This window comes from Schistocerca americana, chromosome 4, assembly GCF_021461395.2.
Source record: "Schistocerca americana isolate TAMUIC-IGC-003095 chromosome 4, iqSchAmer2.1, whole genome shotgun sequence".
Taxonomy (NCBI): Eukaryota; Metazoa; Arthropoda; class Insecta; order Orthoptera; family Acrididae; genus Schistocerca; species Schistocerca americana.
Window position 1 is genome coordinate 484,348,643 of NC_060122.1, and position 144,179 is coordinate 484,492,821.

The window sequence follows — 144,179 nt, forward strand, 5'->3', positions numbered from 1 at the left end:
TTCCCACCTACGTTACTGAACAAACAGTAAAGGAAACCAAAGAAAAACTTAAAGTAGGAATTGAAGTTCAGAGAAAAGTAACTAAACCCTCAAGGTTTGTCGATGACATTGTAATTTTGTCAGAGACAGCAAAAGACTTGGAAGAGCAGCTGAATGGAATGGACAGTGTCTTGAAAGGAGAATCAACAGACGCAAGAAGATGATAATGGAATGTTGTCGATATTGAAGGAATTAGATTAGGAAACGAGACACTTACAGTAGGAGATAGCTTTCGTTATTGATGCAGTTAACGATGGCCGAAGTAGAGACATAAAATGAAGACTGACAATGGCAAGAAAAACATTTCTGAAGAAGTGAAATATATTAACGTCGAATATAGACTTAAGTGTTAGGAAGACTTATCTGCAGGTATTTGACTGGAGAGTAGCCATTTATGCAAGTGAAACGCGGACGCTGAACAGTTTAGACAAGAAGAGAATAGAAGGCTTCGAAATGTGATGCTACAGAAGATGGGTAGGTCTCGTAACTAATACGGAGGTACTGAATAGAATTGGGGAGACAAGAAATTGATGGCACAACCTGACTAAAAGAAGGGATAGGTTGGTAGAACACATTCTGAGACATTGAGGGACCACCACTTTAGCATTGGAGGGAAGTGTGTGTGCGTCTGTGTGTGTGTGTGTGTGTGTGTGTGTGTGTGTGTGTGTGTGTGTCTGTGGAGTGGGGGGAACTGTAGGAGGAGACCAAGTATGGCTGGCTCTGAGCACTATGGGACTTAACATCTATGGTCATCAGTCCCCTACAACTTAGAACTACTTAAACCTAACTAACCTAAGGACAGCACACAACACCCAGCCATCACGAGGCAGAGAAAATCCCTGACCCCGCCGGGAATCGAACCCGGGAACCCGGGCGTGGGAAGCGAGAACGCTACCGCACGACCACGAGATGCGGGCGGAGACCAAGTAAACAGATTCAGAAGGATGTAAGTTGCGGTAATTATTCGGAGATGAAGAAGCTTGCACGGAATGGAGTACCGTGGAGAGCTCCATCAAACCAGTCTTCGGACTGAAGACCACAACACAACGTTATTACACCGAGAAACTTGGAACATGTACTCGTATCATTGTTACACCTTCCGTAAGATTTCATCAAGGTAGTAGAAAAACCAAAACAGAAAGTGGATGTAAGCAAGAAGATAGCATGAACCAATGAATTACTTTGCCAGATTAGACAGATAAAAAGACAGAGATTGTAAAGCAGGGAACCGTAACAGCAGACCTTATCTAGCGGTGCATTTTAAAAGGTTGATTACGAAAAACAAGGAAAGAGCGACATGTTGTTGTTTTGCACTCATCTGCCCGATGACTGGTTTGATCCCGCTCTTCGCGCTATTCTATTCTGTCAAAAAGGAACGTGGCTTATGTGAGAAAAGCCTTAATATATCAGTTTATATCTAGGTCGTCCCCTGTCTGCGTAGGCCGACAGGCAACGAAAGGAAGTTATCCGAAATAACAATTAGATTAACGTGTGAGCACTCCAATAAAACACCTGATACATACATTAAAGTTTATTACATTCACGCTACTGAGCCATACTTAGGCTCAATATTTATTGTACAAAACATTGTGTCAATACATTACACAAAGGTGCGAGGCTAAGAACAGCACAATATTATTGCGCAATATTAAATTACTTATGTCTTGGACAGGTTCGTTAGAACTCTGTCTTCGAAGCGAACATGTTGATGCTCTATCTTGTGGAACTCCCATGTATTGGTATTGCAGTCGCTATATGCTGCAAAAAGAAAAACAAGGGGAAGCGGCGACGGGCGGAAAAGTGCCTTGCAAGGCGTTCTACACACGGCCATACTAACGTGCTAAGAGAACTTGCAGCAGAACCAGATGACAATCAAAATTTTTAAAGATGGACGAGGAATCTTTCATGGAATTGGTGAGCCTAGTTACGGCTTACGTATATAGAAAAGATACTGTCCATATACTCGTCAGGTCTTACTTTCCGCAATACTTGCAGCGGTCTGTAAATAGGAAAAGGGTAAGAGACATTATTGTAGAGGCTCGGTAGGTAGTGCCGTTATGTATTTCTCTAATAAATAATTCAAGCTTCTGTAACGAGCAAGTAAGATGTTGTAGCATTACTTGCCTGAATTTAAACACTTTTGTGGAGTGTTCGTACAGCTAACTACTAAATACAGATATAAACTAATCAAACTATTCTCCTGAATGCACTTCAGCAGTTGATTCCTTTCATTTGTTTGTCTTGGTGTATTCATATTCATATGACGTCGCTGTATCAGCTGTTTTCAGGTCCATAAATCACAGAGTTTCAGCAGAAACTGCTGCGTATTGCACATCACCCTGACACGGCGCTATGTAATGCACACTGTATTGAGCGAGTGTTGATATTTTTAAAGCTCTTCAGTCATCTTCCGTATATTGCGCAAACCTTCCATACTGCTCTTAAAGGATCAATAGTACTGCGCAATAGATATTTGACATCTGAGGGCCCTTTAGAAAAGAATGCCAACGTGAGCACGTCTAATTCGCTGCTGATTTTAACACATCACTCATAGCAATTCTATTCACAAAAATCTCACAGTTGTCACAGAAACAGAAATTTGGCCGGCCGCGGTGGTCTAGCGGTTCTAGGCGCGCAGTCCGGAACCGCGCGACTGCTACGGTCGCAGGTTCGAATCCTGCCTCGGGCATGGATGTGTGTGATGTCCTTAGGTTAGTTAGGTTTAAGTAGTTCTAAGTTCTAGGGGACTGATGACCACAGTAGTTAAGTCCCATAGTGCTCAGAGCCATTTTTTTTTGAACAGAAATTTGTTTTAACCTTTGCGGCCGAAAATGAGTTTTGACGCCGCTATCAATCACCAAAACGGCATACCTCTCCGTATTTTTCAGACCGCCAGGCCTACATGAGAAGTCAAAACCACCAACCCTGCGTTGTGAGAGAGAATCCTGGCCAAACAGCACGTTCTGTTAGGTCAGTATTTCTGAAGAAGCGCCTGTCAATCACAAGAAAACCATCTCCCCACTTCGCCTATTTTTTCTGTTACTTCTTGCTAACTGCTTATATAGAAATCAGGTTTTCATCTCTCAGTCACATTTATCTTTATGGTAAGCTAGTGTTTCTGTCTACTAAACGTAACTTTTCATTATTGGTGTATTATCTCAGTTCTTTGATTTGCTGGGAAGGACCGTTTGTTATCCTTGCCGCTCGCGGAAATCCACCTGCACCAATATTCTAGCTTTCTGAGTGGTCATTTCGACAATCTGCAAGCCTCTGGCGCCATCCGCCCTTCCCTGTACTTAAAACACAACACCTGAAAGCCAGATCTCTCGCTTCCTTAATGCATTCTAATACTTGAGCGGAAGGGCGGAATCGTTATACTACGTAAGTCTCTTCGCCATTGCATAAGTACTGCTCTCTACATAAATTTGAATTACCTTTATAGTCAGATCTTGGTCTCTCTTTACAGCATAGACCTCCAAACTTCCCTCAATCACAAACTGATTATTCGTTGATGACCCATGATATTCCCTAACAACAGATCCCTTCTTTTACTAAAGTTTTTCCATAAATTTATTTATTCCCAAATTTGATGCAGTCTCCTCGTTAGGTATTCGATGAACCCATGTAATCTTCAGCATTCATTTGTATCACCACGTTTTAAGAGTTTCTATTTTCCTATTGTCTGTATGATTCATCTACCACGTTTCACTTCCAGATAAGACTACTCTCCCGACAGTTACTTTCACAGAAGATTTTCTAACAAATTTGTGTCAGATGGTAACATATTTCTCTTTAGAGATTGGATTCCATTTTGTGCACCACGACCAAGCAACAAGCACTGCAAACAAGGGAAACTTCAGCATTGGTCATATAAATTTGAAACCGTTTTTTATCATTATTGCACATCGATTTTAATCAGAGAGTGGTCATCTTCAGTAGAAAAGTAAGTCCTGTGAACTCGTATAATCACGCACAAAATATAACTTCAAACAAAGGTGTTTGTTGTGAAGAACATGCACGAAGTTTTCCTTGTTTTCAGTATTTCTCTTTTCCAGAAAATGTTCCCTTGTTACTGCGAGTCTGTAATTTGCTTCCTCTTTACGTCTGTCTTCGTCAGATACTTCGATTCCCAAATAGAAGAACTTGTCTACTACACTACTGGCCATTAAAATTGCTACACCACGAAGACGACGTGCTACAGACGCGAAATTTAACCGACAACTTGTTCGCATTGACACACTTTGAACAGTGGGCGTTACATTTCAGATGTGTTACGACCCGTGGCTCTACCCTTCATTCGATTCCTGCGAAACCCTACATTTCAGCAGGATAATGCACGACCGCATGTTGCAGGTCCTGTACGGGCCTTTCTGGATACAGAAAACGTTCGACTGCTGCCCTGGCCAGCACATTCTCTAGATCTCTCATCAATTGAAAACGTCTGATCAATGGTGGCCGAGCAACTGGCTCATCACAATACGCCAGTCACTACTCTTGATGAACTGTAGCATCGTGTTGAAGCTGCACGGGCAGCTGTACCTGTACACGCCATCCAAGCCCTGTTTGACTCAATGGCCAGGCGTATCAAGGCCGTTATTACGGCCATAGGTGGTTGTTCTGGGTACTGCTGTCTCAGGATCTATGCATCCAAACTGCGTGAAAATGTAACAACATGTCAGTTCTAGTATAATATATTTGTCCTATGAATACCCGTTTATCATCTGCATTTCTTCTTGGTGTAGCAATTTTAATGGCCGGTAGTGTACTTTCATGACTAATTTTCTAATCAGTTATTTAATTCCACTATTTTCCATTAACTTGTTTTAGTTTTGTCGATGTTCAATTTACAACTTTTTTTCAATGCGTTATCCTTTCCGTTCTGCGTATTTTCCAAGTTCTTTGACGTCTCTGAGAGAACTACAACGTCATCGGCAAATAATAACACTTTTTTCTTCTTCCTATACTTTAAATTCCTTTCTATATTTGTCGTTTATTTCTATTCTTAGAGTGACGTAGAACGTACGACAGAACTAAGCTTAGTAAAAAGAATATTCAATTAAATTTGCTTACCAACAAAAGTACTTGCATTAGAAAATGTGATATATCCAATGTTGGCTCCATAACTCTGAAGAAAAAAAGACCTCTGTAATGAAAAGAACATCTGTAGCGAATGTAATTAAATATAGCTTTGACTCTGTAACATGTCAATAAATGTCAGATTCCAGGTATCACAAGGAACAAATCTGTAGCAATCAGGATTGAGAGATGAGATGAATTGAACAAGTTATTAGACTTGTATTCTGAAGGAGTTTGATTGAAACCCCCGTCCGACTATGCTGACGAGTTTTCCATAAACCACTTCAGGATGATTTCTCTTACCGTAGCGGTAGGTGGTTTCCTGTTTCACCTTTTATCACGATAACTCTACTGATCCCTATATCAATGGAATGTCAAAGCCTAACATCGTTTTTTATTACACTTTTATGGTATTATTATACCGCAACACGAAGACAGAAAGAGCAAATTCTCAGTACCAAGTAACTGGGGACTAACTCCATGTATCTGACCAATGTAGCTGCGTGCGCTATACTGGCTCTAATTGTAAAACGACATACTTTTTTACAGAAACGTCAAGTCGTTAGAAACGCGTTGCGAAATACGTGAAGGCTTTAGGATGATCAGCGCTTTGTCCAAACTGTGGCAATTGATCCCAAATATAAATAAACCTAACGAAATACGTGTAATAAACGAAAATACACAATATCTTTTGGATACATTGCTGTGACCAGTCACACGAGTCATTAATAAATGTCGAGTATGTAGGAGTACATTTTCGTAGCAATTTCAGACGGAAGGAACACTTAAATCCATCCGAAACGCAGATGTTGGAGAGATTTACAGGAAGAATCTTAAGGCTGCATCTCAAGCAGTAACTTACAAAACCTATGTATAATTCTTAAGTATTGCTCGCCAGGAAGTAATTTAGTCGGCCTCCACCATAAAACAGTCGCGTTTCTGGGAAATATGCCCAAATCTTCAGGTAAAACTCTTACAATAACCGTAGTACTTCAGACAACAGGAATAAAATCCATATCACTTATCCTATGAAACATCACATTTATTATCTTCAAGCCAATTGTTACTGAGAAATCCGAAGACAACCTGGTATTGTGTAGATTAAGCGCAGTGATTATTAGTCATTTTACCTAATGCTCTGTTGCTCTTGTGAGAATTTTTCCTGAGGATGTGGGCATGACACTCCGAAACGCATTATTAAATTTAAGAATGTGAAGACCATTAATAAGCATTGTGACTGATGCTGACTGCACTGACTTTTAAGCCATCATACAAACACAACATCGTATGTGGTAAAATGAAATTATATCTGTTCATCAGTCATAGACCCTTATAAGTAGGAATAACGGATGTAGTAAAGAAGATTCATAGAAGAGTTGCGCAATTTATCACGGGATAGTTTAGGCAAATGAAAGCATTACAGAAATGCTCAACAACTCCGATATGGGAGGGCCATAGAAAGGCGTTGCTCATCAGATTTCAGTACTAGCCAAGAAACATATTAAGTAGCTTAATTCAACTTGTGTTTTACACAGCAAATACGAGGGTAAAATTAGAGAAGTCAGGCTTCTTCCCCCGGACGATGAAGAAGTCATATATCCATATTTTGATTTTGATAGACGTTTAAGTTGTCCTCTAATGCAAGTGAAGTCAAGGAAGCCAAAGTATGAGAAAGCTGCACCATTTTTACGACACGGGTTTGGACAGAACAATGCCTTACAGGGAAAATATCACATGGCTATACCCTGTAACACCAGTATCGTACTATATCGATGCTGTGCAACTACATCAAGCACAAAAACAGCCTAGAGAAAAGGACTTATATGATTTTGGAGGACTATATGCAAATAACTTACCCCAAGAACCCCCACAGATGGAAATTGGAGGAGCTGTTATTTGCCTCCTTTAAAAAGAAGCTGTGAAAGAACTGGAATAAATAAACGACTTAATTTCTTCTTGTCCGACGCTTAACCCTAGATAAATTCAGTAAAAGAATCGTTGTAGAACAAAAGCAAACTGGTGCTTTTCATTTATTAGAATCGTTTCTACTTGGGCTACTCAGAATAAATGAGTTAGTCTAAACTGCTGATCACTTGTAATGTCTTTTATTGACAATCAAAAGTGTATGTGTGCATATCCTTTTGAGAAGGGGGCGTCGAAAATAACATACCAGTCACATGACATATTCATCCACACATGGATACAACATCGAAACAGTTCCCTGGAAACTATACATGTGTAGTTATTCTCATTAATTATGGCTATATGTATGAGCAATTGCATGTAAGTGATTTCTTACGATATGTATGGAAACTGAATCCATCATATCTGAAGCTATACTCGGATGTTACTATCGATGTATCAACATACAGCGTGCCCATATTAGTGAGTGAAAGAACAGTTCAGTAGTGCGCAATAGAGCATGTTCCAAGATGCGGCTCCAGGCAGGTGTAAAAATGAATGTGCGCAATGGAAAATATTGAACGCGAAAATGAAGATGTGGTCCTGTCTGACTACCCCCCTGAAGCAGATCGTAGGGTCTCTTAATGGTGATATTATTTCCTCCTCTTTTATATATAAATTACGTAAATGAATGATTAAGGGAACTAGTAATATCAAAAATAAATGTTCTAACTATAAAGTGTCCTGAGAGCAAAGACAGCAAGTCCATCTGTACCAACAAAAGCTGATACTGAGCGACCGTCAAACATGGGCGCTCAAAATGGAAGGCCTCTTTTTCTCCCCTGCTAGCTTCCCAGCAAAGCTCGGCTCCTCTCCCTCATAACTGCAGAAGGCGAATCATATTCTCGAAACCATGGAATATTCTCCCTCTCTACAGATTATTGCTATCGCCGACCAACCATATTTTACTCTTTTGTAAGTTCGCGAGGAAATACCTATCCTCGTTAATTAGGAATACATACAATGGTACGCTTCTCAGAGTAAAAATCCTCAGAAATAACCCAGCCTGCGTGATTTCCGACGTAACGCTTCCTCGTTCCTCTCTGCTGCATCCCAGATTTTCAGGATTTCCTGAGTATTATCCAGTTATCCTTCTCGCCCCGGAACCACACTGGCCGGCCGCCGCTGTATTGTGCTTCGGCACTCAGGTGCCCCGACTGTTCGTCTTGGCTATATCCTATGTGAAGCAGGACCAGCACACCTGCGCGGGATTTTCCACCCAGGGCTTGAGTTACGACTGCCATTTCATTTCCACTGGCGTTCCAACTTCATTCATTAACCCATTTTGATAATAAAGACACTCCACCACCTTTCATGCAATAAGAGTTAGCAACTATTTACAAGGTGTACATGACAATGCCAGTCTTCTTAAAATATTCATATATACGATGTACAACCTATCAAATGATACCTAATTCTGGTTGTAAATCACGGCAAAGTATGTAGATGAGTGCTTGTAAGGTGCGAAATTATAGCCACCTTTCAATGTGTTTCAACTGAACAGCCTGAGTACAGATATTGTTGTCTTTCACATAACAGCATTAATAGCAGTAATAATAAACGTACTTCCCACACAAGTGCGTAGTATGTCAAGCCAGTTATGCAGTATGCCCTACCTCATCAAAAGTATCTGGTCACTTATTAGTGGAAATTAGTATGGAGTGTGTCTACAATTTGTCTTTATGAAGGCTTGAACTCTGCTGTAGACAGATTCAGTGAGGTGTCTGGATGTCCGTGGAGTAGCAGCAGCCCATTCTTTCTCAAGAGCCGAAACCAGATGACTCAATGATGTTGTACGCTGGAGTCTGGAGCGCAGTCGACGTTCTGACTCAAACCAAACGTGTGCCACTGGGCTCAAGACAGGACTCTGGGGAGACCAGTCCATTCAGGTATTTTATTGTCTGCAAACCATTGCCTCACTGATCGTCCTTTATGACAAGGTGAATTGTCATACAGACACAAACATAGTCTCCGAACGATTCCTCTACTGTACGCAGCACACAATGGTACAAAATGTGTCCACATCCTTGCGTATTTAATGTTTCCTTAAGAGCAATAAGGGATCACTCCCTAACCACGAAAGATACCACCCCCCCTCTCCTCTGTACTTCACTTTTGGCACAACACAGGGTGTCAGATGCTGTTCTCGAGGCATTCGCCAAACTCAAATCCTTCCATCGTAATTCCAGAGGGTATAGCGTGATTCATCACTGCAAATCACTCGTTTTCCGCTATCCCCCGTCCGGTGGCGTCGCTCTTCACATAACCACAAGCGTCGCTTGGCAGTGACCGTGGAAATGCGTGGTTGACGAGGAGCTGCTCGACCTCTGAAATCCGTTCCTTTTAACTCCCTACGCACAATAATTCAGCAAACTCGACTGCTGGAAGCATTTTGCATTTCACGAATCATTCCTTTCGCTCATTTCATGCTATTCTGACAACCAGTCTCCACAGTGCTCTACGGTCCCTGCCCACCAGTACATGACGTCTATCCGGTCTTTGGTTTAGCAGCGTTTCTCCCTTCGCGTTCGCACTTTACGCACATCACCAACAGTCATATGGGTCACATTCAAAAGGGCTCATATGTCCTTGATGGATGTGTTACTCAGGAGACGTCCAATGACTTAGGCCACGTTCGATGTCAATGAGCTCTCCTGATCGACTTGTTCTGCTGTTACTACTTCTGTACTGAAAACACAATTCTCCCCGCCACCTTTTATACTGTTGGGGCCGCCTTTTGTGCCATTTAGTACCCAATTCCGCATTACATAGGGGGTTCGTATACTTTTGATTATTAATGTTTATAGTACTAACAGTAGATAGTAGAAATGTATGGATGTGCTGCTCCCACAGTGTGGCGACTCTAGATTTCCTGAGATATCCATCAATCGCTCCATAAAGCTTGCTAACATGGCGATTGCGGATATTGAACGGGAGGCTTGATGCCATTCTGAGGCTCCCCTCCATGAGTGGATTCTAAACTGACACCAGCCTCTCTTACAAAATCTTTCGTGTTGTGGCGTAACAAGACAGCTACGCCACACTGAAGTAGCCGAAAGGCACGCGTAATCTCACTTAGGCTAGATAGAGGTCTGAAACAGGATACGTAATAAGTGGTAACAAGAAAAGTACGTAGCTGTTTTAATACTTAACTTTTAATCATCCTTGTTGTATACATCGTTCTTGACGAGACATTTCATACGATAACTATCAAACCATGTAAGGCTAATGGCGCCTTGCTAGGTCGTAGCCATTGACTTAGCTGAAGGCTATTCTAACTGTCTCTCGGCAAATGAGAGAAAGGCTTCGTCAGTGTAGTCGCTAGCAATGTCGTCCGTACAACTGGGGCGAGTGCTACTCCGTATCTCGAGACCTGCCTTGTGGTGGCGCTCGGTCTGCGATCACACAGTGGCGACACGCGGGTCCGACATGTATTAAATGGACCGCGGCCGATTTAAGCTACCACCTAGCAAGTGTGGTGTCTGGCGGTGACACCACATTTCGCATCTCTTTTCTTTTTCTTAAATCTTCTTAAAAATCATTTTGCACAAAAAATTCCCACTTTCTTTTGTGCTGTTAAAATATTTTCATTACAATAAACGGTGCAGAACACGTTCCTCAAGACACGCCACTTAACAAAAATGACCCGCTTCCACGTGGCATGAAATGTGCAACGGAGCATCTGGTGTAAACTACCAATGTTGCAAGGCTCAGCAACCATGTGGCGCACTTGATCCTCTGTAAATACAATGGAGGTGGGTCAAGATGTCGCACGCATAGTGGAAAAAATTCACATATTACGGTTTATTATCATCCCATTCCCGACGGGGTCAGAGATGTTCTCTGCCTCGTGATGACTGGGTGTTGTGTGATGTCCTTAGATTAGTTAGGCTTAAGTAGTTCTAAGTTCTAGAGGACTGATGACCATAGATGTTAAGTCCCATAGTGCTCAGAACCATTTGAACTATTTGAACATCATCCCATTCCATTCACGTGTGGACCGCAGAAAGAATCATTGCTTAAAGATCTCTGTGTGCTCCATAATAGTCACAAAGGTGGACACACCCCATAGTAATGTCACTAATAGGTGTTTGAATATTTTTGATCAAACACTATACTTAAACACAGGTATTATTTTACAATACTATCTCTAGTCACATTTTTAAGTGTTCTTTTGCTAATAAAAGCCGGGCACAGACTATTCTATATAAGCCAAGTGGCTACAATAGCAAAACATTAATTACACTATTTTAATGTAATTGTCTAGATTCATGTGTTTGTTGTTAACATATGTGTGTTGGTCACGTGTAAAGTGTATTGTGTATTCTCTGAGTGTGATCATGTCTGGTCATTCCTTGTTCATGATATGGATTACCAGTCTGGGTTACTAAGACATGAAGGAACACATGAGGCATTACTAAATCTACAGTTTATCTTAGAAGATATGATGAAGAAAGAACTATGTTTATAGCACTTATAGATTAAGAAAGACTTCCGACAGTATCGACTAGACTACACTCTTCAAAACTGCGACCGTACCAGGGATAAAATACGTGGAGCAGAAGATACAACTAGTATAGAAACCAATCTCCAATTATAAGAGACGACGGACCTGAAAGTGAAGCAGTTGTTGAGAAGGGAGTGAGACATGGTTACAGCATATGCCCAATATTACTCAAACTGGACGCTTATCAGGCACTAAAGAAAACCAGTGAGATGTTTGAAATCCGAATTAAAGGTCAGGGAGAAGAAATAAAAACATTGAGGCTTCCAATAACACTGAAATTCAGTCAGAGGCAGTAGACGACTTCCAAGAGCAGGTGAATAGAAAGTATTGTGTCTTGAAAGAAGCCAGCCGGGGTGGTCGAGCGGTTCTAGGCGCTACAGTCTGGAACCGCGCGACCGCTACGGTCGCAGGTTCGAATCCTGCCTCGGGCATGGATGTGTGTGATATCCTTAGGTTAGATAGGTCTAAGTAGTTCTAAGTTCTAGGGGACTGATGACCTCAGAAGTTAAGTCCCATAGTGCTCAGAGCCATTTGAACCATTTGAACCATCTTGAAAGAAGGGTTTATTATGGACATCAACAAAAGTAAAACATGTGATGCTGATAGAATTAGATTAGGAAATAAGACACTCAAAGTAGTAGATGAGTTTAGCCGTTTGTGTAACATAATAATTGACGATGGCCAATGAATTGGAGACGGGCAATAGAAAGGATTTCTTTTAATGTAATATAAACTGAAGTGACAGAAAGTCTTTTCTGAAGGTATCTGTATGGCGTGTGTGAGGCGTCGGCCTGGTGTCAGCCTCTTCCTCACGTTTAAATTCGAGATTTATATAAGTTTACTCTATTTCACTTCCTTTTTCATATAAAGATTTTCTCTATCAATAAACGAATGACTACAAGGTTCAGGTGTAATAGTTTCTGCAGTCAGTTTCATTTCGACCGAGTGCGGTGATTGTCTCTTCCACATTAGACACGCTTGTGGGGGTTTAAATTACTTTGATTGGAAGTTGCATTTCACGTCTGCCTCCTTTGTCGATGGAGAGGCATGGGCGCACCGCTCCAAGCTCAACAGGCAAGCCATGGCGAGAAAAACTTCGGCATCCGGTTGTCAGACTCCCAACTGTGCATTTTTCGTCGTTACTTGGTCTTCCTGGTGTGAGATTGTGAACTAGTCAGTTTCCGTTCTACTTGGTCATTCTGACTAAGTTTATTCGATGTTAGGACTTTGGAAAGGAGGGACTCTGTGTGCAATCTTGGTTCTAAAGATTAACCGCTCGTTTTGTCGAACTAAGAAAGTTTTCCTACGCTGTATCTTGCCTTGCTTAGAGCCAAACATTTCCCGTTTTGCACTGACAAGTGAATGATACTGCAGACATCATCCAGCGGCAACGACGGACAGCGGAGGTAGACCGCAGTAGCACTCTGTTTGCATCCGCTAGAGCCACACGCGGCGGGGGCAAGATTTGCAGACGCACCGCACCGTCTGTTGTTGCTGCCAACGAGCCGTCCGCGTTGTGCGATACTAAGCGTTGAGTTCACATCGGAAGAAGGAGAGACGCGATTCAAGTTAGATAACGTGGGGCTAAACTGACAGTAATATTTGTCGAGCGGAGAACAGACTTTAGCCAAGCGGTGCTAATCTTTTATCTTTCTTTTCTTGTTTTATTGGAGTCAAGTGGCCACTCAGCTGCTGAAAAAAAAGGGAAAATGTGTCGTGGTGTTAGAAGACAAGTACCTGCGTCTGTTTACGTTCTTAATCCAGACCCGGTCTTTCTTCCACTATCAGTCAGTGTTAATTTATATGTGTTTCCCTTGATTACCAAATTTATGTCTTTTCTTGTACTAAGACGTTCGAGACAGGTTTTCTTTCAAGCGTATATGATGCTTGTGGCGACCCTTACATTGTATCTCTTTACGAATAAATTGTAATTGCCTGGATCACGGATTTTCATTTAACAGTCTTGATATCACTTATATTATTGCAGTTACATTACTGTCCACCACAACTTCGTTGTTTCGCTCATGATTAATAATCTATTTACTTATCACCAAGATAATAGCACGTCCTTCGGCGTAGCAGTTTTGTGAGCGCTAAGCTCATGGTGACTCCTACATCACATGATCCAAAGTGACAGGGATTAAGACTAACAAACGTATTACGTCGTTTAAACCAGGGGCAGGACATGTACCAAGCGTAGCCTTGTTGACGATAAACAGTCCAATCAAGAATGGAATGGAACCTTTAAAATATGTTTCTGCAGAAGAATGGTGAAGATCAGATAGGTATATCGAGTAACTAATGAAGAGCTACTGAGTCGAATTGGGAAGAAAAAGTTTAAGGTACAATTTTACTTACAACGTCTCATTTGTTTGGTTGGCGCGAAATCGGTGGCTGTTGCCGCGGAAAGAGTGGATGTTAGGGTCTCGCAAGATATCGACGCAAACCCGGCTCTTTCATCGTACTATGGAGCAGGACGTAAAGTTAAAAGATTTATTTGAGTGGTAAGAAGGCAATAATTCCGTGGCGCGTGCAGGTGTGCGTTGTGTAATCGTCTGATCGATACATTCAGTGCCCAGTTTAAGAAAAATCGCGCTTCTCATAAATTTAAGTGTAGACACATCTCTCGCGCCGCTGCGACTGAACCAGGAATATCATGATAATTTTCACAAAATAGACATGTGTCGTTTGGCTGTGAAAGTGAGTCAGGCTGATGTACGAGAATAGCGTGTGATTAGTGAGAAAGAACAAATTTCAGAACTGAATTGGTATTTACAGAACAGCGTTACTTTAATTAGTATTCCCTCCGAGTCGAATTTTTATATTCCGTTGGAACATTTCAGTATTCCTATAAATGAGAGCGCCAACGAATAAGTTCAGCCTTTGCTGGGTGTTTAGATAAGTGTACAGCCACGATCATAAAAAAATCAATCCTAACATTACAATAAAGCCGTGCAGTTTAGAAACTTCAAATGGATGTAAGTTGCAGCATTTATGCAGAGATAAACATATTTGCGCAAGAGAGACAGGCAAGACTACAACAATTATAACAACGGTATTTGATTTTGCAAGAGGTACTGCCCATAATTTTGAAATGCAGTAACTAATAAACACAAACCTGACAAAAATAAGATGAAGCACCCAGAATGAGAGGAGAAAATGAAATGAAACTTCACTCATTCAAAGTTTATGGGAAGTTATTTCAGTTTTTACAAAATCGAGCCAAATTTACAAAGAACTTCGCAGTATGAGCCACTTAAAGCCGTTGTATCGTCTCCAGAGGCAATTTGGCCTACAGCTCTTGTAACTGGTCCTTAATATCTTTGATAATGCCATTTGGACGGAGTCGAAATCAGAGCAATTCCCACACGTTTTATCGCTGACAGTTCTGTGGATGTTGCTACATACGGAGTACCTCAGCAGTTCAGAGAGGAACATGCCATGTGAGCACGAGCATTGTTTAGTTGGAAAATGTGTTTTGCTCGAAGGTTGATCACCTTTGGCGATTTATTCTCCTGGAGTGACAGGTTGGCTCACTTAATTTTCACCAGTTTCAAAGGCACTTGGGTGCTCATATGAGTTCTTTAGTACTTTGTTATTTAAGAAAGTTAGCTAGTGGGTGTTTAATTGGACATTGTGAGGTAGGTATCCCTTTATCCTGGCTTATCAGCAGGATTTGATATTATGGCTCTGGGTATCTCTGTGCCTTGTGCCACTGTTGAGTTTAGCTTGGCCTACATTTGCAAGCTGGTGGATCGTTTCTCTGTTCTCGTGGATTTTTTGAAACGATCAGGTTGGTTGATGTTTCATTTTGGCAGCGAGGCATTTTCTTCTCGTGGAATATGTCTTCTAGTGGAATATTTCGGTCTCTTGATTGGTGAGCTGGAAATGCAGCTAGGTTCTCGAGATCCATGGACAGAGGCTTTTAGCTCATTTCTAGGTCCAGTAGTAGCTGTCCCTTGCGGTTGATTCGTCTGGAATGCCATTCCGGGCGTTTGGAGTTGATATCTCCTCCCAATAGGACCTTCTCAAATCTCCCAGACACCATGTAAATCGTCCGCCGCCAGTGACTTCTTTGGGCTGTGGTACGATGCTGTCATCATGATGTTTCCCATTGCTGTAAATATTGTGACTGCTGTGACCCTTAGCAATTGCATGAGTGGGAGGTCGTGTATGTGGTGTCGGATCTTGTTTTTGACTAACATCGCAGGGCCTGTTTGACCGATCCCGTCAGTCCTATTGCCCTACATACTTGGTAGTCTGAAAGGTGGGTTTCTTACAGCAGCCCTATACAAGTATTTAGTCACTTCCTGCAAATAAATTTATTTAGCTCTGTTTACCTATTTTTGACACCCTTAGAATTTCAAACGCACATTCGGAGACGTCTTATCCCTTGTCTGTTGTCCATGCGTTAAGGTTCAGTAAACATCTTCATGATTCCCTCAGTCAAAGTTTTTGCTGCAGCTTCATATGGAGCCCTGCGATGTCTGACATCGCTGGTGTCAGAGTTGCTAATGTGGCGGAGTTGGAGGCAAATGTACGTGTCGACAAACTACCGTGGAATCCGTTTCCTAGTGGTCCTCTGTGATGGTTCTGTTTTCTGTGATGGTTCTGTTTTCTGTGGTTGTCCGGTCGATGGTGGTTGGGGAGCCTGTCGCTCCAGATTCCTCGTTGTCGCCGGAGTGTTTTCCAACCGAACGTTCGTCTCTTTCGGTTTCGTATTTTGCTGTCTTTGGCTCTTGCATTTCTTTAGAAGCCTCTGATACCTTCCACATGCTCACCATAATCCACAGTGGTCCTTGCCGCAATTAGTACGCTTTGCCTTCAGTTCTTGCGTTGGTGACTGTCTGCATATTTCACATAGTAGGGTGGCAAAAGGCAATAGCTTGCCGTGTGTTCGAATCTCTGGCATTTCTTGTATCGTGTCGGTCCATCCTTGTTATGATAGTCTTCTATACGCACCCCTGTATACAGGAGGAAACGTATTTCGTATGGCATGTACTTTTTCCTGGCTTTAGAAAGACTGACGCGCAAGGTGGGCATCCGTATAAGATCATCATTTACAGAGTCTCCCTCTCTCCATTTGAATCGACGCCCTCTGGTGTTTGGGGAGCCTACTTTCCTTAGAGCCAGCTTCAGTTGTTCCTACCTGACTTGTGCAGGCAATTTTTTAACGACTATCTTCAACTCCTTATCTTCTGATGCTGGAGAGGACGTTAGGCACGTTATGTGTTTTGAAGAACTTCATTATCTTCCTCTAGTCTTCGAACTTCTGAGTGGAACTTGGGCGAAGTCGTCTACTTCGATACAACTTTCGTCCTCATATTTTCTCGTCCTTCTCGTCGGGTTTTGAGGTTGTCAGCATGACCTCTCCTTCTTCTTTATCATATTCCGAGAAGTCTTGTCATTGTTGTAGTAGGCTGATTTCGTCTGTAAATGTCTCAACATATCGCGGAACCAATGGCTTCCGCGATTTGTCTTCTTTTCTGCCAATAGCAGTTGATGCTGTCTCTTGGTTCATTCCATCACTTGTAATAGTGTTACTAGGCGGTTACGCCTCCTTGCTAGATGTCTGGTAAGAACTTAAGTAATACCTGATGTGGTCCTACTTGCATACTCGGACCTCACCGTACCTGGCCTGTTCTGCCTAGAGGAACCCTGACTGACCATCTGCAGGTTGGGTCCAGCGCCTCAGTGTCCCTTGGAATATTCGTCTCCCAGCCTTAGTAATCCAGACCACCTCGCCTGTCGCTAATTAAGCTTGGACAGTGATCGAACTCACAACAATTTTAGTTACTTCGCTTCTGCATAATGATACGACTCCCAGGGACCTCCGTGCTGTCATACTGTGCCATCATCTGTAACAAATGAGGACGCAGGTTGTACCGCCTCAGTCACTACTGGCCATGACCTGGAATCACACGCCATGGCTACCCACAGCAGTAGCACCCCTGTGCCTCTCCAAAGCAATGGGTTGGGTTGGGTTGTTTGGGGGAAGAGACCAAACAGCGAGGTCATCGGTCTCATCGGATTAGGGAAGGAAGTCGGCCGTGCCCTTTCAAAGGAACCATCCCGGAATTTGCCTGGAGCGATTTAGGGAAATCACTCCAAAGGAATGGAGGAATGGTGCCTCCCTTCAGGTCGCTGTCGTAGTCACAGACGATTGGCATCGACGGTGGTGCAAACCGCATTTCACGTACAGCTACATCTACGTGTTCCACGCTGAACACATTGCGACGCCATTCACCAGCAGTCCATGCCTGCCAGTCACGGTACCATTCTAAACGCATATTTTCTATTGTGATGTTAACGGCAGCCTAAGCATGAGACAATAATTCCCTATCCGGCTGCTGCTGTCTTCGAATAATGGTTCGAGATGACACAGAGCGTTTCAGGTGTGAAGAGCTTACGATACGCTTGGTGCGTAATGTGGTTGTCTTCTCTTGTGGTGGTCGGATGTGGTGGACTGGAAGATTGAAGATGAGTACAGCTGCCCACACGTTTTCATGCCGTCCAACATCGAGTCACAGCAGAACCAAATCCTGATACTTAACAATTGGACCAGCTGTCCAAATGCAATGAGATCCCTTCCAAAGTAGCTCAGGTGCTGATTGCGCTGTTTCCTACGAGTACACGGAATCTTTGTGTTCTTCACAGGGATCACTCAGCATCTGACACTGTTCACGCCCCTTGTATACCCTAGAAGGTCTGATGACAGCACTAAGCACGGACTACGCTAGTGCGCTCTGGTGGTCGTTCTGCATGTCACAGCAAATTGTATCTATACTCATTAACCAAACATACATGTACCAACTCATACTGACTCCGACCGTGTCTTTGGGGTGCTTCAGCTTTTTTGTCAGGCGGTGTGCGATGTGTTATTTACTTCATAGTGGTTTCCAGAGTGTGGATGTAGATGTAGACGCAGATGCAGAAAGGAGGAGAGAGCGTGGTGGAATTAAAGGCCGGCCGGCGGCGGCGCTAACGCACATTAGAAGCGGCGGCGTTTAGCGGCGGCGCTATCAGTTAGCGGTAATTCAGTTTGCGCGCCTCGCCACATGATGGAGTGCGCCCAGCCGGCGCGCGCTCGGGGCAGTAAATTAAACGCCAGCCGGCAGCGGCAACGGCAGCGGCCGGGGCCGGGGCCCAGGAGCCGGCGAGTGGGGCGTGGCCGGCGCGGGGACTCCCCGCCGACGCCGAGTCGTCGCTCGTCGCCTCCTAATTGGCTGCGTCGCCGAGACTGATCTGGTAATTACGATCCCTTTATCGCCGGGCGCTCTCGCAGATTAGTTTCATTTGTCGGCGGCCGCATCAGCGTCGCCCGCCTAACTGCCGACTCGTTTGTTTCCCCTCCCCCGCACCCTCCCACCCCCGCCGCTCCGGCGCCGCCTCACCTCACCTCGCCACACCTCGCTCTGTCCGCCGCGCCGGCCCGCCGTATCCCGACTTCTCTCGGCAGTCTCCGCCACTGGTACGCGCCGCATTAAATTACACGCAGCGGCCTGACTTAATTTCGAGTAAACAATCGGATTACGTTGCCACCTGAGCATTTACCAGCTCCATACATCATCCGAACTCGCGCTGGGGCAAAGGATTACGCCGTTCACAGCCCTCATCAGCAGGGGTTACCTTGCTCCTATTAAACGAAGACATCGAGGATTCATCATCAGACACTAAAGACAAACTCGCCATCTTCGCTCTTTGGCTGTAGTTGCTGCAGCTCGTCCCAGTGATAACATTTTGTAATATGGATGTTCTGGGCCTGCGTTTCGATATTTTACCTTAGAATTTTTGCTTCCAAATTTTTTTTTTATATATAAGGCTGTCACTTCGAATTAGGTGTCCAATTAGTTTCGTTTTTCTTCTCCCTGTCGTGTTAATCAGTGTCCTCCTCTCTTTAATGTCTTTCATAATTTGTTCATTGCGTTACACTGAGATAACAAAACCCATGAAACATCTCCGAAAATCGTGTCTACCTCTTTATGCTTGTCGTAGGGCGACAACTCGACGTGGCGTGGACTCAACAAGCTGCTGGAAGTCGTCTGCTGAAATATTGAGCTCAGCTGCCTCCATAGCCGTCCATAATTACGAAAGTGTTGCCGGTGCAGAACTTTTTGCACGAAGTGACCTCTCGGTTATGTCCCATAAATGTTCGATTGGATTCATCGGGCAATCTAGATGGTCAAATGATTCCCTTGAGTCGTCCATAATTTTCTTCAAACCAATAGCGAACAATTGTGTCCCAGTGACACGGTGCAATGACATCCATAAAAATCATATAGTTGTTAGGAAACGTGAAGTCCAGAAATGTCTGCAAATGGGCTCAAAGTAGCCCAACGTAACCATTACAGTCAATGACGGGTTTAGTTGGACCAGAGCACCCTTGTAAACATAGCTTACACCACTGTGGAGCCATCACCAACTTGCACAGTGCCTTGTTGACAACGTGCGCCACACTCGAACCCTACCGTCAGCTCTTGCCAACTGAAACCGGGGCTCATCTGGATCACTGTTGTCCAGTCGTCACGGGTCCAACCGATATGGTCATGAGCCCAGGAGAGGAGTGGCAGGCGATGTTACGCTGCTAGCAACGGCGCTCGCGTTGGTCGTCTGCTACCATAGCACATTAACGCCAAATTTCGCCGCACTGTCCTAATGGATACGTTAGTCGTACGTCCTACATTGATTGCTGCACTTATTTCACACAGTGTTGTTAGCTCTGACAACTCTACGCAAAGGCCGCTGCTCTCGGTCGTTAAGTGAAGGCCGTCGGCACTGTGCGGTCCGTGGTGACAGATAATGGCTGAGATTTGGTGTTGTCACCACACTCTTGACACTGTGGATCTCGGAATATTGAATTCTCTAACGATTCCCGAAATGGAATGTTCAAAGCGCCCAGGTCCAATTATCATTCTGTGTCCAAAGTCTGTAATTCCCACGGTGCGGTCATAAGCACATCGGAAACATGTTCCATGAATCACCTAAGTACAAATAACAACTCCGCCAGTGCACTGCCTTTTTTTATACCTTGCGTACGTGATACTCCCGCCAACAGTACACGTGCATATTATCCCATTTGTGACTTTTGTCACCTCAGTGTATCTTTCAGCCCATGACATTTTTGTGGCTCTCCACAGCCACACCTCTACTGCTTCTATTTTTTACTTGTTTTCCCAGAGTCCACCCTTTATAGCCATATCTTAATATGCTCCAGATAAATTTCTTGATGAATTTCTTTCTTGTTTCTGTATTCGGATGGTCATTTGTTAACAGCTTATTCCTATTTATGAAAACTTGTATAGTGCTTAGACCGTTATTGTACGCTTATTCGCGCTTATTTTCATTTTGCGGTCGTCCAAGGCATGTGCTAAGTGTCGTTAGAGGACTTAATTGCATGGACTCATAGCGAAAATATTTAACTCTACATCAAAATGTTTGAACATTTGACCAGACGATAGAATAGAGGTACTGTACATCACGGTGTGATTTACTGTTGAAATTCCGAGAGCGTACTTTCCTAGAAGAGTCGACAATATATTGCCTCCACCTAGACGTATCTCGCGGGAAGACCCTAAGAGAAAATTAGAGAGCTTCTCGCATGGAGCCTTACTAGCTAACAAAATTTTACTTTTTTACTGTAACTGTCAAGAAAACAACTACTCTTTATGTTTTAGAGTACTCTAATACCGAAAATGTTAATGAAACAGCAAGATTAGCCCTGGTTTTGAAGTTACAATAACTTTACGCTATTGCCTATATAAGCTTATGCATGTTTTTATGTTGATGTTGCTCGGAGGGTCGTGGAAGGCGCAGCCGCTTTGCCTGGCGTTTTTAGTGTTCCGTTGTAGATTGACTGATTAGTGTCCAGCAGTAAACGTCTAACATTGGTACACTCCACTTTCTCTGGTACCTCATTTCCATGTCCGAAATTTTCTGGTGGAAGCGTTCTCCTTGCACACATGTTACAGTATCACAGCTGTCAGGAAAGAAGTCCAAGTGCCAATCTAGGATATGTAACTTTAAGGACATGTAACATTTATTGTAGCAATGCAGAAGTTTTTCCACAAGATCGTTATAGTTTTCTACCCTCTTATTTCCTAGAATGTTCGTTAACGCTTGAACAAAGGCGTCACAAGCTAACTCTTCATCATCTGTCAGGATGGTACTGGAATGCTCATCTTTGAACAGTTTGGGTATCTTGCGACTCACGAAAATCCCCTCTTTTATTTTCACCTGACTAAGACGTGGAAATTTCTCGTGCAAACTTTTTCCATGGCCTTAAACAAGATTTTCATTAGGCCCAGTTTTATATGAAGACGAAGGAGAATTATGTTTGGATTCGACAAGTGCTTCATACATAAAGCTGTAAGATTCTGGTTCAAGTGACTGACGCTTAGGGCAATATTTCTTTTAATAGTGAAGTGCTTCGGCGCTGCTATCCCAGAGGCACAGGGAGCGACAGAATTTGGTGTAGCCGTATTGTAGCCCAGGTAATATGCCTATGAAAATGTTTTTATTCCAGTCTTTGATCACAATATCAATTCTTTCGACGATGACCGGTTTCAGTCCGCATTGACCATCCTCAGATCTTTTCTACACCATGTCCTAAAGCCATGGTGTAGAAAAGATCTGAAGATGGTCATTACGGACTGAAACCGGTCATCGTCAAAATAATTGATTTTGTGATCAAAGACTGTAATAAAAAACATTTGACAGTATTGGATCACTGTTCGTATATGCGACTATGTCGCAGCTCGTGAAATATGCCTTTGTCTCCGGAAATCTGCCATTTAAACATGTCATAGTTCAATCGCAATAACACCTGCTTCATGTCATCATATGTTTCTTTCATTTAACGTGCATACCCAGTCAGAATCGATAGTAACATGTTGTCATTATGCAGCGGCACACACTTGAGACTTACCTTGGAGTAGTCGATGTACGCCGGCCGCGGTGGCCGAGCGGTTAAAGGCGCTACAGTCTGGAACCGCGCGGCCGCTACGGTCGCAGGTTCGAATCCTGCCTCGGGCATGGATGTGTGTGATGTCCTTAGGTTAGTTAGGTTTAAGTAGTTCTAAGTTCTCGGGGACTGATGACCTTAGAAGTTAAGTCCCACAGTGCTCAGAGCCATTTTAGTCGATGTACAACCTCAACTGATCACGTTTATAGTCAATTTCCATAGCTCCCATTAGTCGCTGCACATCACTACAAAATAGCAAGTTCTTTTTACTTTCCTAAAGTTTACAAAAGCTTCCACTCTAACACTGAGAAACGATACGAAATCGCTTGAACACCTGCAAACAACACACGACTATCAAAGACGTACTTTTTGGGAGACTTTGGGAAAGCGGATCGCGTCTTTTATCGGAACTGCTCGAAATACTCTACAGCGAGAAATTTCCGATTATTTGGGATCTTTAGCACATAGGGCCGGCCATGGTGGTCGTGCGGTTCTAGGCGCTACAGTCTGGAACCGGAGGACCGCTACGGTCGCAGGTTCGAATCCTGCCACGGCATGAATGTGTGTGATGTCCTTACGTTAGTTAGGTTTAAGTAGTTCTAAGTTCTCGGGGACTGATGACCTTAGAAGTTAAGTCCCACAGTGCTCAGAGACATTTTAGTCGATGTACAACCTCAACTGCTCACGTTTATAGTCAATTTCCATAGCTCCCATTAGTCGCTGCACATCACTACAAAATAGCAAGTTCTTTTTACTTTCCTAAAGTTTACAAAAGCTTCCACTCTAACACTGAGAAACGATACGAAATCGCTTGAACACCTGCAAACAACACACGACTATCAAAGACGTACTTTTTGGGAGACTTTGGGAAAGCGGATCGCGTCTTTTATCGGAACTGCTCGAAATACTCTACAGCGAGAAATTTCCGATTATTTGGGATCTTTAGCACATAGGGCCGGCCATGGTGGTCGTGCGGTTCTTGGCGCTACAGTCTGGAACCGGAGGACCGCTACGGTCGCAGGTTCGAATCCTGCCACGGCATGAATGTGTGTGATGTCCTTACGTTAGTTAGGTTTAAGTAGTTCTAAGTTCAAGGGGACTGATGACCTTAGAAGTTAAGTCCCATAGTGCTCAGAGCCATTTGAACTTTAGCACATAGGCCTCAACGAAGATCGAAATCTTTTCGGGCCGCCCTGGTAGGATCCCAACACATCATTAGAATCTTTTCTAAAGATCACAGAAATTCTAAGGGAACTTAAACAAGAAATTACTTTCAGAGAGGCGTGCTGTTCTCACGAAACCCTTTTTGGTAAATTTAGAGAAACGATATTAGACTGAGCAGCAATTCTACTGTATTCGTCTCATATCTCGTGTAGGGGATCATTACAACAGAGTTGGGTACGTACGTAGGAGTTCTGACTGTTGTTTTTCTCTCACTCCATATGCCAAAGCTATAAAATAGGAAATCGGTAATGTTGTTGTTGTGTGCCGTCTGCCATACGCTATACATTGTTTGTGGAACATAAAGGGTGTTGTCCAACAACAAAATGGGCTGGCGCGCTGTCGTGATCTAATCTTATGTCCTCGCTAGTATTCAGTGTCACATCTTCCAAGGAGGCAGAAGACGGCGCTGCAGTTGGCCAGCGCCTATATAAGACAACAAGTATCTCACGCAGTTGTTACATCGGTTACTGCTGCTACAATGTTAGGTTATCAAGATGTAATTGAGTTTGAACGTGGTGTTATAGTCGTCGCAAGAGCGATGGGACACAGCATTTCCGAGGTAGCGGTGAAGTGGGGCTTTCCTTGTACGACTATTTCACGAGTGTATCGTGGAAGTTTTACGCCGGTAAAACATCAAATTTCCGACATCACTGCTGTCGGAAAAAAAAAAATCCTGCAAGAACGGGAACAACGACAACTGAAGAGAATCGTTCAACATGACAGAGATGTAACCCTTCTGCAAATTGTTGCAGATTTCAATGCTGAGCCATCAACAAGTGTCAGCGCGCGAACCATTCAACGAACCATCATCGATATGGACTTTCGGAGCTGAAGGCCCACTTATGTACCGTTGACGACTGCACGACACAAAGCTTTACGCCTCGCCTGGGCTCGTCAACACTGACATTGGACTGTTGACGACGGGAAACATATTGCCTGGTCGGACGAGTCTCTCGAACGGTTGGACATGTACTGCTATGGAGACAACTTCATGAATCCATGGACCCTGCATGTCACCAGTGGACTGTTCAAGCTGGTGGAGGCTCTGTAATGGAGTGAGGCATCTGCAGTTGGATTGATATGAGACCTGTGATACGTCTAGACACGACTCTGACAGGTGACACATTCGCAAGCATACTGTCTGATCACCTGCATCCATTCATGTCCACTGTGCATTCCGACGGACTTGGGCAATTCCAGCAGGACAACACGACATACCACACATCTAGAATTGCTACAGATTGGTTCCAGGAAAACTTTTATGAGTTTAAACACTTCCGCTGGCCACCAAACTCCCTAGACATGAACATTATTGAGCATATCTTGGATGCCTTGCAACGTGCTGTTCAGAAGTGATCTGCACTCCCTCGTACTCTTACGGATTTATGGACAGCCCTACAGGATTCATGGTGTCTTCCTCCAGCACTACTTCAGACATTAGTCGAGTCCACGCCACGTCGTGTTGCGGCATTTCTGGGTGCTCGCAGGGGCCCTACACGATACTAGGCAGGTGTACAGTTTCTTTGGCTCTTCAGTGTATGAAACACACTGTCTACTATACTAAATCTCTGCAATCGGCACGGCGTAGGGCATACAGTTGAAAAAAGTGTGTGTTTTGTGTAAAAACACCAATCGCTCTCAGAAGCCGTGATGTACAAGCCCTGATGTTATAATGATTTGTAAAATAAAATCTGTAATGGCCATGAAAAATTTCTTACTGCATCTGACTCTAAATAATAACTCAAAAGCAGTAACACAGCATACACTTTCCTACAACTAACGCAACATATGGAAAGATCTAGCAAATCGCAGTGCAGAAAACAATGTGTAAGTGAATAGCTGCATAGAAACAACAGGTGCTAATAATCCGTGTTATCATGTCAGTTGTAGCGACTGCACTGCAATGGCGTTGTTTCCCCAAGTACGTATTCTTCAGTTCACAGTGAACGCCATAGTTCAGCATGTACATAACACACATTCAACAGAACTCTAACAGTATGTAACATAAATATGATTCTGTGATACACAGTGTTACCACAAGCAACAGCCTGATAACCAGCGACAGCAGCGCACACCGCCTTGCCTTATTAAATGGCTGAGGAAGCTAACTACCACGCAAAGAGATTGTGCTAAATTTTATAATATGTTTCCAGTCTAGTTTGATGACATTTAATTTAATTACTAGAACTATTTTCACTTCCGCCACTATTTGCCCTACCACAGGTCATGTGGCGGCATAGTGTTTGCATAAAGGAAATGATCTCTCTAGAAATGTGTGTGCAACACGTGCTGTTAAAAATGAATTTATGGTTCCTCGAAAGTATAGACACAAATTACAGATTTGTAGGCTAAGCCCTTTTCACATTCAGCACTACAAAAAGAGCTTAAATAGCAGCGAACATAATCCGATACCATCTACCATGTACTTCTCATGTAATTTAATATGAAAGAATCTGGTACAAGACAGAATGAAATAAGCTGAGTAGTACTTCACAGATCAGTCACTTTATTCTCGATACTTCGCAACCACTCCTAACCTATGCCACTTCGTGAGAATATGCGGAGCTATGCCACATGTAGAAACGTGCAAAGCACGACTTAGTTCAAATAACTCTGAGCACTATGGGATTTAACATCTGAGGTCATCAGTCCCCTAGAACTTAGAACTACTTAAACCTACCTAACCTAGGGACATCACACACATCCATGCCCGATGCAGGATTCGAACCTGCGACCGTAGCGGTCGCGCGGTTTCAGACTGAAGCGCCTAGAACCGCTCGGCCATATCAGCCCGCAGCACGACTTGACTCGCCTCAAATGGTAAGACAGAATTCAGTACAGCAAATAATCTGGAACTTTTTCACCAGTAATCGTGCACGTCGCACAAGCTGTTCAAAACCATGGCTCTACGTTAAGAAAAATAATTTCGTCACCACGGTATGCTCCTTCAAATATGGTTCCAGAACCAGAAACATCTTAACACCTCAAGGCACTGAACGCCGACTCTCTCCAATGGAATGCTACACTAATAATAATAAGAAGAAGAACGAGAATGAAAATGTATGTAATAAAATGGAAAACCTGCTGCCGTTCTTACGGTGTTATTATGTTGCTATCGGTCTGTGAACTAGTTTTCGCAACTAGAAGTAAAAACGATGTTGTGTCTGTGTTGATGGTGGGAGAAACAACGTCGTTGTTAGAGGTAGTCTGCGAAAATCAATTCATAGATTTTGGCAACTGATTAATCGTGTATGCGATTGGAGTTGGGCCTCTCAATGTCAGTTAAGGCGTGAAGATGGTGCACTGAGCACCAAAACTAGTAGCCATATAATGAATAATACCGTAAGGACTGCTGTAGGTGTTCCATTTGATTAAATAAGTGAATGGCCGAATTCCCTCAAACCTCTAACCAAAAGAATACATAGAAAGAAGGATCCTTTATTGTATGATTATATGATAGCGGAACAAACACTGGTAGCAGTTACTTCTGTAAAATATCTGGGAGTATGCGTACGGAACGATTTGAAGTGGAATGATCATATAAAACTAATTGTTGGTAAGGCGGGTACCAGGTTGAGATTCATTGGGAGAGTGCTTAGAAAATGTAGTCCATCAACAAAGGAGGTGGCTTACAAAACACTCGTTCGACCTATACTTGAGTATTGCTCATCAGTGTGGGATCCGTACCAGGTCGGGTTGACGGAGGAGATAGAGAAGATCCAAAGAAGAGCGGCGCGTTTCGTCACTGGGTTATTTGGTAACCGTGATAGCGTTACGGAGATGTTTAATAAACTCAAGTGGCAGACTCTGCAAGAGAGGCGCTCTGCATCGCGGTGTAGCTTGCTCGCCAGGTTTCGAGAGGATGCGTTTCTGGATGAGGTATCGAATATATTGCTTCCCCCTACTTATACTTCCCGAGGAGATCACGAATGTAAAATTAGAGAGATTAGAGCGCGCACGGAGGCTTTCAGACAGTCGTTCTTCCCGCGAACCATACGCGACTGGAACAGGAAAGGGAGGTAATGACAGTGGCACGTAAGGTGCCCTCCGCCACACACCGTTGGGTGGCTTGCGGAGTATCAATGTAGATGTAGATGTAGAAGAATGGACATGCAAGAAAAAAAGAGAATGAAAATGGCAGAGGTCGTTTCGAACAAGCAACCGCATGGCACTCTCTACAGAAAGGCACGTGACTGGCTGTTGGCCAACAAGTCACAAGCGACAAACATTGCAATGCAGCGGTTGAACAAAGACTTTATGAACTTTCAGACCAGCCAGCCGGTGTGGCCGTGCGGTTCTAGGCGCTTCAGTCTGGAACCGCGTGACCGCTACGGTCGCAGGTTCGAATCCTGCCTCGGGCTTGGATGTGTGTGATGTCCTTAGGTTAGTTAGGTTTAAGTAGTTCTAAGTTCTATGGGAATGATGACCGCAGATCTTAAGTCCAATAGTGTTCAGAGCCATTTGAACCATTTTGAACTTTCAGACCCGACGTGTATTGATGCAGTCAAAGTTAATATCGGATGTATAGTTGTGAAACAAATATCATAGATCATGAAGAATGTAAAATCGGTCATGAGAAAATTTAAGAGCGAACGACAGCCACGTTTAACAGCATACTAGCAGTGCTGAAAGGACTCAGGACGTAATCACCGAAGGACAGTCCAGCGGTCTGGATTCCTGATAGCATTCACTGACAGAAAAATAGGGTTACGTCAAAGGCCTTGGTTGTTAGCAAAGCACAGTTCAGATCGGTGGTCTAGTACGTCGAATGTTTATGTCTGATGTAAGGGATTCCTCATGTGTGAACTATACAGAAACCCACTGGTATTTCTTTCAACATCTTGCTGGGTATCTGTGCGTTCAGCTCCTCAAAAGTTGCACATTCTTTGTCAGTAGTGTGCTGATACTGCATGTACAAGAGAATTCTTGTCTGGCCCCCGACATCACTTAATTAGTGAGTGTGTAAGATGCCAAACAAGCTAGCAACCCTTTTGGCTGCTATAATAATCTACAGCAGCTCGACGAAGTTCAGACAGGCGACTCCCCAGAAACTCAAGTATGAAAATGAATTTGTCACACAATGAATTGAGCTATATGAATAGAATGGCCCACATCAGTGAGCCCTAGGTGTTGGTTTTTACAAAATACATTAAAGGTTTAATAATGAGGAGTGTGCTCATCTAACTACTGAATTAAAAATCTTCACCCAGTTTATAACGATTACTCTTTGCGAGCACACACATAAACAAGAAAGCAATAATGACACATTAACATGATTAATAAAATACAGAGTGAAGGGAACTGCCAATTATGAACACTGAAACAAATTTAAACCAGAACTAGGTTGATTCGCAAAGCGTGCAAGAACAATTGACACAGGATTGACTGTCGTCTCAACAGATCATTCTGGAAAACGCATAACAGCGGACGAGTGTGCAGGTGATTGCCCTGATAATGCCAGAAAGACATATGAAATCCACATACTAATGCCAAAGCCTGCTCTGTCATGTATGAGCCCTCAAATACCCGACCAGATATTAGATTAAGTTTAAAAGCAGTACATCAAGCAAAGCCTAAGTGCTCACCTTTCGGGGTAGCCTGTGGTTCCAGATATTCTCACCATAGTTGATGAGCTTGAGTGTCTAGTCCTGCATAAGGCCATGCCTGCTGTAGGCCGCTACTCGTCACCAGCTGCGCGTCTGCCTGAACTTAAAAAAATGCAAGTGTGCCTTCTGTTACATCTCCGAAGCCAGCGTGTCCTCTTCCACATCCCAATCGAGTGCGCCAGCTTCTCCATGGCTACAAAACCTGAGCCCTCAAAAATTCTACATTTTCTCGCCGCTCTGAAGAATTTTTAATAAAGAATGGACTTAAGCAGAGAGATGCCCTGTCTCCGCTACTTTTTAATTTAGTCCTAGAATATATTGTACGAATGGCAGCAGATAATTCAGCGCGTGTGGAGTTAAATGAAAATATTAAGATATTAGGGTATGCAGATGATCTAAACATCATTAGCGATAGGAAAGAATCAGTAACAGCAAATGCGAATGCGTTAATCAAGGCTAGTGAAGATGTAGGTCTAAGGGTAAGTGAAGACAAAACTAAATACCTGGTTACTACTAGAATGCCAACAGCAGTAGATCAGGAAATGTTAAGTGTTAGACATGCAGTTTGAAAAATTGAACACAATTAAGTATCTAGGCGAGGACATCACTTCTAGAAATGAGACTGAATCCGAACTGAAGAAGAGATTACGGGCGGGAAATGCGTGCTACTTCTCACTGACTGGATTACTTTCATCACGGATATTGTCTAGGAAGTTAAAGATTAGAATATACAAAACTATTATTCTACCAGTTACGCTGTATGGGTGTGAGACTAGGTCTCTCACTGTGCAAAATGAAAAGCCGTTTCGAGTATTTGAAAACAAAATTTTGAGGAAAATTTTCGGAGCAAAAAGGGATGACATTAGCGGAGAGTGACGAAAACTGCATAACGAAGAGGTTCACGAACTCTGTTCAAGCCCTGACATAATCAGTATTATTAAATCACGTAGACTGCGATGGGCGGGTCACGTAGCTCGAATGGATGAGGGCAGGGCAGCGCGCTGAGTACTGGTAGGGCACCTAGAGGGAAAATGCCCTGTGGGGAGACCGAGGCGTAGATGGGAGGACAATGTGAAGGCTGATTCTAGGAGCCTAGGTATTGAAGGTGAATGGAAGGAAGTAGCCCAAGACAGGGACAGATGGCGAAAATACGTTGCTGCGGTAATGGACTCTTGAGTCCGGTATGACCAGTGAGTGTGTGAGTGTGTTAAGATGCATCAGCAAAGAGAAGGCTCCACTAAACATTGGCGAATGATATTTTTTTTTAAGCAGTGGTCTACTGCTCCACCTAGCACACGCTTTATAAATTATCCAATGCGCTGTCTTCTCGCTACACAATTCTGAGAAATCTTATTTGCACGTAGCAAATGTTTTATAAGTTATCCCGTGAGCCACTTTCTCACGTATACAATTCTGAGAAAACCGAGTTCCAAATCCCCACTTCCCAATATCTTTTTAGGTCGCCCAGTGGGCTGTTTTCCCACGTCTGAAGCATCTAGAAAACAATTTCCTAAACTACCACATACAGATAATTTTCAGCTCATTCGCTGAGCTATCTCTCCGCCTTGAAAAAGAGCACTTCTGCCTCCACAAGGCGAAAAGAAACGCTTTTTACAATAAACAGCCACTGAGCTTCCCGCAAGAAATATCTCTCGACCAACTTTGCAACGTCCACTTTTCTAGGAAAAGTGTAACTCGCGAAAACAACAATCTATCAAGTTGTCCTTTCAGTAGAGGGACTAACTTGTAAAAATTATTTATTCTTCACTTGCCGGACACGCAACTTGGTTAATTTCTCTGAGCTTTTTAGCTAGAGTCCGCACAGAGCATGGAACGCAGTTTGTGGAATCTTGACATGCAGTATCTTGCCAGCACCCTGGCAGATAACACGGGACCCGTAAACTTCTACCTGGCGGTCAGTGACAGGGTCGCCATCCCCTGCTCCAAGCAGCCTGACCATTAGAACTCAGCTGTTCTCCCCAGTGAGCGTTGCTGGCAGGTCTCCCATTCCTCCTTGCCTCTCCTACCGTGTGGCTTATTGAAGACGTCGTCAGATTCGTACAATACAACAAATATGGCACATGCAATTAATTACACAGACGGAGAGAAATTAAGACTCGACCTTCGCAGTCACCGAAATCACCCATATTATGAGCATCAAATATTCATCACTAGGTGCAAACATGACACAGATTAGCATAAATTGAATCAATAGCAAAGATTCACGAGACTTGTCAGTCCACTACTTGACTGACGCATTTCAAGTTCTACTGGAATACTGTGGAGAGAAATATACACCATGTGATCAAAAGTATCCGGACACCTCCAAAAACATACGTTTTTCATATTAGGTGCATTGTGCTGCCACCTACTGCCAGGTACTCAATATCAGCGAACTCAGTAGTCATTAGGCATCGTGAGAGAGCAGAATGGAGCGATCCGCGGAACTCACGGACTTCGAACGAGACCAGGTGATTGGGTGTCACTTGTGTCATACGTCTGTACGCGAAATTTCCACGCTCCTAAACATCCATAGGTCCACTGTTTCCGATGTGATAGTGAAGTGGAAACCTGAAGGGACACGTACAGCACAAAAGGGTACAGGCCTACCTCATCTGTTGACTGACAGAGACTGCCGACAGTTGAAGAGGGCCGCACGGAGTAGCCGCGAGGTTTGATGCGCCACGTCACGGACTGCGCGGCCCCTCTCGCCGGAGGTTCGAATCCTCCCTCGGGCGTGAATGTGTGTGTGTTGTTCTTAGCATAGGTTAACTTAATTAGTGTGTAAGTCTAGGGACCGATGACCTCAACAGTTTGGTCCCTTAGGAATTCACACACATTTGAACATTTTTTAGTTGAAGAGGGTCGTAATATGTAATTGGCAGACACCTATCCAGACCATCACACTGGAGTTCCAAACTGCATCAGGATCCACTGTAAGTACTATGACAGTTAGGCAGGAGGTGAGAAAACTTGGATTTCTTCATCGAGCGGCTGCTCATCAGCCACACATCACGCCGGCAGATGCCAAACGACGCCTCGCTTGGTTTAAGGAGCGTAAACATTGGACGAGTGAGCAGTGAGAAAAATGTTGTGTGGAGTGACGAATCACGGTACACAATGAGTCGATCCAGTGGCAGGTTGTAGGTATGGCGAATGCCCGGTGAACGTCATCTGCCAACGTGTGTAGTGCCAACAGTAAAATTTGGAGGCGGTGGTGTTGCGGTGTGGTCGCGTTTTTCATGGAGGGGCTTGCAACCCTTGATATTTTTTTTTTTTGCGTAGCACTATCACAGCCCAGGCCTACATTGATATTTTGATTCAAATGGCTCTGAGCACTATGGGACTTAACATCTGAGGTCATCAGTCACCTACAACTTAGAACTACTTAAACCTAACTAACCTGACATCTCACACATCCATGCCCGAGGCAGGATTCGAACCTGCGGCCGTAGCGCCTAGAACTGCTCGGCCACACCGGCTGGCCATTGATGTTTTAAGCACTTTTTTGCTTCCCGCTGTTGAAGAGCAATTCGGGGATGGCGACTGCATCTTTCAACACAATCGAGCACCTGTTTATAACGCACGGCCTGTGGCAGAGTGGTTACACGACAATAACATCCCTGTAAATGGACTGACCTGCCCAGAGTTCTGACCTGAATCTTATAGACCACCTTTGGGATGTTGTGGAAAGCCGACTTCGTGCCAGGCCTCACCAGCCGACATCTATACGTCTCATCAGTGCAGCACTCCGTGAAGAATGGTTTTCCATTCCCTAAGGAACCTTCCAGCATCTGACTGAACGTATGCCTGCGAGAATGGAAGTTTTCATCAAGGCTAAGGGTGGGCCAACATCGTACTGAATTCCAGAATTATCGACGGAGGGCGCCACGAACTTGTAAGTAATTTTCAGCCAGGTGTCCAGATACTTTTGTTCACATAGTGTACATACATAAATGTCTCGGCCCATTTTATGATCAGCTTTCATGAGCTGTTGTGTTGTTTACGATCAGCATACATCTTCAACACATGGAACATCAGGATAGAGATTTGTGGAACAGCCTTGATTTAGAAACCATCACGCTATTAGCCGCAACTAATTTGGATAAAACGACCAAAACCAATATTACGATTCTCGCATCTCCTTATCAGATGCCCATAGCATTAACCACTGCGCGATCATGTTCAGTGGAAATGTAATATTCCACGTCTTTGTAGATTACTTGCCATCAGAAGTCGCCATGAAATTCCTGCTATAATTATCCACATGTTCAACTTATCGTTAACACACCACCTCAGCGAGTTAATAAAGTCTTGAAGAAACTTCTAACAGATTTCATGTGCATGTCACGCTTAAGTGTAGGTTTTATGCAAATGAATGTGGTACTGTCGTTATTCGATAATTGCGTTAGTAAGTAGCGTAACTTATCGTCTACAAACGGTTATAGGTGTGTTCTAAGTCACTAAAGATATTGTAATATTGCTGTCCAAAGCCGTATTAGAATATTATGCTGTCCCTGGCAGTGCAGTGAAATAGTTCTAGTCTTATCTAAGTAACAAGAAACAATGGGTGTTGCCGCGAACTGCCTGTAGAGTAAGCAATCTGTCTGCATTTGATCGGGAATTAATTACATGTGGTCTTGCTCAAGGTAACATCTTGCATCCGCCGCTTTTTCTTGTGTACATTAATGACGTCTCTTCTGTTGCATTGCCAGACGCTAAGTTTATTTTATTTGCAGATGATACAAACATTGTAATAAATAGCAAGTCAAGCACGGATTTAGAAATGGCTGATAATCAAATTTTCACTGACATTAATAAATGGTTTTAAATAACTCACTGTCATTAAACTTCGAAAAGACTCTCTTTGTACGGTTCAGAACCTGTAAGACATTTCCTTCTAGCACGTGTATAACGTATGAACAGATGCAGCTCGAAGAGGTTGACAGTGTCAAATTTCTGTGATTACAACTCGGTAATAAATTCGGTTGGGAATGGCATATTATAGCATTGCTGAAGCGCTTAAATAAGTCAGTATTTGCAGTGCGAATGATGTCAGATGCAGGAGATACAAATATTAAAAAAAGCTTGCATACTTTGCTCACTTTCATACTATGTCATACGGTATTTTATTAACTATGGGGTAGCTCCTCAAACCGATCAAAATTTTTTAGAGAGCAAAAGCATGTAATACGACTTATTTTGGTACAAATCCAAGAGCATTATGTAGAAACCTGTTCGAGGAACTGGTAACAATCTACGTAAAGATCTATAATCACTTACTTTGGTCCAAAAAGAGGTCCAATATTCACCAACACACATTTTCAATAAAGTGTTACCGACCATTAAAAACTAGGTTTAAGATAAATCACAGTTTAAACAGAGTTTGAAAGACTTTTTGATAGGCAACTCCTTCTAATTTACAGATTAATATCTTAACAGGGACTGTTAGATCAGTTTCAGTAAAAACGTCTGTCAGATTTCAGTTTTGACGACACTTGGTCACAACAATCAAGATTAAGAATTCTGTGTATGGATCACGGAAGTGACTATCATAATTAAATATTCCGTGTTTTTTATGTTGTACTTTCTGATATGTTTCACACCCACGAAATGGAAAGAAAAATTAATGCAGGGTAGTCTTGACTAAACTATACTACACATAGGCATTATAAAAAGTCCTGAAAAGTCAAACTTGTGAGCAAGGTCAAGATTCGAAGTCTGAAACAATATGTTACCACGGCGTCATCTTGTCCCTTACACCAGAAATGATCGAAGTAATACGTTACTACAATTTTCCGAGAAGTACGTGTTTCTCCGTAACACATTCCTCCAAAAGAAATCAAATAGAAAATAGACTTGGAAAAGACCAAAAATTCAAAATTAAATTGATTAAATTGGGAATAGTTCAGGAGGTTTGCATTACATTATAGTACCAAACAATTTCTGAATTTCAAATAGTCATAAAGGCAAAGTAAAAACAGACACAAAGCTAGAAAGAAATGACCCATTGTGCAAGTTGTCAGAGAGCTATAGATTATGAGAATTTGGTTAAGAATAGTGCAGTATACGAAACAATACGATTACTAAGAATGTAAAATAGAAACTTCTATTGAGCAAGAGTAAGAAGAAAGAAAAACACCTAGTGACGACGGTGTTTCAACAGAAACTTTTAAATTTGGAGATTACAGTGCAAAAAAGCAACTTAAACAAATGTTTATAGAATACTGGCAAAAGAGGACAATTTCTCAAAAGTGGAACAATAGTGCAATAATTCTATTTCATAAGAAAGAAGAAGAGACAGTAAAACTATGTACATATCGCCTTCAAACCTTGTATGAGACAGTGATTAAAATTATACCAGGCCTGTAGAAAAAAAAACCATAAAATTTCAGTTAGTCAAAGTAACAAGATTATTTAGCGCTACGAACTATTTGGAAGTCTTGAATGAGGTGACAGTTTACCGTAGACCACTGAGACAATGAACGGTAGCTAGGGCCTGGAAAAAGCACAGACATTTGCGTTATCAAGGAAGGTCGCAGGACAGATGGCCCATAGTTATAGACTGGGACTATTACCATGATTGATCAATAGAAGAGAGAGATAAGATCTTATGAAGAGCAGTGCTATTCGCCGCGGGATCGTTTACTCTGGGTGAGAGACGCTAAAGAAACTCCTGCGATAAGCGATTCAAGGATGTGTTGTGCGTTACAGAGAGTTTTACTGTAGAAATTTTGAGAGAATACGGTCCTGGAAGACTCGGAGATATTACTTCTCCGATACGTCTCGTGAAACGACCGCAATATGAAAAATCAGAGATAGAAGTGGGGAAAAGGTAATGATACCAGAAATGCCCTCTGCCACACACCATAATCTGGCTTAAAAAGTATAGATGCTAGTGTAGATGTTAATTACAGAATGAATTAATGAGCATGGTTTATCATTTTTTCTGGGAGTCATTGATTGTGGTACAGACTTTGATTCAGTTTTGACAAAATCTTTACTAGTAGTCTAAGCCTTGATTGCTCCTACGTCAGTATGCTGAATAATGTAAACGCGAGAAATGACGGCGTCCATATCTGTCTCGTTCCGGTTTCGTCAGCCGGTATTATGTATCACGGCTAGTTGGAATAGGGAAAGGAAAGTGAGGAGGAACTGTATTATCATGTATGGATGTTTTAAAACTCCAGTGGCGTCTCATAAGCGCCGTTACAAACGACGCCACAGTGCGTGTGGCAAAGCTCGACTCTTCGCAGTGAGGATTGTTGAACACGATCCATCACGTCTGTATCTCTTCGCGTGATATCACAGCCATGTTGTATTCTGCGTCGAAGGTTGTTGCCCTCAAAATCCCTCCTTCATAAATCACAGATTTCAGGTGGTCCCACGAAAAGAAATCCGCTGGATTAATGTCTGGCGATCTAGCTGGCCATGCTACAGGTTTTCCAAGACCAACCTATTTGGAGGGGAAGGAACTGTCCAGGTGGCGTCGCAATGTGCCGCTGAAGATTCATAAGAGACGCCAGACTAACGTCTTAAAACATTTCCGGTAACGTAGTTTCCAGGAAGCCCAAGTACCGCTCTCCTGTCAGCCTTGGTGGTAGCACATCTAGCCCTATGAGGTGGCCGGCGGGGGTGGCCGAGCGGTTCTAGGCGCTACAGTCTGGAACCGCGCGACCGCTACGATCGCAGGTTCGAATCCTGCCTCGGGCATGGATGTGTGTGATGTCCTTAGGTTAGTTAGGTTTAATTAGTCCTAAGTTCTAGGAGACTGATGACCTCAGAAGCTAAGTCCCATAGTGCTCAGAGCCATTTGAACCTATGAGATGCCAATCGATAATACCACACCAGAAATTAACACCACATCGTTGTTTGTGCTCTCGTACCACTGTGCTGTGGGGTTTTTATTCTGCCCACTCGTGTCAGTTATGCTAATTCACTGTACCCTCCTTCCTGAAATAGGCTTCGTTGGTAAACAGTATTGTCCCTGAAAAATGCTGGTCGTGCCTCTGACGCCGTAGGATGAATTTTCAGAAGTCCAGCCTCTGCTGGTAGTCTGCCGGAGACAATGCTTGTACCTTCTGCATGCGAAAGGGATGGTTATGGTTTCTGTGCAGTATTCTCATAAGAGTAGATGTGACATTCCTACCGCAGTGGCGAGATCTGCTACTTATTCTTTGGGCCATCGCAACAGTTTGAAACAAATTCTCTTTGTCACCCGCACTGTACGCCGACGGTCGGCCCCTACCACTTAATCCTGTAGGTGTTATTTCTTGATGCGGACGGAAGGCGCCGGTTAGGAAACCACTCGTGATACAGTTGTCTTGCAACGTCAGCTCCGTTGGCAATCCCGTACGTGAGGTGATGTCGGCGTACTCCTCATTTGCGAAACTTGCCATGGTAGTAACACTGCGACGCGTCCTTAGCAGCTGTTGACGCGGCGAGTATCGGCTAGAGCGAATACCACTGTGCTACCGTAAACACGTCATGCACGACGCGGTTTTCCTTGCGCCAATGACCGCTCTTTCCTTTTACAGGACAAACATTCCCTAACACGAGACTGTACACTCTGTCACCACTGTCAACGTGTGGTGCTTAAGTTCTGATGCGATTCCACGTACAGGGCTATTACAAATGATTGAAGCGATTTCATAAATTCACTGCAGCTCCATTCATTGACATATGGTCACGACACACTACAGATACGTAGAAAAACTCGTAAAGTTTTGTGCGGCTGAAGCCGCGCTTCAGGTTTCTGCCGCCAGAGCGCTCGAAAGCGCAGTGAGACAAAATGGCGACAGGAGCCGAGAAAGCGTATGTCGTGCTTGAAATGCACTCACATCAGTCAGTCATAACAGTGCAACGACACTTCAGGACGAAGTTCAACAAGGATCCACCAACTGCTAACTCCATTCGGCGATGGTATGCGCAGTTTAAAGCTTCTGGATGCCTCTGTAAGGGGAAATCAACGGGTCGGCCTGCAGTGAGCGAAGAAACGGTTGAACATGTGCGGGCAAGTTTCACGCGTAGCCCGCGGAAGTCGACGAATAAAGCAAGCGGGGAGCTAAACGTACCACAGCCGACGGTTTGGAAAATCTTACGGAAGAGGCTAAAGCAGAAGCCTTACCGTTTACAATTGCTACAAGCCCAGACACCGGATGACAAAGTCAAACGCTTTGAATTTTCGGCGTGGTTGCAACAGCTCTTGGAAGAGGATGCGTTCAGTGCGAAACTTGTTTTCAGTGATGAAGCAACATTTTTTCTTAATGGTGAAGTGAACAGACACAATGTGCGAATCTGGGCGGTAGAGAATCCTCACGCATTCGTGCAGCAAATTCGCAGTTCACCAAGAGTTAATGTGTTTTGTGCAATCTCACGGTTTAAAGTTTACGGCCCCTTTTTCTTCTGCAAAAAAAAAAAAAAAAAAAAAAAAAAAAAAAAGCGTTACAGGACACGTGTATCTGCACATGCTGGAAAATTGGCTCATGCCACAACTGAAGACCGACAGCGCCGACTTCATCTTTCAACAGGATGGTGTTCCACCGCACTTCCATCATGATGTTCGGCATTTCTTAAACAGGAGATTGGAAAACCGATGGATCGGTCGTAGTGGAGATCATGATCAGCAATTCATGTCATCGCCTCCACGCTCTCCCGACTTAACCCCATGCGATTTCTTTCTGTGGGGTTATGTGAAAGATTCAGTGTTTAAACCTCCTCTACCAAGAAACGTGCCAGAACTGCGAGCTCGCATCAACGATGCTTTCGAACTCATTGATGGGGACATGCTGCGCCGAGTGTGGGAGGAACTTCATTATCGGCTTGATGTCTGCCGAATCAATAAAGGGGCACATATCGAACATTTGTGAATGCCTAAAAAAACTTTTTGAGTTTTTGTATGTGTGTGCAAAGCATTGTGTAAATATCTCAAATGATAAAGTTATTGTAGAGTTGTGAAATCGCTTCAATCATTTGTAATAACCCTGTACACTGTCTTTCAAACTCTGGCGGATACAAATCAGCTCATTGTTGTGTTGTGTGATGCATCTGTGAGTGAATAACATGTCTTAATCGTGGAGTCTGTCGGTTTCTCGTTTGATAATCAACTCTTCCTTTCGTCTTATTTACACAGTACACCGAGAAGAGCAAAGTTAACAACGCTCCGTCGCTAATTGCGCATACCAGCACACGGTCGTCACCCCGTATAATTCGATGTAACGGCTTCCATTGGGCTTTGCGTGTATAGCAAGAAATCAAGAACTGAAAGCTGAGTCAATGAACGAGATTCATCATTATCACAACAATTCACAAAAACACTAAAGGAAGTCTACATACTCTTAAACAGGGAACTTGTGTTAATAAAAATGGTTCATATGGCTCTGAGCACTATGGGACGTAACTGCTGTGGTCATTAGTCCCCTAGAACTTAGAACTACTTAAACCTAACTAACCTAAGGACATCACACACCTCCATGCCCGAGGCAGGATTCGAACCTGCGACTGTAGCGGTCGCGCGGTTCCAGACTGTAGCGCCTAGAACCGCTCGGCCACACTGGCCGGCTTGTGTTAATAGATCATATTTTAATCGTTTAGCAACGACAAAGTAAATTTTAATTTAGCAACTTCAAAGGCAAATGAAAAAATTTAAAAAAGAAAATTAATTACAATAACACTTAAATAATATATTGCAACATAGAACAAACACACATTAAAAGTGAAGAACAAGTTGATGAGTTTTTGTATCCAGCGCAGTTGAAGTCTAGATGGACAGAAAAAGAAAGAAATGAAAGTGCCCATGTTCCCTACAGTGCGTTTGCTAAACAAAATAGTGTTTTCAAACTAAGCTTCGCGTGTTTCTGAATAGTTTGTAGTCAATGTATACTGATCGTCAAGAACATTATGACCACCGACCTATTATCGATATAAACCCATCCAGGCAATAGCAGTGTCACCTGGCGAAGAATGACTGCTAGCTGTTAGTCAGACACATGCACGGCACATGTATCTGCGAGCGTGCTGTCCATGTGTAGAATGGGGAAGGCGCGCGATCTATCTGCATTTGACCGAGAGCAGATTGTGAGGACCCAGAGGCGCGATACATGCATCTCAGAAACTGGACCACTTGTCGGGAGTTTGAGGAGCGCCGTGATGAGTGTCTTCAACAGCTGGCGAAACCGAGGTGAAACCACGTCCAGACGTCGTGGGATTGGGCGGCCAGCCCTCATCACAGATGTCGGACGTAGGCTTGGCAGACTGGTAAAACAGAACAGGCGACGAACTGAAGCGGAAGTAACATCAGGCTTTAATACTGGGCAGAGTACAATGTGTCTGAACACGCAGTGCACCGAACACTCCCAAAAACGTGGGCCTCCGCAGCCGAGAACCCGTGCGCGTGTTAGTATCACGATATTGGCAACTACGACTGAAATGGGTACGTGGCCATTGGCACTGGACGTTGGTGCAGTGGCGGAGCGTTCCACGGTCTGATGAATCCCGATACCATCTTCATCATGACCATGGGACGGCGCGAATCCGTCATCTTCCAGGGGAACAGTTCCTTGACACCTGTACTACTGGACGGAGATAATTGGGCGGCGGCTCCATTATGCTCTGGGGAATATTCACTTGGGTATCCATGGGTGCAGTGGAACTTGTGCAAGGCACCATGACGGCCAAAGAGAATCGTACAAAGGTTGCAGATCACGTGCACCCCTTGCTGACGAACATGTTTCCCGACGGCAATGGCATTTTTGAACAAGATGCCATGTCTCAAGCCCAGAAGTGTGGTAGAAAGGTTCGAGGAACACAGTGATCCAATTGATGTGCTGGCCTCCAAATCGCCAGATCTGAGCCCGATCCAACACGTCTGGGATGTGACTGAACGTGCCGTCATAGCCCTCTCCCTGGAATTTACGGGAATTAAGTGACTTGTGTGTGCAGATGTGGTGCCAACTCTGTCCAGCGACCTACCAAGACCTCATTGCTTCCAAGCCGCCGCGCGTCGCAGCTGTTATCACCGCCAAATGTGGACATACCGGCTATTACGTAGGTGGTCATAATGTTCTGGCTGATCAGCGTGTATTACCGCTTTGCCCTATGAGTTATGGCTATGAGACGTGGCATTCCAGTGGAAAAACTGTTCAAATGTTGAAATTAACGAGCGATGGAAAGGTGTATGTTGGGGATTACTATGAGACAAAGGAACACGTAAAAATGGATCAGAGAACACATTTATAGGGATGGCGTAATTATCATTTTAACGAAAATCTAATGAAAGTAAGGTTCTGTAGGAGTAAGTACCCAGGCACATGGATGGTACATGGGTAAACGGAGTCCATATCGCTGCTAAGAAAAGTCATACATGACTATTTACCTAATAACATGATAATATTATTTACTACAAGAGCAAGGTACTCAACTGCGTGTTGGCTTATAAAATTGCCTATTGTGACAAAAAATTAAAAAAATTAAAGACAAAGAGCCAAAATGTGAGCAGAATTCTATAAACAGTCTCCGTATGGATGCTGCAAGTGGAAAAAGATAAATAATATCATCTACGGTATTCCAATATATATATATATATATATATATATATATATATATATATATATATATATATATAGGGTGAAAAGTATTTAAACCGACAAACTCTGGGAGGTTGTAGGGGACATCAAAACAAATGTTTTTCCCTAATGTCATTTTTTCCGAGGAGGAGTATTTAAACCGGTAGAGGAAGATTTTTCTGGCGGCTAATTAATTGAACCAACAAACACTTTTCCTTTTTTTAATGACCAAGAGCCAACACATTAACACAACCCAATTTCAATCACAGTAGATTTTCAAAAATGCCTCCATTGACACATAAACAAAGGTTACACCGCCGGATCATGTTCTGTCTGACACGGGCAAAAACCCCAGGAGTATCCTGAATTGTTCCTGCTGCTCTACTATCCGGGCGACCAGATCCTCTTCTGATGCAACAGGACTTGCGTAAACAAGGTTGCGCATCTCTCCCCACACAAAGTCATAGGGGACATATCTGGTGGTGATCGAGCAGGCCATGTACAGGACCACCTCCGCCAATCCACGTTTCTGGGAACCGTCGGTCCAGGAATCGACGCACACGACGACTGAAATGTGCCCGTCATGTTGGAAGCATATGCGTTGTCTTGTAGGGAGCGGGACGTCTTCCAGCAGTTCTGGCAATGCTCTGCCGAGAAAATTATAATAGTGCCTGCCATTTAATGGTCTAGGTAGCAGATACGGCCCAATTAAACAGCCCCCAACAACACCGACCCACACATTAACGAAGAACCGCACTTGGTGAGCGCCAGTAACTGTGGCATGGGGTTATCCTCACTCCAAACATGCGAATTGTGCTTGTTGAAGACTCCATCATGCCCGAACGTTGCTTCATCGGTAACCAACACAGAGGATGGAAACCTGGGATGCATTTCACACTGTTCCATATACCACTGCGAAAACTGTGCTCTGGGTGGATAATCAACTGGTTCCAGATTGTGAACACGCTTCAAGTGAAATGGACGTAACAATTGCTCTCGAAGGACTGTTCTTACATTCGTCTGTTTCGTCCCCATGTTACGTGCACTTGCACGAGTGCAGATTGAAGGATCCCGCTCCACATGCTGCAAGACAGCTTCCTCAAATTGCAGCTTTCTTACCGTGCGACGGTGTCCCTGTCCAGGTAATTTGCTAAATGACCCGGTCTCACGCAGACGTTGGTACACAGCAGCAAAGGTCGTATGATGCGGGATACGGCGATTAGGATATTGTTGTTGATAAACCGGCTGTGCAGCTCGTACGTTGTGGTGCTCTATTAGTAAACAGAGACAATGCACTACTACACTGGTGGACAGCAGCTGCTTACAACAGAAGAGCGTAATACGCCCTCTTAACAACTGAAGATCGTAATATGGCTTCTAACAACTGAAGAGCGTAGTACGGCCTCCACCGGTTTAAATAATCCTCATAGGAAAAAATAAAATTACGGAAAAATATTTGTTTTGATGTCCCCTACAACCTCCCAGAGTTTGTCGGTTTAAATATTTTTCACCATGTATATTGTGGAGCTCGAGTCAGTACGCAAACCATTTGAAATGTGAGGTCTACGTTTGCTGTCGGTGTGTGACAATTATTTCTAGAGTAATATAACCAACGTAAAAAGTAGAGTCTGCGGCGCAAGCACGTGACTGGGCTATCTGCTTGCAGCGTTCCTTCGCCGTGACACTAGGAGGGGGAAGCTGGGGATCCACTGTCCTGGGAAAAGATCCCCTTTACGCATCTGACTGCAGGTTGAGTGGATCTGGAGCCGTGCTGCAGCAACTGGAAAGTTAAATAATCTCCACCCCTATCTGGTATCAAACCTAGGACCTCCAATGCCAGAGTCTAGCACTCTACTCACATTTCCTTCCTCCCTTTTGTTCGTCATTGATCTCGTCATTTGGTCCGGGTGGATGCCACATGATACCCCTACAAGTTCATCGTTAAATATTTCACTCAGTTGTTTAATTGCAGAGGGCAACCATCCCTCTGACCGAAGACGTTGAGCTAGCGTGCTGACAGCCGCTAGACCCTTATGGCCTTGAAACTTCCTGGCAGATTAAAACTGTGTGCCGGACCGAGACTCGAACTCGGGGCCTTTGCCTTTCGCGGGCAAGTGCTCTACCATCTGAGCCACCCAAGCACGACTAACGCCCCGTCTTCACAGCTTTACTTCTGCCAGTATCTCGTCTCCTACCTTCCAAACTTCACAGAAGCTCTCCTGCGGTACGGCACACAGTTTTAATCTGCCAGGAAGTTTCATATCAGTTACACTCCGCTGCAAAGTGAAAATTCATTCCTTACGGCCTTACTTACATAGTTTTTATCCTGAAAAAGGAATAAGTAATAAATTGTGTTAGTTGTATAACTAATTATCTTGCAGAATTACCTCCCAAAGCTTTACGATTCTTATACTTACTGCTAAGAACGTGTACTCTGATAAACAAATATTATTATCGTATGGCCAAATATATACAAGATTTAAAATTAATTTCCAGACTGATTATGCGTCATTGTTTGCATTCCAGAGTGGAATTTTTTATGGAGCTAAAGCTTCAGCATGCTGCACCGCAAGGTAAGATAAGCACCCTGAAAGCCATGGAAATTAGTGATTGCTTCTTGTTAATGAAGTATCTAAGAGTTAATTGTATTTGTTACTATTACATAACTTGCTTCTTACAACACTCCTAAAGGTTCTCCTTCATTGCCAAATACATGGAACTTCATTGAACTTTACTAAATGAATAGGCGAATGAATGAATGAATAAAGAAAGTAATCAAATGCCCATGTAAACGACGAATGGTTAAAGCCTAACACTCCTTCCTTTACCTTCCTTCTTTCGTTTTTACTTTTCTTACTTGTGGGGCATGTTTCATGTCGGTGAGACACCTGCTCGGACAACGCTACATGTAAAGCAAAACCGGGCCGAATTCCCAAATCCCGTTTAGGGCAGTCCATGCTGTTTTCCTTTCCATACCTCAAAATTTTGAGGGCCAAATTCACAACAAGCAAAAACACAACAAATGGCGCTGTCTATAATGTGACGTAAGATAAAAAGAGGAAGAACTACAGGGCCGTAGTTCTCTATATTCCAGCCACGACCTCATATGAAATACTACATCTGCACTACTAGAGCACCACCTAAGTTGAAGGGGCTTACAAATATTTTTCTTTGCACACGTGGAAGGCTATTACGCCATTAATGATTGAAACACTGGCAGAATATTAGCCATTACCAACGCAGGATTACACACATATGGGTTTTTATTAAGCACTTTGCTAGATTTGATCGAATGTAATCTCGGCTAATCCTTTCCTGGACGGCTGCCGTTCAATTACTGCTGCGTGGCGACCTGATTTGCCGCTGGTGTTTATAATCTGATTTGGGAGAGTATTAACATATAGTTTGTAACAAACGTCATTATTTCCGGCAGCGTAGTCACTGGAACATGAGCAGCCAATAATTATTTGCGTGCATGCAGTATAACCGGGCGCTACAGGCAGCACTATACGCTCAATGCAGACTTCAAAACACAACATTCCGCGTTTCTTACAAGGGAACCTCCCATCGCACCCCTCTCAGATTTAGTTATAAGTTGGCACGGTGGATAGGCCTTGAAAAACTGAACACAGATCAATCGAGAAAACAGGAAGAAGTTGTGTGGAACTATAAAAAAATAAGCAAAATATACAAACTGAGTAGTCCAAGCGATCGTAGGCAACATCAAAGATAATCTTGAAACAGGAGCGCCGTGGTCCCTTCGTTAGCGTGAGCAGCTACGGAACCAGAGGTCCTTGGTTCAAGTCTCCCCTCGAGCGAAAAATGTTTCTTTATTTTCGCAAAGTTATGATCTGTCCATTCGTTCATTGACGTCTCTGTTCACTGTAATAAGTTTAGTGTCTGTGTTTTGCGACCGCACCCCAAAACCGTGCGATTAGTAGACGAAAGGACGTGCCTCTCCAATGGGAACCGAAAACATTTGATCGCAAGGTGATAGGTCAACCGATTCCTCCACTGGAAAACACGTCTGATATATTCTATACGACGCTGGTGACGGCATGTGCGTCACATGACAGGAATATGTTGTCGACCCACCTAACTTGTACACTTGGCGAATGGGTAAAAAGAATCTTCTACCTTGCCCGATTTAGGTTTTCTTGTGGATGTGATAATCACTACCAAAAAAGTGATGAAAACATAAGAGTTTGTCACATAAACTACAACAAATGAATCCAAAAGTCTCACAGTCGCACACTTTTCCCTGTGCTGTGTCAAAACATATGTTTTTAACGTTTTCAAATTTTTACGTGTGTAGACCGTCAAATCCTGCATATGTCCAAGCAAATCTGAACATGTCCTGGAATTTTGGAGAGCGAAGTTGATTATGTGTGTGTGCCTGAACGTTGATAATTGTCTGAAAGTAAAAAATTAAAGTTTTTGCTCGAAGGATGACTTGAACCAAGGACCTCACTTTCCGCAGCTGCTCACGCTAACCGCGTGACCACGGCGCTTATGAGATCTGTCTATGCTTGAAACTGCTTATCTTGCACGTGGACTACTCAGTTTGTATATTTTGCTTATTTTTTCATAGTTCCACACAACTTCTTCCTGTTTTCTCGATTGATCTGTGTTCAGTTTTTCAAGGTCTATCCACCGTGGCAATTTATAACTAAATCTGAGGGGGGTGCGATGGGGAGGTTCCCTTGTTAGCGGAATCTGAGGTTAAAAGTACGGAGTCTCAACGGAGACTTTGCAAGTAAGTATCAGGGTGTCTCTCCTAATTTATCAGACGCTTTTTCTCTGGAGCTTCTGAAAGTTTCGTTTTTATGATGTTTGACTAGAATCATCGCATTGAAAGCCCAATGTAAACAGTTTTATTTATCACCACAAAAAACTAACGCTTTAACGCTACACTTTGAAGACGCATTCCTCACTCTGAAGCTACAGGAAAAGACGCTAAATTTTCGTGTGTGGCGGTCTCCCTAAGTATGCATTTTGGAAACGAATCAGTTACCAGACTGTTGTGAAGCCAGTCCATCGTCTGACCACATACAATCTCATATTTATTTTACTGTTTGTAAAGAGAAGCAAATCGACGCTTTCATTGGGAACCCGGGACTTGCACGAAACAACCTACAAATTGCTTTTGCTTGAGCTGACCCCACCTATAAATCTGAAATGTAGTTAAAATATTTGGGAAACACCACAGAAAATTCAGCTGACAAGCCTTATTCGAAATACGCGATATATGTATCATTATTTGGACTAAAATATATCAGTGAATGAAGATACTGCGTATTTATGTTATGATAAATTTTTGTGAATGTAGTAACTGAATGCTACTCCTGTTGTTGTTGTTGTTGCCTTCAATCCGAAAGGTGCGTTTACACCTGTACGCCTAGTGGCTAGTCGCCGTACGGCTGTAGCTTGCCCCACTCAGAAACAGAGGAACCCACTGTGAACACAGGTGTGAATGGAATCACACGCATATGTCCAGGAAGAGGCATGCAACCTACATGCGTGTCTCCACTTGCGTGTAGGACAAGCACAGTCGCACAGCGAATAGGCATACTGGTGTAAACACAGCTGAAGACAGCTTTGACGCAGCTCTCCATGCCACTTCATGCTGTGCGAGTCTCCATCTCCAAGTAACCACAGCAACCTACATCCTTCTGAATATGCTTACGGTATTCATCTCTTGGTCTGCCCTACGATGTTTGCCTACCACACTTCCCTCTGTTTCAGCTCGACTTCGCCCGTCGTCAGACATTTTGCTGCCCAAATAGCAAAACTCATCAGCTACTTTAAGTGTCTCTTTTCCTAATCTAATTCCTTCTTCATCATCTGATTTAATTCGACTACTTTCCATTACCCTTGTTTTTCTTTTGTTGATGTTCATCTTATATCCTCCTTTCAGGACACAGACCATTCCATCAATTTGCTCATTCCAAGTCCTTTGCTCTCTCTGAGAGAATTACTATGTCACCGGCAAACCTCAAAGTTTTCATTTCTTCTCCTTGAACATTACTTCCTACTCCAAATTTCTCTTTGGTTTCCATTACTGTTGCTCACTGTTCGGATTGAATAACATCGCGCTACGGTCGCAGGTTCGAATCCTCCCTCGGACATGGATGTGTGTGATGTTCTTAGGTTAGTTAGAACTACTTAAACCTAAGTAACCTAAGGACATCACACACATCCATGCCCGAGGCAGGATTCGAACCTGCGACCGTAGCGGTCGCGCGGTTCCAGACTGTAGCGCCTAGAACCGCTCTGCCACCCCGGCCGGCTACTCGCTTCTCAACCATCGTTTCACTTTAATGCCTGTCGACTCTTATAACTGCTGTCTGGTTACTGTACAAGTTGTAAATATCATTTCGTTCCCTGTGTTTTATCCCTGTTACCTTCAGAATTTTAAAGAAAGTTTTCCAGTCAACAGTGCAAAAAGTTTTCTCTATGTCTACAAATGCTATAAACGTAGGTTTGCCTTCTTTCAAAAGAAGTCATGAGGTCATTATTGCCTCGTGTAATCCCACATTTCTCTGTAATTTCTACCAGTTTTCCATTCTTCTGTAAAGAGTTTGCGACAGTGTAATTTTCAAACCTGTCAGCAGATGCGTTCTTTAGAATTGGAATTATTACATTCTTCTTGAAGTCTGAGGGTATTTTGCCTGCCTCATACGTCTTGTGAACCAGATGGAATGGTTTCGTCATGGCTGGATTCCCCAAGGCTATCAGTAGTTCTGATGGAATGTTGTCTGCTCCCGGGGCTTTGTTTCGACTAAACGTCTATGCTACTCTTACACTACTGCCCATTAAAATTGCTACACCAAGAAGAAATGCAGATGATAAACAGGTATTCATTGGACAAACACATTATACTAGAATTGACATGTGATTACATTTTCACGCAATTTGGGTGCATAGATCCTGAGAAATCAGTACCCAGAACAACCACCTCTGGCCGTAGTAACGGCCTTGATACGCCTGGGCATTGAGTCAAACAGAGCTTGATGGCGTGTACACGTATGACTGCCCATACAGCTTCAACACGATAACACAGTTCATCAAGAGTAGTGACTGGCGTATTGTGACGAACCAGTTGCTCGGCCACCATTGACAAGACGTTTTCAATTGGTGAGAGATCTGGAGAATGTGCTGGCCAGGGCAGCAATCGAACATTTTCTGTATCCAGAAAGGCCCATACCGGACCTGCAACATGCGGTCGTGCATCATCCTGCTGAGACGTAGGGTTTCGCAGGGATCGAATGAAGGGTAAAGCCACGGGTCGTAACACATCTGAAATGTAGCGTCCACTGTTCAAAGTGCCGTCAATGCGAACAAGAGGTGACGGAGACGTGTAACCAATGGCACCCCATACCATCACACCGGGTGCCACGCCAGTATGGCGATGACGAATACACGCTTCCAATGTGCGTTCACCGGGATGTCGCCAAACACGGAAGCGACCATCATGATGCTGTAAACATAACCTGGATTCATCCGAAAAAATGACGTTTTGCCATTCGTGCACCCAGGTTCGTCGTTGAGTACCCCACCGCCGGCGCTCCTGTCTGTGATGCAGCGTCAAGGGTAACCGCAGTCATGGTCTCCGAGCTGATATTCCATGCTCCTGCAAACGTCGTCGAACTGTTCGTGCGGATGCTTGTTGTCTTGCAAACGTCGCGATCTGTTGACAGGGATCGAGACGTGGCTGCACGATCCGTTACAGCCATGCGGATAAGATGCCTGTCATCTCGACTGCTAGTGATAGGAGGCCATTGGGATCCAGCACGGCGTTCCGTATTACCCTCCTGAGCCCACCGATTCCATATTCTTCTAACCGTCATTGGATCCCGACCAATGCGACCAGCAATGTCGCGATACGATAAACCGCAATCGCGATAGGCTACAATCCGACCTTTATCAAAGTCGGAAATGTGATGGCACACATTTCTCCTCCTCACGCGAGGCATCACAACAACGTTTCACCAGGCAACGCCGGTCAACTGCTGTTTGTGTATGAGAAATTGGTTGGAAACTTTGCTCATGTTAGCACGTTGTAGGTGTCGCTACCGGCGCCAACCTTGTGTGAATGCTCTGAAAAGCTAATCATTTGCATATCACAGCATCTTCCTCCTGTCAGTTAAATTTCGCGTCTGTAGCACGTCATCTTCGTGGTGTAGCAATTTTAATGGCCAGTAGTGTAATACCCCCCCCCCCCCCCCCCCCCCCCTTGAACCATGGACCTTGCCGTTGGTGGGGAGGCTTGCGTGCCTCAGCGATACAGATGGCCGTACCGTAGGTGCAACCACAACGGAGGGGTATCTGTTGAGAGGCCAGACAAACGTGTGGTTCCTGAAGAGGGGCAGCAGCCTTTTCAGTAGTTGCAGGGGCAACAGTCTGGATGATTGACTGATCTGGCCTTGTAACAATAACCAAAACGGCCTTGCTGTGCTGGTACCGCGAACAGCTGAAAGCAAGGGGAAACTACAGCCGTAATTTTTCCCGAGGGCATGAAGCTTTACTGTATGGTTAAATGATGATGGCGTAATCTTGGGTAAAATATTCCGGAGGTAAAATAGCCCCCCATTCGTGTCTCCGGGCGGGGCTACTCAAGCGGACGTCATTACCAGGAAAAAGAAAACTGGCGTTCTACGGATCGGAGCGTGGAATGTCAGATCCCTTAATCGGGCAGGTAGGTTAGAAAATTTAAAAAGGGAAATGGATATGTTAAAGGTAGGTATAGTGGGAATTAGTGAAGTTCGGTGGCAGGAGGAACAAGACTTGTGGTCAGGTGAATACAGGGTTATAAATACAAAATCAAATAGGGGTAATGCAGGAGTAGGTTTAATAATGAATAAAAAAAAATAGGAGTGCGGGTAAGCTACTACAAACAGCATAGTGAACGCATTATTGTGGCCAAGATAGACACGAAGCCCACGCCTACTACAGTAGTACGAGTTTATATGCCAACTAGCTCTGCAGATGATGAAGAAACTGAAGAAATGAGATAAAGGAAATTATTCAGGTAGTGAAGGGAGACGAATATTTGATATTCATGGGTGACTGGAATTCGAGAGTTGGAAAAGTGAGAGAAGGAAACACAGTAGGTGAATATGTATTGGGGCTAAGAAATGAAAGAGGAAGCCGCCTGGCAGAGTTTTGCACAGAGCATAACTTAATCATAGCTAACACTTGGTTCAAGAATCAGGAAAGAAGGTTGTATACATGGAAGAATCCTGGAGATACTAGAAGGTATCAGATAGATTATATAGTGGTAAGACAGAGATTTAGGAACCAGGTCTTAAATTGTAAGACGTTTCCAGGGGCAGATGTGGATTCTGACCACAATCTATTGGTTATGATCTGTAGATTAAAACTGAAGAAACTGCAAAAAGGTGGGAATTTAAGGAGGTGGGACCTGGATAAACTGACTAAACCAGAGGTTGTACAGAGTTTCAAGGACAGCATAAGGGAACAATTGACAGGAATGGGGGAAAGAAATACAGTAGAAGAAGAATGGGTAGCTCTGAGGGATGAAGTAGTGAAGGCAACAGAGAATCAAGTAGGTAAAAAGACGAGGGCTAGTAGAAATCCTTGGGTAACAGAAGAAATATTGAATTTAATTGATGAAAGGAGAAAATATAAAAATGCAGTAAATGAAACAGGCGAAAAGGAATACAAACGTCTCAAAAATGAGATCGACAGGAAGTGCAAAATGGCTAAGCTGGGATGGCTAGAGGACAAATGTAAGGATGTAGAGGCTTATCTCACTAGGGGTAAGATAGATACTGCCTACATGAAAATTAAAGAGACCTTTGGAGAAAAGAGAGCCGCTTGTATGAATATCAAGAGCTCAGATGGAAACCCAGTTCTAAGGAAGGGAAAGTAGAAAGGTGGAAGGAGTATATAGAGGGTCTATACAAGGGCGATGTACTTGAGGACAATATTATGGAAATGGAAGAGGATGTAGATGAAGACGAAATGGGAGATAAGATACTGCGTGAAGAGTTTGACAGAGCACTGAAAGATCTGAGTCGAAACAAGGCCCGGGAAGTAGACAACATTCCATTAGAACTACTGACAGCCTTGGGAGAGCCAGTTCTGACAAAACTCTACCATCTGGTGAGCAAGATGTATGAGACAGGCGAAATACCCTCAAACTTCAAGAAGAATATAATAATTCCAATCCCAAATAAAGCAGGTGTTGACAGATGTGAAAATTACCGAACTATCAGTTTAATAAGTCACAGCTGCAAAATACTAACGCGAATTTTGTACAGACGAATGGAGAAACTGGCTGAATCCGACCTCGGGGAAGATCAGTTTGGATTCCGTAGAAATGTTGGAACACGTGAGGCAATTATGACCTTACGACTTAAATTAGAAGAAAGACTAAGGAAAGGCAAACCTACGTTTCTAGCATTTGTAGACTTAGAGAAAGCTTTTGACAATGTTGACTGGAATTCTCTCTTTCAAATTCTAAAGGTGGCAGGTGTAAAACACAGGGAGCGGAAGGCTATTTACAATTTGTGCAGAAACCAGATGGCAGTTATAAGAGTCGAGGGACATGAAAGGGAAGCAATGTTTCGGAAGGGAGTGAGACAGGGTTGTAGCCTATCCCCGATGTTATTCAATATGTATATTGAGCAAGCATTAAAGGAAACAAAAGAAAAATTCGAAGTAGGTATTAAAATCCATGGAGAAGAAATAAAAATTTTGAGGTTCGCCGATGACATTGTAATTCTGTCAGAGACAGCAAAGTACTTGGAAGAGCAGTTGAACGGCATTGACAGTGTCTTGAAAGGAGGGTAGAAGATGAACATCAACGAAATCAAAACGAGGATAATGGAATGTAGTCGAATTAAGTTGGGTGATGCTGAGGGAAATAGATTAGGAAATGAGACACTTAAAGTAGTAAAGCAGTTTTGCTATTTAGGGAGCAAAATAACTGATGATGGCCGATGTAGAGAGGAAAAGAGGATATAAAATGCAGACTGGCAATGGCAAGGAAAGCGTTTCTGAAGAAGAGAAATTTATTAACATCGAGTATAGATTTAAGTGTCAGGAAGTCGTTTCTGAAAGTATTTGTATGGAGTGTAGCCATGTATGGAAGTGAAATATGGACGATAAATAGTTTGGACAAGAAGAGAATAGAAGCTTTCGAAATATGGTGCTACGGAAGAATGCTGAAGATTAAATGGGTAGATCATAAAACTAATGAGGAGGTATTGAATAGAATTGGGGAGAAGGCGATTTTATGGCAAACTTGACAAAAAGAAGGGACCGGTTAGTAGGACATGTTCTGAGGCATCAAGGGATCACAAATTTAGCATTGGAGGGCAGCGCGGAGGGTAAAAATCGTAGAGGGAGACCAAGAGATGAATACACTAAGCAGATTCAGAAAGATGTAGGTTGCAGTAAGTACTGTGAGATGAAGAAGCTTGCACAGGATAGGGTAGCATGGAGAGCTGCATCAAACCAATCTGAGGACTGAAGACCCCAACAACAACAACAACAACAACAACAACAACAACAGTGTAATTCATTCCAAACATCCACTGTAGGAGAAAAATGTTTCCACGCTATAGTTCCTTGGCGGTAGTCGATTTGCAAACTTGAAAAAATACTCTTAGCGTGGCAGCAGTAGAACAAAGATGTGGCAACACCGTAAGAAATAACAATATTTATTACAAGTACGTTACAAAGTGGTACTTAAGTTTGGTACAGTATGATGCATAGCATTTGGCGTCTTAAATCTAGTACAATAATATCTGAATAACTTTGTTCTCTCATCACTGTCGACATATTGTAACTATCACTGATAAAAATGTTTACAGACACTCTGTTATTGATCACAGCTCTCCGTAAATAGCGACTGCTAAGTCGAGGGCAGTCTTCAGAATAGTTCACTGACCAGACTGTAGGCACTGATCTAAACTGTCGAACTGCTGGTTCGTTACTTTCTTACTGCTTCTGCGGAACGGTCTGAGTGTCCGTGGCACGTCTTGTTTTGAGACTGTTGATGGAATAACTCCTATGTCCTCCAGTACAAGGCGGAAGAGAAGCAGTCCGCCATTGACAACGTTCCTTACTGGCTCATACTCATCGTCAGATAGTTACCTTTTCCAACTATAGTTGTGTATTCATCAGCGGCATGTCTGCCCCGCTGTACCTTTCTGTCCCCTCTTTATCCTTCCTCTCGGGCCTCCTCTTCCTCGGCAGATCCCTCCTGGCAATTTTTTATTCTTCGTCGCGTGTGCTCCGTCTCTCAAAACCGTTTTTAATTGTCTGCATTCTGGAGTGTCTTTATACTGTGGCCAACTTCTAACTTATGCGTGTGACTTCAGTGTATTTTCTGTGCTCCACGAATCGCCAACGGTGTTTTCTTATCTTTATGTCGTCTTTGTTAACTGTCCCACAATGAACGTCTTCGTTTCAATATACATTTTAAGCTCCATTGTCTCCACATATGATTATATGTACCCGTCTTTTCCGCCTTTTTATGTATAGTTTCCTGTTTCTTAACTGGAATATTACTCGGCTGAAGAGCGGCGGATGGATTTTGCCGCTGCCAGCCCTCCCCTGCCCATATGGGGCAGGGGAATGAAATCACAATTAAAAAAAAAAAAAAAAAAAAGAAAGCAGTATATTGTCTTCTCCGGCTCTGCACTAAAATATATGAGTAAATATTTGAGTATTTAGAGCCACTTTATATGTCATCTGAATAGCAAAAACATGCTAATGTGCCTGCATTTGATAAGACGTAAAGTAAAACAGTTACACAGGGTGTTGGAAAATTCCCGTTACAAACTTGTAGAGGGAAGTGAGTATACAATATTTTGAATAGGAACCTATGTCTGTAAACTTACCATTTCCGTTCCATGACAGTTTCAGCTCAGATGCTTAACTCACCCATATCTGCCTGAGGGACTGAATTAGGTGTGACGCAGTACAGTTATTAGCTAACAGTTCGAACGGAAACATAACGAAACATCCGTTTATCACTTAAGCATATTTGCTTGTATTAACAATTAAACATATTTGTTTCCGTTATTACAAAACGCAAAAGAACCCATCATAATGTATTTACAAAACGGTACTGATGCATCACAACAGCGGCTCTTTGTGCCGACCACCAGCGTTGTTACAGACATTGTACCTGCCCTACTGCATACCAGGACAAGCAGCTCAGAGACTTTTCTCTTTCCCTCACCAGACGTGGACGCTTTACACATCTGAATTGAAACAGTGGCAGAAATGGTACGTAGAAATGGTACGTTTTCGAACATGGGTTCCTATTTAAAATACACACATCAAAAAAAGTTTTGCATCATACCGGTTCCCAGAACACCTGAAGATAGACGTTGACTGTGGATATTGTATCAGAGACACAGGCCCTTTGACTGTTCAGAGATGTCACTAAACTGGCCAAAGATGTAAACAACCATGCATGAGTAACGCCTATTACATGGAGGGATCCGACAACCCATCAGTTCCAGTCATTCCACCAGGAAGGAGGTACACGGCTCGCGTTGTCTGTAGTTCAACCATGCCTAGACGGTCAGTACCGCGGTTCGACGGCGTCCGCATTGTTGCTTTGTGCCAGGAAGAGCTCTCAACAAGGGAAGTGTCCAGGAGTCTCTGAGTGAACGAAAGCGATGTTGTTAGGACACGGAGGAGATACAGAAAGACAGGAACTGTTGATGACATGCCTCGCTCAGGCCGCTCCAGGGCTACTACTGCAGTGGATGTCCGCTACCTACTGATTACGGCTCGGAGGATCCCCGACAGCAACGCCACCATGGTGAATAATGTTTTTCGTGCAGCCACAGGATGTAGTGTTCTGACTCAAACTGTGCGCAATAGGCTGCATGATGCGCAACTTCACTCCCGACGTCCATGGCGAGGTCCATCTTTGCAACTACGACACCATGCAGCGCTCAGGATTGGCATCACGTTCTCTGCACCATGAGTGTCGCATATGCCTTCAATCAGACAATCGTCGGAGACGTGTTTGGAGGCAACCCAGTCAGGCTGAACGCCTTAGAATCACTGTTTAGCGAGTGTAGCATGGTGGAGGTTCCCTGCTGTTTTGGGGTGGCATTATGTGGGACCGATGTACGCCACTGATGGTCATGGAAGGCGCCTTAACGGCTGTACGAAACGTAAATGACATCCTCTGTCCGATAGTGCAACCGTACGGCAGCATATTGGCGAGGCATTCGTCTTCATGGAGAACACCCATTGTGCACATCTCGTGAATGACTCCCTTCAGGATAACGACATCGCTCGACTAGAGTGGCCAGCATGTTGTCCAGACATGAAACCAATCGACAATGCCTGGGATAGATCGGCTGTTTATGGACGACGGGACCCACCAACCACTTTGAGGGATCTACGCCGAATCGCCTTTGAGAAGTGGGACAATCTGGACCAACAGTGCCTTGATGAACTTGTGGATAGTATGCCACGACGAACACAGACATGTATCAATGCAAGAGGACGTTCTGCTGGGTATTATAGGTACCGGTGTGTACAGCAGTCTTGACCACCACCTCTAAAGGTCTCGCTGTATGGTGGTACAACATGCAATGTGTGGTTTTCATGAACAATAAGAAATGATGGAAATGATGTTTATGTTGATCTAGCAGTTTGCTGTCCAGGTTCCGGGACTCACTGAACAGAGGTGATGCAAAAGTTTTTTTGATGTGTGTACTATTGCTCACTCCCCTCTTCAAGTCCTAGCAGTTTGTAACGGGAATTTTAGGACACCATGTATACACTCAGATAAGTTCCAGAAAATGACATTTTGTCTTGTTTTGGTGCTTATGCCTTTTCAGGACGATGCTTGAAGTGTTGCAGTAGAAGCAGCATACATAATCTAAGCACACCGCCGTGGCACATTAATACCTCGTAATATTCCTTATCTCAGCAGTGCTTGAATAATAAGTTCACTCCTACACAGAAAAAATTTTGCTGTTGTTGACGTGTTTCATCTCCTAGACATATTCTTTGCTTAACATAAGCTAGTTCAGATATTTGCTTATTGGTAAATGTATGATAGAATTGCAAATGTATGATAGAATTTAATCAAAGACATCGAATGTGAGGCACATGTCTGAAGCTGCATTTAATATTTAGACCAACCACAAATTTAATAAAACATAATATGAATAAGCAAACTTTACTTTGGAAAGAGAACTAATTTCAGATTGAGCTCAGTATATGACAAGAGTGCTAACTAATTGTTCTCAAACGACCTTTAGGAAGGTTTTGCGAACATATAAGAACATTTAACTTATTTACTAATAATAGATAATTCAAGAAGCGTTGCTTTGTAAACTGTTGGCCCTGAAGGAGTCGTATTTCCGTAGTTTCTCCCTCTTTTCCCCTTCTCTTGAGAACATCGGTTATCGACCAAGCGAAGCCAGACGACCACGTCATGGTGTCTACTAGGTTTCTCAGATAATTCAGCCAGAAGCTGCTTGTGCAATCCTGACCTATACACCGAAATGTCGATACGTATATGGGGCCTACATATTTCACGTGGCGCGGCGCGTGCAGATACTTCCCCGCAGACTAACACGTGGTATCTGACCGAGCTCTGGGTACACGACTCAGTACACTTATTTCGTTAGCAAGGCGGGCTTCGGAAGCGCAAACACACCCGTCAGGTGGAAGCTAATAAACAGCACCGCGCAGTGAAATGAAAACGAAATGATGATAAGGAGCGGCGTGGCCTTTTACCGTTGGCATTTTCATCCCGTGGCAGCGATTTTTGTTAAATAATTCCCGTGCGGTCCTGACACGGCCGTTGCGCTGAAGCTTTAATGCGCGTTACATAAAGACACGAGCTCCGGCGGTAGCTACAGCGCATGCGCGCGCGTGGCCGCGTGTGTCAAATGTCGACTGCCTTTCGTAGTCACGCGAACCGACAGAGCCGTCTCCGTGCAAGAAGCGGCCAAATCGCGCAGCACCCGTTCGGCGCAGAAGTAGCTTTCCGCCCTAAGCCATTTATTTATTCAGTACTTTACACTTTTAATACCGTTCTTGCTCAACGAACTGTATAGCCTTTAACACATTTTTAGTGTTTCTGTTTTGGAGATAAAAGTGCTGTGGCAAATGCCGTGATCAAGGATAATGCAGCATATGGGAAATCTGGCACAGTGACATCAAGAAATAGCGTCGCCGGTTTACTAATTACTGATTTTTTGAAAGGTTTTTGCATACAAGAGCGGAAAAAAGTTCAAATATTGAAATGAATTTTAACTGTACAAGTTGATTCAGCTCAGCTTCTCGTCTCAGATACTTACAGAACCGTTTAAGATATCGTAATTCTTTTTTCACACGTATGAACTCTGAAAAAGTCCTCACTAAATGACTTAAACTCGTAAACTCCATCCACAGGTCCTGGCGGACCGATCGGTACCGACCAACACCCGTGTCATCTTCTGCAGTGTCATTGGATGCTCTATGCAGGGTCGTGTGGTAAGCACACGGCTCTCCCGACCGTTGTCGGTTATCGTGACCTGGAGCCGTTACTACTCGGTAAAGTAACTCCTCAACTGGCATCAGGAGACTGAGTGCAACCGGTCGTTCCAGTCCTCTCACCAAGGAAAAATCCCTGGCGGTACCGGGAATCGAATCTGGTTCCTCCAGATGGCAGTCTGACGTGCTAACCACTCAGCTACAGAGGCGGTTCGACTAAATGACGCCGACCGGAGTGGCCGAGCGGTTCTAGGCACTTCAGTCTGGAACCGCGCGACCGCTACGGTCGCAGGTTCGAATCCTGCCTCGGGCATGGATGTGTGTGATGTTCTTAAGTTAGTTAGGTTTAAGTAGTTATAAGTTCTAGGGGACTGATGACCTCAGATGTTGAGTCCCATAGTGCTCAGAGCCATTTGAACCATTTTTTTGACTGAATGACACATAGCCTCTTTCCATTGTTACATTATTTACAGAGATATCAGTATCAACTTCGCTTTCTCAAAAGGAACTGCTGATGCTAGTATTGTAGTCCTAAAGGAACTAAATTCAGTGCTGTATCACTCTACACGCTCTAGTTAGTAGTTTTGGAGAAATTACAATATTTACAACAATACTTATTAATTTTGTACGTGAAACTGATTGCCGCTTTACGCCGAAGTTCCTGATTTCATGCCCAAGTAAAATAATGTAAGTTGGAGTCCACGAGAAATACGGGTCCTGCGACGAACTTTTGACGTCACACTAGTTGCCATGCTGGACATACTTCGTGAACGCTCGGGTACGTCTGGGGTCAGGGGGAAATCAGTATTTCATTGAAAAGGTATCCAATAATGTCATTAACTTTGTCATATGTTACCCATAGCGTGAGTCTATTTAAACGTGCAGTTACAAAGTATTAACGTGTAAAGTGACCTCAAATAGTAGCTCGCTCCCGCTGGGGAAGGTAGTTTGAAGTCATAAGACCTGTAGTGTCACGTGCTATGACGTAGACCCCTACGCCACAGGGCACGTTGTAAGTGGGCTGCTTCTGTGTTGGCAGCGCTGTGTAGCCCTTTGCATTGGATCTCTGACTGCGCTTTCTTTGTAAGAGACTCTGTGGCTGTTCGGACTCGTTGTTGGAAGTTAATCGCCAGTAGTGTTGGGCAGTTGGAAGTTAGTCGCCAGCAGTGATGGAAGTACTGTTGGGCAGTTGGAGGTGAACGGCCAGCAGTGATGGATGTTAGATGTGAGAAGTTAGCATTGATGGAGGGTAGAATTCTGAAGTGTTAGTGTAGGCTAACGATCTGTACATGTTCGACTTGGAGATTGAATACTATTCATGATTATATACCTTTGTGCTAGATGTCAATGATGATTTATGTTTATGTCTGAACTGGATGTCACATTATTAAGGTAAAAAAATACATTATTTAGTTTGCAAGAAAATCTTTCCTTTGCTAACCACATGCCTATTAGCAGTTAGTAGCTTTAGTGGTTAGAATCTTTTATTTAGCTAGCAGTATTGACGTTCGCTGTATTGCAGTAGTTCAAGTAATGAAGATTTTTGCGAGGTAGGTGCTTAATGAAATGTATAGGTTATAGTTAAGATTTCTTTTTAGTCAGGGCCATTCTTCAGAATGAAGTCAGGTTGTAATTTTTTTGAGCAGTCAGATTGCGCTGCGCTAGAATATTGTGGGTCAGTGTTTACATGATAAGAATAAGTAAAGAGAAAGTAGCTTCACTTGCATTCAATTTCACTGATCAGTTTAAGTAAAATATTTTTAAAAAAGAAGTTTCAACGTATATCTCGTCGTTCTCGTGACAAGTAGGAAACAGTGTGTTCCACTGTCGCATTGTCGGTATAAAAGGGGTACGGAGGAAATGTAGCTTTCATTCCGTCTGTGTCATTCATGTTTGTCGACTTGCGGTTAGTTTGGGAAAAAAAAACTTTCACAAATCAAGAGAATCTACGATGGGCGTTCAATAAGTAACGCAACACATTTTTTTTCTGGAAGAGGTTGGTTTTATTCAGCATTTCAGTACACCATATCATTCTCCACCCTTTTCCCTACAAAACTCCATCTTTCGAAATTATCTCCGTTCAATGCAACGGCCTTATGCTACCTTACTGAGAGGGCCTGTATCCCCGTATGGTACCACTCTGCAGGTCGACGTCGGAGCCAATGTCTTGCTGTATCAATAACCTCCCCATCACACACGTATTGCGTCTCTCCGAGTGCGTCCTTCATTGTGCCAGACAAATGGAAGTCGGAAGGTGCGAGACCCAGGATCTAGGGTAGATGACGAAGAACAGCCCAATGAAATTTTATGAGCTCCTCTCGGGTGATCAGGCTTGTGTGACACCTTGGGTTGTCATGGAGAAGTTCGTTTGTTTTTTGGTAGCGACGAACACTCTGAAGTTCCAAGATTGCAGGAATCACATCTGTGTGTGGCTGGCCGGCACGCGAGAGATCGGATGGGTTTGCGCGATCTTGTTGCGGTTATGACAGACGCTTCACCCAACGGTTCACCGCTCAGAAAAAAATGTGTTGCATTACTTACTGATCCGCTTTCGTGGATAAAGTACTTCTTTGAGGAGAATGCAGAAGGAACTCGAAGAGGACATTTGAGTTGTACACACAAAGGTACCCAAACAGACTGTGTCCAGCAAGAATGAGAATTCAAGAAATGTGTGAAAAATTGTTAAATAGAACAGGAATGCAACGCACAGTATAAGGAACAAGTCTGCAACGAGCTGAGCAAACGAAACGGATTTTCTGACAGCTGTCGCTCTTAATCCATATGTTAGCCACGCAGAAATTGTGCGTTTGCGTTGTTTGGATCTTGCACGCAAAGAACTATTGTTTGTGTTTTGTGTCATTTCACGAGCAGATTAATCAGCAGGACTGTAGTAGGGCAGAGGGAATTCTGTCGTTTGGTTCTGATGGACATGAGGGCAATAGATTCTGTCAGAAAAGGATTTTGTTTCTCGATCATGGAAAACTGAATTTAAGAACTTTGCATTACTGGACCGCTGTGAGTTCGCACTGGCAGGAACAGCATCAGAGACAGTGGAGTGTGAAAGACTTGTGCAGTGTTGTTGGGGACTACATCTTGAAACTTCCCGGCGTATTAAAACGGTGTACCGGACCGAGACTTGAACTAGGGACCTTTTCCTTTCGTGGGCAATTGTTCTACCACCTGAGTTACCCAAGCACGACTCACGACCTGTCCTCACAGCATTACTTCCGCCAGTACCTGGTCTCCTACCTTCCACACCTCACAGGAACTCGCAGAACTAGCGCTCCTGGAAGAAAGGATATTATGGAGACATGGCTTATTCTCAGCCTGGGGGATGCTTCCAGAATGTTTCATTCTGGTCCTCATTTTATTGAAGAAACGGTAATGGATAAAAGATGTGGTCAATTTCGTACCGAATGTTATCGGCTCTTCTAGAGGAATTACCAGTTGAAATGTGTAGCAGTACGATATGAGCCCGACTCACTTCTCGCCTGCGGCTAGCGAAATGTTTACGCAGTTCTTGGTTGCTGGATAGACTACGTATCTGTTGATCCGCCTGGTCTGACGTCAGAAGACATTTTTCGGTGGAATAAACTCAAAGATGAAGTCTGCGCACAAATTCCAACAGCACAGGAAGATTGTTGCAACAAGTGCAATGTACAAAAGTCCTTGCTCCAGTATTGCAGTAGACAGTCAGCTTTTCGAACATCCGATGACACAAATGGAATTTTAAGGACGTGTTTACGGCTACATTTGTTTGCGATTTCTTTTTAATTGCTGTTTTTCATGTAATTTTCCAGTGTAAGTGTGTATCTTGGAATTAAAATTATGACAGAAAGTTCTTATTTAACTTGCTTTATTCATTAAGTAACTTCGAGCCCGCTGCCTCCCCCGCGTTTGCGTAGTAATTACAACAAAAATAATTTTATTTATACGTACTGGGCCTACTCGAATATTAATGCATTAAAGATCGTTTCTTTTTCTGTGCAATTCTGACAAACCCGTTTTGTTGTGCAAAATGTTAAATACCTTTCTTTCATTTGGTTCGTATAATGCAACACCTCCAAAACTTTCCACTCTAATTAAGACGGTAGAAGCATGGTCTTTTCAGAATGTACTGCTCACTATAATCCGATTCTAATAGCTGGAGTCGTAGGTTTTTGTTAATCCCGACTTTTGAGTTCTTGTGGTGATATTTTCACAGCAACTCTCATCCCCTACCGCATATTTCTTTGTTTCCAACGGAGAAGTCTAATACCAGTTTTCATAGACATAGGTTTAAAAATGCTTTAGTAGTTCATTAACAATTTTTTTTAAACTTTCGCCCCCTTGGGGATTGAATTTTCAAAAACGATAAAAGGCATACTTTCGATTTTCCAATCGAGAAGACGACTACAAATTTTCACAGGTTCAGCTTTAAAAATGCTTGTTGTTGTTGTGGTCTTCAGTCCTGAGACTGGTTTGATGCAGCTCTCCATGCTACTCAATCCTGTGCAAGCTTCTTCATCTCCCAGTACCTACTGCAGCCTACATCCTTCTGAATCTGCTTAGTGTATTCATTTCTTGGTCTCCCTCTACGAGTTTTACCCTCCACGCAGCCCTCCAGTACTAAATTGGTGATCCCTTGATGCCTCAGAACATGTCCTACCAACCGATCCCTTCTTCTAATCAATTTGTGCCACAAACTTCTCTTCTCCCCAATCCTATTCAATACTTCCTCATTAGTTATGTGATCTACCCATCTAATCTTCAGCATTCTTCTGTAGCACCACATTTCGAAAGCTTCTATTCTCTTCTTGTCTAAACTGTTTATCGTCCACGTTTCACTTCCATACATGGCTACACTCCATACGAATACTTTCAGAAATGACTTCCTGACACTTAAATCAATACTGGATGTTAACAAATTTCTCTTCTTCAGAAACGCTTTCCTTGCCATTGCCAGCCTACATTTTATATCCTCTCTACTTCGACCATCATCAGTTATTTTGCTCCCCAAATAGCAAAACTCCTTCACTACTTTAAGTGTCTCATTTCCTAATCTAATTCCCGCAGCATCACCCGACTTAATTCGACTGCATTCCATTATCCTAGTTTTGCTTTTGTTGATGTTCATCTTATACTCTCCTTTCAAGACACTGTCCATTCCGTTCAACTGCTCTTCCAAGTCCTTTGCTGTCTCTGACAGAATTACAGTGTCATCGGCGAACCTCAAAGTTTTTATTTCCTCTCCATGGATTTTAATACCTACTCCGAACTTTTCTTTCGTTTCCTTTACTGCTTGCTCAATATACAGATTGAATAGCATCGGGAAGAGGCTACAACCCTGTCTCACTCCCTTCCCAACCACTGCTTCCCTTTCATGTCCCGCGACTCTTATAATTGCCATCTGGTTTCTGTACGACTTGTAAATAGCCTTTCGCTCCCTGTATTTTACCCCTGCCACCCTCAGAATTTGAAATGAAATATTTTAATAAACTTTTCGTCCCCTAGATATCCCCTTAGGAGTTAAATTTCCAAAAATGCTGAGACATGGATACTTTTATTTCCGGCCAAGGAACCAAATATCAATTTTCGTTTTTCCAGCTTCAAAATTGCCACAATAGTGACATTTTTCAGAAAACCTACCATCTCCTATTTGACCCCCTTAGGGATGGAATTTAGAAAAATCCCTTCTTGAACAATGCCTGCAGTATAAAGTCAACACCTTCTCCAATTTTCAAGTTCCTATCCTCAGCGTTTTCGGCTGGACGATCATCAGTTGGAACATTTCCTTTTATATATAGGGATTCCTTTTTTTACAAATCCATTCAATTTCTCAAGTGCAGCCTTGTTTTAAGAGTGTAGCAGAAACAGAGCAATAGTGTTACTGTAATTAATTGGTGACTCACGCCTTAGACGCCAATTCCATTCCCTTCCAGTAGGTATGTCGGCTCACTCCCTTGTAGCCATGTGCGATTAGCACCAGTTTCAAATTAAACTTTTCTCCACTTCTCATCTCGTGTAAGCAGACTCTCTGCCAGCTGCTCGAGGGTGATTTACACCACCATCCTAAGGCGATAGTTCGGTATAACAACGCGCACTGCCGTTTAACGCATCAATCAGTATCATTTTCGAAACTGATCAAACCGAAGGTCTAAATATTGTAATTTCTCCGAGACCAGTAATCGGATTTTCAAGAGAAAACAGTTGAATTTGTCTCTTTTAGAAATAAAATACTGTTGTTGTTGTTGTGGTCTTCAGTCCTGAGACTGGTTTGATGCAGCTCTCCATGCTACTCTATCCTGTGCAAGCTTTTTCATCTCCCAGTACCTACTGCAACCCACATCCTTCTGAATCTGCTTAGTGTATTCATCTCTTGGTCTCCCTCTACGATTTTTACCCCCCACGCTGCCCTCCAATACTAAATTGGTGATCCCTTGATGCCTCAGAACATGTCCTACCAACCGATCCCTGCTTCTGGTCAATTTGTGCCACAAACTTCTCTTCTCCCCAATCCTATTCAATACTTCCTCATTACTTATGTGATCTACCCATCTAATCTTCAGCATTCTTCTGTAGCACCACATTTCGAAAGCTTCTATTCTCTTCTTGTCCAAACTATTTATCGTCCATGTTTCACTTCCATACATGGCTACACTCCATACAAATACTTTCAGAAACGACTTCCTGGCACTTAAATCTATACTCGATGTTAATAAATTTCTTTTCTTCAGAAACGCTTTCCTTGCCATTGCCAGTCTACATTTTATATCCTCTCTACTTCGACCATCATCAGTTATTTCGCTCCCCAAATAGCAACACTCCTTTACTACTTTAAGTGGCTCATTTCCTAATCTAATTCCTTCAGCATCACCCGACTTAATTAGATTACATTCCATTATCCTTGTTTTGCTTTTGTTGATGTTCATCTTATATCCTCCTTTCAAGACGCTGTCCATTCCATTCAACTGCTCTTCCAAGTCCTTTGCTGTCTCTGACAGAATTACAATGTCATCGGTGAACCTCAAAGTTTTTATTTCTTCTGCATGAATTGTAATACCTACTCCGAATTTTTCTTTTGTTTCCTTCACTGCTTGCTCAGTATACAGGTTGAACAACATCGGGGAGAGGCTACAACCCTGTCTCACTCCCTTCCCAACCACTGCTTCCCTTTCATGTCCCTCGACTCTTATAACTGTCATCTGGTTTCTGTACAAATTGTAAATAGCCTTTCGCTCCCTGTATTTTACCCCTGCCACCTTTAGAATTTGAAAGGGAGTATTCCAGTCAACATTGTCAAAAGCTTTCTCTAAGTCTACAAATGCTAGAAACGTAGGTTTGCCTTTCCTTAATCTTTCTTCTAAGATAAGTCGTAAGGTCAGTATTGCCTCACGTGTTCCAGTGTTTCTACGGAATCCAAACTGATCTTCCCCGAGGTTGGCTTCTACTAGTTTTTCCATTCGTCTGTAAAGAATTCGTGTTAGTATTTTGCAGCTGTGACTTATTAAACTGATAGTTCGGTAATTTTCACATCTGTCAACACCTGCTTTCTTTGGGATTGGAATTATTATATTCTTCTTGAAGTCTGAGGGTATTTCGCCTGTTTCATACATCTTGCTCACCAGATGGTAGAGTTTTGTCAGGACTGGCTCTCCCAAGGCCGTCAGTAGTTCCAATGGAATGTTGCATACTCCGGGGGCCTTGTTTCGACTCAGGTCTTTCAGTGCTCTGTCAAACTCTTCACGCAGTATCATATCTCCCATTTCATCTTCATCCTCTTCCATTTCCATAATATTGTCCTCAAGTACATCGCCCTTGTATAGACCCTCTATATACTCCTTCCACCTTTCTGCTTTCCCTTCTTTGCTTAGAACTGGGTTTCCATCTGAGCTCTTGATATTCATACAAGTCGTTCTCTTATCTCCAAAGGTCTCTTTAATTTTTCTGTAGGCAGTATCTATCTTATCCCTAGTGAGATAGGCCTTTACATCCTTATATTTGTCCTCTAGCCATGCCTGCTTAGCCATTTCGCACTTCCTGTCGATCTCATTTTTGAGACGTTTGTATTCCTTTTTGCCTGCTTCATTTACTGCATTTTTATAATACTAGTAGCAGGTATTATTATAGCGTCAGTTGAAAATGAGAAGTTGATACTGATACAATTAATATAGTTATGAAAAGAGACTACAGGTCGTTTCGCGAGAACATTCTCGCGATTCATCTGGGTGAAAACAGAATTACAATATCTTAAACAGTCCTAGAAAATATTTGAGATGAAGACGTTAGATGAATCACCCTGTTGTATATCTTTCACTAACTCTATTATTTATTAACGATATCGTATTATCTCGTCACCTACTTGTTTGTAACAAATGAATAATTGTTTCCATTAAGTCTGTAGTCCCGTACTGGACATAAAACTCATGTAACGTTTACTCATTGTTTCAATCAAGACTGTACCTTTAGCTCTCGAGAAGACTCTTGGGTAAGCGGGTGATTTTGTTAATTTCACATTACATAAGACAGTTCAAGTGTTTTATAACAATACATAATGCTAGTGCACGTAAATTCCAGTAGCCTAATTGGCTGATTTTCGGCGAGGGTCAAAATTAATATTTACTGTGTTCTTTGATCAACACATGCCACTACGAAAAGGAAGATCATTAAGGTTACGAAATCATGCACCCGTTCCCAAATTATACACCCGATATAATTTGCTTTATGTGTTGGAGCTATAATTAACGCCTGAAATAGGATTTTTCGTGTAGCTTAACGGCTAGTTCTGGACGTGACATCACACAACAATTACTTTAAAATATTTTACATTTACAGTCTACAAAGTAATCTCATAGTTAAGAAACTAGTAAATTTCTAGAACTAATTTTTGACAAAAAATGATAATAAGTCACCATTGAATCTGCTCAGAAACGTCATCTTTGATCATTGAGGAAATACACCATAGAAACGTGACCGCCTAACTACACAAGGAGATCAAAATATAAAACATTAAAAAAAACGATGGTTGGAACTTTAATAGTGGCAACTATTTATTTACAGCTCGTACAAAATATATCCGTGTTTCAAAGTTTTACTGACCTTCAAAGTAGTCACCTGCATTGTGTATAACCCGTTGCCAGCGATGCGGAAGTCGTAGCATACTCTTAGCAGTGCCAGTTGTGTTGACAGTTCGAGCGGCGCGGTCTATTGCCCGACGAATTTTTAGCAGTCCTGAAGCGAATGCCGTGAAGGTTTCCTTCAGTTTAGAAATCAAGTTGAACTCACGAGGGCTTAAGTCAGGGGAGTGCAGTAGGTGGTATAGCACTTAGCAACCCCATCAGTCAAACAAATCAGTAACAGCTGGCACTGTACGTGTTTGAGCATTGTCCTGTAAAATGATGGTCAGGTCCTGCAGGAAGTGTCATCACTTCTGTCCCTAAACTGTTCATTTTTTGAACACAACGTACGGCCAGCTTAGAGACAGAAGTGATGACACTTTCTGCAGGACCTGACCATCATTTTGCAGGACAATGATCAAGCACGTGCACTGCAAGCTGTTACTGATTTGTTTGAGTGATGGGGCTGCTAAGTGCTATACGACCTACTGCACTCCCTTGACTTAAGCCCTGGTGAGTTCAACTCGATTTCTAAACTGGAGGAAACACTTCACGGCATTCGCTTCAGGACTGCTAAAAATTCGTCGGGCAATAGACCGCGTCGCTCGAACTGTCAACACAACTGGCACTGTTAAGGGTATCCTACGACTTCCACATCACAGGCAACGGATTATACACAACGCTGGTGACTACTTTGAAGGTCAGTAAAACTTTGAAACACTGATCTATTTTGTACGAGCTGTAAATAAATAGTTGCCACTATTAGCATTCCAACCCTCGTATAAGGAGCGGTCAAATTAAAACGAGAAAGATGAAAAATTAAGTAAACGGTTTATTACACTACTGGCCATTAAAATTGCTACACCACGAAGATGACGTGCTAGACGCGAAAGAAGGAAGAAGATGCTGTGATATGCAAATGATTAGCTTTTCAGAGCATTCACACAAGGTTGCTGACATGAGGGAAGTTACCAACCGATTTCTCATACACAAACAGCAGTTGACCGGCGTTGCCTGGTGAAATGTTGTTGTGATGCCTCGTCTAAGGGGGAGAAATGCGTACCATCTGGTTTCCGACTTTGATAAAGGTCGGATCGTAGCCTATCACGATTGCGGTTTATCGTATCGCGACATTTCAGCTCGCGTTGGTCGAGATCCAATGACTGTTAGCAGAATATGGAATCGGTGGGCTCAGGAGGGTAATACGGAACACCGTGCTGGATCCCAACGGCCCCGTATCACTAGCAGTCGAGATGACAGGCATCTTGTCCACATGGCTGTAACGGATGGTGCAGCCACGTCTCGATCCCTGAGTCAACAGATGGGGACGTTCGCAAGACAACAACCATCTGCACGAACAGTTCGAGACGTTTGCAGCAGCATAGACTAACAGCTCGGAGACCAAGGCTGCGGTTATCCTTGACGCTGCATCACAGACAGGAGCGCCTGCGATGGTGTACTCAACGACGAGCCTGGGTGCACGATGGCAAAACGTCATTTTTTCGGATGAATCCAGGTTCTGTTTACAGCATCATGATGGTCGCTTCCGTGTTTGGCGACATCGCGATGAACGCACATTGGAAGCGTGTATTCGTCATCGCCATACTGGCGTGGCACCCAGTGTGATGGAATGGGGTGCCATTGGGTATACGTGTCGGTCACCTCTTGTTCGCATCGACGGCACTTTGAACAGTGGACGTTACATTTCAGATGTGTTACGACCCGTGGCTCTACCCTTCATTTGATCCCTGCGAAGCGATACATTTCAGCAGGATAATGCACGACCGCATGTTGCAGGTCCGGTATGGGCCTTTCTGGATACAGAAAATGTTCGACTGCTGCCCTGGCCAGCACATTCTCCAGATCTCTCACCAATTGAAAACGTCTGGTCAATGGTGGCCGAGCAACTGGTTCGTCACAATACGCCAGTCACTACTCTTGATGAACTGTGTTATCGTGTTGAAGCTGTATGGGCAGCTATACGTGTACACGCCATCCAAGCTCTGTTTGACTCAATGTGCAGCCGTATCAAGGCCGTTATTACGGCCAGAGGTGGTTGGTTGGCTCAAATGGCTCTGAGCACTATGCGACTCAACTTCTGAGGTCATCAGTCGCCTAGAACTTAGAACTAATTAAACCTAACTAACCTAAGGACTTCACACACATCCATGCCCGAGGCAGGATTCGAACCTGCGACCGTAGCGGTCACGCGGTTCCAGACTGAAGCGCCTTTAACCGCACGGCCACATCGGCCGGCAGAGGTGGTTGTTCTGGGTACTGATTTCTCAGGATTTATGCACTCAAATAGCGTGAAAATGCAATCACGTGTCAGTTCTAGTATAATATATTTGTCCAAAGAATATCCGTTTATCATCTGCATTTCTTCTTGGTGGAGCAATTTTAATGGCCAGTAGTGTATTTCAAAAGTAATCGCCGTAATTGTTAACCCATTTATCCCACTGTGAGACAAGACGATCAATACCTGCATGAAAAAATGTTTGTGACAGCCTACGGAACCATGACTGCATCCAGGCATGCCCCTCTTCGTCCAAAATCTTTTGATAACCTGCCATTGCAGCACCAGTAAGTGATCTAATAACTGCGGCAGACACTTGCTGTCTTATATAGGCGTTGGTTGCCGATCGCAGCGCCGTAGATATCTCTGTATATGAATACCCATGCGTATACGAATTTCTTTCGCGCTTCAGTATAGCTCGCCGTGTTATAGCAAAAAGATAAAATCCTGTAGGTACTAATTATACTGTTGCATGAGAGTGCAGCAGAGTAGTACGCTGTTGCACATATTTACAAAATGTTTCCATCTCTACTGTGCGTAATACAAGAATATTTCCATCGAAATGCATAGTCTTTTAGAGTGAATAGTTATCACATCTAATAACATAAGAACCAAGCGCCCTGTACAAAACTTGCAACATATCTTGTGTCGAATTTGATTCATATCCAATTCCAATTAAAGACAGGGCGAGTTTTCTAAATTGGGGAAAACTGGGGAAAACGAATCCTGAGACTATAAGCAACAAAAAAGTTATATGGACATGCAAGTACAGTCGATAATGCGATAGGAGGGAGATACATCCGCTTGATGATGAGATGTTGTCTAGGCGCCTCCACACGGAAGTGCGGAAATGTGTTGGAGCACTCTCTTGCAGCAGCCGTACTACCCTTTCTACCGACAAAGGCACGTCTTCCAGCAGGAGAGGCAAGATCAACCCCAGAAAGTGCAGGTATGCCTCTCCTGCGAGTCGTTGTGGAATGATGACTGGTCCCAAGAGGCGGTTGCCGGTAATCCTCGCCCATACATTGAGACTGAACCTGTGCTGACGGTTCGCTGCCACCATTCCACTAAAACAGTAATACAGACATAATGTTCCAACTTGCCCGGTCTCTTTCCCACGTGTGCTTCTGGTCACTGAAACCTATTTTGCCAAAGTGTTTTTTATTTTTTAGTCATCGCTGTCAAGTGGGTGTAGTGTCCTTGAAACACACTTCCGGTGAAATGGCCATATGATCTGTTATGCTCCTTATCCTCCCAGAGCTCGTTCCCCGCAGTCTGTCCCCGTTTAGCAAAATATCCCTGTATATTCCTCTTGAACCAAGTATTCACACGAAGATCTCCGTAACCGGAACTTATTTTAATTCTGAATCATCATTCATTGCATCTATTACATAATAATGTTAATACAAAGGACACTTGTTGTAAGAACAATCGTTCATATTTAAAGTCAAATCAAAGTGATTAGCTGATGCAGAGTTTGTTATGAGTGTCTCATTCGTTTTATTTCTTTTTGATGTATACAGTATGTCGTGTTACTAAGGTGAGAACCGAAAGTATTGATCTGCCCCTAATATACCGGGACGCTACAATTAAAGTACAGCTATTCACGAAGGTCCAGTGCGGGCTGTGATTATCGTACTGCAGCGAAACCAGACATGTATGCTAATACGTTAATGCGAAACCAATTCATGCTGGAAAGAAGTTAGCTTCAATTTTAGCAACCACATGCAAATTTGGCGCTGTAAACTGTTTGTATAACGTTATCACATTCACGCTGTAATGTGACAAGCCGTAACACGAGTGAACAGCGTGGCTATCAAGAAGACAAATCGTGTGCTTATTGTTTCCTGTGAACGGCAGCAATTACTGTGCTACATTGAGAAAGTATCGTCGACTGAAAGGTTCGAGGGGAGGCTCGATGTCGTTACATAAGATCACAACGAAGTTCAAAAAGATGGGTGTGCTTGGTATTGCATGTGGAAGAGGCAAGCATCCTATCCGGGTAGGTTTTATCGACGAGGCTGCTTTTACTGCAACTTACCATGCAGCAAGTGTGCCGGTTAGTGGTAGCGCTCATACAATGTCTCGAGAACTTTCCACCCCATGATCAGGAGTACGGACAGTTTTGCAGTCTATTTTGCACTGGTTCCTGTACACGATCCAGACGGTGGAACAGCTGAAACCTGACGATCCGCAGCTACGTCCTGAATTGGTCTTCGGTTTCTGGCATGGATCGAAGCTGATGAAATGTGGCTGGACATTATACTGTGAACTGACGAGGCAAGTTTTGCAGTGCAAGCTGCAATGAATATACAGAACTACCGAGTTTTGGGTACTGTTAAACCGTGTGCTATGCATGAAGAGCCTTTACGTTCGCCGTATATGACTGTGTGGTGTGGATTCACTGCGTTCTTCTTTGAAGAATATACACCAAGAGGGCCTGTCAAGTGTAACGTTGCGTCTGCACGTTATCTGACCTCCTTTTAAAGGGAGTGGTTCCTGCTTTGGAAGAGCGCAATTGTGTGGAAACCACCGTTTTCGTGCAGGGTGAAGCAACAACTCATCGCTCGCCCAGTGAAAGATCTGCCTAACGCAATCTTCCACAAACGTGTTACCTCCAGATGTTTTTTTTTTTTCAGATGCATGGCCTGAAAGATCGCCTTACATGAATCCACCTGGCTTCTGGCTCTAGGGATATTAAAAAGAATGCGATTACCAGGGGCATGTTCGGTCTCTGCCTGATCTGAAGGTCAGTATACAGGAACATTTTGCTCAGATTGCACCGAAAATGCTGCGAGCAACGGTTGATCTCGTCGTTTTACGGGTGCAGCATCTCATTGAGTCTCTGGTGCTTATATTGAACAAATTGTGTAAGCGGCGGTCAACAATAAAATCAATATTATGCCTCGCTCATTTACTTGAACTTTTCTGCACATGATCGTTCCTAATCCATTATACGAGTGTTATTCGAAAAGTAAGGAACGATCGGTCGCGAAATGGAAAATACAGTGAAAATCTGATAAAGCTTTGCACAGATGCGTCGGGCACTGTGTCTAGTACTCCCGTCGATCACATCATGCCACTATTTTCAGTTCTGAGCTCACAGTGAGACCGTAAAGATGGCTAGAAATTAGCGTCTCCCGCCAAGTATGAGGGCCTGGCGAAACAACTCTCGGCCGCACTCTGCAGGGGCAATGAAGATGCTCCTGCAGCGTTTTCGATGGGAAGTGTTTGATCACCCACAATACAGCCCGTAATTGGCTACCCGTGAGTTTCATCTCTGCTCAAATGAACCACTGGCTATGAATACAATATTTTGACACAGACAAATAGCTGCAGTCCAGAGTATAACATCGTTGGAAAGCACTGGTGGCTGTATTCTGTAACAAGGGAACTGAAAAGTTGCTACAACGCTACGACAGATGTGTAAGTCTGGCGGCGAATGTGTAGAGAAGTAGCTGGAAGGTGTAGGTAACAGTAGCAAATAAACAGTTTTGATTTTCACTGTGGTTTCCGTTTCGCAACCTATCGTTCCTTACTTTCCGAACAGCCCTCGTATATGGAAATATTTTTATACTTCTTCCACTCACAGTGCCTGAGTTGCATCTGGTGGGCAAACTTAGCGTGAATTGGTTCCCCATTAAAGCGTTAACATATCTTTCAACTTTCGCTGACATACAATAATTACAGTTCACATTGGATCTGCGTGAGAAGATGCATTTGGAATTTGGCATTTTGCAATATTTTACACATTTCAGATATTTTTTTAGTAATCAAATATACTTGTTTGTCACGTTATGTCACATACTTGTAGAAAGAACGCCCTCAAATAATCCATACGTCACTCACAAAAAAATAGTCGGGTAACACACCAGTTAGCTTGAAAAGCTATGTGAGTGTGGGTTACCACATTTATGTTTTGAGAGTACTGGTATCTAAATTAGTGCCCGCATCTCGTCGTCGTGCGGTAGCGTTCTCGCTTCCCACGCCCGGGTTCCCGGGTTCGATTCCCGGCGGGGTCAGGGATTTTCTCTGCCTCGTGATGGCTGGGTGTTGTGTGCTGTCCTTAGGTTAGTTAGGTTTAAGTAGTTCTAAGTTCTAGGGGACTGATGACCATAGATGTTAAGTCCCATAGTGCTCAGAGCCATTTGCACCATTTTTTTTATCTAAATTAGTACTGCCACTGAGGACAACATTTACTTCACGTATTCTTCTTGGTAAACATATTGTCTTATTGTCCAGTTGTTACTACCGATATAGTGAGTGAATCGTGTCGTAACATACGAGGGAGTACATAGATTAGGATATATTTACAGATATCTCCTGACTTCCGTGCATAGTAAATCGGTATAACGTACAAGGTCGATAACTGCCTTACTCCTGCTGACTGGTATGTCTTTGGCTCATAACCTAAGTTTACGTAATAAGTTAGTTAAATTTCGACTGGGTACAACATAGTTCTACATACATCACTATTTTGATTGTAATTCTGTTACTAATTACATACCAGACACAGTAAATACGGTAGGGGCCATAACAGTTACAACACAATGAAGGCGGCATCCAGCAGATGACAAAGATGCAGCAAGTGTGCTACATATTTGGATTAGCATTTCAGCGAAATTTCACAAAAAGGCAGGAAAAACGTCATCTGTATTCTTTCTATGAGAAATAAAAACACTGTATATATCTCATTCGTAAATAGTATGTCAGTGTTGGCTTCTGGTGATGATGTTTGGTTTGTGCGGCGCTCAAGTGCGCGGTTGTCAGCGCCCGTACAAATTCCCAACCTTTGTTCAGTCCAATCTCGCCACTTTCATGAATGATGATGAAATGATGAGGACAACACAAATAGCCAGTCATCTCGAGGGAGGTGAAAATCCCTGTCCCCGCCGGGAGTCGAACCCGGGACCCCGTGCTCGGGAAGTGAGAACGCGAACGCATGACCACGAACGACTGCTTGTGAGAAGGTTATGTTGAGACTCGTGCAACGAGCAGAAACATCTGCCAGCATGTGCTAGAATTGAATAGCATCAAGATCGTAGTCTACCGAGAGTGCGATTTGTCTTCCGTGATCTTCCTGCTCCACCCAGCTAGCACTCGACAGGACAGACATAATGTTCACTTGGTCGTGCAGGATCGAATAACTATGTCACATACCTTGAGCCAGAAAATGAGATTGTTTGCAGCAACACTGATGACGTCTGGAGCACCGCACAGTGTCAACAAGGCAACAACTGTTTCGGCTACACTTGTGACTGCAGACGGAAGCACGCCAGCAATAGTGCACCTCTACAATGGACACTCCAGTACCATCTCGTCCTCTTTTCAGATGAGAGCAGTTTTAGCTACCGAATCATGATGGAAGCATCTCTGCATTGAGGATCCGAGGACAGTGACAGCTGCCATATTGCATCCGTCGACGTCGTGTGGGTCTAGCCCTTGACGTGATGGTATGGCGTGCCGTTGGCTACATGAGACGATCATCTCGAGTTCGCGTAGTCGGTAGTTTGTACAGCAGTTGTTACATTTCTAATGTGTTAAGATCGGTGGCTTTGCCCTATCTTCGAAGTCACTGTGTCGTTACCTTTCAACAAGATAACGTCAGTGTTGTCCTGACCTACCTCGATACGCAGGGTGTTCGACTGTTGCCCAGAGAACCTGGCTACGCAGATTTCTCGCTCACCGAAAACATCTGGTGATGGGTTGTCGAGAGACTGCCGCATCACCGTTCCCAGTCACTACGACTGCAGAACTCTGGCACAGAGATGTAGCAATATGGAATGACGTATCCATATCTGTCATCCAAGCTCAATTCGACTCAATGCCCAAGCCGGTTAGAGCTGTCGTTGCTGCTAGAAGTGGCAGCTCTGTGCGTAAAGTGGGAACCCTGTGTAGCACCAAATCATCGACAAATTTAATCATGTATTCTTTGTAATATGCTATGTACGTAGAGACAGTAAATTTTCGTTATTTACTATCCTTATTGGTGTTGCAGTTTTAGTATCCAGAGGTATAGATATACACTAAGATGAAGTCATAGGACACTTCTTATACCGTGTCGGGACTAGGTGTAGTGCTAGGCGTAGTGCAGCAGCTTGACCTATCGTGGACACAACGTTGGAAGTCTCCCGCAGAAATATTGAGTCATGCAGTCTCTATAGCAATCCATAATTGCTAATGTGTTGCCGGTGCAGGATTTTGTGCACCTCTCGATTATATGGTAGAAATGTCCGACGGGAGTCATGTCGGGGGATCTGCGTGGCCAAATAATTCGCTCCAATTGTCCAGAACGTTCTTCAGACCAGTCACGAATTGTGGCCCGGTAACATGGAGCAATGTAGACTGGCAGTGGCAAGGAAAGCGTTTCTGAAGAAGAGTAATTTGTTAACATCGAGTATTGATTTAAGTGTCAGGAAGTCGTTTCTGAAAGTATTTGTGTGGAGTGTAGCAATGTATGGAAGCGAAATATGGACGATAAATAGTTTAGACAAGAAGAGAATAGAAGCTTTCGAAATGTGGTGCTACAGAAGAATGCTGAAGATTAGATGGGTAGATCACATAACTCATGAGGAGGTATTGAATAGGATTGGGGAGAAGAGGAGTTTGTGGCACAACTTGACTAGAAGAAGGGATCGGTTGGATCGGTTGGTAGGACATGTTCTGAGGCATCAAGGGATCACCAATTTCGTACTGGAGGATAGCGTAGAGGGTAAAAATCGCAGAGGGAGACCAAGAGATGAATACACTACGCAGATTGAGAAGGATGTATGCTGCAGTAGGTACTGGGAGATGAAGAAGCTTGCACAGGATAGCTGCATCAAAACAATCTCAGGACTGAAGACCACAACAACAACAACAACAACATGGAGCACTGTCACCCCATAAAAATTCTATTGTTGTTCAAATGGCTCTGAGCACTATGGGACTTCACATCTGTGGTCATCAGTCCCCTATAACTTAGAACTACTTAAACCTAACCAACCTAAGGACATCACACACATCCATGCCCGAGGCAGGATTCGAACCTGCGACCGTAACAGTCGCGCGGTTCCGGACTGAGCGCCTAGAACCGCTCGGCCACTGATGCCGGCTCATTGTTGGTAATCTGAAGTCCACGAATGGATAAAAATAGTCTCCTAGTAGCCGAACATAACCAGGACGTTGTCCATTCCATGTAAACACAGCCCACACCATTATGGAGGCACCACCAGCTTGCACAGTGCCTTGTTGACAACATGGGTCCATGGCTTCGTGGGATCTGCGCCACACTCGAACCCTACCATCAGGTCTTTCCAATTGAAATCGGGAGTCATCTGACCAGGCAACGGTTTTTATAAGGTCCAACCGATATAGAGACGGACCCAGCAGACGCGCTAGAGCTTATGTCGTGCTGTTAGAAAAGGCATTCTTGTCGGTCGTCTGCTACCATAGCTCTTTTTTTTTTTTTTTGGTTATCAGTCTACTGACTGGTTTGATGCGGCCCGCCACAAATTCCTTTCCTGTGCTAACCTCTTCATCTCAGAGTAGCACTTGCAACCTACGTCCTCAATTATTTGCTTGACGTATTCCAATCTCTGTCTTCCTCTACAGTTTTTGCCCTCTACAGCTCCCTCTAGTACCATGGAAGTCATTCCCTCACGTCTTAGCAGATGTCCTATCATCCTGTCCCTTCTCCTTATCAGTGTTTTCCACATATTCCTTTCCTCTCCGATTCTGCGTAGAACCTCCTCATTCCTTACCTTATCAGTCCACCTAATTTTCAACATTCGTCTACAGCACCACATCTCAAATGCTTCGATTCTCTTCTGTTCCGGTTTTCCCACAGTCCATGTTTCACTACCATACAATGCTGTACTCCAGACGTACATCCTCAGAAATTTCTTCCCCAAATTAAGGCCGGTATTTGATATTAGTAGACTTCTCTTGGCCAGAAATGCCTTTTTTGCCATAGCGAGTCTGCTTTTGATGTCCTCCTTGCTCCGTCCGTCATTGGTTATTTTACTGCCTAGGTAGCAGAATTCCTTAACTTCATTGACTTCGTGACCATCAATCCTGATGTTAAGTTTCTGGCTGTTCTCATTTCTACTACTTCTCATTACCTTCGTCATTCTCCGATTTACTCTCAAACCATACTGTGTACTCATTAGACTGTTCATTCCGTTCAGCAGATCATTTAATTCTTCTTCACTTTCACTCAGGATAGCAATGTCATCAGCGAATCGTATCATTGATATCCTTTCACCTTGTATTTTAATTCCTTCCTGAAACTTTCTTTCATTTCCATCATTGCTTCCTCGATGTACAGATTGAAGAGTAGGGGCGAAAGGCTACAGCCTTGTCTTACACCCTTCTTAATACCAGCACTTCGTTGTTGATCGTCCACTCTTATTATTCCCTCTTGGTGGTTGTACATATTGTATATGACCCGTCTCTCCCTATAGCTTACCCCCACTTTTTTCAGAATCTCGAACAGCTTGCACCATTTTATATTGTCGAACGCTTTTTCCCGGTCGACAAATCCTATGAAAGTATCTTGATTTTTCTTTAGTCTTGCTTCCATTATTAGCCGTAACGTCAGAATTGCCTCCCTCGTCCCTTTACTTTTCCTAAAACCAAACTGATCGTCACCTAGCGCATTCTCAATTTTCTTTTCCTTTCTTCTGTATATTATTCTTGTAAGCAGCTTCGATGCATGAGCTGTAAGGTGATTGTGCGATAATTCTCGCACTTGTCAGCTCTTGCCGTCTTCGGAATTGTGTGGATGATGCTTTTCCGAAAGTCAGATGGTATATCGCCAGACTCATATATTCTACACACCAACGTGAATAGTCGTTTTGTTGCCACTTCCCCCAATGATTTTAGAAATTCTGATGGAATGTTATCTATCCCTTCTGCCTTATTTGACCGTAAGTCCTCCAAAGCTCTTTTAAATACCGATTCTAATACTGGATCCCCTATCTCTTCTAAATCGACTCCTGTTTCTTCTTCTATCACACCAGACAAACCTTCACCCTCATAGAAATTTTCAATGTATTCTTTCCACCTATCTGCTCCCTCCTCTGCATTTAACAGTGGAATTCCCGTTGCACTCTTTATGTTACCACCGTTGCTTTTAATGTCACCAAAGGTTGTTTTGACTTTCCTGTATGCTGAGTCTGTCCTTCCGACAATCATATCTTTTTCGATGTCTTCACATTTTTCCTGCAGCCATTTCGTCTTAGCTTCCCTGCACTTCCTATTTATTTCATTCCTCAGCGACTTGTATTTCTGTATTCCTGATTTTCCCGGAACATGTTTGTACTTCCTCCTTTCATCAATCAACTGAAGTATTTATTCTGTTACCCATGGTTTCTTCGCAGCTACCTTCTTTGTACCTATGTTTCCCTTCCCAACTTCTGTTATGGCCCTTTTTAGAGATGTCCATTCCTCTTCAACTGTACTGCCTACTGCGCTATTCCTTATTGCTGTATCTATAGCGTTAGAGATCTTCAAACGTATCTCGTCATTCCTTAGTACTTCCGTATCCCACTTCTTTGCGTATTGATTCTTCCTGACTAATGTCTTTAACTTCAGCCTACTCTTCATCACTACTATATTGTGATCTGAGTCTATATCTGCTCCTGGGTACGCCTTACAATCCAGTATCTGATTTCGGAATCTCTGCCTGACCATGATGTAATCTAATTGAAATCTTTCCGTATCTCCCGGCCTTTTCCAAGTATACCTCCTCCTCTTGTGATTCTTGAACAGAGTATTCGCTATTACTAGCTGAAACTTGTTACAGAACTAAATTAGTCTTTCTCCTCTTTCATTCCTTGTCCCAAGCCCATATTCTCCTGTAACCTTTTCTTCTACTCCTTCCCCTACAACTGCGTTCCAGTCGCCCATGACTATTAGATTTTCGTCCCCCTTTACATACTGCATTACCCTTTCAATATCCTCATACACTATCTCTATCTGTTCATCTTCAGCTTGCGACGTCGGCATGTATACCTGAACTATCGTTGTCGGTGTTGGTCTGCTGTCGATTCTGATTAGAACAACCCGGTCACTGAACTGTTCACAGTAACACACCCTCTGCTCTACCTTCCTATTCATAACGAATCCTACACCTGTTATACCATTTTCTGCTGCTGTTGATATTACCCGATACTCATCTGACCAGAAATCCTTGTCTTCCTTCCACTTCACTTCACTGACCCCTACTATATCTAGATTGAGCCTTTGCATTTCCCTTTTCAGATTTTCTGGTTTCCCTACCACGTTTAAGCTTCTGACATTCCACGCCCCGACTCGTAGAACGTTATCCTTTCGTTGATTATTCAATCTTTTTCTCATGGTAACCTCCCCCTTGGCAGTCCCCTCCCGGAGATCCGAATGGAGGACTATTCCGGAATCTTTTGGCAATGGAGAGATCATCATGACACTTCTTCAATTACAGGCCACATGTCCTGTGGATACACGTTACGTGTCTTTAATGCAGTGGTTTCCATTGCCTTCTGCATCCTCATGTCGTTGGTCATTGCTGATTCTTCCGCCTTTAGGGGCAATTTCCCACCCCTAGGACAAGAGAGTGCCCTGAACCTCTATCCGCTCCTCCGCCCTCTTTGACAAGGCCGTTGGCAGAATGAGGCTGACTTCTTATGCCGGAAGTCTTCGGCCGCCAATGCTGATTATTTATCAAAAATTAGGCAGTGGCGGGGATCGAACCCGGGACCGAAGACGTTTTTGATTATGAATCAAAGACGCTACCTTTTTTTTTTTAAAAAAAAATCTCATTTTGTTCGCTATAGTTCGTTGCGGCCGTCCCGTGACGCCCGTTGAAGTTCATTATTGATCCAGTCACTCAGTTTTTTTTTATTACAGAGGACAGCTAACCCTCTGACCGAACACTCTGAGCTACCGTGCCGGCTGCCCTAGACCACGGGTGCTCATAGCTCATAGCTCATTAATGCCAAATTTCGCCGCACTGTTCTAACGGATACGCTCATCGTACGTCCCACATCAATTTATGCGATTATTTCACGCAGAGTTGCTTGTCTGTTAGCACTGACAACTCTACGCAAAAGCCGCTGCTCTCGGCCGTTAAGGAAGGCCGAAGGCCACTGCGTTGTTCGTGGTGAGAGGTAGTGGCTGAAACTTGGTATTCTCGGTACATTCTTGACACTGTGGATCTTGGAATAGCAAATTTTTTAACGATTTCCGGAATGGAAAGTCCCATGCGCCTTGTTCCAACTACCACTACGCCTTCAAAGTCTGTTAATTCCCGTCGTACGAACACAATAACGTCGGAAACCTTTTCACATGAATCATCGGAGTGTAAATGAGAGCTCCGCCTAAACGCTGCCCTTTTATACGAGTACCTTGTGTACGCGATATTACCGCCATTTGTATATTTTCATATCGCTATCCCATTACTTCTGTCACCTCAGTGTGCCGGAGAAACATAGGTAGTAGGGCATGTCGCTTCACATGAAACTTTCAGCAGCCATTAATTTTCAACACATTGTTGCTGTGTAGCGCTGAAATAAAAAGTCATTCACTTTTTGTCATGAACAGTACGTATGATGACTGTTGGCCATTAGTCAAGAGAATTAACATACTCGTTAAAGGCCAGTGTGGTAGATAAACGAAATTGTAGCCCTTGTATAAGAAAATATATGTGAATAAAAAACAAGAAATATGGAAAAAGAATTATTAAAGCAAGAACAAGGCTAACAAAATGCAAAACCTAACAACGGGTAAAAGACGGAACAGAAGGCGCAAACCACTTAGTTAACCTAGGGAGACGGATTGTACGGATGATATAAAAGAAAACATGAAGGCTAAATGTGGATTCGATCAAGGAACACAGCTACAAAGGATTACTCTGAATCGATATGAAACATAATCAATGCGGAACGAAAATATAAAACAGCTGACTTGTCCCGAGAACGGCCTAGCTGTGCCGAAATTAAAGCGACATCCCAGGCAATCGTTAAGAATTCTCTCTATGAATAGGACGCAGCAGAAGAAAACGTATTTAGAGATAACTACTGCTTTGTTACAAGTTTACAGATTTGTAATTTTGAATAGAGTAGCTACTCCTCGTATGAAGAATAATAACATCAGAGAAATTTTGCTTCATACTTAGATAGCCCCAGCACACGGGTAGAATACATTTCAGATAAGGGACGTAACGATTCATTATCTGTGACACGCGTCACGTTTGTTCTTATTCTGTGCGCCCTTTTCACCTTCCCACTTTTGTATAAGCTCATGAACGTTTAACGCATTTCACGTTATATATATACTAAAATAATAAAGTAAGTTGTAGTATTGAAATAAGCTGAATATTCATGGAATTATTTACGTGTTTTGTTCTTTTTAGCCAATAGTCAGTCTCTTGAAATTAAAAACAGCAGAGGCAGAAAAGTAGGCTAACAAAATACATAACCCTTTTCTATATCAGGAAGGAAAAAGGGCAAAGACTGTTGGAATACTGCAATGAAAATTTCATGGTAGTTCGAAATACTCAATTTGATAACTGCAGAAGACGACGGTGTACTTGGATATCACTATTTAACAACAAAAGACATCAAATTGATTACATAATGATTCAACAAAGATACCGAAATTGCCTAAAGAGTGTCAAAAGTTATCCGGGGGCAGATATTTATCCAGATCATATATTAGTAGTAGCTGAGGTTCTAGTTAAATTGAAAAGAACCTGGAAAGGACAGAATAGAGAGCACATAACTTTGAGAAACTGAAAGACAAAGGCGGTTGTGAAAAATTAGAGAATGCATGTTGTAAAATCATGAGGCAAGAGAAGGAAACGGAATGCACAGAAGGAAGACGGTATCGTTTTAAAAGTGGGACCAAAAAGGCAGCTAAGGAAACACTTGGAGTCAAGGAGAGGAAAAAAGTAAAGAAAGAATGGATAACACCAGATATGATAACCAAGATGGATGACCGCTGGAAATGGAAAACTGTAAACACAGAAGAAGGGAAACGCAACTACAGGGGGTTAAATAATGAATTAAGAAGGGTGACAGAAAAAGCAAAGGAGAAATGGCTGGCAGAAAATTGTGACAAGACAGAGAAATTAGAGAAAGAAGCAATGGATTTGACATTCAGGGAAAAGAGAAACAACAATGGATTAAAGGAAGTAGAGGCAGCAGACGGTAAAATGGTGAGCGAACCCCAAGAAATAATGAGAAGATGGCAAGAATATATAGAATGGCTATACGCTGCAGACAGCCGACCAAGTGAAGAGGTGCTTGGGATAGAAGAAGAAAATAAAGTTGCAGAACATGACAAAGAAGATGCAGTACTAACTACTGAGATTGAATCATCTGTGAAGGAGATGAAAAATTGGGAAGGCAATTGGAGTGGATGTGATTCCTGCGGAACTGTTAAAGTCACTGGAAAAAGGAGGGAAAAGGGAGTTGATTGAATTGCGGAATCAAATATACGTGGCAGGAAAATGGCCAAAGGATTTTACAGAAAGTATCTTAGTACCTATAGAAAAGAAAAAGAACAGCTAAAAGAGTGAGGAACATAGAACAGTTTTTTGTTTTGGTTTTAGGGCGCAAAACTGCTATGGTCATTAGCGGCATAGAACAGTGAGCCTGATATCGCATGCAGCCGAAGTCTTGCTGAGGACGCTCAACAGAAGGCTATATGGAAAGTTGAAATGCGTAATAGGAGATGAACAATTTGGTTTCAGGCGAAGAGTGGGAACTAGAGATGCCATTGGGCTACTGAGAGTGATAGGGGAGAGGTACATGGAGAAGAAAGGGAAGGTGTATATTGTGTTAATTGATCTTGCGAAGGATTTTGACTGTGTCAGATGGGACAAACTGATGGAAATCCTAAGGAAACATGAAGTTGACTGGAGGGATAGACGGCTAAATAGAAATTTATGTTTGAACCAGAGAGAAAGAGTAAGAATAGGAGGTGTGATGAGTGAAGAAATTGAACTGCGAAGAGGTGTATGACAAGGTTGTTGTTTATCACCAACACTGTTCAATATCTATCTGGAGGAAATTATTAATGAAAGTTTTGATGGAAAGAGAGGGGTTTGTATAGGGAGTCGGAGAGTGGCGTATAGAGATTTGCAGACGACATGGTTCTGATGGCAGAGAGTGCAAGTGAGATGGAGCAAATGTTAGATAATCTAAACACAAAATCAGAAGACTATGGAATGAAGATTAACAAGAAGAAAATGAAAAGCATGGTAATTGGAGGAAAGGGAGAAAATGCCGTATGAGAATAGGGGGAGAGGAAATAGAGTAAGTGAATAACTTCAATTACGTGGGAAGCCTATTAATGGATATTATATATTGCTCAACAGAAATTAGGAAAAGAATTGCAATGGCAAAGAAGGATTCAAGAGGAAACAAATTAATTTGTGGACCACTAAACAAAGATCTGAGGAAAAGACTTGCCAAGTGCTACACCTGGAGCGTGGCACTGTATAGTGCGGAGACCTGGACGTTGAGGAAGGAAGATGAAAGAAGATTGGAGGCACTAGAGACGTGGATATGGAGAAGAATGGAAAAATTGAAATGGGAAGACCGAGTAAGGAATAAAGAAGTATTAAGAAGAGTTGTGCTACAGAAGAATGTTGAAGATTAGGTGGGTAGATCACGTAACTAATGAGGAGGTATTGAATAGGATTGGGGGGAGAGAAGTTTGTGGCACAACTTGACTAGAAGAAGGGATCGGTTGGTGGGACATGTCCTGAGGCACCAAGGGATCACAAATTTAGCATTGGAGGGCAGTGTGGAGGGTAAAAATCGTAGAGAGAGGCCAAGAGATGAATCCACTAAGCAGATTCAGAAGTATGTAGGTTGCAGTAGGTACTGGAAGATGAAGAAGCTTGCACAGGATAGATTAGCACCGAGAGCTGCATCAAACCAGTCTCAGGACTGAAGACCACAACAACAACAAGAAGAGTCGGAGAAGGAAGAAAGATGCTGAAGGTCATTAGAAAAGGAAAACGGAACTGGATTGGACAATGTTTTGAGGAGGGACTGTTTATTGAAGGAAGGAATAGAAGGAATGGTGGATGGAAAAAGGGGAAGAGGAAAAATAAGATATCAAATGCTGGACAATATCCAAGGAGACAAGAAACTTACTAGTGAACCGCATATTTGATCATTTTAGGTATCGTCGAAAAGGAAAAATCCAGGAACGAGAGGTAGTGTACAAGGAATCGTTAATCACCGGAAGTAAACTAGTTTTGAAACAGTAATATTTCATATGTATAGTAACTTAGAATGTGTCGTTTCAATGAAGAATCACTTTACTTTTATTATCACATCAAAAAAATTTGCTAGTTTTCAAGAAAGAAGATGGTAGCTTGGCCACTCGGTTTACCGAAAATCCACGCACACAGATCGTTACCTACACGGGGACCCGAACCACCACCCACAACATAAGCGAGGCATAATAAAAACGTTGGCGGACAGAGCAAGGAAAATCTGCGAACCAGAGCTACTTGACGCAGAATTAAATCTCACCAATGCTTTGCTCGAGAATGGTTATTCGTTCGCTGAGGTGAAAAGAGCGAGAAGACCACCGCGTAGAAATCATAGCGATGCTCAAGCGCCGGTGAAATCGAAAGTTTTCCTGCCATTCATTAAGGACGTGACTGACCACATAGGAAAAATCTTGAAAAAGCGGAACAACACGGTAATCTACACATCCACACGAAAGATACAAGATCACCTAAAACCGGCCAAGGGTGCTCGCCAAACGCTAGAAAAATCTGGAATTTATACGACTCCATGTACTTGTGGGGAGGTGTACTTGGGTCTACAAAAATAACTGTCAAAAAACTACTCCAAGAGCACAAGGGCAATTGCACAAGAGGCGAGATTGACAGATCAGCTGTTGCGGAAGATGCTTTATAGCTAGGAGACCATCACATTCATTTTGATAGTACTCAAGTACTTGCAGGCACAAGCGGATACCGCGAAAGGCTGTACGGAGAGGCCATAGAGATTGTGAAACACCCCAGGAATTTCAGTAGGAAGGAGGGAGGGCGTGAAATTGAATGAAATTTGGATTCCGGTGCTGAAGAAGATGTGTACCAGTCTTCCACCATGCGACGGTAGTAACAGCGGACGACGGTAGTCGACAACGGACAATTGCGCTCGCGAATTCAAAACATGTGACGTCACGCCACTGCGCGGAAGCTCGAGGAAGTGGAATCTTGCTGTAGTCAGTAGCGAGCCAGGGTGTGAATCGGACATTCAACAAAGTTATGATCCTCCTTGAAAATGTCCTCCGCATATGGGGACGAAACGTCGGGTTTTAAAGTGAAATCCATTCGAAAGGAGTAATAGCACGAAATATTTTATTAATTGTAACAATTGCGGCTGTGAAATTTACATTTTGTGTTATCAGTATGTTTCTACGTTCGAAACAGTTTCAACTTTCAACACTCAGCCTTTTTTTCTATTCAGACAAATGTGTAGGACTGCCATTCATTGTACGTTTACTGTTTTTAGAATATTTATTTCATGAACACAGAGGCTACACAGCTTTCGATTTTGATTGTACAGCTTTGCAGTTACGTGTCACGTTCGACAGGAGACTATTTTAATGACAGACTACCTCTTAGACGAGATCCCTTGCCGTTCAATGTTTTCGGCTTATCTCTTCTCTTGATCGACAAACAAAACTTGTGAATCCTTACCGATGTAGCATGGCAGTGGGAGGAAGCTTCACTGATTTTCATTGTCACATATTCGCTCTTTTTTTCTGGGTTATCAGTCTTTGATTTGATGCGGCCTGCCACGAACTCCCCACTTGTGTCAACCTTTTCGTCTCAGAGTAGCACTTGCACTCAGCGTCCTCAACTACTTATTGAATGTAGAAAATTTGATAATTTTGTTTTCGTCCGTCTCAGCTGCTTGAGTATACTATTTATTGCCTCAGTTATTACCGGTTTCAGGCTGACAGGCCCATTTTGAAACCACACACCTAAAATTGCGTAGTATGCATGGCACAGAAAATATTTACATACAGTACACATGTTCATATCACAAGAGCTTATATGATTATAGATGTACGTCGTTATTAGCCATAACTAATTACACAATATGGTGCCAAAAGGCACGAACCGCTTCATACGAGAAACTCAAACTGTGAGCTCATTGGTACGACAATCTATGTGTCTACTCACCTGAACGACACAATCAAACTGACAAATATAATATTTATTGGTCGACTTGTAAGTAGGCTGTTTAGGTTTTCTTATTGGTAACGCCACGTAGCGCTCTGTATGAAAATCACTGGCTGTGCTGTGTGCAGTCTGTGGCTAGTTTGCATTGTTGTCTGCCATTGTAGTGTTGGGCAGCTGGATGTTAACAGCGCATAGCGTTCGGCAGTTGGAGGTGAGCCGCCAGCAGTGGTGGATGTGGGGAGAGAGATGGCGGAGTTTTGAAATTTGTAAGACTGGATGTCACTAAACTGCTATATATATTATGACTATTAAGGTAAATACATCATTTGTTCTCTATCAAAATCTTTCATTTGCTAACTATGCCTATCAGTAGTTAGTGCCTTCCGCAGTTTGAATCTTTTATTTAGCTGGCAGAAGTGGCGCTCGCTATATTGCAGTAGTTCGAGTAACCAAGATTTTTGTGAGGTAAGCGATTTGTGAAACGCATAGGTTAATGTTAGTCAGGGCCATTTTTTTGTAGGGATTTTTGAAATTCAGATTGCGTTGCGCTAAAAATATTGTGTGTCAGTTTAAGCACAATCATGTACAATTTTTCTAAGGGGACGTTTCAGACTGGACACCTTGGTAGGTGTCGCCCTTACACATACTTGCGTAAAATCGTGGGTAAAAGTAGTCGATAAATTTGACGTTAATACATCGTTTCCTATGATTTATATTACAAAAGAATCTGTTACAAATAACACGTGACATCAAGACGAGTGCAGCTTAAATGGTTATACGCATTTGAATCAATGTCGCAAGCTAGTACGCGCTGGCGCTTGTAACACAATAACATTTGCCTTTCACTTTGAAAGGGAACAACGATAACTACCATTAATACATGCAGCACAGCGCATTTTATGAAAATGCGTACAGTATCATGCAATGCCTGGGCTATGGAATATTACCCCTTACCACTTTTCATATCACGCGCTAAATGTTTATTTCTAAAAGCAACAAAAAGGACGTATTATAGAAGATGTGGTGCAAACGCATGCAATTATGTCAAAAAATGTCACTGCATTTGGCATCTTCCTCAATTTCGATGCATAAACAAAGGTACTGTACTGTACTGTAAATAATAGTTCAAATTGCTCTAAGCACTATGGGACTTAACTTCTGAGGTCATCAGTCCCCTAAACTTAGAACTACTTAAACCTAACTAACCTAAGAACATCACACACATCCATCCCCGAGGCAGGATTCGAACCTGCGACCGTAGCAGCGGCGCGGTTCCGGACTGAAGCGCCTAGAACCGCTCGGCCACGCTGTAGATAATACTAATGATAGAACGTTATATGTTATACCACCTTGAAATGCACTAGCCTTCTCATTTACAGTAGAATACTGTCTACCGTTTTTGAGGTTTGACTATGGCAGGTAATACCATCAAATGGTAGCCATACACAGGAGAAAATCCATTCACAGTAGGTTGTAAGCAACAGGTGCTTTGTAATATTTCCGACACATAGTAACTGGCACCCGAAATACAGTGTGCTTAGGAGTTTCAGACCACAAACCGAGATGGGTGTATTATGACAGGATCGCTATGCGGTACAATTTCTGTGATAATTACGGTGATAATTACTATGAAGCGAAATTTTCGAATACAATGCGGAAGAGAAGTACGTGATAGAAGGAGCATTGTAGCTTGGTACATGAAGTTTAAATAGAGCGGCAGTGTGTTGGATCTTCCGATAATGACCAGCCTTCGGTCGAAAAAAGTGTCGGAGCTGTGCAAAAGGCGTCTTGCGAAGCCCTTCCAAATTTACTTGACGCGCGTCTCGTGAGTTAGATATTCCTAGGACCACAGTGCGAAGAATTCTACACAACAGATTGCACCTGCGTGTATATAAAGTCCAGATTAGACACGTAGATAATGTAACGCGTCAAGCAGCTTTTGCGACTGAGATATTGGCACGATTCGGCAGCGGTAATGAACATCTACTACGAATTTGTTTTTCAGACGAGGCTACTTTCCACCTAGCAGGTAAAGTTAAAAAGCACAATGTGAGGATATGTGGTTCGGAAAGTCAATACGTTTGCCTTAAATACATTAAGGATACGCCTAAAATGAATGTGTGGTGTGGTTTAATGCACAACAGAGTCATTGGCCCTTTCTTTCATGTCGAAAAATTAGTAACAGCTAACACTACCTGGGTATGCTAAAACAGCTTGCGGAACCGCAGCTGAGAGACTTGCAGCCTGATATGGTTACTCAGACAAGATGGTGCACGCCATATCGGGGACTGTATATTACAAATTTTCTTAATGAAATATTTCCTGACAGGAGGATGGGGCGTGATGGTTCCGCTGCTTGGACCGCAAAACCACCAGACATAATGCTTTTAGATTTCTTTTTGTGGGGCTACGTAAACGGTAAGGTTTTTCGCTACACATGTACTTGATCTGGATACACTAAGAAGATGGATAATAGATGCAGATGCTGGTTGTCGAACGTATGCCGTCAAATCGAATATCGATTAGAGATTCTTCGAGCAACGAACGGCGCATAATCGAAGATTACTGATATCGTAACAAAAACTGAGTCACTCCTTCATTTTTAAATAATTATTCAGTTCCATAGTTCTGTAAAATGAATACTGATAATTGTACAAAGACTTTAGGCCCACCTCACATTAAGCAGTGAGAACATAATGGAGGTACTATCGTAGTCGCGAGAATGGTTATCACCTAGGGATGGCGGTTATCACTGAAACAACCGGTTTTCGGTTATTTCTGTTTTTTTCAACGCCTGTTTGACATGAGTATTAAAACCGCTCAAAATAACCGATCTCTGAAATAATCAATTTTCGGTTTTTATTCCCGTAGCTTCCTGTAATAAACGTAGAAACTGAACAAAAATTGAAAAAAACCTGACTCCCTCAGTTTCAAGATACATAGCATCAAAATACTGAATTACGTAGGAAAATGAAACTTAGCCCTTCCACAATATAAATGATTAAAAAATACAAAAAATCAGCATTATTCTCTTGTTGATTCAATATTTTCGGAACTCTGCTCAAAAATTATGTAATCGACGGTCATGCCGCTATTTGGGCATTACGAATAGTCAGTGCTGAAGGATGAAAGCTTATGTTGAAGAACGCTATTCTTTGTGTTAATTCAAGGGCTAAAAGTAAATAAAAGCGTGCTGTGTAGAAACAGGCAACAGATCAGATGCTTTCTGTCTTTACTGCAGACTATCGAAGAATTGTTAACTTTTAAGTTTTCTTCTTACATGATGTCTCAAGTTTTTTTTTAGCTCCTCCCGTTCTTTATCTTTAAAAGAAAATAGGACATTGTACTTCAGTGATATCGAGACTAACTATACAGTCAGTTCCACAAGACAGTGTACGCCGAAATTTTAAATGTCAAGTGCGCAGTGACATCCCTGGTAGTGGTCTCGAATCTGTAATCAATGCGCTTCTGCCCAGTGTACAGATAAACAGTGTGAGAGTTGGATGTTTTGTTTTGTCAGTTGCAGTTTAAAATGAATGAAAAATATCTGAAGCGTCACTTATTAATATTTATATATTTATCAAAAATGCCTTATGAGGTATGTTGAGAAGCTATTTGTTTAGAACGAGGCAAACCGGGTGCTTCAAGAGGATAACGATCCGAAACATCACAGCTGTCTCTGTTCAACGTGCAAACAAGACAGTGGGGTGGACACGATGGATTGGCCTCCAATGTGTCTGGAAGCAAATCCGATCGAAAATGTTTGGCAATATGTTAAGATGGACCTTAAAGGAAAGCCAACATATACTTTGAAGCAGCTGTCATATCAGGACGATGTGGAGATCGTTACCGAGAGAATATGCAGAAAATCTCGTGAAAAAAGCTGCCAAGGTATAATCGATAATCGCAGCCATTGGATTAACTATTAGGAAATTGTGCAGTTAGTAATAACATTTATTTTCATGTTAACATATATTTATAATAGTGTCTTTTATTTCTTACAGATAACGGTGTACAGTTTGTTGTGGAGCTGAATGTACATTTTATATCATGTATTTTATATTACTTCCAGATTAGGGATGGTGCCATTCTGTAATACAGTTAATATCCGACAACAGCCAGAAACTACCATACAGATGAGATAGGACAAATCTCGTTCAAGGCCTGTGCACGCGGACCATTCAATAGACAATAGGCCACACCACATGGTTACAGTACATTATTGTCGCAGCAATGCTGTACCAATTCCTTTGTCATGTGTCTGTTGTTCGTTTCTGTCGGAATTGTTGTTAAAACATCACTTACTCCTTTTCTGATTTTCTATAATAAAGCAATATTTCAAAACAATGGAAGCTTTACGAAGAAAAATTACACAGTCATTTAACGCTTATTTAAAAACCAAAAATTTTAGCACTGCTAGTAAGGCTAATTGAAATCTGTTTCTTTACTCGGTTATTAGTAAAAAATAACGAAAAACTGTTATAACCGAGACCAAACAAATACCGAAAAATATCGATTTTTTTTTCAGAACTAAAATACCGGTATCGGTTTGAACGGGTCTGTTTTCCCCATCCCTACTGTCACCTCATGGATTTACGCATACGCATGTATGCCTGTGAGCGCCTGGGCGCGCCGCTGCCGGGCGCGCACCCGCGGAGAAAGAAGCCGCTTGGCCCGCTTCTGCGCTCAGCCTGCGCCACGTTTACTTTGACCACCAGCTGTCCCGCGCTCGTTCCGTTCCGGACGATCACACTTGATCAAATATTGAGCAGCGCTCCTCCACAAACGAGTTTAATAATGAGCAAGACCGCGAATGGCTCATCCCCCCCGTCCTTTTACGTGTGTGCGCGCGCACACTCACATACACACACGCACACACACGTGCACAAGTAGCCCGGGCTAAAGACGGCGCGCGAGGGGCGGGCCCGAAGGGGGAAGTCACGAGGCGGTGGTGGGGGTAGCGGAGAGAAAACTGGTCTGTCCCGGAGGCCGGCAAGCACGCTCGCGGGCAGGCCGGCACGAACAGGTAATTACAATGCCCGTTGCGTGGAGATCCTTTTGTCCTCGGCAGCGGGCTATAACCAATAGGTCATCCATCAGTAATATCTTGTTGGTGGAGGCCTGAGAGAATAGCGAATGAGACGGCGGCGGCGACGGCAGCGCCAGCGGCGGCGGAGCGGCTCCGCTGACAAATGCCAGGTAGCGGTGGGGAGGGGCGGAAGCGGATCCCCTACCTGCCCCCCTCCGCCGCCTGCCCATCCACAGCAGACGACGCCGGCTGCATGTTACACGCAGTCGTAATCTTCGTCCACGCTCGGCCCGCGGTGAGGCGCACGTGCCGAGGCGCAGAAAAATTGTAGGCCGTGTCCGGATGGCTCGTCACGCTCAATGAGTCCGCTTCGCTGGGGACGAGGACGCGAGCCCCTTCATTACGGCCTGGAAAACGAGCGACGACTGCGCTCTCCCCTCTGGGGTCCGCAAGTTCTGCGCCCGCTGGTACACCGATAATTACAGTATCCGTTTCGATTCCTAGCGATGCAGCAGCACGCACATAGCCGTCCAGCTGTACGGCACACACGCCTTCCTCCTGCGGACGGAAATAACACAGGGCCTGCGGACGACACTGCGCCGTAACTGATCGAGAGGGCCTGCCTCATTGGTCGAAATATTACTTCCTGATTTACGAGAATAAATCGCTGTCGGTTCCAAGTTAATTTTGTACAACGGTATCATTACACGAAGTTACCCGTTTACTTATAGCGTTCCATCAGAAATTAAGTAGTCCTGAATTCCACAAATAACGGCTCCTTCAAAGTCGTTTCGGCAGTATCCCAATATCGCATCAGAAAGCGGCGCAGAACTTGGATGTTACTTTCGATGCGTACGTCAATTGAGCAGAAAATACACTCGCCATGTACTGAAAGACTTCCTCTTCCCTCTAATTATTTTTATTCCTCGACGTTACAGACTATTACTTAATATTCTCCAATACCGCGCACAATTTTATTTCTAGAGTCGGTTTAAATAAAATAACAGTTAACACTATTATTGTTCATATTACTACTTCTAAAAATACTACCATCGCTGTCGACATTATTAATACTATATCTAACTCCACCATTATTATCTTGTGTATTTTTTTTTTATTCATTTCAAAGCACCAAACTTCAGCATATGATACAGATGTACTTTGTCTCTATTTATTTTAATGTATACTAGCGTAGTTTATGATCCATAGAGTCTCAATTATGAGGTTACTAAGGAATTTCGGTCTCCATCCAAAAGTAATAAAAATTATATCTCTGACGAGCACCAAATCTAAAATAAAGTTTAGAGGAGAGACATCTGAGCCGTTTACAATTAAGACAGGCTTACGCGAAATAACTTGCCCCCCCCCCCTTTTAACTGCCGTGTACCGCAAGTCTCTAGAGGAACGGAAGGTTCCAAATGATTGGAAAAAAGCACAGGTAGTCCCAGTCTTCAAGAAGGGTCGTCGAGCAGATGCGCAAAACTATAGACCTATATCTCTGACGTCGATCTGTTGTAGAATTTTAGAGCATGTTTTTTGCTCGCGTATCATGTCGTTTTTGGAAACCCAGAATCTACTCAGTAGCAATCAACATGGATTCCGGGAACAGCGATCGTGTGAGACCCAACTCGCTTTATTTGTTCATGAGATCCAGAAAATATTAGATACAGGCTCCCAGGTAGATGCCATTTTCCATGATTTCCGGAAGGCGTTCGATACAGTTCCGCACTGTCGCCTGATAAACAAAGTAAGAGCCTACGGAATATCAGACCAGCTGTGTGGCTGGATTGAAGAGTTTTTAGCAGACAGAACACAGCATGTTGTTATCAATGGAGAGACGTCTACAGACGTTAAAGTAACCTCTGGCGTGCCACAGGGGAGTGTTATGGGACCATTGCTTTTCACAATATATATATATATGACCTAGTAGATAGTGTCGGAAGTTCCATGCGGCTTTTCGCGGATGATGCTGTAGTATACAGAGAAGTTGCAGCATTAGAAAATTGTAGCGAAATGCAGGAAGTTCTGCAGCGGATAGGCACTTGATGCAGGGAGTGGCAACTGACCGTTAACATAGACAAATGTAATGTATTGCGAATACATAGAAAGAAGGATTCTTTATTTTATGATTAGATGATTGCGGAACAAACACTGGTAGCAGTTACTTCTGTAAAATATCTGGGAGTATGCGTACGGAACGATTTGAAGTGGAACGATCATATAAAATTAATTGTTGGTAAGGCGGGTACCAGGTTGAGATTCATTGGGAGAGTCCTCAGAAAATGTAGTCCATCAACAAAGGAGGTGGCTTACAAAACACTCGTTGGACCTATACTTGAGTATTGCTCATCAGTGTGGGATCCGTACCAGGTCGGGTTGGCAGAGGAGATAGAGAAGATTCAAAGAAGAGCGGCGCGTTTCGTCACAGGGTTATTTGGTAACCGTGATTGCGTTACGGAAATGTTTAACAAACTCAAGTGGCAGACTCTGCAGGAGAGGCGCTCTGCATCGCGGTGCAGCTTGCTGTCCGGCTTTCGAGAGGGTGCGTTTCTGGATGAGGTATCGAATATATTGCTTCCCCCTACTTATACCTCCCGAGGAGATCACGAATGTAAAATTAGAGAGATTCAAGCGCGCACGGAGGCTTTCAGACAGTCGTTCTTCCCGCGAACCATACGCGACTGTAACAGGAAATGGAGGTATTGACAGTGGCACGTAAAGTGCCCTCCGCCACACACCGTTGGGTGGCTTGCGGAGTATAAATGTAGATATAGATGTAGATGTAGAAGACAGGGAGTGGTTTATAGCCATTACTTTTCAGTTGTATGCTCGAGTACGTGATGAGGGAATTGTGCAAGGAAAACCCTAAAAAAAAATAGACGTGGTACCAAGAAAGAGTAAATTAACTTAAATTGCTTGTGATTCGTAGATGACTTAGCATTACTATCTAATAACATTGAAGAAGCCAGAGATTAAATAATAAGCCTACAAAATATAGCACAAAAAATATTACTCCAGATATCATTCGAAAAGACTGAGATAATTGTAGCAGATCCACCAGTAATCAACCACATTACAATAAATAACAGGAAACTAAAAATAGTGAAATAATTTAAATATCTAGTAGAAATTATAACATCAATTTGAACGAGAAACCTGCAGAAAAGAAAAACTAAGAAAATGAGAAAAGCTGAAAACTCAACATCATCTACGTACAAAAAAAGTACATATCAGTCACAACTAAATTAAAACATTACAAGACGGTGGTTGAACCGGAGGTGACATATGGAAGTGTAAATCTTCTCAAAGCCACTCATAAAAACACGATCGACAAAAACCTAAAAGTAGAGAGAAGAATAGCTAGAATATGAATAAATAAGAAGCATCAAAAAGGTGGACAACGGCAGATAGTGCCACAGAAGTGGTGTACAGTGAACTGGAGCCCGTTAAAGATCCTTCGTAAAAAAATCCTTTTTTTGGTCATACAGGGTGTTTCAAAAATGACCGATATTTGAAACGGCAATAAAAACTAAACGAGCAGCGATAGAAATACACCGTTTGTTGCAATATGCTTGGGACAACAGTACATTTTCAGGCAGACAAACTTTCGAAATTACAGTAGTTACAATTTTCAACAACAGATGGCGCTGCGGTCTGGGAAACTCTATAGTACGATATTTTCCACATATCCACCATGCGTAGCAATAATATGGCGTAGTCTCTGAATGAAATTACCCGAAACCTTTGACAACGTGTCTGGCGGAATGGCTTCACATGCAGATGAGATGTACTGCTTCAGCTGTTCAATTGTTTCTGGATTCTGGCGGTACACCTGGTCTTTCAAGTGTCCCCACAGAAAGAAGTCACAGGGGTTCATGTCTGGCGAATAGGGAGGCCAATCCACGCCGCCTCCTGTATGTTTCGGATAGCCCAAAGCAATCGCACGATCATCGAAATATTCATTCAGGAAATTAAAGACGTCGGCCGTGCGATGTGGCCAGGCACCAGCTTGCATAAACCACGAGGTGTTCGCAGTGTCGTCTAAGGCAGTCTGTACCGCCACAAATTCACGAAGAATGTCCAGATAGCGTGATGCAGTAATCGTTTCGGATCTGAATAATGGGCCAGTGATTCCTTTGGAAGAAATGGCGGCCCAGACCAGTACTTTTTGAGGATGCAGGGACGATGGGACTGCAACATGGGGCTTTTTGGTTCCCCATATGCGCCAGTTCTGTTTATTGACGAAGCCGTCCAGGTAAAAATAAGCTTCGTCAGTAAACCAAATGCTGCCCACATGCATATCGCCGTCATCAATCCTGTGCCCTATATCGTTAGCGAATGTCTCTCGTGCAGCAATGGTAGTGGCGCTGAGGGGTTGCTGCGTTTGAATTTTGTATGGATAGAGGTGTAAACTCTGGCACATGAGACGATACGTGGACGTTGGCGTCATTTGGACCGCAGCTGCAACACGGCGAACGGAAACCCGAGGCCGCTGTTGGATCACCTGCTGCACTAGCTGCGCGTTGCCCTCTGTGGTTGCTGTACGCGGTCGCCCTACCTTTCCAGCACGTTCATCCGTCACATTCCAAGTCCGTTGAAATTTTTCAAACAGATCATTTATTGTATCGCTTTTCGGTCCTTTGGTTACATTAAACCTCCGTTGAAAACTTCATCTTGTTGCAACAACACTGTGTTCTAGGCGGTGGAATTCCAACACCAGAAAAATCCTCTGTTCTAAGGAATAAACCATGTTGTCTACAGCACACTTGCACGTTGTGAACAGCACACGCTTACAGCAGAAAGACGACGTACAAAATGGCGCACCCACAGACTGCGTTGTCTTCTATATCTTTCACATCACTTGCAGCGCCATCTGTTGTTGAAAATTGTAACTACTGTAATTTCGAAAGTTTGTCCATCTGAAAATGTACTGTTGTCCCAAGCATATTGCAACAAACGGTGTATTTCTATCGCTGCTCGTTTAATTTTTATTGCCGTTTCAAATATACCGGTCATTTTTGAAACACCCTGTATTATGAGTACACCAAAAACCAGATTACTAAGAAAAATTATAATAAACTTTGGAACATGAAGGAACAAGTGCTATGGATAAAGGAAATCGGGGAGGATATGAAATAGGTGGAATTAACCCTGGATGATTTGCAAAACGGAACAGAAAATTTAAGGAAGCTGAAAAACATAAAAATAGGATTTAAGCCAAAAATACACAAACGACGAACAATGTAAAGGGTGTTAGCAGATGACGAACGGCACAAAAAATCAGGACGAATGAAAAGTTACTGGCAATTCGGAAAGAAAACTTACTAAAGAAGACGGTCGGAATTTGATTGACTGAAGTGGTCCGATGAGGTCGTAAAAGCAGAAGAATATAAACTACTTGCTGATTTAATAAAATTTAAGGACAATGGCCTATCATAGTCTATATTGGTGTACATTAAAAGAATGCTAAACAGAAGTAAAAGAAGGCAAAGATGACAATCTCAGCCACTTTAGCCCAGTATTTGCCAATCACAACGGCTTCAGAGGTTGTGGACATTACATCATCAATGGTCCATCTCGCATGACATCTGCTTTGCTGTCGGTCCACGCTCACTTCCCTGTATTTTGGCACACCAAAGATACCACTGGGTATGAGTTTTCGGAAACAGGCACGCACTGAGTGGCTTTTATAGGTAGTGCTTCGTAATTTGTTGAACTCCACAGTCACAAAGGGCTGATGACGTGGGATGGCACCATTTCTGCGAATTGTCTGTTGACCCTGTGTCCCCAGTTCTGAGCATGTTCAGATTTTCCAAATTTTCAAGATTTTCCGATGGTGTCATCTAGTGATTTTAAGACACTGCCTTCCACGTAGATAATCTGGAGCACGTCTGTTGGACGGGGTTATCTTCTATCTTCATGTAACTTTTCCTGGGCGTCAGACGTGAGGGAGGAGTATGGTGACCATAATGGGTGTTTATCGAAGGTAGATACCTTACACCTTCCTCTGCACACAGCTATCTAACACCTTACTTCAGCAGGGGCATTCGAGCTAAATGGTAGAGTTTATCACGCGGGGTAGGTTTCAAACATCCAGTTCATTAAGAGCAATATCCGCTTGTTTAGCATGGACCGAATTACACCAAACATGCTTAGCAAATTTACCTGCAGCCTAACACAAATAAAAAGTTTTAGTTTTAACTGTTTCTGTTGCTGCACCACAGGATGTTCCCGTAATTTTGTGCAATATGTTGTTTCTTATAGATACTTTATACTTTCTTGTTTTACATTCAGGCATTGCTCCTTGAGAGTCAATGTACGGTCAAGAGTGGCTTTAAGATGTGTGAGCTGGAAATTGTGTTCCAGGTGCGCTACTTTCCAAGTCACTTCATGTCTCAGTTGCGTTTTTCTGGGATTTGTTTTTAACTGTTTCTTGCCGTAGTATTGGTCTAACTCTTATGGAAAGAAAGATTAGGCCTACCTTTGCTACTACTGGTATATGTACTTACACAAAACTATCTATCCACACTGGCGGAAATGGATAACATAACACCAATTCAGTATCAAACTTTGTGGCTATGTTCATCACATAACTGACATTTAGTGATTAAACTTTCATTCAGAACTGAAGCCCTTTATCAAAATCAGTGAGAGGTGTGATCCCCACTGGCACGCATTTACTCTTCTATTCGTTGTTAAATGGAAGCAAACAGCCTCCGATTTCCATGTTGAAGAATTTACTGCGATGCTTGAAACACACGCTGTTTCAGGTCCGAAGATGTTGGCTGGAGGTTGTGGAGGATGGTGTAAAAGTACATGTCTTCCGATTGCATCGCATGAAGTTCTAGCTCGTCTTCCGATTGCATCGCATGAAATTCTAGCTCTATAACAGGTGTGTCCAACCAGCGGCCCAAAGGAAGTATCAAAATGGCAAAAGAAATGACAATCTATTACACGAGCTGGAAAAAAATTCATAAATTTTCGTTTTATTAAGTAATAACAAATTGAATATTTTCATTTTGAATCTCCCGCCACATGATGCTATTCTCTCATTCGTCCACCCTTTTTTTTCCCTCGGGATTAACGTAGGGTTAAGTATATCATGTCCGGCCCAAAGGCTCAAAAACAGTGGTCTTCTTCCATTGTGGGCCAAGTAAACTAAAAGCTTGGTCACCCATGCTGCCGGCCGCTGTGACCGAGCTGTTCTTGGCGCTCCAGTCCGGAACCACGCTGCTGCTACGGTCACAGTTTCGAATCCTGCCTCGGGCATGGCTGTGTGTGATGTCCTTAGGTTAGCTAGGTTTAAGTAGTCTAGGGGACTGATGACCTCAGATGTTAAGTCCCCTAGTGCTCAGAACCATTTGAAACACCCCTGCTCCACGGGCTGTAAATCAAGGGATCAGGTAGGTCGGGTTAAGGATCTATACATTCCTAAATCATTTGTAATGTGAACTTGTATCGAAATGGTCATTTTTACACAAAAAATCTATGAATAGCCAGCATGTGGTCCTATAAATGTGTGTGTGTGTGTGTGTGTGTGTGTGTGTGTGTGTATGTTTTGTAGCGTTCCATATAACACGTTTTTCCTTGAAAATGTTCTGTAGAACAAGTAAATAACTGCTAACATCACAGTATGCTACACTGTGAAGATTCAATCATTAATGCATTAACTTTGCAGTGCGACCTTACCAAGCTAAGATACACAAGCTGAAATACAGTGATTGTGGTTTTATACGGGTGATTTGTCAGAACTCACCATCCTCTGACACTTTCCCGCCGCACTATATTTGTAACCAATATGACTTACGACACCAGTCTTGTTTGATATTACGTGTGTCTTCTATTACACCGACCAGGTAGAGTCCCAGAGTAATGTCAATATAATGTAATATAGTATTCTTCTTAGCATTCATCCAATGAATCTCTGCCTGGTATATGTTTTCCTGCAATTTTCATGTAGTCTTTCCAGTTTGATTCGCCTAAGACCTGCACGCCATAAATTGCACTATTATTTCCACCTGCGGCAGGAAGATTACGTTTTAAAGATCCGTCGATGGCAAGCTCGTTGGAGACGGATGAACAAACAGAAGTCGTAAGGTGGTCCAAATGTAACAGCGGAAATAAGACATCGATAACTGAAAAATACTGTCATTAGCGTATTGCTGTTTTTACATAAATGCGCAAGAGGCTCCTATTGCTTTAACAATGAAACAATTTTTGCGAGAGCAGTTAATTTTTCACCGACGGGTAGCACTCCATTTGAGCCAGTAATTTCTCTAGTGCCTTAAACACTCCACAGCTTTGAGTACTTACGCTTCATTTAAGCAAAAAAGAGTACTCCTCGACAGAACGTTTAACAGCCACTGCGTATTATTTTCCGTTTGTACGGACCAACGAGTCTCTTTAAATAACAATGGGCAGCAGCTCAACTCCCTACACGTGAAAAATGTAGCTTCAGTTAATATTTTTTCATTATTAAAAAATTTTCATGTCTATTTGTGCATTTCTGTAAAACCCACGAAGTGCTACTGGTAATTTCCGGATTATGGCTTTTTCACTTATTGGTTACTTCTGTGTCATTTGGCACTAAGATATTAACGACTTCCTCCCACAATATATTTTCCGATACGTGATAACTTCATTAATAAGACAAATATCGTTTTTTACGAAAGGCTCTCATTCAACACTGTTCGCTCTGGCAAGAGAACAGTTTTTTTCTGCAATTTCTTTAACAACTTAGAGGTTTTCTTGTAAGAGGTGTGGCAGGAAAGCTATAAAATTCGTATATTAAACTGCAAACTTTTGAAAACGGAGAAATATTTAAATAAAATAGTGCATTTGGTCGACGTTTTTGTGTCATGCTGAAAGATAATGTCGACACATACCGTTTAACGTGATTTAAATATTTTCTTTAAGACTAATCAAACCTTATAAAGCTTGGCTATGCATTATTTATCCGAAAATGCAACCATATGACACTTCCCCACTACAACTATTTTTGTAATAGAGAGAATATACTGATGAATTTTACCCTTTAGAACATTCTTTAAATTAAAAGACAATGTAGACATGTGGACTTTACGGCAACATTGTCTTTGGCGAATTTATTTCTATGTTTTAGAACGTGCAGACTGTTTCAGCATTGCATGACAGACTATTGTGAACAGATTTTTTTTTATATGTACTGCTACACACAGCTATATACTGCTACACAGTAAATGATCCTAAGTGGTTTCAAGGAGAGCTAGGTAGCCTTACAGTGGTGACTTAACTGCATTAGCAAACGATAAATTGGAAACGGCTTACATAAAGCAGCGACCATTGTGATGCAGGTGAACATCGGCTGCCAGTTTACAATAAAACACTGTGTTACGGAGACGATAACTTGCTCCAAGTAATGGTTAGCAACGTGCTGTTGCTTGCAAATTAGTAAACCTCTCTTTGAAACAAGTTTATATGATGTGTTAGAAGGCAACAAGCAAACAGCAATAAAAAATATTTTTTAGTTGGAAAGCAAATAGGTGCTTGGTTAATTTCCAAGAATGATTGCCTATCGAATTCGCGGGGAAAACGGTACATATCAAACATGCGATGGTACATCGATCATGCGACTCTCGTTGTTGACGTAGTGACCACCGTAAACACACTCATAACGCCCGCCATGAGAGTCGCATGATCGATTTACAATCGCACGTTCGATATGTGTCGTTTGGACCCCACTTCGATAGGCATTCATTCTTGGAAATTACCGGTCCTTGTGTGGGAGACAGACAAAGTTACTATTGTTTTAGTTTTCCTGGAAACTGTGTAACATGCTCATTTGTGAAAAATCCATCACAGATCATACACTGTTTCGTAACAGTTGAGTTATACCCATCCCCCCTCCACCACGTATTTTCATAGCTTATCTATGGTCGGAGATTACTTTAACATATAATATAATGTTGTCGAATACATCTCACTAGTTTAGGTATTTCCGAAAAATGTGTTAAATATGAAGCGAATGCTGGTAATTATATATTCTCAAATTAGCAATGGCTGAACAAAGCACAAAACATCTTCATATGGGTGTGTGTTAAAAACATGGAGCAAGTGCTGCCAATGACGAATCGGCACTTATGCAGTTTAGCAGGTACGGAAAAAATTTATAAATTTTTTTCAAAATTTGATCGATTATAGTCAAATTTGATACGCTGATTACGAATACGATATTTATTTTCGCCCCAGTCAATTATTTACATCAAAAAAATTGTTTTAATTTTTTTTTTAATTTTTTTTATTTTTCAATATTTTGTCGATATAGTGAATTCTGATGCGCTGATTTCGAATATAACATCCATTTTCATTTTCCCTTGACCGTCGGCGATATCTTCTGCCCGATAAGCGCGGCGCTGCCGATGACGCAACATTGCGTAATACACTAACTAATCAGTATTTTCAAATCATAGGCGGCCGCTGCCGCGGCCGCATTCCAAAAAAAAAACTCCCAACCTAACCTCAAGTGGGCTACGCTACAGATCACTTTATTTATGAAAATACAAAGTACAATCACCAACAAACTTTACATATTCACCCACAAAGCTCTCCAAGCCAGATACATTTGGAATGAAAAATTTTTTCCGTACCTGCTAAACTGCATAAGTGCCGACGAATCTAGGCTTCGAGTTATGCTATAGATGCCTCTTCTTGTCATAACAACTATTTCGTATCACTTTCCCTCTTCAGCTAAATATCTAGACTCTTGGGCTACGCTGCAGGTATTATTCAGTACCGCTTCGCCTGTTACAGTCGATCAGTCATCTTTCAGCAGCCATCTTTCAACCTAACCTAGAACTCTGACTGTAACTAAAACCTATATCAACAAGAACTAATACAAACGAAATAGAAATATTATTCGTGTTCTGTTCTCTTTCTGTTCGCGCTCTGTGACTTCACTCACTAAATCATCATCACGCTAGGGGACGAAATATCGTGCATCGCCATCACAACCAAGATTTTATGGGAATGTTCGTTATCATATCGAATCACAATGTTATGACTTAAAAAAGGTCGTCTCCCAGCCAAAGTAAAACAAGTCAAAGTAAAACAAGTCAAGTAAAAAGATATTCGCCATGCGTTCAGTTGCATTTTGATTAATCGTACGGCAGAGCCCAATTGTATCAATATAAACATATCTAACAAAGATAACCTCGTCCGTCTGTTATATCTCTAGCATACGATACCGTAGGCTTTAGCGAGAATTGACTTTCTTCCTTTCCTATATTATTCACAATGATTAATGAAATGCAAATCGCAAGCTACGTGAACATTTGTTTACTTACATAATGACTTGCGACTGCTTCACTCGTCTTCGGATAATATCTGACTGTCGGACAAAGATACTGCACGCCGCCATAGATATTGAACTCTGTCTGTAACTGGACTCTGCTACGACTAACATACTATACTGAGAAAATGTTTTTAATAAACGGAGTTTCAGAGATTAACCTTGAAATGTATAACGGGAGATCAGTGTGTAGAAGTGATAAAGAGACGTAACACAGCCGTTCAAATCAGTGAAAAAAGCTCTATCTGCTAGTACGTCGACAAAATATAAAAAGTTTACATCACAGAGAGTATTGTATCTCTGTTGAGTGTCATATCATCATTAAGAGGACTCGCTGCAAGACAAATTCGTGATTAAATATTCTACAAATTTTTTGAAAGGAAGTGGAAGAATAAAAATGTCCTGGGACTAAGCTGGTGTCGAACCAACCCACCTGGATTTGTAGCCTGGCTGTTATCCATTAACCCCTGGCCGCCTTCACAATGTTTTCTCCACGAGACAAGATACATCGGGGTTTTTGTTTGTTCACTCTACACTTACGACCTCTTCTTGAAAGCCAAAAACTCTTCTTCGAGAACCTTAAAACTCTTCTTCGAAAATGTACCAGCTCGTCTTCAAAACTTAAAATATGTCTCTGTAAAAAACTATTATTTGGATAAATATGATCAATAACTAAAATCTCCTCTTCGAAGAACTGAAGAACTTATCTTCGAAAAACTAATATCTCACTTTCGAAAAAGAAAAACCTTCTATGAATACCAAAACTTTTCTTCGAAAAACAGGGAAAGTTTCGTCGCAAAATTAAGAAACCCTTTTCGGACACTGTGAAAGGCTTCATCGAAAGCTATTGAAAAATTCGGAAGTAAGAAATGTCTTTCTCGAAAACTGGAAACATCAAAAATTACAAGCCTTATTTGAAAAAAGTATTTTCTTTGAAAAATTTTTTGTTTGAAAAACTTAAAAGTATTCCCCGAAAAGGCTAAAATCTGCTCTTTGGATAGACTAAAAACTCATCTACGAGAAAAACTTAAGTCCGTAGCGACAAATGAAGAACTCCTTGAAACCGATTTTCATAACTGGTCGTGGAAGAATAACAGAAAATCGATAATGATTTTATCCAAGAAAATGATTCCAGCATTCTGTCGCTGCTCCTCACAAAAAAGTTTGCAAGAACACCATTACTGCCTGACCCTAGCCTACTCCTCTCGAATCCTGCCTCGGGCATGGATCTGTGTTATGTCCTTAGGTTAGTTAGGTTTAAGTAGTTGTAAGTTCTAGGGGACTGATGACCACAGATGTTAAGTCTCATAGTGCTCAGAGCCATTTTGAACTCCTCTCGAATGGCTGCAGTGCTCGCGAAGAAATCAACTTCTCCATTCGATTGGCTGGTCTCTCTTACCAATAAATTCCTGGCACTGATCCCAGACACTAGTACAATACTTTAGAACTGATAGCGTAGTTGATTTACGTAAAATGCTTCGAACTCCATCCATCTACAGCTCCATCTGTAAGTAGCCTGTTTAGGTTCTTATATTGGTAACGCCGCCGCCACGTAGCGCTCTGTATGAAAATCACTGGCTGTGCTGTGTGCAGTCTGTGGCTGGGTGGCATTGTTGGAATTTGCTATTGTAGAGTTGGGCAGCTGGATGTTAACAGCGCATAGCGTTGCGCAGTTGGAGGTGAGCCGCCAGCAGTGGTGGATGTGGGGGGAGAGATGGCGGAGTTTTGAGAGCGGATGATCTGGACGTGTGTCCATCAGGGTCAGTAAATTTGTAAGACTGGATGCCATGAACTGATATATTTATATATGATGACTTTTGGATATTATTAAGGTAAATACATCGTTTATTCTCTATCAAAATCTTTCATTTGCTGACGATGCCTATCGGTAGTTAGTGCCTTCAGTAGTTAGAATCTTTTACTTAGCTGGCAGTAGTGGCGCTCGCTGTATTGCAGTAGTTCGAGTAACGAAAATTCTTGTGAGGTAAGTGATTTGTGATAGGTATAGTTTAATGTTAGTCAGGGACATTTTTTGTAATGATTATTGAAAGTCAGATTGCGTTGCGCTGAAAATATTGTGTGTCTGTTTAATGTTGATCAGAGTAGGTAAAGAGCGAAATGTCTGCGTACGTTCAGTTCTGCTCAGCTGTTTGAAAATCAAATACTGTAAGAGGTTTATCAGCACAGTAATTCAATAATTTTTCTAAGGGGACGTTTCACATCATGCATAAAAACCATCCGTTTCTTGTTCTTCTTAAACGTCTGCTATTACATCACAACACTTTCAAATCTATTACTATACACTGATAAAAGGTACTAACCTCCTCAACATGCGCGCATCTGAAGAAATCTTGTGCACTTGGATGGGAGCGGACACAGCGAGCTCCAATCATTCACGATACATGGAATGTGCCTCAGCGATACAGATAGCCGTACCGTAGGTGCAACCACAACGGAGGGGTATCTGTTGAGAGGCCAGACTATCGTATGGTTCCTGAAGAGGGGCAGCAGCCTTTTCAGTAGTTGCAGGAGCAACAGTCTGGATGATTGACTGATCTGGTCTTGTAACACTAACCAAAACGGCCTTGCTGTGCTGGTACCGCGAACGGCTGAAAGCAAGGGCAAACTACGGCCGTAATTTTTCCCGAGGGCATGCAGCTTTACTGTATGGTTAAATGATGATGGCGTCCTCTTGGGTAAAATACTCTGGAGGTAAAATAGTCCCCCATTCGGATCTCCGGGCTGGGACTTCTCAAGAGGACGTCGTTATCAGGAGAAAGAAAACTGGCGTTCTACGGATTGGAGCGTGGAATGTCAGATCCATTAATCTGGCAGGTAGATTAGAAAATTTAAAAAGGGAAATGGATAGGTTAAAGTTAGATATAGTGGGAATTAGCGAAGTTCGGTGGCAGGAGGAACAAGACTTTTGGTCAAGTGAATACAGGGTTTTAAATACAAAATCAAATAGGGGGAATGCAGGAGTAGGTTTAATAACGAATAAAAAATAGGAGTTCGGGTAAGCTACTACAAACAATATAGTGAACGCATTATTGTGGTCAAGAAAGACACGAAGCCCACGCCTACGACAGTAGAACAAGTATATATGCCAACTAGCTCTGCAGATGACGAAGATATTGAAGAAATGTATGATGAGATAAATGAAATTATTCAGATAGCGAAGGGAGACAAAAATTTAATAGCCACGGGTGACTGGGATTCGATAGTAGGAAAAGGAAGAGAAGGAAACGTAGTAGGTGAACATGGATTGGGGGTAAGAAATGAACGAGGAAGCCGCCTACTAGAATTTTGCACAGAGCATAACTTAATCATAGCTAACACTTGATTCGAGAATCATAAAAGCAGGTTGTATACATGGAAGAAGCCTGGAGATACTGATAGGCTTCAAATAGATTATATAATGATAAGACAGAGATTTAGGAACCAGGTTTTAAATTGTAAGACATTTCCAAGGGCAGATGTAGACTCTGACCACAATTTATTGGTTATGAACTGTAGATTAAAACTGAAGAAACTGCAAAAAGGTGGGAATTTAAGGAGATGGGACTTGGATAAACTGGCTAAAGCAGAGGTTGTACAGAGTTTCAGGGAGAGCATAAGGGAATAATTGACAAGAACGGGGGAAAGAAATACAGTAAAAGAAGAATGGGTAGCTTTGAGGGATGAAGTAGTGAAGGCAGCAGAGGATCAAGTAGGTAAAAAGACGAGGGCTAGTAGAAATCCTTGGGTGAGAAACGAAATACTGAATTTAATTGATGAAAGGAGAAAATATAAAAATGCAGTACTTGAAGCAGGCAAAAAGGAATACAAACGTCTCAAAAATGATGTCGACAGGAAGTGCAAAATGGCTAAGCAGGGATGGCTAGAGGACAAATGTAAGGATGTAGAGGCATACCTCACTAGGGGTAAGATAGATACAGTCTACAGGAAACTTAAAGAGACTTTTGGAGAAAAGAGAACCACTTGTATAAATATCAAGAGCTCAGATGGAAACCCAGTTCTATGCAAAGAAAGAAAAGCAGAAAGATGGAAGGAGTATATAGAGGCTCTATACAAGGGCGATGTACTTGAGGACAATATTATGGAAATGGAAGGGAATGTAGATGAAGATGAAGTGGGAGATACGATACTGCGTGAAGAGTTTGATAGAGCACAGAAAGACCTAAGTCGAAACAGGGCACCGAGAGTAGACAACATTCCATTTGAACTACTGACAGCCTTGGGAGAGCCAGTCCTGACAAAACTCTACCATCTGGTATGTATGAGACAGGCGAAATACCCACAGACTTCAAGAAGAATATAATAATTCCAATCCCAAAGAAAGCATGTGTGGACAGATGTGAAAATTACCGAACTATCAGTTTCATAAGTTACAGCTGCAAAATACTAACGTGAATTCTTTACACGCGAATGGAAAAACTGGTAGAAGCCGACCTCAGGGAAAATCAGTTTGGATTCCGTAGAAATGTTGGAACACGTGAGGCAATACTGACCCTACGACTTATCTTAGAAGCTAGATTAAGAAAAGGCAAACCTACGTTCCTAGCATTTGTAGACTTGGAGAAAGCTTTTGACAATGTTGACTGGAATACTCTCTTTCAAATTCCGAAGGTGGCATAGGTAAAATACAGAGAGCGAAAGGCTATTTACAATTTGTACAGAAACCAGATGGCAGTTATAAGAGTCGGGGCACATGAAAGGGAAGCAGTGGTTGGGAAGGGAGTGAGACAGGGTTGTAGCCTCTCCCCGATGTTATTCAATCTGTATATTGAGCAAGCAGTAAGGGACACAAAAGAAAAATTCGGAGTAGGTATTAAAATCCATGGAGAAGAAATAAAAACTTTGAGGTTCACCGATGACATTGTAATTCTGACAGAGACAGCGAAGTACTTGGCATGGTTCACATGGCTCTGAGCACTATGGGACTCAACATCTGAGGTCATCAGTCCCCTAGCACTTAGAACTACTTAAACCTAACTAACCTAAGGACATCACACACATCCATACCCGATGCAGGATTCGAACCTGCGCCGGAGCGGTCACGCGGTTCCAAACTGAAGCGCCTAGAACCGCACGGCCACACCGGCCGGCGAAGTACTTGGAAGAGCAGTTGAACGGAATGGACAGTGTCTTGAAAGGAGGATATAAGATGAACATCAACAAAAGCAAAACGAGAATAATGGATTGTAGTCAAATTAAGTCGGGTGATGGTGAGGGAATTAGATTAGGAAATGAGACACTTAAAGTAGTAAAGAGGTTTTGCTATTTGGGGAGCAAAATAACTGATGATGGTCGAAGTAGAGAGGATATAAAATGTAGACTGGCAATGGCAAGGAAACCGTATTTGAAGAAGAGAAATTTGTTAACATCGAGTATAGATTTAAGTGTCAGGAAGACGTTTCTGAAAGTATTTGTATGGAGCGTAGCCATGTATGGAAGTGAAACATGGACGATAAATAGTTTGGACAAGAAGAGAATAGAAGCTTTCGAAATGTGGTGCTACAGATGAATACTGAAGATTAGATGGGTAGATCACATAACTAATGAGGGGGTGTTGAATAGGATTGGGGAGAAGAGAAGTTTGTGGCACGACTTGACTAGAAGAAGGGATCGATTGGTAGGACATGTTCTGAGGCATCAAGGGATCACCAATTTAGTATTGGAGGGCAGCGTGTAGGGTAAAAATCGTAGAGGGAGACCACGAAATGATTACACTAAGCAGATTCAGAAGGATGTAGGCTGCAGTACGTACTGGGGAATGAAGAAGCTTGCGCAGGATAGAGTAACATGGAGAGCTGCATCAAACCAGTCTCAGGACTGAAGACCACAACAACAACAACGTGGAATGCAGTGGTCTACTCCTGGTCAGTTGCAGATTAAATCGGTGCTGCAGGGCGGGTTGGTTACAGAGAATGCGAGGGCAACTTTGTCTCTAATTTTATCCTAAGAATGCGAGAAAGCCCTGTGACTCCCATTCACATAGAGAAAGATTGTAAATTACGAACTATGTTCGAGGTGCTAGTAACATGTAAATCGCTGTATATGTTCTAGAATTAACAATGAATGGACATACTTCACAGTCATCTACATTTGCAATGGTACTCGCAAAGTAGTTTAGCGATGATACTAAAATTGGGAAGCATGTTGTCGCATCAATGGTTGGTGTTGAAATTACTGTAAAATTGCTAAAATAGTTCGCACTATCAGCTGTGATGCTTATTATTACAGTACGTCGACGGTGACTTTTCCTTCCCATCCGTCCATTGGCACACTGTTGGTTATCTCATAATGATTGTCCGATGTCACTTGTTTGAGATGGAGAAATAGTCTTGGTGGAGGGGCAACACCTTCTGGGGAGGGCTAGCACCGAAACAGAGTTCGTGTACATGACTGCAAAATGAGGAATCAATCGAAATGGAACACAGAGTCATCAACTGTCCCGTCACTGTGACAGATGAGTTCAAATGTAGAGGTCGTCAGTCACCTTTGAACAGCAGTTTAGAAACGCTCCAAAGCGCCACAAAACTCTTCCACTTTCCTTATGTTGTAACTGTCTTTCATTTAAATAATCCAGTGTGTGTGTGTATGTGTGTGTGTGTGTGTGTGTGTGTGTTTTGTGCTAGCAGCAGCAACAACATGATTTACACCATGCGACATCTAGTTTTCTGTGAGAGGCAATGGATCAGGACGTGTTAATGTCAGTTTAGAACCTGACACAGACCTCGAGATTGTGGTGGAAAAAACAAAATGTGTGCCAGTGTACAAACAGTGTTACAGCAAAAAGAAGTAGTGTTTCAAACAATGACACAGGGTCACAGGGCGTGTTTCTTGCGATTTATATTATAGGCTGTGGGATGCTGTCGTCATTCTACAGTACAGGCGATGAAACTTTAGACTGGTCTGTGCAATGGATCAATACCTGTATATTTAATAGGATGGCCACATGGGCTCGATGCCAGCAAGCAGAAGGTATTTGTTTTTGATATATGGGAGGAAGAAGATGCGGTAAAAATCTTATCGTGTCCTCTATCAGATGACTTAGCAGAACTTTTATAGTTCGTAATTTTTCTCTGTTGGATGGTGCAGAATAACGATGATAGAATGTTGGGGTGAACGAGGTGAATGGACCCAGAGGGACGCCGATCTGCTGCAGACTACCTGTATGTAGTCTGGAGATGCACCACAATGCAATAGCAAAATCGTCGTCCTTCTCCCAGTTCCCATACTGTCCTTTATTCTCGTACTACCTCGTGTTGCAGGAGCAGGCTAAGTTTGGCGCTGACCTTACACATCATACACCGTTGGTGGAGCTATGACAACATGTTCCCATTTCCATCAAATGGTCAAAACATGGTTCTGTCGCACTAACTCAGGTCACTGTTTCTACATGGGTTGCAGAAGGTGGTAGATGCAGCTCTCTCCCACTTCTGCTCACTTTCGATTTAAATTGGAATGATCACATGCACAAAGCTGCAGGAATGGCAGCAGTTGGAAGATGCATAGAGACTACCTAAAAAGCCATGCTTTAATTTTACTGTAACAGACAGGTTCGAAAAAGGTGACTCGTTTGGAGATATGAGAGTGCCACGAATATGATTGACTAGTGGCTGTAATCATTTAAGGACTTCTATATAGGATTCAATGCAGGCATGTGGTCGAATGGAAAGACTTAATTCTAAACAGCAGGCAGCATTTCTGCTGGAGAGCATTACGCTAGAAATCTGAAAAGCCTGTGTACATTTCTTACGACCTGAATCAGCACATCATCTACTATACGTGATTATTCTCAATCAACCATCGCCTACAACCCAGTGGCATCGAGACAGAATGCATTACAAATACTGGAGAAATATCTAGTGGCGACGTGAGGGAGTTGCAATTACTGGCTTCATACCACATTCCTTAGCCAAATCACTTTCTAAATTCGGTGATTTTATTACCAGCTTACACCTTCGGCGACTTGTAGCTGCACTGTTGGTTTAGTAATAACCACTCCGGCGGTCACCTTCTACGTTCAGTTGCCGTATTTGTCTGGAAAAACCACTTCATTCGAAGGTAATGCCATACCTCGATTTATAAGGCTTGTATCGTTTTTAATATAGATAACGTTAGCAATATTTGTGTAATGTGCAGACGGTAGCAGAGCCGGGATGGGGAAGGTGTAGGCAAATTTATTTGGTCCAAGCCTTGTTGACACAAATTTATTATTTAACAATAATTGGTTATACATCCAATTTAATTGTATTAACAGTTTAAAGGAAATTTTAGCAATAGAATTTTTTTAAAAAACATTCTCCAGCAGAGCATGCAGCCCCACTCTGAAACATTACATAAAGGCACTGTTAGTAAAAGGTATATTATATATCATGTGCAGTTATCAAGACCTCAAGAATACTCTTTTGGTTCAACATAAGGTGAAAACACCAAAAATGCATATCTTCAAAACAACGTACAAATAAATAATTTAACACATCACTCACAAAACTACACGAATTATTTCACACATACAGTCTATTACGACCTCAACAGTCATTTCTGCCAGCTGTGTTTGATTGATACAGAATAAGCACAGCTCAAAAGAATGATCTTCTAACATACTATAAAACAACTTTATAATAAAGGATGACTGCTTTTTTCCCATTCAAATTTCTGCATAACAGTTTTTGTACTAACAAGTTACAGTTGCTGCCTCTTACTTGCTGCAGACAGACAAACACATCTGTCAATAAATGATTGATTAACGAGGTGGCAATTCTGAGCTAGCAACTTCTTGTAACAACTGATTCTCAAATGCTGCCACGAAAAACATTCTACAAAACAGAATCACACAAATTAAAGTTCCACTCATTACAAAATCCAACAAATCACCCAATATAAATAATGGACACTTCGTAAGGTGGAACTGAAAAACATTACACACTCAAGTGTGCTTCTCACTCACAACAGTCCTTTTAAGTGCATACAGAACACAGCTCAAAATCTATATCCCAAGCAATACTAGTAGAATTAGGAAATTTGCAATTTAAACGCACCAAATTTAACAAGATCTAACGTAATAATAATTTGGACAGAACTTTCATAACATGATCGATGATAGTGGACACCGTGCCATACACTATGAAACAAATTAAGAATTATTCACAGTAGATACCTGGCACGTGATGATACTCTCTGAATTATTGCAAATCACAAAATGTTGACTACAAGTACCAACCTTATAATAAGTAATGATCATGAAATATAATAAAAGTATATGAAAATTTCGGCCTTAGCCAGGTGACGAGAACCACACCAATGCAGTTTCCTGTTACACTCGAGTGCTAGGTCCCACGCCCGGGTTCCCGGGTTCGATTCCCGGCGGGGTCAGGGATTTTCTCTGCCTCGTGATGGCTGGGTGTTGTGTGATGTCCTTAGGTTAGTTAGGTTTAAGTAGTTCTAAGTTCTAGGGGACTGATGACCATAGATGTTAAGTCCCATAGTGCTCAGAGCCAAATCGAGTGCTAGGCCCAGTACATAACAGCTGGTCATGGAGAACCACGCTAAGCAAGCGAGCATTCCGTCCTCCCCAAATGCTCGCAAACAGCCACACTCATCGCAGTCCTTAATCGGCAGACCGAGCCAGGTGGCGCAGTGGTTAGCACACTGGACTCGCATTCGGGAGGACGACGGCTCAATCCCGCGTCCGGCCATCCTGATTTAGGTTTTCCGTGATTTCCCTAAATCACTCCAGGCAAATGCCGGGATGGTTCCTCTGAAAGGGCACGGCCTACTTCCTTCCCCATCCTTTCCTAATCCGATGAGACCGATGACCTCGCTGTCTGGTCTTCTTCCCCAAACAACCCAACCCAACCCTTAATCGGCAGGCACCAGTTGACTCCTCGCCGCTTCCGTCCTGACGCCATCTACATACCGAGCCGTCCTCCCCAAACTCTTGCAGCGCGCACCAGCGCCAACAGTGCTCAGCGATCACGCCCCCTATCGCTGCGGCGAAAACAAGTGAAATAATCTCGCGGGTAAATCAAAATGCTGAGTCGTGACACGGCTCAATTTGTGAGCACCTGTAGAACCAAGTCTGATTATGATAGTAACATGTTCGGTGGGATCCTGTTTTTAACATCTGGTGGCTTGTAAGATGATTACGCCTCTCTTTCTAAGACACAGTGGTACCACTAGCAGGAAAAAATTATGAGACACGTCCACCCACTGCTGGGTTTCGCCCAGTATTATTTTGTATCGCCAGCAATCAGTTTTTGCGAAGTATTATATTTAGTAGTAGGGGATGCGTGAGTGGTTCACCTTGAGCATCAGGCTCATAAAGTATGTCGGTGTGTTTTCTGTCATGTGCAAAGAAAATAACTATGTCCAGTCTTAAGGAAGTATAGATTTGACCTGGAATACTGTGATAGCAAAGTGAATGGAAGATATTTTTGTTTGAAAAAGTATGTCAAGTCATAAGAATGGTACAGATATTTCTATTTCCAGAGCCACAGCCGTCAGCAGGTGGTATTTCCGATACTTTGCTCATTTTCGAATGTCGTCCAATTCAGACCACAATCGTAATATTTACTTGTAAGTATAGCGATGAAATATACATGTAGCCAGCTTCCTAGGACGATTCTGTCTGGGGATACGTGGCACTCGGCGGCAGTGGCCTGAGGTGGAAATGATTCACATTTCCGGCTAATGGCAAGAGCTGTCCAAATGAAAAGGCCTGTTGGGGTACAGGAATGTAGCTGACCTAACCGTGTCGTTCTTTATACGGCTGAATAGCGAACTAATACCTGGTATGTGTTGGACAGCCTTCGTGTTCGCATAGGTTCTCCTTGGAAATTAGAGAAGATTCAATATGGACGTGTGTCTGCGTTGGACCATTATTCCCTCCCATGTAAATTGTACGGTTGACTGCTTCTGCACATTTCCCACTTTTATTTGGTTCAGAGAAGATCGGTTGTGATGTGTGCATCTAGCAGCTGAAAGACAGGTGGAAGACACGTTTTCTGGTTCTCTAGACATGAGAAAAACCTTAGTTGACTTTGTAAATTATAAGGATGATTTGGAATCTGTTATATCACCGACACCGGTAATCGCGAGTGGAAACATCAGTCTTTTTTGTTTGTTTTTTTTTGTTATTTTTTTTGGTTTTTGAGTTTTCACGTAAAGTTCTTCGCAGACGAGATAAGTTTCCAGTTATTCAGTGGTTTACAGCATGTTCCACCTAACTGAAATTTCGGGTTCCTAGAAACAAAATTTCTAGTCTATATCTTCGGAATTATACTGCGCAAGTGATACTGCTATGCAAGCGATATTGCTATGTGCTTCATATGGAGATGTATCGCGAAAACAGTGTGAAATTCTGGTGAACCATGTGAAAATATATATGTTATTGTAGTCCCATAGTCTGGAGATGGATGTAGAAAGCAAGCAAGCTGGCCCGGGCCAAAAACAGTAACGCCTCTGTGCCAGGGGGAACCAACCAAGTCTGTACTAAAGTCTTCGTGATATATGTACGAGCATCCGATGGTCGATAGCTACATGCACGATGCAGAAGTGTTGATTTTTTATGGCGCAGGATCCGAATTGTATGTTTACTACATCTACGCAGTATGTGGTGATATATATAGCCGGGTTGGAGATCGGTTTCACTATGAAATATTCATACTTACATCGTCAGTGGCAGAGCAGTGTAATTGAGGAAGTGTCTTTCCGTATTCGGCGATCTGCAGACCACCTTTGCAGGGTTTAACTGTCAGTGCAATATGGCGATTGTACAAAATAGGTTTGCCACTGAAAGTTTCGTCTGCAAAAGAAAAGGCAGATAGTGCACCCACACCGGCAGAATCAGTAATTTGGTGGGTAAATTCAGTAAGAACTAATCAGACTGCTCCATTCATTCACAAGACATCCTCTGTGCTGGGACATAGGAGCCTCTACAGACTGGTTTGAACAAGATGGGAGCAAGGTACCTACGGTGGGATGCTGGCCCTCATCCACTACTGTGACATTAGGACATCTTCAGCAGCTCTAGGACACCGAAAATTCCACCCATTTCTCTCTCCTTTAGGACAGTGCTTCGAATTCTGTTTGCGTAATTGTTCTGATTTTCCCATCTGTGCTTAGACAGTGCTCTCTTTCCAAACAACAAGAATGCTTCTATGATTAACAATGTTTTCGCAAGTGTGCACATACATGATGGACGCTTTTAGCAGTGAGAAGGTTTACCGCTTCTCAGACGTATGCTGAAAGCAGGACGTGACGATTTCCAGGAAGGGTGGCACGGGAAGCCTTGTTAGGACCATCGGGAAGAATGGCTTTGGTGTTACTCTGGACTATTTTCGTAAACAAGTCCTTTTAGGAGAAGAATTTCCATACAGACAAGCTGAGACACCTCGAAAACTCCTACAACAACAAAAGCGATCGTTAACTATTTCTGTGACACTTAACGATTTTCGAGGGGGAGACCTGGCTCTTATTGACATGAACATGAGACGTCAATATGACACTGACAACCTGTTAGCTGTGTCGAGAGGGTGAGTTGCTAGGTTAATATCTCTCGGCTACCCATCATCCCGTCAGCAAAGGTGCCTCGGTAAACGAGTGTGCACAGCCAGTGACGTCTCGCATGTGGTACGGATTGGACCGGCGTGAGCGCGACACCCCAACGTGAGTGCCTTGGGGACTCAGTGGGGAACAGTTCACTGATACGTCGCAGTCGAATTTCTTAACGACAGTTCAAAAGCTTTTTTGCGTGCAATGAGTGTTGGTGCCCTGATTTTCGGCTGTTTAAGCGTTGTCAGCGTGTTTGCACAGCGTTACACTGAAACATGCCCTTAGAAAAATTAATGAATTACTGAGCTGATAAACCTCCTACGTTATTTGATTTTCAAACAGCTGAGCAGAACTGAATGTACTCAGACATTTCTCTCTTTACTTATTCTCATCAACACTATACTGACACACAATATTTTTAGCGCAACGAAATCTTACTTTCAATAATCCCTACAACAGAATGGCCCTGACTAACAATAACCTATACCTTTCATGAATCACTTACCTCACAAAAATCTTCGGTACTCGAACTACTGCAATACAGCGAGTGCCAATACTGCCAGCTAAATAAAAGATTCTAACTACTGAAGGCACTAACTACTGATAGGCATAGTTAGCAAATGAAAGATTTTGATAGAGAAAAAACAATGCATTTACCTTAATAATATTCAAAAGTCAGTTCATGATACCTAGTAGTACAAATTTACTCTTTCTGATGGACACACGTCCAGATCGTGCGCTTTCAAAATTCTGCCATCTCTCTCCCCACATCCACCACTGCTGGCGGTTCACCTCCAACTGCGCAACGCTACGCGCTGTTCACATCCAACTGCCCAACACTACAATAGCAAATATTCCAACAATGCAAACCAGCCACAGACTTCACACAGCACGGTCAGTGATTTTCATATAGAGCGCTACGTGGCGTTACCAACATAAAAACCTAAACAGCCTACTTACAAGACTTGCATTATTTTGCCAGTGCTATGGGAGTGAATCTGTCTGTTGCATTATTTTGTGAACGTGTTTGTGGGCTGTGCAATGCATTATTTCGGCAGTTTATAATTAGTGAGCATGTTTGCAGGGCGCTTTACATGCATTATTATGACAATTTACGAGTTGTTTGTGTGTCTGTACAAAATAGTTTTGCCACTGAAAGTCCCGTCTGCACAAAAAAAGGCAGACAGTGGTTCCACATCGGAAGCATCAATAATTTGGCGGGAAAGCTCAGTAAGAGCCAATCAGAATGCTCCATTCATTTATTCCTTTCTTAAAGGTTCAGGAGTGGAATAAAGTTCAAGGAGAAAGGACATCAGTGATATGATTCACTGATGACATTGCTATCCTGAGTGAAAGTGGAGAAGAATTACGGGATCTGCTGAATGGAATGAACAATCTAATGAGTACAGAGCCGGCCGGTGTTGCCGAACGGTTCTAGGTGCTTCACTCTGGAACCGCGTGACCGCTTCGGTCGCAGGTTCGAATCTTGCCTCGGGCATGGATGTGTGTGATGTCCTTAGGTTAGTTAGGTTTAAGTAGTTCTAAGTTCTAGGGGATTGATGATCTCAGATGTTAAGTACCATAGTGCTCAGAGCCATTTGAACCATTTGAACCAATGAGTACAGCATTTGGATTGAGAGTAAATCGAAGAAAGACGAAAGTAATGAGAAGTAGCAGAAATGAGAACAGCGAGAAACTTGACATTAGGATTGATGGTCACGAAATAGATGAAGTTAAGGAATTTAGCTACGTAGGCAGTAAAATAACCAATGACGGATGGAGCAAGGAGGACATCAAAAACGACTAGCAATGGCAAAAGGGGCATTCCTGCCCCAGAGAAGTCTACTAGTATCAAACATAGGCCTTAATTTGGGGAAGAAATTTCTGAGAACGTACGTCTGGAGTACAGCATTGTGTGATAGTGAAAGATTGACTGTGGGAAAACCAGAACAGAAGAAAATCGATTTGAGGTGTGGTGTTACAGACGAATGTTCAAAATTAGGTGGACTGATAAGGTAAGAAACGAGGAGGTTCTGTGCAGAATCGGAGAGGAAAGGAATATGCGGAAAACACTGATAAGAAGAAGGGACAGGGTGATAGGACATCTGTTGAGACATCAGGGAATGACTTCAATGGTGTTAGAGGGAACTGTAGAGGGCAAAAACTGTAGAGTAAGACAGAGATTGGATCCATCCAGCAAATAATCAAGGACGTAGGTTGCAAATGCTACTCTAAGATGAAGAGGTTGGCACAGGATAGGAATTCGTGGCGGCCCGCATCAAACCTGTCAGAATACTGATGATCCAAAAAAAAAAAAAAAAAAAGTGGCAACGCTGAGTATTTCTGCAGGGGACTTCCAGCGAGTTGTTGAGGAGGTATCCCATGATTTTTGTCACCTTAGTGTACGTAAGTGCTGTCTGCAAAGTGTGTTACTAATAGAGTTAGGAGTAAAGAAGTAATAGATTGAAAAGTCAAGCCTGATTCTCAAGATTTATTGCTCCCCGTTTTAAGCAAAAACCAGTTTTTCGTACATCTCAATGTTTATGACGTCCTGTCTCTTTAACTAGGTGAAAGCAGTATAAAACCGCGTAGCTCAACTTTTAATTCATACCCATTATTTTCAGTGATCAATAAGATTTCAGTTTATTTTTAGTCACTCTATTACACCGGGTATTTCAGAAATAAGTGCAGAATTTTTGTAGGTTAATAGGCTGAATATACGCAATTGTTTTAAGCGTACGAACATGGGGCGACTGACGCATATTTACGACGATAGTTGACCTCAGAAAGTCATTGGTCCTCCTGCTGGTGCGATAACCGGCGGTACGTATCCGTAAATTTATATGTGTTGTGTCATTTGTTTTCATTGGTACCCACGCCCTAATGAGGGAACTCTGTGCACTAGTTCCCTTTGTCCTCATTCGGTGCTGTGTATCTAAAGTGAGTTGTCGTTTGTGTACTTCGCTTCCACCTCAACATAATTCGTAATGAAATCTTGTACCAAAGGTAAGGTAATCTGTTGTGTAACAGTGGTGTTCACTAGGAAATGTGAAAAGATTGTGTACTCTGTGTTATTATGCGTAGGACGTGGAACATTTCGAGTGGAGTGAACTTGCAGACACGCACTTGGCGTTTGGTGCTGCAGGAACTATGAAAGAAGCATGGCGTTTGTACGCAGATCGTCATCCAAATAAATGAATACATCTACATCTACACCTACATTGATACTCCGCAAGCCACCCAACGGTGTGTGGCGGAGGGCACTTTACGTGCCACTGTCATTACCTCCCTTTCCTGTTCCAGTCGCGTATGGTTCGCGGGAAGAACGACTGTCTGAAAGCCTCCGTGCGCGCTCTAATCTCTCTAATTTTACATTCGTGATCTCCTCGGGAGGTATAAGTAGGGGGAAGCAATATATTCGATACCTCATTCGATACCAAATCAGAGAATATTTGCTGCTGTGGATCGTCGTCTCCGTGAAAGGGGCACATCAGAGGGAGATTTCCAAGCTGTAGGTCGACCACGGAGTGTACGCACTCCTGGTTTAGAGGAACGAGTACTACGAATTTTCGACAACAATCCTTCAGATAGCGTGCGCTCAGTTGCTCAGAATCTTAATGCTAGTTCTAGCGTAATGATCATTGGCATCTCTACAAGATATAAAAGATACATGACCTTCTACCCACAGGTTTTCCAATTCAGAACGATTTTGCTGTATGGTTTTTACAGCAAAGAACGCTAACTTCCGACTTCACAACATTGTTCCGTGGACTGACGAATCGACTTACATCCACTATGTAATGTTCGACAGTAGCAACACTCACGTATGGTTTCTTGGAAATCCTCGAAGTACGGCTGTCCAAATTTTTAGGAGCGATTTTCAAAGAATGTTTGGGCTGGAATTATACGCAGACAAGTAGTGGTGCCTTAATTCTTCTCGCCGTCTAACTAATCGTGTTTACCGCGTGTATCTCGAACACGTATTTCCCGGTCTTCTAGAAGATGTACAGCTTCAAACCAGAAGATGAATATTCTTCCGGCATGCTAGAACCCCAGTTCTCACACCACTTGATTTCTATCTTTAGAGCCAAGTGAAGGCCATTGTGTATAAAACTCGTGTAAACACTGTGGGAGAACTCGTAGCTCGAATTGATGTTGCTGCGGGAGACGTCCGAGATGAAGCCAATAAAACATTACCCAATGTCCACCGTTCCGTGGTTCGACGGACTGAGTTATGCCATCAAGTCAATGGCGCTCACTTCGAGTATGTACCGCAGTGATCACAACGTACAGCGATCTTTCAAATGGTTAAAATGGCTCTAGGCATTATGGGGCTTAACATCTGAGGTCATCAGTCCCCTAGACTTAGAACTACTTAAACCTAACTAACCAAAGGACATCACACACATCCATGCCCGAGGGAGGACTCGAACCTCCGCTGGTTCGAATCCTGCCTCGGGCATGGGTGTGTGTGTTTGTCCTTAGGGTAATTTAGGTTAAGTAGTGTGTAAGCTTAGGGACTGATGACCTTAGCAGTTAAGTCCCATAAGATTTCACACACATTTGAACTTTGGAACATTCGAACCAGCGGCCGCAGCACAGCGATGTTTCCTTCAAGCAAAGTGAATGTGGTTTGGTCTAGAGCACTGACTATGAATCATGTTCGTATACTTAAAATGATTATCTATGTCCAGTCTACCAGCCCACAGAAATTCTATACTATATTCAACAACATGATACAAGTCGCGTTTCATCTTAAAACAAACCATCGCAGCATACAAAAATAATAAACCTAATTGGGTACAAAAATCGGATTTGCACCTCCTTTGGAGTAAAATGGGGCTGCCACTTAAATGAATGTAAAAAAGCTTTGAAACAAGAAAAATGTTTATTCTACACAAATTTGTTTTTAACAAAGAACTTCAAAAATTCAAAATATTTCACTACTGTAAGCAAAGTTCTCAATAACTGGTCCCACTAAAAAAAAACCCAAAAACATGCTTTATTTACAACAGAAATCACAGATAAAGTACTTGTCTTCTACCGCAGCACTGGAACATTGTTCGTGTGGTCAGCAACTGCGAGATAGAGACTGGGTCCATACCTTCTTTGATAATATGTCTGGACGTAGCGCTTTGCAAAATATGCGTACTTCGTCTGTATCTTCTTTACATGACAAAGTCTAAGAATCTTGTTTTCTGAGGGGTTTTTATTTTATTTTCTGTATTTATTTTTTATTTGAGCTGACCTATTCTTTCCAAAAGTAGTTTCTGCTTCTTCGCTTTCAATACAGCTTTACCCTTTAGTTTCTTCCCCATAAAATATGTTCGTTTTGAGTTTAACTTTTATTCTTTATCTTTCCTGGCTTTTTCGTCAACTCCCAGATCATTTTTGTATGTAGGGGAGGTCAGTGTTATTGTTCACCCTTTCTTCTATTGGAGATTTTGTTCGTACTTTCTACCAAGCTGTAACGGAAGCAGAAAGTTGGGCCCAAAATAATTACTCGTGGAGTCGACTGATTGAGTGTCAAATTTATTGACCATCAAATTCCACAGTAGTGACCCAATGTATAAACCGCATGAGGAGTACATCACAATGACTACATATTAGTATAAGAATGAGTATCAGGACAAAGCAATGCAAAATTCAAGATGATTATTTATTTTTATGAACCCATAATGTAATCATCTTAATTCACCCCCCTTTATAGAACAACCCATGAGCATGGAGCCCACTGGCCTTTCGATCCATTTCAGAATCCAATTGATGAACACTCTTTTACAGCATCGTTTCCTGAAATATAGAAATCTACAATGAATATAAAATAATTCTTTCCTATTGTCGCAGCAAGCTGCAACGGCTGTCACTGTTCCGTGTAGTAATTGTAATTCACCAGCACGGAACTTGTATATGGCGTGTTTTTCTTTTACAGAAACAAGTTCATCAGCACAGACTGTGCTCTTATATACATATCATTCAGACACTGGTTCTATTAACCTGCAATAGGCATATGTTACATATTGGAAATAATAACATTTCACCAGCTTAACAAGTAATAGTCGAACAGATTGCTACGAAAACTATTAGTGTAACACCTTTAGTGTTTTGAAAACAACATTGGCACATTGCAAAGGACTGTCCACTGTCACTATCATCATGTTCTCTGCAAACCACAAATAGTACTTTTGGTATTTCACAAGAAACAGACCGTGGCCAACACCGGTGAGCAGCTCCAAGAGGCTTTTTCAGTGAAATCTCAGCAGAGTCACAGTACAATGATACCTTAATGCAAACTGCGCCTTCGTACTTGCTTACATTGCTACAAAATGTAGTTATCACGTTTTCCAATCAAGCCCTGATACTTCTGCAATAACACCGCTTGAGCAGTGCACCGAACACACCACTTGTTTCCGGCCATTTCTCTCGGCCCACCACCCACGCCTCGCCCGCCACGGTTCTGGCTTGCCCCCTCTCTTCAGCAGTAACTTCACTATACGGCCGACAGCCGCGCCAGAGGACCTCCAGAGTTTCTCAGATCGAAGAGAGGTCATTAACCCTTGATGCAACTATCGATAAGCGCCGATATGGCATAAAGGCAACCGTTGGAAGAGGTATTAGAACCTTTGCTGATACAAAGAATGACGATGGAGTACTAGGAGTTCCAGTAGTAGCAGACGTTCCACCCAGTGTCATTTCCCAAGTCCCAGGAACAGCGACGAATTCACATTCCGATTGTGTAAAATTTTTGGTTGTAGAAGACTGAAACTTTTGTCTTGGTGCACAGTGGACAGAGAGGTGTCATCTTGAAATGTCTCAGCTTCTGATACTTCCCCTTGTGTTGCTTTACTAGTGGTTCTTAAGTTTGAGGCACTACTCCAATGGCCTTACCTGTTAAAACTTTTGATGATTGAGGAGCTGTCTAGTTCGTGGTTTCTACTGGGACAAACAAGTGATCTGGGAAATTTTTTTTACGGAATTAATACACTCATGCTCAGAAATTAAGGATAATGCTAATATATGGTGAAACAACGCTCTGGTGGGCGTTTTACGGGTTTAAATCACCTCGGAGTATGACCATGCGGTGCATTTGACCTGCGGTCGTTGCACGGTGGCGCTGGCAGCAGTCCACATACACGGAGGTGTGTTGGTGCATGTCAGAGAACGGTGCAGCGAGTAAGTGTGCAGACGTTTTCAGACGTTCTAATGGTGACTGTGTGCTGAAAATGGCTCAAAGAACACATATTGATGACGTTATGAGGGGCAGAATACTAGGACGACTGGAGGCTGGTAAAACACAGCAGATCGTTGCACGGGCCCTCCGTGTGCCACAAAGTGAGATCTCACGATTATGGCAACGATTCCAGCAGGCAGGAAACATGTCCAGGCGCTACAGTATGGGACGTCCACAGCGTACAGTACCACAAGGAGACCGATATCTCACCATCAGAGCCTGCAAACGGCCACGGAGTACTGCAGGTAGCCTTGCTCGGGACCTTACCGCAGCCACTGGAACAGTTGTCTCCAGACATACAGTATACAGACGACTGACCAGACATGGTTTATTCGCCAGGCGACCTGCAAGGTGCATTCCACTGACCCCTGGTCACAGGAGAGACCGTAAAACCTGCTGTCAAGAACACAGTATATGGTCATTGGACAGTGGTCCCAGGTTATGTTCACGGACAAGTCCAGGTACAGTCTCAACAGTGATTCTCTCCGGGTTTTCATCTGGCTTGAACCAGGAACCAGATACCAACCCCTTAATGTCTTTGAAAGGGACCTGTATGGAGATCGTGGTTTGATGGTGTGAAGTAGGATTATGATGGGTGCACGTACACCCATACATGTCTTTGACAGAGGAACTATAACAGGTCAAGTGAATCGGGACGTCATTTTGCACAAATATGTCCGCCTTTTCTGGGGTGCAGTGGGTCCCCCCTTCCTCCTGATGGATGATAACGTTCGGCCCCACTGAGCTGCCATCATGGAGGAGTACATTGAAACAGACGATATCAGGCGAATGGAGTGGCTTGCCTGTTCTCCAGACCTAAACCCCATCGAGCACGACTGGGATGCTCTCGGTCGACGTATCACTGCACGTCTTCAAACCCTGACAGGCACTGGTGCAAGAATGGGAGGCTATACCCCAGAAGCCGCTCGACCACCTGATCCAGATTATGCCAACCGATTGTGCGGCCTGTGTACGTGTGCATGGTGATCATATCCCATACTGATGTCGGGGTACATGCGCAGGAAACAGTTGCATTTTGCAGCACATATGTTTCGGGAAGGTTTTTTCAACTTATCACCAATACCGTGGACTTACGGATCTATGTCGTGTGTGTGCCCTAAGTGCCTATGCTATTAGCGCCAGTTTTGTGTAGTGACAAGTCGTGTGGTACCACATTCTGCAATTATCCTTAATTTATGAGCATAAGTGTAGATACCTGCTCTTTCAAAGCCTCTCGGGGCTGTTAGCACTACAGCACAACGAATAAATGCACCTTTCTCGCTACTTGATATGCACTGACGTGAGAAAAGTCATGGGATACCGTTATCAACACTACGGATCGTGGTAGTATCGCATACTCAAGGTATAAAAGGGCAGCGTTTTAGCGGAGCTGTCATTTGTACTTATGTGATACGCGTGAAAAGGTTTCCGACGTCATTGTGGCGGGAACTGCCAGACTTTGAACGCTGGATAGTACGTGGAGCTAGACGCTTGGGAAATTCCATTTCAGAAATCGTTAGTGAATTAAATATTCCGAGATCCACAGTGTCAAGAGTATGCTGAGAATATCACATTTCAGGTACTACCTCTCACCACCGTCAATGAAGCGGCCGACGACCGTCACCTAACGACCGAGAGCAGCAGCGCTTGCATAGAGTTGTCAGTGCTAACAGACAAGCAACTCTGTGTGAAATAAACACAGAAATCAAAGTAAGACGTACGATGAATGTATCCGTTAGAACAGTGCGGCGAAATTTGGCGTTAATGGGGTATGGCAGCAGACGACCGACGCAACTGCCTTTGCTAGCAGCACGACATCGCCCCCAGCGTCTGTACTGGGGTCGTGAGCGTGTCATTTGGGCCCTAGACCACTGGAAAATCGTGACCTGCTCAGATGAGTTCCGATTTCAGTTGGTAAGAGCTAACGGTAGGTTTTGATGGTGACGCAGACCCCACAAAGTAATGGACGTTGTGTGGTGATGGCGGAAAGCACAAAACATTACATTTTTTGTGTTGGTTATTTCAATAAGAACAAGACTCTTTGCATATGATGAATGGCCATCAAACATTAATACGACTGGCTTGTTCTCTGATGGATTTGAGAACTGAATGAATCACTCAAACCATAATATGAAAGTTTCTTTTGTTATTCACCCACTTTCATGATAAGCGGCAACCGATCCGGGTAGTGTGTCTTTTCTATCTTTCAGGGAAAAAGAAATATGGAGGGGGGAGGGGGGGCGGGGTGGCGCATAAAGTTCCCCCAAGCACTCATGAAAATCTCTACAGTAACTTAAGCCCCACTCTCAGAAGAGGGCATGCAGTCGACTGGTTTTTTGCCTGTTAGACCCGTGGTCTAGGGGTAGCGTCTTTGATTCATAATCAAAACGTGTTCGATCCCCGCCACTGCCTAAATTTTGACAAATAATCAACATTGGCGGCCGAAGAATTCCGGCATAAGAGGTCAGCCTAATTCTGCCAACGGCCTTGTCAAAGAGGGCGGAGGAGCGGATAGAGGTTCAGGGCACTCTCTTGTCCTAGGGGTGGGAAATTGCCCCTAAAGGCGGAAGAATCAGCAATGATCAACGACATGAGGATGCAGAAGGCAATGGAAACCACTGCATTAAAGACACATAACGTGTATCCACAGGACATGTGGCCTGTAATTGAAGAAGATGATCTCTCCATTGGCAAAAGATTCCGGAATAGTCCCCCATTCGGATCTCCGGGAGGGGACTGCCAAGGGGGAGGTTACCATGAGAAAAAGATTGAGTAATCTACGAAAGGATAACGTTCTACGAGTCGGGGCGTGGAATGTCAGAAGCTTGAACGTGGTAGGGAAACTTGAAAATCTGAAAAGGGAAATGCAAAGGCTCAATCTAGATATAGTAGGGGTCAGTGAATTGAAGTGGAAGGAAGACAAGGATTTCTGGTCAGATGAGTATCGGGTAATATCAACAGCAGCAGAAAATGGTATAACAGATGTAGGATTCGTTATGAATAGGAAGGTAGGGCAGAGGGTGTGTTACTGTGAGCAGTTCAGTGACCGGGTTGTTCTAATCAGAATCGACAGCAGACCAACACCGACAACGATAGTTCAGGTATACGTGCCGACGTCGAAAGTTGAAGATGAACAGATAGAGAAAGTGTATGAGGATATTGAAAGGGTAATGCAGTATATAAAGGGGGACGAAAATCTAATAGTCATGGGCGACTGGAATGCAGTTGTAGGGGAAGGAGTAGAAGAAAAGGTTACAGGAGAATATGGGCTTGGGACAAGGAATGAAAGTTTGTTCAAGAATCACAAGAGGAGGAGGTATACTTGGAAAAGGCCGGGAGATACGGGAAGATTTCAATTAGATTACATCATGGTCAGACAGAGATTCCGAAATCAGATACTGGATTGTAAGGCGTACCCAGGAGCAGATATAGACTCAGATCACAATATAGTAGTGATGAAGAGTAGGCTGAAGTTCAAGACATTAGTCAGGAAGAATCAATACGCAAAGAAGTGGGATACGGAAGTACTAAGGAATGACGAGATACGTTTGAAGCTTTCTAACGCTATAGATACAGCAATAAGGAATAGCGCAGTAGGCAGTACAGTTGAATAGGAATGGACATCTCTAAAAAGGGCCATCACAGAAGTTGGGAAGGAAAACATAGGTACAAAGAAGGTTGCTGCGAAGAAACCATGGGTAACAGAAGAAATACTTCAGTTGATTGATGAAAGGAGGAAGTACAAACATGTTCCGGGAAAATCAGGAATACAGAAGTACAAGTCGCTGAGGAATGAAATAAATAGGAAGTGCAGGGAAGCTAAGAAGAAATGGCTGCAGGAAAAATGTGAAGACATCGAAAAAGATATGATTGTCGGAAGGACAGACTCAGCATACAGGAAAGTCAAAACAACCTTTGGTGACATTGAAAGCAACAGTGGTAACATAAAGAGTGCAACGGGAATTCCAATGTTAAATGCAGAGGAGAGAGCAGATAGGTGGAAAGAATACATAGAAAGCCTCTATGAGAGTGAAGATTTGTCTGACGTGATAGAAGAAGAAACAGGAGTCGGTTTAGAAGAGATAGGGGATCCAGTATTAGAATCGGAATTTAAAAGAGCTTTGGAGGACTTACGGTCAAATAAAACAGAAGGGATAGATAACATTCCATCAGAATTTCTAAAATCATTGGGGGAAGTGGCAACAAAACGACTATTCACGTTGGTGTGTAGAATATATGAGTCTGGCGACATACCATCTGACTTTCAGAAAAGCATCATCCACACAATTCCGAAGACGGCAAGAGCTGACAAGTGCGAGAATTATCGCACAATCAGCTTAACAGCTCATGCATTGAAGCTGCTTACAAGAATAATATACAGAAGAATGGAAAAGAAAATTGAGAATGCGCTAGGTGACGATCAGTTTGGCTTTAGGAAAAGTAAAGGGACGAGAGAGGCAATTCTGACGTTACGGCTAATAATGGAAGCAAGGCTAAAGAAAAATCAAGACACTTTCATAGGATTTGTCGACCTGGAAAAAGCGTTCGACAATATAAAATGGTGCAAGCTGTTCGAGATTCTGAAAAAAGTAGGGGTAAGCTATAGGGAGAGACGGGTCATATACAATATGTACAACAACCAAGAGGGAATAATAAGAGTGGACGATCAAGAACGAAGTGCTGGTATTAAGAAGGGTGTAAGACAAGGCTGTAGCCTTTCGCCGCTACTCTTCAATCTGTACGTCGAGGAAGCAATGATGGAAATGAAAGAAAGGTTCAGGAGTGGAATTAAAATACAAGGTGAAAGGATATCAATGATACGATTCGCTGATGACATTGCTATCCTGAGTGAAAGTGAAGAAGAATTAAATGATCTGCTGAACGGAATGAACAGTCTAATGAGTACATAGTATGGTTTGAGAGTAAATCGGAGAAAGACGACGGTAATGAGAAGTAGTAGAAATGAGAACAGCAAGAAACTTAACATCAGGATTGATGGTCACGAAGTCAATGAAGTTAAGGAATTCTGCTACCTAGGCAGTAAAATAACCAATGACGGACGGATCAAAGAGGACATCAAAAGCAGACTCGCTATGGCAAAAAAGGCATTTCTGGCCAAGAGAAGTCTACTAATATCAAATACCAGCCTTAATTTGAGGAAGAAATTTCTGAGGATGTACGTCTGGAGTACAGCATTGTATGGTAGTGTAACATGAACTGTGGGAAAATCGGAACAGAAGAGAGTCGAAGCATTTGAGATGTGGTGCTATAGACGAATGTTGAAAATTAGGTGGACTGATAAGGTAAGGAATGAGGAGGTTCTGTGCAGAATCAGAGAGGAAAGGAATATGTGGAAAACACTGATAAGAAGAAGGGACAGGGTGATGGGACATCTGTTGAGACATCAGGGAATAACTTCAATGGTGTTAGAGGGAACTGTAGAGGGCAAAAACTGTAGAGTAAGACAGAGATTGGATCCATCCAGCAAATAATCAAGGACGTAGGTTGCAAGTGCTACTCTGAGATGAAGAGGTTAGCACAGGAAAGGAATTTGTGGCGGGCCGCATCAAGCCCGTCAGCAGACTGATGACCAAAAAAGAAAAGGGCCAAGACCTTCAATGGTTCAAATGGCTCTGAGAACTATGGGACTCAACATCTTAGGTCATAAGTCCACTAGAACTTAGAACTACTTAAACCTAACTAACCTAAGGACATCACACACACCCATGCCCGAGGCAGGATTCGAACCTGCGACCGTAGCAGTCCCGCGGTTCCGGACTGCAGCGCCAGAACCGCTAGACCACCGCGGCCGGCCGGCCAAGACCTTCGTTTGTTTGCTTGGACAATGAGTATTGGCTCTAAGCACTGTGGCACTTAACATCTTAAGTCATCAGTCCCCTAGACTTAGAACTACTTAAACTTAACTAACCTAAGGACATCACACACATCCATGCCCGAGGCAGGATTCGAACCTGCGACCGTAACAGCAGCTCGGTTCCGGACTGAAGCGCCTAGAACCGCTCGGCCACAGCGGCCGGCGACAATGAGTATTCGCGATTCAGCTACATTATAAATACCAGTGGGGGGAATTTTATGGTTTTTACAAACTGACGCCAACAAAAAAATTGCCCACTGATACTTCATTAAAGCCCATGGCACATGCCAGAGACGCTTATGCCAGAGACCTCTTTTCAGAGTTATGTAGGAAAATTTTTAGATGTCTCTCGAGAATGCCGTACATCCAATCTTTAGTTATTATCTTTCTCTGTTCGTTAAAAGAATGTTCGATGCCAGTCTTGTCTGCCAGTTCATGGGCCAGTTTTCTTAGGTCATACAATGCAGCTCAAATAATCTGTCCTGTAACAGTAACAAATTGTTAAGAAACTCCAATTCTTGTTAGAGTGTAAATATTTTACTATTCGTTCCCAGCCACCTCAGCTCAGGTGAAAGATTTTGGAGTCGAGCTTTCTTCACTCCATGGTCCACGGTTTTTTGTGAAACACCACTGGTTTCAGCAGACCGTTTGTAACCCATCCTCCTCTCCATAAGTTTTGAGATAGCAGACTTCATTGAGTTATTTGATCACTTCTGACTGTCGCTCTTTCGTATGTGCTTCTAAAATCAATTTCTGTTGCCACTGGGAGCCTTTAGACAGGTGACCTGCAACTGCGGGTGTTCACCATGAATCACTGTGGTTGTTCACCATGAACCATTAACCTGACTGGTCTGTTAGTGATACAGATACAATGAGACGGTAAAAGACGTTCTTGTGTATGTTTTAGGCGGCTTTCGCGTCCCTTTTCCAAATGTTGGGCTGATTACGAATCTCCGTCTCAGAACATATGATTCATAAACAGTTAAAATACAATAACACAGAGATGATCCAAAATACATCCATCCACCCACCCCCTAACTTACGAAGGGTCTCAGATCGTAAATTAAAAGACTAATGATGGAAAACTGCAGACTTCTTAGGATGGGGTAAACCCTAAGAATCAATATGAAATGAGAGGATATGTCAGTGCTACAGAAGGCAAGTGAAGATTTAGAGTTGTTGGAGGGGTTGCATGAGAGGAGAGTGCGTTTACGCTGCCTCACAAAAGAAATGAAGCAGCCAAAAGGCGAGGAAGAACCAAAATGAAACATCACGGGTTAAGAGAGTATGCAATGTTATTTCAGTGAAAAAAAAAGAGTCTAAGTTACAAAGAACTTGGCAGTATCAACCCACTTGTCAGTATGATGTTGCACCCTCTCTGGCCTGTACACATGCATGTATTCGATTCGGAAGGGTCTCATAAAGCACTTGTGTCATCTCCTCAGGCAAGTTGACTAAAAACTGTTTTAACTGGTTCCTGATAACCTGGTTACGTGCTCTGAGACGGAGTTGACGTATGGTCAAGCCCCGATCAGGGGATCTTTCTCGGCATGAGAGTCCCTGAACATCACGCAGACAGTTCATAGAGACATGTCCCGTGTTTGAATGAGCACTGTCCTGTTGAAAAAAGGCACCGCGATACTGTCACATGAAAGGTAACACGTGAGAAAGCAGGATGTCCGTTAGGTACCGTTGTGCCGGCAGAGTTCCCTAAACCAGCGGTGATTTCAAGTCATGCTCGATGGTTCTACTCCACATGACGCCAGCAGTTAACACAACTGCGTCTCTCCAAGAAATTGGAAAAATGGGACCCCTATCAAGGTCGACAGGGTCGCCAACGATGCTCGTCTGGGCTAGTGCAGAACCGCGGCTCATCGCTGAACACAATGTGACGCTGTTCATCAGCTGCCCATGTTTCCCAGTCACTGAGTCATGGCATCAGAATTACATTTTCACTATGCACCGGAGTGAGCGCTGATATGAAACTTCCTGGCAGATTAAAACCGTTTGCCGCACCTAGACTCGAAGTCGGCACCTTTACCTTTCACGGGCAAGTGCTCTATCGACTGAGCTACCCAAGAACGACTCACGACCCGTCCACACACCTTCAGTTCTGGCAGTACCCCGTCTCCTATCTTCCAAAGTTCACAGAAGCTCTCCTGCGAAACTTGCAGAACTAGCACTCCTGGAAGAAAGAATACTGCGGAGACATGGCTTATCCACAGCCTGGGGGATGTTTCCAGAATGAAATTTTCATTCTGCAGCCGAGTGCGTGCTGATATGAAACTTTCTGACAGAGACTCCAACTCGGGACCTATGAAGTTTGGAAGGTAGGAGACGAGGTACTGGCAGAACTGAAGCTGTGGGGACGGGTCGTGAGTCGTGCTTGCGCAGCTCAGTCAGCAGAGCACTTGCCTGCGAAAGGCAAAGGTCCCGAGTTCGAGTCTCTGTGCGGCACGCAGTTATGGTGTTAACGGCAGACTAGACATGGGTGGTAATTTCCTAGACCGGCTGCTGCTAGTCTCTGGCAATGGCGTGGGATGATACAGAATGTTGCAGGGAGTCTATTATCTGTCCTCGGATGGCAGGCGCAAATGTGAAGGAGTTACTATATGCTTGATGCGCGATACGGTTGGTTGCTTGGTTGGTTGACTTGAGGAAGGGGACCAAACAGCGTGATCATTGGTCCTATGAGATTACGAAATAATGGGGAAGGACATCGGCCTTACCCTTTCAAAGAAACCATTTCGGCATTTGTCTGAAGCAATTTAGGGAAATTACGGAAAACCTACATCAGGATGGCTGAAGGTGGGTTTGAACCGTCGTCCTCCCGGATGCAAGTCCACTGCGCAGCGCTATACAGCGTTTCTCCCTTGTGGGCACACGCGTTCGAGCAGAACAATGACGATGACTATCCTCACTTTCCCTTGAGAGAGCCACTCTCACAGCTGAATTTCCCACAAATCTGGATGTTGCACGATTCGACCATCTGGTCAAATGGAGATCGATAACGAGACCATTTTCAAATCTTTTCAGATGCTGACAACGCTGCCTCACACGGGTACATTACATCTTTGTGTCGTTCACAGTGATCACTCAACACCTGTTACTGTTCGAACTCTTTATATACCCTACCAGACGTGGTAACGACAGCAAATGAGCACAACAGTGGTGAACAGTACTGCATTCTGGTAGCCGTTCTACGTGCCACAGGGAACTGTGTCGCTGATAATTTACATACCCGTCGATTGTGTGAACATATATTGAAATCCGAACAGGTCTTCTTTGTGCTTCACTATTTTTTTCTCAGGCGGTGTATAAATGAAATGGCATACAAGACGCTACTACGAGCAATTTTTGAGTATTCTTCCAGCGTCTGGCCTTTAATTTTGCTGGGGCAAACCCATTTTGTTCGGAGCAGAAGACTAGATTATAGGCAACACGCAAGATATACAGATTCCATATTCCTAAATTTCCGAAAAACATTTGACGCGGTGCTCCACTGCTGACTGTTAGCGAAGGTATGAGCGCACGGAATAAGCTTCCAGGTATGTGAGTGGCTCGGAGACTTCTTAAGTAATAGGACCCAGTACTTTTTCACGTCAAGTGTTTAACAAAGACAAGGGTATTGTCAGGAGTGTCCTAGGAAAGTGTGATACAACGGCTATTATTTCCTACATACATAAATGATCTGGTGGACAGTGGGAACAGAAATCTGTGGCTTTCCGCTGCTGATGATGCTGTGTACGGGAAGGTGTCGCCGTGGAGTGATTATAGTAGATTACAAGATGACGTAAGCAAAATTTCTAGTTGGTATGATGAATCACAGCTAGTTCTAAATGCAAACAAATGTAAGTTAATGTAGATGAGTAGGAAAAACAAACCCATAATGCCTGGCGCAGCCACATCGATTAGATATCTATGTGTAACGCTGCAGAACGATACGAAATAGAATTAGCGTGTAAGAATTGTATTTGGGCAGGGGAATAGCCAAATTTGGTTTAGTGTAAAGGAGATTGCCTATAGGATGCTAGTGCGACCCATTCTTGAGTACTCCTCGAGTGTTTGGGATCGGCGCCAGTTCGGATTGAAGAAGGCATGCTGACAGATTTGTTGTCGATAGATTTTAACAACAAGCAAGTTTTATGGAGATGCTTCGGGAACTAAAACGGGAAAGCCTGCGGGAAAAGCGGCATTATTTTCGAGGAATATTGTTGAGAAAATTGAGAGAACCGGCATTTGAAGCTGACTGCAGAACGATTCTACTGTCGCCAACGTACATTTCATGCAAGGACGACAAAGATAAGAGAAATTAGGACTCCTACGGAGGCATATACACACAGTCTTTTTTTCATCGCTCTACTTGCGAGTGGAACAGGAAAGGAAATGACACGTACGGTGGCTTGCGGAACATGTATGTAGATGTACACGTATATGTAGATGGAGATGTATGCACGCTGCAAAGTTCCTACGGCCTGGTGCCTTTCAAGGGCATAACAGATACAAAAGAACAACTAGCGTCGCCATAAAGCGTCGGGGAACGTTTTTGTCTCGAATAAAATTTGTTCCCCATTACGCCTATATCTCTGGCCCGATCTGTTGTAGAATTTTAGAACATGATTTTTGCTCGCGGATCATGTCTTTTCTGGAAACCCAGCATCTACTCTGTAGGAATCAACATGGATTCCGGAAACAGCGATCGTGTGAGACCCAACTCGCTTTATTTGTTCATGAGACCCAGAAAATATTAGATACAGGCTCCCAGGTAGATGCCATTTTCCTTGACTTCCGGAAGGCGTTCGATACAGTTCCGCACTGTCGCCTGGTAAACAAAGTACGAGCCTACGGAATATCAGACCAGCTGTGTGGCTGGATTGAAGAGTTTTTAGCAGACAGAACACAGCATGTTGTTATCAAAGGAGAGACGTCTACAGACGTTAGAGTAACCTCTGGCGTGCCACAGGGGAGTGTTATGGGACCATTGCTTTTCACAATATATATAAATGACCTAGAAGTTAGTGTCGGCAGTTCCATGCGGCTTTTCGCGGATGATGCTGTAGTATACAGAGAAGTTGCAGCATTAGAAAATTGCAGCGAAATGCAGGAAGATCTGCAGCGGATAGGCACTTGGTGCAGGGAGTGGCAAATGACCGTTAACACAGACAAATGTAATGTATTGCGAATACATAGAAAGAAGGATCCTTTATTGTATGATTATATGATAGCGGAACAAACACTGGTAGCAGTTACTTCTGTAAAATATCTGGGAGTATGCGTACGGAACGATTTGAAGTGGAATGATCATATAAAATTAATTGTTGGTAAGGCGGGTGCCAAGTTGAGATTCATTGGGAGAGTCCTTAGAAAATGTAGTCCATCAACAAAGGAGGTGGCTTACAAAACACTCGTTCGACCTATACTTGAGTATTGTTCATCAGTGTGGGATCCGTACTAGGTCGGGTTGACAGAGGAGATAGAGAAGATCCAAAGAAGAGCGGCGCGTTTCGTCACAGAGGTATTTGGTAAGCGTGATAGCGTTACGGAGATGTTTAGCAAACTGAAGTGGCAGACTCTGCAAGAGAGGCGCTCTGCATCGCGGTGTAGCTTGCTGTCCAGGTTTCGAGAGGGTGCTATTCTGGATGAGGTATCGAATATATTGCTTCCCCTACTGATACCTCCCCCCCCCCCCCCCCATGAACCATGGACCTTGCCGTTGGTGGGGAGGCTTGCGTGCCTCAGCGATACAGATAGCCGTACCGTAGGTGCAACCACAACGGAGGGGTATCTGTTGAGAGGCCAGACAAACGTGTGGTTCCTGAAGAGGGGCAGCAGCCTTTTCAGTAGTTGCAAGGGCAACAGTCTGGATGATTGACTTATCTGGCCTTGTAACAATAACCAAAACGGCCTTGCTGTGCTGGTACTGCGAACGGCTGAAAGCAAGGGGAAACTACAGCCGTAATTTTTCCCGAGGGCATGCAGCTTTACTGTATGATTACATGATGATGGCGTCCTCTTGGGTAAAATATTCCGGAGGTAAAATAGTCCCCCATTCGGATCTCCGGGCGGGGACTACTCAAGAGGATGTCGTTATCAGGAGAAAGAAAACTGGCGTTCTACGGATCGGAGCGTGGAATGTCAGATCCCTTAATCGGGCAGGTAGGTTAGAAAATTTAAAAAGGGAAATGGATAGGTTGAAGTTAGATATAGTGGGAATTAGTGAAGTTCGGTGGCAGGAGGAACAAGACTTCTGGTCAGGTGACTACTGGGTTATAAACACAATATCAAATAGGGGTAATGCAGGAGTAGGTTTAATAATGAATAGGAAAATAGGAATGCGGGTAAGCTACTACAAACAGCATAGTGAACGCACTATTGTGGCCAAGATAGATACGAAGCCCACACCTACTACAGTAGTACAAGTTTATATGCCAACTAGCTCTGCAGATGACGAAGAAATTGAAGAAATGTATGATGAAATAAAAGAAATTATTCAGATTGTGAAGGGAGACGAAAATTTAATAGTCATGGGTGACTGCAATTCGAGTGTAGGAAAAGAGAGAGAAGGAAACATAGTAGGTGAATATGGATTGGGGGACAGAAATGAAAGAGGAAGCCGCCTTGTAGAATTTTGCACAGAGCACAACATAATCATAACTAACACTTGGTTTAAGAATCATGAAAGAAGGTTGTATACATGGAAGAACCCTGGAGATACTAAAAGGTATCAGATAGATTATATAATGGTAAGACAGAGATTTAGGAACCAGGTTTTAAATTGTAAGACATTTCCAGGGGCAGATGTGGACTCTGACCACAATCTATTGGTTATGAACTGTAGATTAAAACTGAAGAAACTGCAAAAAGGTGGGAATTTAAGGAGATGGGACCTGGATAAACTAAAAGAACCAGAGGTTGTACAGAGATTCAGGGAGAGCATAAGGGAGCAATTGACAGGAATGGGGGAAATAAATACAGTAGAAGAAGAATGGGTAGCTTTGAGGGATGAAGTAGTGAAGGCAGCAGAGGATCAAGTAGGTAAAAAGACGAGGGCTAGTAGAAATCCTTGGATAACAGAAGAAATACTGAATTTAATTGATGAAAGGAGAAAATATAAAAATGCAGTAAGTGAAACAGGCAAAAAGGAATACAAACGTCTCGAAAATGAGATCGACAGGAAGTGCAAAATGGCTAAGCAGGGATGGCTGGAGGACAAATGTAAGGATGTAGAGGCCTATCTCACTAGGGGTAAGATAGATACCGCCTACAGGAAAATTAAAGAGACCTTTGGAGATAAGAGAACGACTTGTATGAATATCAAGAGCTCAGATGGAAACCCAGTTCTAAGCAAAGAAGGGAAAGCAGAAAGGTGGAGGGAGTATATAGAGGGTCTATACAAGGGCGATGTACTTGAGGACAATATTATGGAAATGGAAGAGGATGTAGATGAAGATGAAATGGGAGATATGATACTGCGTGAAGAGTTTGACAGAGCACTGAAAGACCTGAGTCGAAACAAGGCCCCCGGAGTAGACAATATTCCATTGGAACTACTGACGGCCGTGGGAGAGCCAGTCCTGACAAATCTCTACCATCTGGTGAGCAAGATGTATGAAACAGGCGAAATACCCTCAGACTTCAAGAAGAATGTAATAATTCCAATCCCAAAGAAAGCAGGTGTTGACAGATGTGAAAATTACCGAACTATCAGTTTGATAAGTCACAGCTGCAAAATACTAACGCGAATTCTTTACAGACGAATGGAAAAACTAGTAGAAGCCAACCTCGGGGAAGATCAGTTTGGATTCCGTAGAAACACTGGAAAACGTGAGACAATACTGACCTTACGACTTATCTTAGAAGCTAGATTAAGGAAAGGCAAACCTACGTTTCTAGCATTTGAAGACTTAGAGAAAGCTTTTGACAATGTTGACTGGAATACTCTCTTTCAAATTCTAAAGGTGGCAGGGGTAAAATTGAGGGAGCGAAAGGCTATTTACAATTTGTACAGAAACCAGATGGCAGTTATAAGAGTCGAGGGACATGAAAGGGAAGCAGTGGTTGGGAAGGGAGTAAGACAGGGTTGTAGCCTCTCCCCGATGTTGTTCAATCTGTATATTGAGCAAGCAGTAAAGGAAACAAAAGAAAAATTTGGAGTAGGTATTAAAATTCATGGAGAAAAAATAAAAACTTTGAGGTTCGCCGATGACATTGTAATTCTGTCAGAGACAGCAAAGGACTTGGAAGAGCAGTTGAATGGAATGGACAGTGTCTTGAAAGGAGGATATAAGATGAACATCAACAAAAGCAAAACAAGGATAATGGAATGTAGTCTAATTAATTCGGGTGACGCTGAGGGAATTAGATTAGGAAATGAGGCACTTAAAGTAGTAAAGGAGTTTTGCTATTTGGGGAGAAAAATAACTGATGATGGTCGAAGTAGAGAGGATATAAAATGTAGGCTGGCAATGGCAAGGAAAGCGTTTCTGAAGAAGAGAAATTTGTTAACATCCAGTATTGATTTAAGTGTCAGGAAGTCATTTCTGAAAGTATTCGTATGGAGTGTAGCCATGTATGGAAGTGAAACATGGACGATAAATAGTTTGGACAAGAAGAGAATAGAAGCTTTCGAAATGTGGTGCTACAGAAGAATGCTGAAGATTAGATGGGTAGATCACATAACTAATGAGGAAGTATTGAATAGGATTGGGGAGAAGAGAAGTTTGTGGCACAACTTGACCGGAAGAAGGGATCGGTTGGTAGGACATGTTCTGAGGCATCAAGGGATCACCAATTTAGTATTGGAGGGCAGCGTGGAGGGTAAAAATCGTAGAGGGAGACCAAGAGATGAATACACTAAGCAGATTCAGAAGGATGTAGGTTGCAGTAGGTACTGGGAGACGAAAAAGCTTGCACAGGATAGAGTAGCATGGAGAGCTGCATCAAACCAGTCTCAGGACTGAAGACCACAACAACAACAACAACTGATACCTCCCGAGGAGGTCACGAATGTAAAATTAGAGAGATTCGAGCGCGCACGGAGGCTTTCCTTTCCGGCAGTCGTTCTTCCCGCGAACCATACGCGACTGGAACGGGAAAGGGAAGTAATGACAGTGGCACGTAAAGTACCCTCCGCCATGCACCGTTGGGTGGCTTGCGGAGTATAACTGTAGATGTAGATGTAGACGTGATCTGTCACTTGTAGACATTATCTGCACAGACTTTCAAACAGCCTGCATACCTATGAGGGTCATTAGGAAATTAAAGAACGTTTTGTTTTGACACGTGACGGCGTCCCCCCACCACCATCGCCACCCAACCACTGGCCTTGGTATTCATCCGCTTCAGTTTAGCGGCAGTTACAGTCGAATACGGTTGCTTACTGCTTAGCTGCCCGACTTTAAAATGTTGACAAAATTAACGATCCAGCCAGATGTGAGGTGCGCAAAGAGTCCGATCCACCGAAATTTGTAGACAGTTAACTGAGGTTTAAGATAACATGATGAACGAAGCTTCAGTTCGTGTTTAATGTCGGACGGAAGAATGTTCACGCGAAGATCACTATGGCCAGCCCTCAGTGGTGACTGACGAAATCCGAGTAGATAGGTAAGGTATTTCACAATTAGTGGACTGCACTCACTCCTTCCAGACATTTCAAGAACTGTGTTGTATGAGATTGTTATTGCAGAAGTGTGTGCCAGGTGGGTTCCTCGAATTTTGTCGGACGAACACAAAACCATACGAATGACAGTTTCATTGACATTTCTCAGTCGTTATGGAAACGATGGTGTTATATCTTCGAACCACATTGTCACTGTTGATGAGACTTAGAGATCACGTTTCACACCAGAAACATAGCGCCAGTTATTGGAATGGTACCATTCGCTATCCCCAACCAAACAGAAAAAAGCAAAACAAATTTTGAGCGTCAGAAAATTTATGGGCACGGTGTTTTGGGATCGTATAAGTGTCCTCCTCATTGAATACGTGTCTAAAGGAGAGACAATAAATGCAGCGGCCTACTGTCAGAGGCTTAGACAACTTCTCCACGCCAGTAAAAACAAGCGGCGAGGAATGCTAACCAGTGCAGTCATCCACCTCCACGATAATGCACGTCCGCATGCAGCGGGAATGACACAGGGATTGCTTCAACGGTTTCACTAGGAAATGTGAAAACATCCGCCATACGGTCCGGACTTAGCTCCAAGTGATCATCACTTATTCCCCAAATTGAAAGATTTTTTTGAGTGGACAACGCTACTGAAGTGATGACGAACTTAAAGAAGCCGTTAATCATTGGTTTAACAACTTGGCGACAACTGTGTATGCAGGACGTACAGAAAAGCTGTTGAAACGGTACGACAAGTTCCTAAATTTGTACGTTCACTGGGTGGAAAAGTAGCTTGGGTATCAAATCGTAAGTAAAATACAGTTTCGTTGAATTATACCAAATAAAAATTTCTCTAGAATAAAAATGTTCTTTACTTTCCGAATGACACTCGTATATTTCGTAATGTAGTAGTAATTCGACCTCCTTGTGGTGTCTCGTGTAGATACTGTGATCTCAGCAGCCGTTGCTGTGATTGCTTCTTCCTCGCTCAAATTCTTCGCGACGCTGAGAGGCAGAGAGGCGATGCAGGGAACGGGCGTGTCCAGCACCTCTGGCGGGAGGTGGGGGAGGGAGGGAGTGGTTTTGTGTGGGGGCGTAGCCGCGACCTCCTGGCGGCGCATCAAAGTTGCAGCAGCGCAGCCGCCGGGCCCCAACTGTTACCCGCTTATTGGGCCATACGCGCCTAAACGGAATACCCGATGACAAGGCGCACCGCCGCAAAGAAACAAAAGCCCGCCGCTGGCGACTGGCTTCGTATATTTCCAATTCCATTTGCCGCAACCCGACGGTTTAATTACGGAAACGCGAGGATAAGAAAACTCCTCTCGCAGCTATATCAGGCCGCGCCTTTTATTGCAATAGTGCTCTATGAGGCAGTGTTTACTTTCGCGCAGTACATCTAGAAGCAGGTCTTTCAGATGCGTAAGCTGATAATGAAAGTTAATGTGATTTTCCGCCCCATAGTGGGATATCCTGCCTACACTACTTTAAAATTTGTATACAAAGAAAGAGAGAATACATGAGACAGAAATTGCATATTTAGCTAGCGGACAATGGATAAAAACAATAATTTCATGTTCACTCAACCATAATTGAAACGGGAGAGAGAGTGTTGGGAAGTGTTTTTGCGGAGAACTCAGTGAAAGTTACAAAAAGTATTCCATCAAATGACACATAATTAACAACGATTCAGCTCCAGTGTGCAAAATGGACACAATTAGAAAATATACACTGCTGGCCACTAATATTACTACACCAGGAAGATATGCAGATGATAAACCGAGTATTCAATGGACAAATATTTTATGCTAGAACTGACATGTGATTACATTTTCAGGCAGTTTGGGTGTATAGATCCTGAGAAATCAGGACCCGGAACAACCACCTCTGGCCGTAATAACGGCCTTGATACGCCTGGGCATTGAGTCAGAGCTTGGATGGCGTGTACAGCTTCAACACGATACCACAGTTCATCAAGAATAGTGACTGGCGTATTGTGATGAGTCAGTTGATCGGCCACCATTGACCAGACGTTATCAATTGGTGAGAGATCTGGAGAATGTGCTGGCCAGGGCAGCAGTCGAACATATTCTGTATCCAGAAATGCCCGTACAAGACCTGCAACATGCGGTCGTGCATTAACCTGCTGAAATGTAGAGTTTCGCAGGGATTGAATGAAGGTTAGAGCCAAGGGTCGTAACACATCTGAAATGTAACGTCCACTGTTCAATGTGCCGTCAAGGCGAACAAGAGGTGACCGAGACGTGTAACCAATGGCACCCCATACCATCACGCCGGGTGATACGCCAGTATGGCGGTGACGAATACACGCTTCCAATGTGCGTTCACCGCGATGTCGCCAAACACGGATGCAACCATCATGATGCTGTAAACAGAACCTGGATTCATCCGAAAAAATGACGTTTTGCCGTTCGTGCACCCAGGTTCGTCATTGAGTACACCATCGCAGGCGCTCCTGTCTGTGAAGCAGCGTCAAGGGTAACCGCAACCATGGTCTAAGAGCTGTTAGTCCATGCTGCTGCAAACGTCGTCGAACTGTTCGCGCAGATGGTTGTTGTTTTACAAAAGTCCCCATCTGTAGACTCAGGGATCGAGACATGGCTTCACGATCCGTTACAGCCATGCGGATAAAATGCCTGTCATCTCGACTGCTAGTGATACGAGGCCATTGGGATCCAGCAAGGGGTTCCGTATTAACCTCCTGAACCCACCGATTCCATATTCTCCTAACAGTCATTGGATCTCGTCCAAAGTGAACAATAATGTCGCGATACGAAAAACCGCAATCGCGATAGGCTACAATCCGACCGTTATCAAAGTCGGAAACGTGATGGTACGCATTTCTCCTCCTTACACGAGGCATCACAACAATGTTCCACCAGCCAACGCCGGTCAACTGCTGTTTGTGTATGAGAAATCGGTTGGAAACTTTCCTCATGTCAGCACGCTGTAGGTGTCGGCACCGGCGCCAACCTTGTGTGAATGCTCTGAAAAGCTAATCATTTGCATACCACAGCATCTTCTTCCTGTTGGTTAAATTTCGCGTCTGTAGCACGTCATCTTCGTGGTATAGCAATTTTAATGGCCAGTAGTGGACAATTAAAAAAAAAAAAACCACAACGTTTAGTAAAGGCAATCATCACTCAGTTAAAACCCCAAAATCATTGCATCTGCAATAAACTCGATTAAGAAATATTCACAATTGAAATATTTGCTTTAAAATTACACTGAATGACTCTAATACTCGTACGCCCGATGCTGGTCCCCCAACAGGTTTAAATTTAATTTTCTTCAAAAGATTCTATGGTCGAATTGCTACAAATGTTTAGTAACGGCAAACACGCAAGACCAATTATATTTTGGGTGAATTCCCTCTGAATATACCAGATAAACAGTATAGAAGATTCATCAAGCCAGTACATACAGAAATAACTTAACGGAACAGCCTTAAAACTAGCGAATAGAACAGGCAACAAAAAGAACACAAATCTTAAAACCTTACTCTTGTAATCGAAATCAATACGTAACTACAAATATTCATTCAGAGAAAGCAACATTTTTAGTCTGGTCGACAACAGCAATGGCCCAAATTATTATTCTAACAACTGTAAAAATTCACTGTCTTTCGATTAGCCGCCTATTGAGACAGAATAATTTCCAATTACGGCCCGCTGGCCGAGTTGGTACACAACCAGACAGGAAGTTAAGTATAGCATACACAGAGCTATTAAAGGAGCAGTCTTATATTCTAAGTCAGCTTTACTGACACGCAAGACAGTATATGTGGTCCACTGGCCAAGGCGAGACTCTAAAACTTTCTGAAAATTTTTGATAAATGAAATTTGAAATTCATGACCCGGTCACACACTTCGATAAAAGCAAGCAGCTAATAAAGCTACGCCACTATAATAATTCCACATACCTTGTTGTATTAAGATGCATCTCAGGATTTCGACCCAATTGAACATATATATACACCACAATACAATGAAGTTTGATGTAGTGGACAGCATTATACGAGAATATAATATTTGTCACTCAGTGATAATAACAAATTCTCCTTGAGAGACCGAGCGAATAACGAGCTATTTATGCAGCGGCATCGAAGAGGAGCCGGTGGTCGTTATAGATTTATGGCCAAACAACAGTAATTACATTGGTAGTCGCAGTGTCTGCATGAGCATTGCACGAAGAGAGAGTGAAATTTACTACAGCGCAGAGTAAATAGCGTAATTTCGTCAAGCGTGCTTTGTCTCTCTGTTGAAGCAAGATTCTTTGTGATACTTTTAGGACTCTCACAATGTTGTTAAAAACAGTTGCGTTTCGTTGCATGCTTTGCCAGCAAAATGCACCGTATATTGTCTGTCCAATAGCATAATAATTATTCATTTAACGGATGAGGAATAAAGTTAGACTATGCCGCTTTAATAATTCCACATAGGTAGCTATATTATTAAGGTCCATCTCATGGGCTTCGAGTAATATATATATTGTAAATTAAAATCAAGAGGGAAATGACAGTACAACAGTAGGAGCTACAACATTCTGCAGTAACTTCACATGACTAGATATTTTTTTCTTTCTTTTCCTTGTGTAGACTGTATCTAAACACTCTGGGACGCCATCGGACTCGCTTTTAGTGTGCAACAACTAGTATTATCTCTGGAGATCATCGATGCCATGTGCACCTTCCAAGCAATCAGTTTCCTTCCCCTAAACTGTTTATGCCAATTCTACACTATAGCTTATTTAAATAATATTCTTCAATTTTTTGTTTCTTATATACTCTTCCATTTGTTAGTACTAATAACTCATTCGGTAGTATAATACGATCTGAAGCCTAGCTTGACTCATATTCGCCCTCCTTTGTTTCACAAATACTCATTACATTTTTATCGTAATAGTTCTTCCAAGCAGGTCTGAATTTTCTACAGTGGTGGCTTCATTCATGGAATTTCTGTAACCGAATCCGAGCAGGTAATTTCTTCTCGGCAAGTCTCACTGCGATCACCATACCCTGCTGAGGAGGCGCGTCATCACCCATTTGCATGAAACAAAAAAAAAAATACAATGTTCTTTTGCAGTAATATATATCTTGGAAACTTAAGGTTATTTCTGAGTTTATAGCGCTAAATGACCTCCATGATAATTATTTAGTTAGTTTCCGGGAAGGCTTACGCTATGAAAAATTAAGCGCTTATCATAAAGTGGATCAAGTTACGCGGGACTATCACCAATGAAATCAAATAGGTAATAGCTATGATTAAACGAATACAAAAATTTAAGGGAAAATAGGCAAAATACCATCGCAGAGCACACGACACAATTAACATCAGTTATGGCACAATAACATATTAGGAAGAGGTAGAAATAAGGTTCAATAGCTGGTGTAGAAATTAATCCTGCTATAAACCGCATGACCGCTATTCACTGGTTACTATCTCTGCATTTCTTATATACCTGAATCTAATGTTAGGCCTCTGCACGCAAGGGAAACTCATCCCAAAAATGCAGCTGCTTGT